Source organism: Marmota flaviventris, chromosome 6 (assembly GCF_047511675.1).
Source record: "Marmota flaviventris isolate mMarFla1 chromosome 6, mMarFla1.hap1, whole genome shotgun sequence".
Classification (NCBI taxonomy): domain Eukaryota; kingdom Metazoa; phylum Chordata; class Mammalia; order Rodentia; family Sciuridae; genus Marmota; species Marmota flaviventris.
In genome coordinates this window covers 80,177,440-80,321,618 of record NC_092503.1, presented here as the reverse complement: position 1 = coordinate 80,321,618, position 144,179 = coordinate 80,177,440, and the positions used below count along the sequence as shown (strand labels likewise).

Sequence of the window (144,179 nt, the reverse complement as noted above, 5' to 3'; positions counted from 1 at the left end):
CATCAACTGAGAGGCGACTCGAAGACCCACTTGGTTTCAGAGAAGCCCACTCTGCTACAGAAAACCCTCAGTGATCCACCAGTTGCACAGAACCAGAATTCATCTATTCATTAAGTGGGAAATGTTCAGGGAATATTGATTCTATGCATTTGGCAGGCACAACCCAGTCCCAGTCACATGCATCTGTGTCCTTCCTGGCCACCTATGAATCTGGGAGCAGCTGTTAAGGACATCCAATTGCTGACCTTGTTGGCATTGTTTCTTGTGTTAGCCTGCTTTTCATTACTATAACAAATAGCTGATATAATTAATTCAGAAAGAGAAAAAGTTGCCTGGGGATGTGAGTGATTGCCTAGCATGCACATAAGTTCTGGGCTCAATCCTCAGGACTGTAAAAACAATAAAATGGGGGTGGGGGGAAAGAGGGAGAGAGTTTTAGAGGTTTCAGTCCATGATAGTTGACCCTGTTGCTTTTAGTGGGGCAGCTCATCCTGACAGAGCTAAACTACTTACATCATTATGTCCAGGAAGTGAAAACAAAAAACAAACAAAAAAAAAAAAAAAAAAAGGAAGAAGCCAAGGTCCCATTATCTCCCTCCAGGACATGCCCTTGATGACTTAAAATCTTCCACAAGTCCCCCCTCTTAAAGTTTCCACCATCTCCAAATACTGCCAAGCTAGGGACCAAGCCTTTAATACTTTGGCTTTGTGGATCTATTTAAAGATCCAAACTGTAGCAGTTGTAGAAGGAAGCTCTATCCAGGGGCCCTAGACCCCTTCCTGAGGAATGGTCTTGCTGAGACTTTTGTTACCTAGGGCTGGGGGATGAGATACCTCTGCAGGACTGGTTAGCCCCAGTGGAAAGCAGCAGCTTTGTTTAGACCATAGCTAATAAAAGACCCAACTTTTAGAGGTTGTCCCATTTAGAATCAGAAAAGGAAAAAAAAATCTGCAGCTCAGAAGGAAAGAATGTTTTGAAGGGCATTTCACTTCATTCTTATTCCAACTTCAAAACCAACATCAAAACCTATCAGTTCCAAGCGCCTGAAGCAGGTGTCTTATGCCTGAGATGTCTGAAATAGGTCAGTTCTGACCCAGTGAAGGAACACCCTTCTGCAGTAACTTCTGAAAAGCAAAAGTTTTTTTGATTTGACTTTCTTTGAAGGTAAGTTTGGAGCATTAAGGGATGTGAAGCTTTTGATCCAGAGTGGGGTAGGACGAGGAACAGGGATACAACAGTGAGAAGGGAGAAGCTATTCCTGCCTCAAGTATTTTTTAAATTAATTAATCAATTAATTAATTAATTATAATTAGTTATATATGACAGCAGAATGCATTTTGATTCATTATACACAAATTGCAGCACATCTTATAATTTCTCTGGTTGTACACCATATGTGCAGTCATACATGTACCTAGGGTAATGATGTCTATCTCATTCCACCATCTTTCCTGTCCCCCTGCCCCCTCCCCACCTCTCCCTCCCCTTTGCCCAATCACAGTGCCTCCATTTTTTCCCATGCCCACCACCCATTATGGATCAGCATCCATTTATCATTGAGAACATTCAGCCTTTGGTTTTTTGGGACTGGCCTACTTCACGTAACATGATAGTCTCCAACTCCATCCATTTACCTGCAAATGCCATATTTTCTTATCTTTTAATGTTGAGTAATATTCCATTGTGTATATATATACCACAGTTTCTTTATCCATTCATCTATTGAAGGACATCTAGGTTGCTTCCACAATTTAGCTATTGTGAATTGAATTGTTATAAACATTGATGTGGCTGCATTACTATAGTATGCTGATTTTAAATCCTTTGGGTATAGACAGAGGAGTGGGAAAGTTGGGTCAAATGGTGGGTCCATTCCAGATTTTCTAAGGAATCTCCATACTGTTTTCCAGAGTGGTTGTACCAATTTGCAATCCCACCAGCAATGTATGAGTGTGCCTTTTCCCCCACATCTTTGCCAACACTTATTGTTGTCTATTCTTGATAACTGCCACTCTGACCTGCGTGAGATGAAATCTTAATTTTGATTTGCATTTCTATACATCAGTGATGAATCCTCTAAAAGAGAAATTAGGAAAACTATCCCCATACACAATGCCCTAAGTTTTGAAAAGATATTATGTGCATGTGCCTTATGGCTGGAGGACAGTGGAACTATTGAGTTGTTCTTTCTCCCTGTATAGTCTCTGCTCCCCACCCCCTTACTTCTCACCATTCTTGTTACACTGCTCAGGGGAAGTACAGGACAAGATGGGAAGCAAAAGTCCTTTGTTTTCCAAAATCCTAACCCTCTGGAAGAAGACCAGGAAGAGTTCTGGGGGATGTAGGAGGGAGAAAAGGCCTCCCTTTGGATTAGAAAAGAGATTTTCCCAGTTGTCTACTCAGGGGGAGAAAATACACTGAAAAGCCAGCTCTGCTCGCTTCTGTACAGGACTAGAGGGCCCTGCTCTGAGGAGGGTGTCAAACTTCAGGGACATAACTTCAGAGGACTCCTAAAGACTACACATCCAGGTCCTGAGAGCCCAGCTTGGGTGACAGATGGCAGATCCGGGACCACAAACTCTTCTATAGTGAGGTTCCCACAGTATTAGAGACTGAATATTTATGTACTCTTGAAATTCATATGTTGAATCCCTAATCCCAATGGATGGTATTAGGGGGAAGTCCTTTGGGAAATAATTATACTTATTATAAATAAGTGTGAGATCCTCATGATGGGATAAGCACCTTATGAGAGAGTCAGACGTGAGTACGCTCTCCTTGTACACACACACACTGGGAGATCATCTGTGTTAGTCAGCTTTCAATGCTCCGACCAAAAGACCTGGCAAGAACAACTTAGATTAGGAAAAGTTCATTTTAAGTTCACAGTTTCAGGGATTTAGCCTATGGTTGGCTGGATCCATTGCTGTGGGCCCAAGGCAAGGTGGAGCATGTTGCCTGAAGGGCAGGGAAGAAAAAAGCTACTCATCTAATGGTGGCTGGGAAGGAGAGAGAGAGAGAGAGGGAGAGACGGGGAGAGAGAGAGAGAGAGAGAGAGAGAGAGAGAGAGAGAGAGAGAGAGAGAGACAAGAGGAAGACAGAGGAGGGGAGAAGAGAAGAAGAGGAGGAGGAAGAGAGGGGTGGGGAGGGGAGAAGGAGAATGGGTCACAGAGAAAATGAATCCAAATCCCCCCAATCCCCCTCCCTTCAGCCATACCCCCCACCTGCCTACCTTTACCACCCAGTTAGTTCATTCACACTAGGATGGACTGGTTAGATGATAGCTCTCATATCCTAATAATTTCACCTCTGAGTAGTCCTGCATTAACACAGGAGTTTGGGGAGAACACCTCATATCCAAACCATTATATTCTGCCCCAGGACCGCCCAAATTCATGTTCATCTCACAAGGCAAAATACACTAAGTGCATCTCCCTAGATTTAACTTCCCAGCACTGCCCAAAAGTTCAAGATCCAAGTCTCTTTGAAACTCAAGACAAACTCTTAGTTATGAACCCCTGTAAAAATCAAAACCAAGTTACATATATCCAATATACAGTGGCACAAAATAAACATTTCCATTCCAAAAAGGGCCAAACTGCAAGTTTTTAGAATCTTCTGGCTCAGCTACTTGTTCTCATTTCTCATAGTACTGGTTAAAAACTTCTGGCAAAATCCGTGCCACTATCCGAATATTGTGTTGCCAGGAAGTTTTCTCAAATGGATTAATTAATCCATCATCTTTAAATTTGTCTTCCACTAAAGTCTCAGGACATGGGCAAAATGTAGAAGTTCTTTGACAAAATATGGCATGAATGGCCTCTAGTCCAATCTCCCAAAAAATGTTCATTCCCCTCTGAAATCTTGTGAGCACATTTTTTTTTCTGTCTTCATTCCTATCCTTATTCTAGTCTTTTGAGCTTCCACCAGAATTGTCCATGAAGTTCTGCTTATAGCATTCTAAGGCTTCTCCAGCCTGAATCCCCAAACTTTTCCAAGCACCTCCACAAACCAGTTCCAAAGACTTATGAACCACGTGGTCAGGTGAGTCATAGCAACAACCCCACTTCTCAGTACCAATTTCTGTGTTAGTCAGATTTTTGTTGCTATGACTGAAATACCTGAAGAGAACAGCATAGAAGAGGAAAAGTTTGACCTCATGATTTTGAAGGTTCAGTCCATGGTTAGCCAACTCCATTGCTCTAGGCTGAAGATGGGACAGAATATCAAGGAAACAGTAGAGGAAACCTGATTACTTCATGGTGGGAGGTGGGGGAGAGAGAGAAACAAGGGAGGGACCCACCTCCCCCAGCCACCCCCCACCTGCCTATGGTTATCATCCAGTTAGTCCATTTAAATTAGGATGGACTGATTAGGTCACAGCTCTCAAAACCTACTCATTTCACCCCTGAATGTTCCTGAATTAGCAAAGGAGCTTTTAGGGGACATCTCAGATCCAAACCATAACACCAAGGGAAAACATAGCAGAAGGAAGTGAGTGAAGGCTGCAATCCAGGAAGTGGGCCCACATCTGAACCAAATCTGCTGGCACCAATCTCTTTCTCTCTCTCTCAGCTATCATGAGGTAATCAGGTTTCCTCTACTGTTTCCCTGATATTCTGTCCCATCTTCGGCCTAGAGCAATGGAGTTGGCTAACCATGGACTGAACCTTCAAAATCATGAGGTCAAACTTTTCCTCTTCTATGCTGTTCTCTTCAGGTATTTCAGTCATAGCAACAAAAAGCTGACTAACACAGAAATTGGTACTGAGAAGTGGGGTTGTTGCTATGACTCACCTGACCATGTGGTTCATAAGTCTTTGGAACTGGTGTGTGTGAGAAAAGGAAAAGCAGATTTATAAGTGTCATTCAAAAACACTCATGGGAAGATGGCCAGAGTGGACCACAAGAACTGGAATTTGAATTTGTGATTCCCCTGAGTACCAAACTCAGGATCTTAACAAAATCCTAGGCTCTAACACTTCATTTAGGACATCTTTGTATGTTGCATTATTCTTTTATAATTATCAGGATCTTAAGGCAGGTTAAAGATTAAGACACATCATTGGGTTGGCAGTGGTGGAATTTTGTACATCAAGGAGGGAAAAATTACATGTTGTAGTATGATTTAGGAGAAGGAAATATTAATTTCTCCTCTTCTTTCTCCTCTCTCCTCTCTTTTCTTCTTCCCCACCCCCACCCCCTTCTTCCTCCTCCTTCTCTTCCTTTGGTAGATGTGCTATGTTCAATATGCAGCCAAACAGAAAAGTTGACACTGAAGGGCCTAAAGGGATTCTTTCTGTACCCTCCAGCATGAAATATTGAACCAGATACTGTGTCATTCTGGAAGTGTGGTACCTGTCATTGCACTGTCATGATCAATTTATTGAATTGAAGCAGTGTGGAATAACTGCTTCATCAGCAGAAACTGAAGTTGCTGGTGGTTGGCACAAGTAATTCTCCCTTAAAAATGAAATTTTTCTGTTCATTTCCATCCTCAAAGTTGCAAGGAAAAGTTGAAAATATGCTATATATCTTGAATTTTAGAGCTGGAAGAAATCTAAAGAGAAGTGCTTTTAATCTTTTCTCATGATGATCCACAGTAAGAAATAGATTTACGTATGAGACCCCATATATACATGTTCTAACATCTAATATCTGTCATATTATCACTTATTGTTTACTGTACTTCATATTTTAATGTTTGTTTTGACCCATTAAATTGTTTTGATCCACTAAAGGATCATGACTTAAAGTTTAAAAAAATCACTGTTTGAATTACAGATCAAGATGAAATGACTTATCCAGGATCATACAGAAAATAGTCATGGAGAAATTAGTGACAGGGAACAAGGATGGAACTCAAGTTCTCATTTCATTGGCTCTCATGCACCATTTAACTAGTGAATTCATAGATAAACCATTAGATGTTTCATTTTGGAATACTAAATGTTTGATGAAGCCAAACCAGCTACTCTGCAGGCTTGCCGCCATGGTTCTTATTTAATCAAAGCATGACCAGCAGTGATTGTTCATCCTCCAGCCCTGGCATCAGAAGGTAGAAGAACCCAGGAGACTTCATTTTCCATAAATCTTCATTCATCCATTTGACAACACTAATGTTTGAGAGGAATGATGTTGGAGATACAAAGATGATTGGTCCCAACTTTTCAAGGAGGTCACAGTCCAATAATATGATATATATATATATATATATATATATATATATATATATATATATATATATATATATAATGTGAGATACACTGTCACACAGTTACCATGGGCTCTTAAGAGACCACCGAGGAGAGTACATAAATCAAGTTTTGTGATCCTGGAAGACGTTCTAGAGTGACAATTCAGTCAAGTTTGAAGAGAGGCTGTTAACTGGCTTGATGAAGTTTGAGTAAAGCCATAAAAGCTGAGCAAACCGTAAATTTCAAGGCAAGGAGGAAATAGGATGCAGAGGAGAGAGGTGAAGACAAGACAGTGAAGGATAGTGAGGTCATTAAAGCCCCAAAACAAAACTCTATATACTGACACACACAGCTCACACATACAAATACTGTACAATCTTTGGGAGCCAAGGAAGAACTTACTGACCGAGTTTATGTGCTCAACTCTCTGGCGGCCAGAGCAGTGAGGATGTAATGGAGGTGGAGAGCAGGGGAGAGGCCATCTCTCCCTTTCTCAATGCCATACATTCCCTTTTTGTAATAATATCTTCCAACCCTTGCATATGAACCCCCATTTGATGAAAAGATCTTATTCCTGGTCTTTCTGTTTTCCCAAGACATCCCTGCATTTCCTGGCACAATCTTGTGGATTTAAACACCCACTTCGATGATCCCTCTAATATCAGGTTTCATAGAATTGTGACTTCCCAGATTCTGATCACCTCCATTCTACCTTCATCACCAGAAATAAGATTATGCCCTAGGCCAGGCCCAGTGGCACATGCCTGTAATCTCAGTAGCTCAGGAGGCTGAGGCAGGAAGATTGTGATTTCAAAGCCAGCCTCAGCAACTTAGTAAGGCCCAAAGCAATTTAGCGAGACCCTGTCTTTAAATAACATACACAGAAAGGGCTAGGTATATGGTTCTGTGGTTAAGTGCCTCTGAGTTCAATCCCCACTACCAAAGGAAAAAAAAAAAAAGATTTTAGGTCTTAGGTCACACCAGCTCTGAAACTGTTCTCAGTCTTTTCCTGTGAAACTGCTCATATTTGTTCATTTTACTTTACCTACCTCCCGCTTCTGTTTATTACTATGTGCTAGAAAATGCACTTGGAGAAGAGGATACCAAGTTTATAATGCACAATGTTTCTAATGTTTATTGTGCTCAGGAAGATCCTAGTAATGAGATAGACAAGTAAAGAATTGTAATCCACAGTGACATATGCTATTCTACCACTGGTAGCACTAATGGTAGTAGTAGTAACAGAAGTCAAAATTACTGTTTGATGCTTTCTACAGCAAGGCACTCTTCCATATGTTTGATGCATATGAACTCAGTCCTCTTAATAGGTAGATATTATTTATCTGGAAGGTGGTAGGGCCAGAATTCATAGCCAGACAATCTGGCTCCAGAAGCCATGCTTATAACCACCACCCCATACCATCAATTATAAGGGAAGACACATTTTGCTATGGGAGACCATTAGAGGACATCTCTTGGAGGAGATGATTCTTGCCATGAGTCTTGAAAGGTAACATAGGATTTATCAGCTGAAGCTAATAGGTTGAAAGGTGATCCATGTTGAAAGAATAAAAAGTTGGAGGTAGAGAACATTACAGGTAAAGCAAATGATTTGGCTTGGCTGGATTGTAAAATGTATATGTGGGAATAGTAAGAGAGATGAGCACCCCAGAAGGCATTTGCTTGGTATCATTATTACAGCATTTGCATTGAGCTTCACACTGGAACTACCTGTTAATTTTATCCTCTGTCAGAATTTAAGCATCTCTCCCTGAACCTAGAGTAGAGCTTTTCACATAGTAACCACTCATTTACTTACACAACTAGTTCTGGGAAGGTATTAGAGCAGATTACAAGGGTATACCTGGAAAATTTGTGCAGAAAAGCCTCATATTCAATCTCATACTGAGTCATACATGCTGAGTCACATCTGTTGGTGGGAACAATGTATATATTTGTGAGTGGCAGAAGCCAGAGGCCACAAAGAGGAAGAAGAAAGTTTTAGAAAGGACTGGAATTGCAACCCAGGACAGACAGCAAGAAACCAGGCACATGGTGAAGAAGAGGACTGAAAGGCACTTTCTGATTAGGGAGTAGGAAGAGAAAGAACTACAGAAGTGATCCAAAGTGGCATGGGAGTTTATTCCCAGGCAAGGCATTCTCTTCCAGGTAAGCATTTCTGGGTCTGCAGAGATGGCTTGCACAGGGGACAATAGGCAGAGGCAGCCAGAAAACTCACTGCAAACATTTGCAGTGGACAATGTCTGGATACCAGCACTCAGGCACTCTTGGATTGGTTGGGGATGACCCTACATCTCAGGAGGCTACAAACCTCATGGTTGCTTTAGTTTTGTGAAACATGCAGCAAGGATCACATCCTCTTGGAGTGAGAGCATGAGGTTGAAATGGAGCTTGCTTTCAGCCAAGCAGCAAGTGGGGTTGGATTATGCCATGAATTTACATCTGGACCGTACTTCCAGGATGATGTTCTGAAAAAACATCAGCATCCAGCTGGACCCTTAGCCACCCTGGCCACCTTGGTGACCTCTTTGGAGCGTCTTCTGGGCAGGGTAACTCTATAGCCCGTGAATGTTACCAGTGGGATCCAGATGCAACTATGGTTCTGCACTTTATTAGATCAATCACTTTCTAGACAAGTCTCTCTGATCCTCAGTGTTCTCATCAGTAAAAGGGAAATATCTTCTCCAAAGAGCTGCTATCAGGATTAAGTGTGATTATACTTATAAAATATCTAGATTGGTACATGATACATATTAAACATTTCACAAATTACTGTAATTATTTTTTACTTTAGAAGCCTTTGACTTTTCCTGTGTATGAGTTGTAGCACACAACAAACTACATGTCGAATGATTTCTGGGTTTATATGTTTTCCTAATATTTTGTGTTTGTTTAAAATAATTTGTTTTTAAACCATCCCTGATTTCATCCGTGTTTTATTTTGAAATAACGGGGGTGAAACCACCTTCTTCTGTCATGTTTGGGAGGCAGCAAGGCCCTGAACAGCTGTTGATGACGTTGTCTCAGCAGAACAGCACAGCATGGCTCACATCAGATGGCAGGGCAAGAACACCCACAAGGAGAAGCAGGAGCCCATTTGCATTATAATTCTGCACATGGCATTTCTCATGATACTCAAGTGAGGCAAATGCAGAATGGTGACTGCAAGAAAAGCAGAAGCAGAAAAATAACAGGAGGGTGATGAGGACCTGGAAACTGGGAATAGAAGCCTGCATTGACTTGGATTCTTGGCTCTGTGGCATTTCTGTTCTAAGCCCTTCTTACACTTTTTTTTTCTCACTTTGCCCTTAGAATAATGATGTGAGAAGCGGCTTATTATTTTTGTTTACTGATGAGGAATGTACATCTCAGTGTCTGGCCCGAGACCATGCGGGGAGGCTTTGCATTCATATCTTTCTGATTCCAGAGCTCATTCTCTAATTGGGAAAAATGACAAAGCTTCAGGAGAGTAGGTCTGAAATTGCACCAGACACTGTGTTCAGGAATCAGAACTCACCCTCCTTATGGAGACATCCAGAGGTTAGACAGGGTGATCCTCAGGGTTCTTCCACCCACATGAGCTAGCTGCCCTTATCACTTTGGGAAGCTCTGCTCAGTGATTCGGGAAAGCAACAAAAAAATGCATGGGGTTAACTATTTACTAGACACCCAATATTATCTCTTACTATATGTAATTCATATAAAAATTTCCACCCAATTTTCAATTATGAAAAATATTACTTTGATTCAATAATTATGAACCTTTAATCATATTTGATTCTTCTGTGTCTATGTGTCTGCCTGCCTGCATGTCTATCTATCTAACTGCATTTTTTTGAGTTAAGGAGAGAGGACATCTTGAAACTTCACCCCTAAATATTTCACTCTGCATCTCCTAAGAGTAAGGCCATTTCTTACATAACTCTTATACTATTATTACACACAAGAAAATTATTGATAACCAAGTTTAATATTCTGTTCAGATTCAAATTTCCTTGTCTCCAAAAGGTCTTTCATAGCATTTGTTTTTGAGTAAAGACTCAAACAAGTTTCACCCATTGTATTTGGTTAAGCAAGTTAAACAAGAACAGTCCCTCAGTCAGGTTAAACAAGAACAATCTCTCAATCTTTGGCTTGTTTGTTTTGTTTAAACATTGACCTTTAGAAAAGTCAAGGCCAAAGTTTGTGAATGAACCTACATTCTAGATTTGTCTGATTTTTCCTCAGGGTGTTAGTTCACTCTTCCCACCCCCAAAATTTTTCCTGTGAATGGAAAGTTGACTCTAAAGGCTGGATTGAAGTTATATTAAACATTTTGGTGGAGATGTTTCTAAAAAGGTAGGAGAAATAATTTTTTTTCCTCTTTAATTGCTAATTTGCAGAATAAGGAGTTGTTATATCAATTGCAAGGACAAAATAGTTTTCTTTCTGTGAACTCTCTTATGGATTGTCAAATTTTACTGACTTAATTTTTATAATCAGTTGCAGCCATTTCTTTTGGTTTTCAGGTTACTCCAAAATTGGTCAAATGGAGCTCCTTCAAGCTGGCTGGTTCCTTTGTGTCCTTTTGGCATGTTCCCATCATTCTGTTGGCCACTTCTCAGTTCGGGGGTAGAAGAAAATAACTGGGTTCACTTTGGGCTTTTCCTGTACCAAACTCAGAAACAGCCATTACTCCAAGGAACCCTGGGTCCTTGTATTGGAGATTAGTGTTTAAAAAATGAGATCAATGCACTCAGTGAGCTCATTACCATTGGCATGTCATTGCCTGTAAGCTCTTTCAGAGGCCAGCGCTAGCAAATATATTTATTTAAATCATGAGGTCAGGGACTGAGGTGTAGTTCTGTGGCAGAGTGCTTATCTAGCACACACTTGGCTTTGGGTTCAATCCCCAGCTCTACAAAAAGAAACAAAAGCAAAACAACAAACCACAAAAACATGTGAATTTGTATTGAAATTTCTAAATAAAATTTAATATTATGGGATTTTTTTAAACTTTAAAATTTTGGTATTTGTGTCTCTTTCCTCTTAAATAGAAAATTTCAGGTTCTAATAACATTAACATTTACTTTTGCAATGGTCTATAATATATCTGAAGTAGATTTAAAATAACAGGAAATTATTGACGTCTTTGCATTTCTTTTTTGTTCTTAGAATATATTTCATTAAGGATGAAACAGTTAAGAGTCTGTGTTCCAAGGCATTTGACAGAATTATATTCTATGTATATTATGTTGCTTGTGTGATATGCAGGGCAATTCGGTTCAGCCTGATTTTATATGTAGTTTGCCTTTCTAATTAAATTTTATATTTGAAAAAGTAAGACATATTTGAGCCATCATGTAGCTCAAATTCAAAATTATAAAAAATATAGTCAGAAAAATTGACTATATTCATCCATATTGCCTCTACTTTACATCACTTCCTTCTCACCTCCTGATTCCTCTAAATAACCAATTATTTTTATCTTTCACTTTGATATTTTATTGTATCTCTGTACTCCCCGCTCTTATACAAAAGATAATACACAATATTCATTTTCAGTTCCTTGCTTTTCCCCTCCCCAACAGTTATGCAGAATCTACATAATAGTACATATGTCCATTCCTTGTTCTTTTTCGTTACTACTTACTTCAGTCTACAATTCTATACTGTTGTTACTATTTAGTCTTGGAAATAAGCAGTTTACATCATTTCACTCATGGCCCCTTTTGCCCTCATGTGTACCCTGCTGGTCCTCATAAGCATTTAAGGTTTTGACTCCTGCTAGGGCTTTCCAGATGTGCAGAGGGAGGAAATGTCAGGCACAACTGACTCCTACAGGATTCATCCAGTCAACTCCACTTGCCCTTGGAGGATAGGAGGAAAATAGGAACACACCTCTGCTGCTATTCACTCTGGGCTTTTTCGCCTTCAGATGGGACACAGGGCAGGAGTGAAGGAGGAGAGAGGTATGGCTTCAATGTAGTCTGGTTTTAACTTTTGGATCTATTCCCACTTCCCATAAGTGGGAAAAATTTCCCTCTTGGGCTAATTTAAGAAAAAGAAAAAGGACTACAGGACTTACTAACCTTCAGAAGTCCTACCATTGATTTTAATGGAAAGCAAAGAAAGATTTTATTGCACAAGGAAGCTGAAACTTCCATTTGCAAAAACAAATGTTTCCGTTTTCTCACAATAGCTTAAATATACATAAATGAGTTCTCTGTGCTTTTCCCCTGCTCATCTCCAAAGCTCATAGCATATACATGCCCTGGTTTTCTTTCCTCCATTCAGTACTTCTAGAGGTTTGGTGCTGCCTCTTTTTTTATAATTGGTAAATATAGTTTTATTGTTTTATTACAGGTAAAGAGATTAGCGTCTGATGAGATTCTATAACTTTTCTAAGATCATACTGCTTGTAAACAGAGTATTTGCAAATGATAACAAGCAAGGAAATAAAGACAGCCAAATTCCAGAGTCCATGCTATTAAACACTACATACTATAGTAAACATAATACCTGTGTCTATGTTGTAGTTTGGGTGTGTTTGACTCCCAAGGACAGAGGTGTTAGAGGCTTGATTCTCAAGGTGGTGGTGTTGAGGTCATGGACCTCTAAAAGCTGGAGACTGGGCTGGTCATTTAGCTCAGTGGTTGAGTGTTGAGGCCATGGATTCAATCCCTAGCATCACACCACCAACAACTACCAACACACACACACACACACACACACACAGTGTTGGAGACTAGTGGGAGGCCCTCAGGTTATTATGGGCATGTCCTTAGAAAGGACTCTTGCTCCTGCCACTGCAGTGCCATCTGCCTTCACCAGAGATGAGCTAATGCTGGTGCCATGTCCTGAAATTTCCTGATCTGTGTGTTAATACACCTCTTTTCTTTATAAAGTTACATGGTCTTGGGTATTTCATTGTCATAACAGAAAATGGACTAATACAATCTGCAGCTATTTATCTTAGACACTCACTGTTATGGGTGGTTATGATTTGAATCTAGAATGTCCCCTGAAAAAACTCATGTTTTGAAAGCATGATACCCAATTCAGCAAGACTGAGAGCAAGACTGAGAGGTAGGGTTTTAGGTAATGATTAGATCTCTGACCCATTTGCTGGATTAATCCACTGATAACTGAATGGTCTACTGGCTGGTAACTGTAAGCAAATGCACAGGACTATAGGAGATAGTCCCAGGGGACATCCCTTGAGCTGTATCTTTCCTTGGCCCCTCTATGCTCTCTCTGCTTCCCTGTCTTCTATGTGCTGAGACTTTCTCTGAATGCCCTTCCACCATGATATTTCTATCTTGGAGCTGGGTGACCATGAACTGATTCCTCTGAAACTGTGAGCCAAAGTAAATCTTTTCTCCTGAGTTGCTTTTGTCATATATTATTACCACAGCAATATAAAGCTAACTAGCGTATGGTTTGAATTGTGTCTTCCCAAAATTCATATGTTGAAGGCTTCAGTACCTCAGAATGGGGTGCCAATTGATGTCTCTAAAAGATGAAGAGATTTGGACACACGGAACAGACAGCAGTGAAGTATGGCAGCAAAATACGAAGTGAGAACACAAGAAAACTTAAATTACAAACTAGAGAGAGAGGTGCCAGAAGAAATAAAACCCGCTAACACCTACACCATGGAATTTTAGCCTCCAGAACTATGACAATATAAATTTCTGCTGTGTAAGTCAGTCAGTCTATGGCATTTTGTTTTGGCAGTCTTTGCAAATAATTCACTCAACATATGTATTGACATAGCAACATGCGCAGTGCACAGAGGTATGGACACAAGTTAGGTTGAGAACGTAGTCTTCACACAGCCTGCTTTTCCTGTAAGTAAGCATTTTATCAAATTTATGAACCTGCTATAGAGTAGTGACAAAGAGAAACAGAAACAGAAATTTCCCAAAAGTAGTAAGACAGATTTTTATCCTGATTTCTGCACTAAGGGAAAAGACTCCAATATAACATGAACCCTATTTCTGCTAAAAGAAAAGTGGTTCTGCCTTTTTTTTTTAAATAGATAAACAAATGTTCTTTCTTTTGAAAACTTATTTTTGAAGCTCATTTTGTAGGTTGTGTCTCTCATTTCTACCCTAATCTTTAAAAAAATTATGGACAAACTAATTTGGTTAAATGTAAAGCTATTTTTGTTTGTTTTGCCTTTCTCTAAGTTGATCTTCTTTCCTCTTGAGAGGGTGTGCCAAAAAGAAAACATTCATGAGTGCATTCATCAGACAACCAATGAACAATGACTATTGCCTAGATTATAAATTACATATGTTGCAATACATGCAGAATAAATTAACCAAGTTGTCAACCTATTGGTCCTGGAACAATAATATTTCGTAGAAATCAGAAGAGTCCTGTGTGAGGGTGAAAATCTTTTTAAGCTTTAAAGTCAAGAAGAAGGTGTAGTCATGATAATTTCCTGGCCTGAAAGAAAGGGGGAAGGTGTTCTGAAAGAGAACGATAAAAGAAGATGAAGTGGGGCTGGAGCTGCAGCTCAGTGGCTACACACTTGCCTAGCATGTGCAAGGCACTATGTCCGATCCTTGGCACCATGTAAAACTAAAATAAAGGCATTCTGTCCATCTATAACTATAAAAATTACAAAAAAAAAGAAGATAAAGAAGCAAATGAGAGGAAGGGGGAAAAGAGAAGTGAGTGATAGTACAGGGAAGAGTAGAAAGGGTTTGTTCTATGTCACAGACCTAGGTCTGGTAGGAAGCACTCGCTGCTGGGAGCTGGAAGGCATGTTTTCCAATTCTGTCATCTGCACGGGTGCCATCCAGAGAATCTGAGGAATCTGGTTATAAGTCAAGCACTTAGGAAAATATAATACCTCTTTTTTTTTGAGGGGGGGATACTGGGAATTGAACTCAGGGGCACTCAACCACTGAGCCACATCCTCAGCTCTATTTTGTACTTTATTTAGAGACAGGGGTCTCACTGAGTTGCTTAGTGCCTCACTGTTGCTGATGATGGCTTTGAACCTGGGTTCCTCCTGTCTCAGCCTCCCTAGCTGCTGGGATTACAGGTGTGCACCACTGTGCCCAGCTAGTACCTCTTTTTAATAGTAGCTAAGACTGCCTCTTTTAATTGTAGCTAAGAGAATAATGTATACTGTGTACCAGGAGCTTATCCAAGCACTTGCATTAGTTATGTCATTTCATTCTCACCCCAAGACTAGAAATTAATTTTAGTCATTATCTCCATTTTCCTGATAATGAAACTGAGGCATAGATGATGCTATAGTCTGATGTCTGAGTGTCTCCCCCAAATGTATTTTGAAGCCCAATGTGATGGTAGTGGGAGTCCGGGTATTTCAAGAGATGACCAGGTCATGAAGGTATGATCTTCATTATTTTAGTCAGTTGTTTTTTTTTTTTTTTTTTTTTTTTGCTTCTGTGACCATAAGACATGACAAGAACAATTTTAGAAAGGAAATCTTTATTTTTTGTGCTCAATCCATAGAGGTCTCAGTCCATAGACATCTGACTCCACCGCTCTGGGCCCAAAGTGTAATGGAAGGAAGCAGCCCAGGACATGATAATCAGGAAGCAGAGACAGGTTCACTCAACAAGGACAAAACAAAAGCCCCGAAAGCACCCTTCCCAGAGACCCACCTCCTCTATCCACACCCTACCTACCTACAGTTACCATCCAGTTAATCTACATAAATATGATGAATGGATTAACATACTGATTAGGTTAAGGCTCCCATAACCCAATCGTTTCACCTCTAAACTTTCTTGCATTGTTTTACATTTGAGCTTTTGGAGGATACCTCACATATAAATCATAATAGACATGAATAGAATTACTGTTGTTATCAAAGAAACCTTGGAAATGTTTTAGTCATTATCTCCATAATGAGATAATGAGGAAATGGGAAGAAGCCAACATCTATGAATCAGGAAATGGGCCCTCACCAGACACTGAATCTGCTGATGCCTTGATTTTGGACTTTCAACCTGCACAACTAGGAGAAATACATGTCTGTTTTATATAAGCCACTCAATCTATGGCATTTTGTTATAGCAGCCCAAAGAGATGAAGACATTTGTTAAGTAGTTGGCTAAGATAGTCACTATTCATTGCCACTCAGACCCTATTGTCTTTCTTGTTGGCAGAACCCCAGTAGTTTGGGTTGGTAATATGCCCACCTCTCAATGCAAACCCAAGGAATGTATGATATTGGATGTAAACCCATCTCGGTCTCCTACTCCCCTTCCCATTATGTATTTTCCCAGCATTCCTTGCAGATGGCCATGTGACCCAATTCTGAACAGTGAGCTGACAGGCTTCTGGAAAAGCTTTTCCTCTCTGATAAGAGGAAAGCATATTTTCTGCTTGTACTCTTATTTTCTTCCTAATTGGGATTATGGTACAAAGATGCCATACTTGGCAGCCACCTTGTAAACATGAGGCAGCAAATCCAAGAAGAATGCCACTATGATGAAGAGGGCAGAATGTAAAAGTGGAAAGTCTCCTGGGTTTTGAGGATATTATTGGGTCTACTAAGATAAACGTGAATTCACATCCCTGTATACATCTTGTTAACTGAAATCATCATATGAAACTGTTGCTGCTAGGAATTTGTCAGGTTTGGCCCAAGTTGCAGCTGCATATTGATCAACTGACATGGAACAGATGTGGATTTTGGAAATAGGAAGCCTTTTTTTTTTTTTTTTTTTTTTTTAGATTGATAGATTGTTATTAGGTACTAAGAATTCCATCCAGTGCTTCCCACTCTCCAGCCTTGACTCCGCATACATAGTTGTTATTCTTAACAAAGCAACAAAGGCAAAATGTAGCAAATAATAGGAAAATAGAAAATGGTGACATTTTAATTATCTAAACTTTACTTTTCTGTTTTACTATCTAAGACGGGAAGGATAATGATACATATTGCAAGTAAACTTTTGATCATACTTCAAAGAATTCTTTGGAAAGACCCACACTCCATGTCATTCTGCATGGTTTTCACACAGTCATTCACTCACTGATCCTTGTGCTTCTACCAGCTCTTCAGTTTGTGAGAAAACCTTTTCACTTCATCCACAACATGCACCCTCTGTTTTACTAATCTTTGCATCTCCCACATCTTAGTACAGGGTCTAATGCATAATAGGATATTGATAAATACTTCTGGTGTGGAATTAAAGTTGCATAGTATCCCCCCTATTGAAGTTATCAAAGTCACAGGCTTCAACACTTTTGCTTTTGAAAGATGACTTCTTACAGTTATAAAATGTAAGAAATGCAAATTGCTGAAAAGAGGGGGTTGGATATGTTACTGGTAGGGTGTGGATGGATATTCAGCAAATGAGTTGAACTGAGCCAAAAGTATTATGTGTTCCAAGCAAACAAACTGTGATTAAAGTGATAAGGCATTTAACTATGTTGTTCTTGGGGCAAGAAAAATTTAATGAACTTTTAAAATATGTCTGATTTACAACCGGGAGCAGTTAACACAGGAAGGATTAAATTCCATTACTGAATGCTTCATTTTGTCATAAACCTAGTGATATCTAGGTCAGATCAGGATCCCGAGCATAGCAAAGTTGCATTCACAGGAAAGACTTAGCTCTCTGGCATCGCTATTAAATGGAATTTCACTTAATTCTTACATGCTTCCCCCATGAAAGATGCTTCAGTGTGGTGTAGACAGTGCTGTACAGAGTGCAGTGATATCTGCAATTTAAGTTGCCTGTGAGTGTAGCAGAGAGAAGTGGATGAAAAGAATAGAGGGAAAGAAATGATAACCTGGGGTTAAGTTGCTCTATTTCTTTTTTCATCCTTTTGATTTTACTTTTAGGAAAGAGTTGAGAAATTTAAAGGTTAAAGACCTCCTTGTTCTTTTCAAAAATCTTATAACTTACCGTGTTAAAAAGCACTAAAAACACCATTTCCATTCAGTAGGCCTTTGAAAATCACAGAGAAAACAATGTTAAATATATTGCTTCAACAATAGTAACACTATATTTTGTTTAATCTGACTTTTCCATTTTCTTTAATTGTGTCTATCTATAAACATGTTCTTATATTTTACTGCAATTATTCTAAATGGCCTTTATGTCTAGCATAATGAGAAATTATAATGAATTCTAAAAACTCATTAGCCTTGTATTTATGAGGAATCAAAGTAGTTTCTGAATTCAACAATAACCTAAATGCGAATTTCATGTTTATCATAACATGGTAGTTGTTAACAAAGCAGCCAACTAATAAACAATAGAGCATTAGACATTCCTATAACTTATATTGCTTAGGTCTAGTCAAGCAATCATCAATTTTGAATCTTAATTTTGTTGCAATGATTCAAGAATATGTCCTAAAATGTCATATAAGTATATTGACTCGTAGAGTCCTACATAATTCAAAAGCAAAAATAAAACCCCGAAACCAATTATCTATTTTTTTTCTTTAAGCACTGTAAACACTTATAATAATATGTTCAACTTCCATCTTCCCTATTAGGCCATAATCTCCATGAAGGAAGAGACTGTGTTTGATAGACTGTTGAATCCCCAGCAACTGATACAGCATCTGATGCCAATTGAATGAATATAGCTACAAGAAATGAACTAACACGGGGCATTAATTTTTCCTGTGGTCACCCAGCCAGCAGATCTAGGCTCTCCTGTTGCAGCTCCAAGATGGTGCCTAGTAACATTCACATCCTGTCTCATGGCTTTTTCACGGTTGCTGGAATTCCTACAGTTTCCAGTGGGAATAAGTTTATTGGGGAAAAGAAAGATTTTTTTTTTTTTCTGTCAGAGAGGATTGAGAACCCCTATTGGTTGGGAAGAATATGCACTATTTCAAGACTATGTCCTGAAATGTTGGTTTTGCATGTAATTCCTTACTTTACGATTTGCCTTCATTTTATTAGATTAAGAATAGACAGAATCTGTCTGACAAAGCAACATAAAGAGTGAATGAATTCTCTTCTTATGAAATTCAAGCTGCATTATTTAACTTTATTGCTGTTCCATTTGGCTAATATCCCTTTTATCTTAAGCATGGACTCTTAACTTCATTAACATCAAAAAGATTTTGCTAAGTACTTTAATGGAACATGGCACTGTACAAAGAGGCTTATACAAAACAGATCCCAGTTACTTAGAAAGTTAAAATCACAGACATGAAACAAATATTTGTAGGACTTATATGCTTTATGCAGATGGAAGCTTTTTCCTGTTTTATTTTGGATGATTAGTAACAACTATTGAGCTGCATATTGTGACACATGCCTGTAGTCCCAGCTACCTGGGAAGCTGAGTCAGGGGGAATCATTTGAGCTCATGAGTTCAAAGTCATCCTAAGCAACAAGAACCATGTTTAAAAAAAAAAAAACAACACATCTACATACATCATCTTAATTAAGCCCCTTAAAAATGAAGAAGGTGAGGTATTGGCAAGTTGTGTAAATTGCCTGAGGTCATACAGCTGTGACATTTTTCCAGGTTTGTCTCTGGACTATTCCTTAACCTTTCTGACCTATCCTTTCTCATCCACAAATCTATCACTCAATAACAGTCAAAACTACTGACTCTGCTCTCAGAGGAACAGCCACTCGAGCAGGGCGAAGATTGTGACAGGCATGATGTGATGTATGTGAAGTTCCTTAAAGAGTCAAATCCTTCAGAAGCTAGACAGTATTGGTTTAAGTGCTGTTAAGAATAGGGCTTCCCTGATGAAACAGAATATTAATCAGATTCAATTCCATTCTAAAAATAAAATCAGGACAGTCAAGACTCCAGACTGTTTATAGAAGAACTCTTTATTTAATCCGTAGATAGACCTAAATGAAGGACATTTAGCTTCCTAGCTTCTGCCCTGGTTCTCATCCCCTCTCATCATTGCTCAACTTCCCAATGGGAGACATTGCCTTTGCTCTCTCATTGGCTCTCTATCTTCAAGCCACTGCCATTTGGCTTCTGCTTCTACCGGTCTGCTGGAAGTGTTCTCATAAAGGTCAATGATGATAAGAAACCATCACCATAATATCAGCTAGTGCTTCTTGTGGATTTAATGGGTGACAAACCCTGGGCTCAGTGCTTGACCTTGGAGGGAGAAACCTGGAGAACCACAGGGCCACACAGGACCTGCAGTTGGTTTCGGTTTAGAGAGATCAGTATTTGAAAATCAAGACTGAAAAAAATCTAATATTCCAGACAAAAATTTGAAGGAGACGTGCCATCCTGTTTGCTCTAGATCTCACCTCTAGTGCCCACCTCTTATGATGTGTCCCTTCCTCACCTCCTTTGTTTATGTCACCTGCCTGACCCCTAAAGGAGCATAATTTACTATCTGTGCTTTCCATGGGTATTCGGTTCAGGATTTTATAGCTTCTAGGAAAAGAGATCCACTTAAAACTAGTTTAAGATTCAAGGAGGATAGGGGCTCTTAGGGAACAGCAACTCAAAAGTAGGAACTGTAGCAGACTTGGATGCATGGAAGCTGAGACTGGAAGAACACCGCACTGGCCTCCGAGTTAGTCTCTGCTTCTCACTGCACAGAGGCTCCATTCTCCTTTTTCCACAGACCAGTGTTGTCCTTCCACTTTAGCTCCCTCATTGCCCCAACTTGTTCAAAGCTCCTCATCCTGTCCTCACCCTGCCACAGCATCTCCCTTTATAGTCCTACTACCAACTACCTTAGTCATCAGTTCTCCCACTGGAAACTCCTGAGACAGGAACTCGATGGGCTAGCATATATTTTCAAGCCTGGTCATATATATGTATATCATAAATTATTTTCAAGCTACACTAGGTCATCTGGGACAAGTACACAGATGTCCAAACATCTGTGACCAAATGGACTGGGAATTTCCTTTAGCTGTTAGCTATTCCTTACTTTGTTTCCTTTAGCTATTAAGCTATTCCTTGGCTGTTGTCTACTTTCTGACACTTTAAACTCTTGGGTTCTGTGCTACTGTATACTTTCCCATTTTGTACAGTTCTGATGGTTCCTCCATGCTTTTATTCCTTGTTTTCCTTTCAATTCTTGTTTCTTTCTATACATTCTTCTTATATGCAATCACAGACTTCTACAGATTTGGATACAGACTCCATGATTTCTTAACCTGGGTTTCTTCTTGGACCTCCTCCCACTCAAACCTAGAGATTTTTGGAAGAAATTAAAAGGGTTCATGAACCTGAATGAGAAAAAAAAATTACATCTTTATATTTTTACTAAATGCTAACTAAAATTTACCAGTTCCTTCAATTATGAATGTAGGCAATAAACCACAGCAAGAATAATACTTCTGATTTAATTACTAATAGAAGTCATAGGTAGTTTTGTTTTCTAATTATAAATATTGCAAAATTTTGTTTTTCCCATGATTACTTCAGAATCAGGGTAACTAGTTATACTAGACCTTTATGCAATAATACTAATATAGCATATCAAAAATGTATTTACTATTTTTTTAATCAATAGATGGGCACAATACCTTTATTTTATTTTTATGTGGTCCTGAGGATTAAACCCAGTGCCTCACACATTTCAGGCAAGTGTTCTACCACTGAGCCACAAACCCAGCCCCCTGAAAAATGTACTTACTCTTTTGATAACTGTTTTGCAATGTAATTAGTTTCCTTTGCAATCCTTTTTATTTTCTATGCAGTACTGGAAACAAAAATATTTTTGAGAAAGGGTCCATGGACTTCATTTCATTAGACTGCTAAAAGTCCCTAGTTTTCCACTGCACACACAAAAATGTAATGACACTTATTTCAAACAGTTTTGCCAGATAGTCTATCATGACTTGTACGTGGGACAAGTCCTAGCAACTTTTCTAAAGCCTAATGATCTAATCAGTTTTCTGAGCTCTGTCTTCAAGTTTTAGCTGCCTAGTCTATCTAAAGACTTTACTCATCTGATTGGTATCCAATCTGCTCCATGGTATGATACCTTGGTTTTGGTATTGAACTTGTAGCTTATATCCCTGGTTTCTTTCAACCCTCAATCACTCTTCTACTTTGTTTACTAACTCCAGGTCCCACCTCTGTACTTGCCTGATTCCTGAACTGCTAATACACTTCACTGTGCATAGAACTGTTGAGGTTAACTGTTTAAATAAGGATGGGAAAAAGCATTTATTACCAGAGTAATATTCTTCAACTGCAGATCCTTGGAATGCTTACAAATTAAATGCAAAATTCTCAGGGCACTTTTCTTTGTATTTTTGTTGGGTGGTGGCTTTAATAAAACTAGAAACATACCATGGATACAAGGATATTACACTTCCCTCAATAGCAGGGTTATAGGAACAGGTTAAACCAGAAACAGGAATTGGCAAACTTTTTCTGTAAGAGACCAAATAGTAAAGGCTTCAAATTTTTCAGATCATATGGTCTCTGTTGCTCTGCTATAGATAATATGAAAAGGAATATGTTCCAATAGAATCTTTGTAATGTTTTGAACAACCAATAAAAAAAAAGAATCACTGTTGGGAAAAAACTTAAAATCAGAATGCTGCAGTGATGTAGCCACATCAATGTTTATAGCAGCTCAATTCACAATAGCTAAACTATTGAACCAACGTAGGTGCCCTTCAACAGATGAATGGATAAAGAAAATTACACACACACACACACACACACACACACACACAAATACAATGGAATATTACTCAGCCTTACAGAAGAATGAAATTGTGACATTTGCCGGTAAATGGATGGAACTGGAGAATATTATGCTAAGAAAAGTAAGCCAATCCCAAAGAACCAAAGGCCAAATGTTTTCTCTGATATAAAGATGCTAATTCACAATAGGGGGAGCGAGGAGAAAGGAGGTATTTTGGACTAGACAGAGGGGACTAAAGAGGGGGGAGGTGGTTTAAGGATAGAAATGATAGTAGAATGAGCTGGACATTATTACCCTATGTGCATGTATGATTTTATGACCCATGTAACTCTACAACTAGACAAATGAGAAGTTATACTCCATGTATGTATGATGTGTCAAAGTGCATTCTACGGTCATGTGTAACTAATTAGAACAAATAAAAAATTTATTAAAATAAAAAAAAGAATTTTAATTACAAAACAAATAGTTGTCCAAATTCAACACGTAGGTTGTAGTTTAAGGATGCCCTAGATTAAAGCACTGTCAGGATTCTGAAATTTCTGTCACCCAACACATGGCTGCTTTATTGTACTCTTTTAAAAGACTAGTTTCTTTGCCTTCTCTGGTTCTCATGTTAGAACATGGTTTCTATTAATGGTTTGAATATTAAATGTCCTCCAAAGACTTATGCTTTAAAGGCTTGGTCATTATCCTGTGGCACTACTGGGACATGGTGAAACTTTTAGGAGATGGGGGTTTAATGGAAGTTAGGTTTGAGGTCACTAAGGACATGCCTTTGAAGGGGATATTGACCTGGGCTCCTTCTCTCTTTCTCTCTTTGCTTCCTGGATGCTATTTGGTGAGCACTTTCCTCTACTATATACTCATGCAGTCATGATTTACCTCACCACAGGTCCCAAAACAATGAAGCCAACTGGCCATGGTCCGAAATTTCTGAAACCATTAGCCAAAATAAACATTTCTTCTTTTAAGTTATTTATACCTGATATTTGTCAACAACAATGGAAAGCTGACTAGCACAGCTTTTGAAAGCTTTGAGCTTTTAGGTCATAAATTCAAGTTTTCTTACTTTTCCAGTCCCAGATCCAAATCCTTAGGATAGGGATGTGGCCTGACCTTGCTTGATTCAGGCACTTACTCTTAAACCAATCAGCTATGGCCAGAGGGCTGGCTCTTTTTGTATGAAAAGGTGTATGAACTCTCTTTGGTGGTGGTGTTGTGTTGAGGTTCTACCTCTATCACTCTAGGATCAGAGCTGAGAAACAGATCCCAGAAAGTGAAAGGAGCTGGGTTGGTAAGCCAGTTAAGAATCCTTTGTTGTATCCATTCAAATCTACTTTTTGAACTTTTTCTCCTGCCAGCCTCCTCATGACTTTTCTGAAGCGATACCAGCTCTTTCCTGTTTTCCCTATACACTGTATACTACCTTGTATCTTTTATATCTGCAAGCTGACATTGTATTCATCTTTAAAGTCCCTTTTACAAAAGGTCAGGGACACAACATTCTATTAGTACAGTGTGCCTCCTTCTGTTGCTATTTTTGTACCCATCTTTTTGTTTCACAGAAAATAGGTGCTCTGCTGACCGAAGAAATGACTTAACTTTTTCCATTCTGGTACCTCTCATAGAATAGGCTCTGAGTTAAATTTATTGAGCTTATATCCTCACAACTAAACAATCCAAAATGAAGAAAATGTTGATTTTTGTAAAGACTTGCATTTACAAAGGAAATATGATATTAATTTTATGAGAATTATATTATATATTATAAACATATATGTCCACATTTAAAGTAGCAAAATTAAAATATATTTGCAAAATTAAATATATATACACACACACACACACACATACACAAGCTACAGCAAAATTTAAATTTTTTGAACTCTAAGAAGAAATGAAATTCCACCAGGATTGTATATTCTTTTACTATACTAATAAAAAAGGAATACCACAGGAATGGCTTACTTAAGATAAGCAATAGGAAAGGTTAGAAATTAATATCCAAAATTGCTCTAGAAAATACACCAGAATGATTTATACAAGCAATTTACCAAAGAACCAGAGATCTCATCTTCTAATTTCTTTTTTCTAGACCTATTAATTAACTTTGTTCCCAGAACTCTGCTAAAGTCCCCTGCTGAAACAAAGAAAGTAAATACAGTATTGCGGAAAAACGGATTCATTTCCACCAAACTGTGAGAAGCTTGGAGCTTTTCTCAAACAGAAAACATTTGCTAAAGAAGTATTCCTAAACTACTAACAACTACCTAAAAGCTTTCTATTTAATGGCAGCCTCCTGGGAGACTGCGCAGGAATGTGCAGCAGTTTTGAAAAAGGCACAGATTTGGCTCCACTCTAAATATTAGGTGCACAGAGAGGCAGAGTTATTGTGTAGAATAGGGGGTGGGGCGGGTGGGGTCCTGATTCCCAATGTTGATAGAAGGGTTCTAATTTCGCTTGGTATTTATTTTTTCTACTACAATTACAGTTTTGCTAAGAAAAATAAAATATCGGTTATACTCTCATCTGGGTTTCTAATTTTCAGCGTCTGCAGAAAAAAAGAAAACCTCTCATTTACCTAAAAGAATTGCCTTTCTACAATCTCCAGAGATGCTGGATAAACAGGCGAGCCCAGCCCCCACCCCCCAACACACACACACACACACACACACACACACACACACACACACCACATCTTGAGAACCTAGCCCGCCCCAATCTGTCAACCTCAGGTCGCTGGGACTAGTCCTGTGGGTCTCCGTGGAGCGATCATGTTCGTAGGAGATCCTGGGTGGGGATGCTCTAAAACCATAAACCACAATACAGAACCTAAGCTCGGACTTTGAACCAAGCCATTTTGCCTAGTTTGCCTTTTCCTTCTATCACTGGGCTTCTTGCCACCCAAATCACTGTTTTCCCTGGGCTGCTGTGCCCACTCCAGCCACCTGCGCGCCTAGGGGATCCAGGCACGCGAGGAGGGGGCTAAAAGCTGCGGTCCACCGGGCACACTGGGGAGAGACGGAAACTACAACTCCCATCACGCCCCGCAGCCGCTCCCTCCTCCCTCCACCCCTCAGCCTGCGGCCGGGCGGCGCTGGGCTTTCATCTGCGGACCAGCGGGAGGAAGCCAAATCCCGGCGATCTTCCTCGACGGCAGCGCCTTTGCCTACCGTGGAGGCAGCTTAAGCCGGCTTTAGCCTCAGCGTCAGTTCAGCCCGGAGCCCTTTGGCGCACAGGGTCCGTCCCGCGCGCGGCGAGAGGATGGTCATCCGCGTGTTCATCGCTTCTTCCTCGGGCTTCGTGGCGGTGAGTGCGGCTGGGACGGCGGCGGGCTGGGGTAGCGGGGCGCTGGGCGGGGATCCCGTGGTAGGTGAGCTGCGCTCGCCCCGGCGCGTCCAGGCGCGACCGCCTGCGGAGCCGGCACCCGGCAGGTGATCCATCACACTTGGACAACAATGAAAAAGGCGGGGAAGTAAGGTGGGTGGGGGACCCGGGCTCACCCACAAGCCCACCCTGCGCTGCCTGGAGAAGAAGACGAGGCTGTGGGAAAATGGAGTCCGAGGGGAGCCCCCTGCTCCTGTAGTGAGACTCGGAATTTTGGGGAAGGGGGTGGTTCTAGAGCTTTGTGGGTCCCCCTTCCCTTAGTTTTGTCCTTCCGGATTTGGGACGTTCAGTCTGCGTTTATTTTGTACTGGAGCTTTTCTGGGCTACTTTGGTTTGCTAATCTGACTCCCAAGTGAGACAAGTTTAAATAGGAATTGCTCCCCACCCTCTTACCTGCAACCGAGAACCTTTCTTTACTTTTATATCTGAGCAAAGAGAACAGTAAACCAGGTTTGTCCTGTTGTGCTAGGATTGTTTGATCACTTTTTGCCCAGGGTGCAATAAATATTTTTACGGAAATGTGTGTGTGCGTGTGTTCTTTCCCCTCATAATGCTGTGGGAAGGTTCATCTTGGGGATCTATAAATTGTGGTCTGTAATTACTTTTAGATGCTGTTTGGTGAATGATGTGTTTCTTTAAGTAGTTGCCCCCCTCCGACATCACTTTTTTAATTTTAAGAAAAAGTTAATAACCAAAGATGTCAGACTTTAAGGAAAAATTCAGTAGTATAGTTGACAGCCCACTAAGACATATAGCACACGTGTTTTACATGTTTATTGAGATTTGGTTTCCCTAGCTAAGAGTTAAGCTATAGGTTCAAAAGAATACTGCAATACATAATCAGATGCATCAGGAAGTGCAATATTAATTGTTTAAAGTTTGCCTGCCTAGTAGCTCAATCCGAGTGTCTCAAAATTTGTTTAAGTGGGTGGAATAGAAGGTAGAATAAGATATCATTTGAATATCCTTATAAATTACTAAAATTTTTTATTTAAAAATAAATCTACATAGTATGAAGATCCCTATTTGAACTAGGAACAATATATGGGAAACCCCATTTTATCTTTCTGTGCAGGCATGTTCTGGTTCTCAAACTCCTGACAGTTTCTGGTGTTTTTAATTATTTGTGGTTGCTTAGTCATACCTGCCTTTTATAGATTTTCCCCATTGAAGCTGCACTTCATGTGTTTGAAAACCTGTACTTCTTACTAAAGATGCTTTTAGTTTCACCACAAACTTGCCTGCTTTGATAATTATTCCAATGGCACTTTATTGCTTGTGGATAGAATGCCTTATAGTATTGAGCCTAGCCTACCTCCAGTCAGCCTAAGTCGAAGTTCAGGTACTTACTTGGCTTATTCTGTCAATAGTTCTAGATCCCTGCTTCCATCTTTCTTCAATCCCATGAACAGATGCTAATGCCTGCTTGCTGTATGCTTTTTCATTTTTAAATTTAATGTTATGTGTTTGTATATGGAACCAAAATTAAGAAACTTAAGTTTTAGTGCATACATTGGCTAGTAATGTAAGTTTGGATTAGATACTCCTTCTTTGCCTGAGTTTTTCTTCTGTAAAAAGAAGAATTTTGATGAATAACTCAGGGTTGTACTCTAGGTTTCAAATGCTTTGACTTCTTCAGTTGAGAAAATGTGACAGACGCTTTATAAGAGCTTCTTTTACTTGAACAATATACCTATTAGCTGCAAAGTGAGTTTATTCTTTTTCTTAGGTGTTTCACTGTTGTCGTCTCCGGTCCCATCCCTGTACTGCCTGGTAGCATGTGTTCTGGAATGGTTGCATTGGATCTGAAGGTTACCACATAGCCCACCAACACTAATTATTCATTTTAATGGTCTACTGTGTGAAGACCCAAGTTTTTCATGATTTAGACTATCCTTATTCGTTGAGTCTCCCCAATTATAATACTGTCTCCCATATCAGTACATAGTTTTTCTGTAATACAGATACTTTTGGTGATGTAAAGTTTATGCTCATATACAAAAATAATGATTTCTTAGAAATAATGAAGATGTTTAGGTCAGCTCCTGGGCTGGAGAGGCTAAGCTTTCCTGGGAAAGCTTTTTTCATTCTAGCAGTGTTGGGCTTGCTGTTAGGGTTTTATTCAGTACTCGAGTGTGACCAGCAAGTGCATGAGAGAACAAATAATTTGATTCCCAAGTCAGTTTGGTTTTAGTTGAAGTTTATTAAACTATAAGGAAGGAATGTGACTAGAATTAGACTTAGCTAAGTCCCAGGGATTTCCAAAAAGATACTTTGCTGCAGTTAGCAATATGCTTAAATAAACTATTTAGAGAAAATCTTCTTTACTTGTTCTGATTCCTCTGAGCTCAGAAACTTCAACAGTTGGAATAACTCCTATAATATAGGAGGAGGGTTTGCCCTGTCATCTTCCCTGGCTCAAGGTCAAGTCTGCTTTTACTAGGAATTGAAAGTAATGCGAAATTATTATGTCATGGATACCCCCAAATCAGAAATCTCTTGTTATACAACTGATAATGTTGCTGTCATTCATTGTTATAATGAAGGGATATTTTTTTTCCATTCTAAGAAAATAGTATAATCATAGAATTGTCATTTTAAAATTTAATTTATTCTAAATATATACCCCAAAGGGGAAGCATTGGTAGCTTTATCCAGGAAATACATTAATGTGGCTTTTTCACTTAAAAACATTAAAATCAGTCAATTAGTTCATGCATGTATTTATTCAACTGTATTTTTTAAACATTTGTAGCCTGCGCAGTTCTGTCCTTGGTCTTTGGGGGAACCAGAGAATAGAGGGTGTGGTTTCTGTCCTGAAGGAATTCACAGACCAGGGGGGGGAAAATGAGATGGGAAAGGTGAAACCAGCAGTAATAAAGTACAGTCCCCAAACAGGTGCCTCCTTCAGGAACATTCTTACCAGAGATAAAATCATATAGAGTGCTGCATTGCAGGCTGTCAGATAAGGAGGAAATATGCCTGAAATTGTAAAATATGCATGTGGGAGCCTTATGCAGATGGCAGGAAGAGGAACTGAGTTAGATTTGGAGCCTTGGAAACAGTTCATGTGCCCATCTTGCTTAGGCTAGAAAGGGAGAAGCTTTGGGGGGAGGGGTGGATGGGCAGCAGAAGTCCCTGTTGTCCACTTTTGAGGACAAGATAGATTCAACTTCCTGAGAGAAGCCCATGATAACAAATTCCACAGTGCTCAGCATCTCAGAGATGTTTAAAGTATCTGTTCTTATCTGTGTCCTGGAGCCTTTTGTCCCTCAGGAAACAAGGTGCTCTCTGGCAGGGAGTAACCATACCACCCACCCCATGTGATTTCAGAAGTCTTTACCTTCCTGCCTGCTTTGACTAACATTTCAGAGATTTAGCATGCAAAATACTTAATCAAGAGGGATGAAGGACTGATTCTGGCTTGAGAGATATTTTGATGGGGGAGGGTGAAATGAGCTAGACAGCAGTATATCCCTGGGTCTTATAGAGCAAAAGAGACAAAGAAATTGGAAGCAAAATTGAAAAATATGGAGCTTTGTCGAGGGATGTCCAGGTCTGTGACACTATTTTCAAGTGAAGGTGGGTACAATGGGGGAACACACCGAAACTATGCTTATAGTTGTCTTGCTTTTTCAACTGTACAGTGTATACCCACTACTTTGCATGATTGATTATTATTTTAAACATGTAATTATCATGTACCAGTCAAGCTGTTGCATCCCTATGGAGTGTATTCAGTGAAGCTGCATTGTGTAAGGAAGCCTTAGAAAAGAGTTCTGAAGCAGTTGAAGTCAGAATATGATCGTGTAGAATAGACAAGTGTTATTTTCTAAGTTATTCTAATGCTTTAATGAACCAGTGAGAATATGTCTAGGTTCTTTTAGATCTTTAATTTGTTGGATTAATGTCATGTCACTGTCATATGACAAGGTAGTTATTTGTTGAGGTTTTACAGATGAAGAGGGCAGGGCCCCTGAGTCAAATCCTGGCAGGCAACTGACTCCAAAGCTTCTGGAGTAGTAGTGGTCTACTGGTCTTTGTCCCATCCTGGGGGAATGAGAGCATCAGGAATGCCTGATAGCCTGCAAAGTGTAGGACAGTCCTACACAGAGAACTACCTCACCTAAAGTGCCAGTGGTACCTCCTGACCAGAAATAGTGCTGAAGGGCATCAGGAGAGAAGAGTGGAGTGAGATTAAAATGAGATTTATTCAAGTAGTGATCAGGAGAGGCAGGGACAAGTTAGGGGCCAAAGGCAAGGATATGGTTGTAATAGAAGGTCAGGCTAAGAAGGGTTGTTTTTGTTTCCTAGGGCCACCATCAACAAAGCACCCAAAACTAAGGTGCTTAAAAAACAGAAATATGTCTCACCATTTTCAAAGATAGAAGTCCAAGATAAAGGAGTTGGCAAAGTTGCTTCCTTCTGGGTGCTGGGAGGCAGAATCTGTTCCATGTTTGTCTCGTAGCTTCTGGTGATTGGCTGGCAATCTTTAGCATCCTTGACTTGTAGATGTATCACCCTGATATCTGCTTTTATGTTAATGGATTTTCCTGTGTGCATGTCTGTGTCTGTCCCTGTGTCCAAGTTTCCCCTCTTATGAGCACACAGTCATACTGAAGTAGACCCTACCCTAATGATCTCTTCTTAATCTACAAAGATCCATATAAGGTCACATTTACAGGTTTTTGGAGTTAGTACTTTAACATCTTTTGGGGGAATTTATTAAACACACAGTAGCGTGCAATATGAAGGTTGAAGTAAAAAGACTGATGGAATTTCCCCCTGGAAAGACTAAAAGACTATAGGCAAATTTCTTTTCTTTTTTTTTTTTTTCATTGTTGTTTGTTTGTAATGTTTTGTGTGTGGAGGCAGGGATTGAACCCAGGGCCTCCGACATTCTAGGCAAGTGTTCTACCACTGAGTTACATCTCTAGCAAATTTCCTTAATCTTTAAGTCAGCAGTTGCATATCAAGTTAAATGGAATTATAGTCTATGTATAAGATCTTTTTATAGCAAGGGAAATTTCAAAAGGGAATACCTGTCTTCAGTTTTTCTAGTATATTTTAATAGTTCACAAGTTGAATGTTTTTTCCATTTTACAATAATGAAAATCCTACAATACTTATAAATATGATTTATAAGTTATTAAATTCTGTAATAACTTAAGAATATAGGGGCCTGGATTACTTTATGACATTGGGATCTTTTATCCAGTTGTATTTGGACGTGTTAAATAAGCATTTAAATCCATTTGGGGGAACTAAATTTTGACAAGTATTTATAATGCGAAGCAGAAGGTGGTTTCCACATTGCAGACAGGAATGTAATACATGAATCTTTTTCTTTTCTGTTTTTCAATTTATTATTATTTTTTAATAAAACAGAAAAGGAGAACAGCTATTGTGAAAGACTCAACAGTTCCAGCAAGAAGCACAGTGAGCTACTTACTAAAGAATATTTTTCTTTAGGTTTCCCTAAATTTTAATTTATAAAAATTTTTTAATTTATAAAAAGTTCTGAAAGGAATTGTGTTTGTCTTAGTCAAGTTAGAAATGAGTGACAGAAAGTCTAGATTTATAATGAATGTTTCACTCTTTAAAATAAAAATTGGCATGATTTTCTGATCATTACATCTGTGAAAAGTGCTTGTGTTATTCAGCTTTTCTTTGCTGTGACCAAAATACCTGACAAGCACAACTTAGAGAAGGGAAAGTCTATTTTGCCTCACAGTTTCAGGGATTTAGTCCATGGTTACTGGACTTCATTGATCTAGGTCCAAGGTAAGACAGAACATCATGGCAGAGGGTGTGGTGGGGGAGTGCTCTTCATTCATAGTGGTCAAGAAGTAGGGGGGGAGAGAGAGAGAGAGGAGGGAATGTAATACAAGAAAGATGAACATTTTCCAGGGCATGGCCCCAGTGACCCACTTCCTCCTCCCATGCCCCACCTACCTGTACCTATAGAAACCACCCAATTAGTCCATTCAAACTAGGATGGACTGATCCTGTTATAGTTCTCATAACCTAATCATCTCAGCTCTGAATATTTCTGTATTAACGGGGAGGGGGCAGGGGAAGCTCTTATCCAAATCATAACAGTCTTCCCCCACCCGCTGAAAGATCATGTAAAAAGCATTAAATCCATCTTAAAGATTCCATGGTGTCAACAATTCCACCATTGCCCCAAAGTCCAAGTCCAAAGTCTTCTCTGAGATTCAGGGCAAACTTATGACTGTGAGCTCCTGTAAAAATCAAAAGCAAGTTGCATGTACACAATATACAGTGGCACAGAGTAAACATTTCCTTTCCAAAAGGGAGGAATGGGGACATAGAAAGAATGATTGGCACCAAAGCAGGACTACAACTCAGCTGGGCAAACAGTTTTATAGCTCCACCTCTGGCATCTGGGGGCACATGGTAGTGAGATGTGACTTCCAAACGGCTTGGGCAGTCCTGTTCCATTGGCTTTACTCTTAACCTGATTCTCTATGCAGCCAACAGCTTTTCTTGGCATAGTCCACATTATTGGCATCTCTTAATCTCTCTATTTCAGCTTTGGTTTCACCTGTATAGCTTCACGCATTACCCCCTCAAGGGCTGCTCACCCTCTCATGGGCTGCCTGTAGGGATTTTGACCCTGCTACACTTTGCCTGGCCTCCTCCGGCCTTCCTTTGAAATCTCTATGGAACCCTTCATGACCCCTTAACTTCAGCATCCTGCATTCCTGCAGAACCAGCACCATGTGAATGATGCCAAGGTCTATCACCAGTTTGCGGAAAAGCTAGACACCCAGAAACCATAGCTGCAATGGCTTCTGAGTGCCTGGGTGGCTGAGTACTATAAAACAACTTCCTAGGCCTCCCTGTGTGAAAGAAATTTTGAAATTCTTCTGAAAGGAATTTTCCTTCCTAGATTCTTGAGCTTGTAATGAGTATGGTCTTGCAAATTCCTGAGATGCCCTTAAGCTAACTTTCCTTTAGTCTCTGCAAAATACTGAGCATCCCTTTAGTGACTGTAATTTCTTCAACAGTCATACCTTCCTTGGCCCAGTTTTACATGCACTTTTCTGGCCAAACAGCAAATTTTGAAAATTATTCAGCTTTTCTTTTTGCTCCCAATTCTCACAGTACACCTGGATAAAGCTAATAGCAATATTCATATCACTGACCACTGTGCTGCCTTGATATTTTTCTCCCACCAGATTAATTAATCCATCACCTTTAAATTCAGCCTCATTGAAAATTTTAGGAGATGGGCAAAATATAGGAAAGTTCTTTGCCAGAATATAGAATGAGTGGTCTCTAATCCAATTCCCAGTAGAATCATTGTTCCTTTCTGAAATTTCATGAACACAGTCTTTACTGTTTGCATTCTGGTCTTCTGAGCTCCATAAGAATCACTCATTAAGCTCTGCTTACAGCCTTTTGAGGCTTCCCTATACAGCATCTGCAAACTTTTCCGAACTCTTCCCACAGACCATTTCTAAAGGCATCTGAACAACATGGTTAGGTTAGTCACAGCAGTGACCCCTCTTCTTGGTATCAATCTCTGTGTTAGTCAGCTTTCCATTGCTGAGTCTATTGCTCTAGACCCTAGGTGAGGCAGGAAATCAGTGGTGGAAGGGCATGGTGGAGGAAAGCTTCTCCATTCATGGTGGCCATGGAACAGAGAGAGGGTAGGGGGAAGGGGTCTCAGGAGAGAGAAACCGTTGAGGGCATACCTTCTCTACTCATGCCCCGCTGCCTACACTTACCACTCAGCCCATTCAAACTAGGGTGGACTGATTAGGTTATAGCTTTTATGATCTAATCATTTTATCTGAATATTCCTGCATTATCACAGGAGCTTTTGGGGGGCGCCTTATATTCAAAGCATAATAGTACTTTATTTCAAAATATAGATTTAAGGGCTGTGCTCGCCTAGCATGCGTGCGGCCCGGGTTCGATCCTCAGCACCACATACAAACAAAGATGTTGTGTCTGCCGAAAACTAAAATAAATAAATAAATATAAAAAAAAAACAACAAAATATAGATAAAAAAAAATGAGATCAAGAAATATGAACACAGTCTTCACTGTTTGCATTCTGGTCTTCTAAGCTCCCATGTTAAATATCAGTTATTTAAAAAGTTAGCCTACAAGCTGTAAACTCAGAAGGAGAATCTTTCGGACTTCAGCAGCCCTTCAGCAACAACTGCTTTATTGGGTATTATTATAGCTGCATAGTTAGAAACTTTAAGGTTCTGATTTCAATCACATTCCATATTCATTATTTTTCTTTGATTAATTTTATATTACACTGTTTTTCCAGAGTATAAAACAGTACCTGAGCTTTTCAAATTAGAAATTTAATGAAAATTTTCTTTTTTCTGTTGCAATGGTCTGGATGTAGTTTTGTTTCCCAAAGGCTCATGTGTTGGAAGGTTGGTTCCCAGTGTGTTGATGTCAGGAGGTGGTGGAACATTTAAGAGGTGGGGCTTGTGGGAGTGGTTGACTCACTGGGAAAGCTGCCTTCAGACCTGTTAGCTTCTGAGAGAGGGATTATTATAAAAGAGCCAACTAGGCTTGGTGGCACATCCATGTAATCCCAGTTACTCAGGAGGCTAAGTCAGAGCTGACAAGTTTAAGGCCAACCTCAGCGATTCAGGCCACAAGCAACTTAGTAAGACCTTGTCTCAAAATAAAAAATAAGAAAGGCTATGGATATGGATCAGTGGTAAAGCACCCCTAGATTCAATCCTTAGCACCAAAATAAACACACACAGAAACGAATAAATTAATAAATAAAAGAGCAAGCTTGACTTCTCCCTGCTGTCTGGCTTCCTGTCTTACCATGTATTATCTCTCTCTCTCATGTGTGCTTCTGCCATTAAGCTATCAGTCATGATGTGACAAAACCGAGGGGCCCTCACTAGAGGCTGAACTCAGAGGGCTGCCTGGTGTTGGGCTTTCAACCTTCAAACCTATGTGTTAAATAAACCTTTTCCTTACATATTACCCAGCCTCAGATATTTTGTTATAGCATGGAAAATGGACTAATAAATCTGTGAAATGACAAATTAACTTATGAGGAATGTTTTCTATTCCTGATTGTGTACAATCTTCACTTTTGGGTCTCTTTCTAGTTGTAGTGTAACATGTCCTTGAACCTTTCTGTTTAGGGTTGTTTTAGACAGTGACCAACATGTACCATTACCTACTTCTTTTGGTGGGGGGTTGGGGTGCCTGTGAGGGAGGAAGGAAGGAGTTTGGGGGTTGGAATTCCAAACAGCTAGAAACTGACAGGCTAGTTTAAGGCAGTGCAGCCTCTCTTTGTCTCCCTCTTTTAATAGCCTTATCTGGTTTTATCTGCCAGCACACGCTAATTACTCAGGAACTGGACTGTGGTAATTTGCAGGATTAGTATTGTTACCTCTTATATATTTGATTGGGGTTCCTCCAAAACTCTAAAAGAAATCAACTTAGGAAAAGCATTAATTGAGTGTTTCTTTCTGGATGCATGACAGATTTGCTATAGGACCGTAAGTTGGACCTGCCTACCAATGTGTAGGTCCATGGGGGCTCCACCTACCTACAAACCTAGGTACTTTGAGGCTTGTGCAGCTCCCTGAAGACTCTGTTACAATTTGGTTGGTCCCTCTGTTTCCCTTTAGCAGCATTGAGAACATATTCCTGAGGGGATCTGATTGGAACTGGCTCAGTATCTGGCAGAACCAAACAGGGGTGGGTTTCCTGGAAGAGGAGGAGGTGTACATCAGGGTGTGTCTGCTTTGTTGTGGACCTTTGTGAATCTCCTGCCAGCAGAGCTTCCGAAGCAGAAGTGGAATATTGGCTGTGACTGAAGGCAGAGGGTTCTAATTATTTCAGGATGTGTTTTCCATTTCTCTGGATAATAGACCAAATCTGGATCTAGTGGCTTTGGGAGTGTAGGGCGGAGACTCAGAGACCAATTAGGTAACTTGCTTAACAGGTCAGTTCAGTGGTATTTGGTGAATGCAGTATAGAAGTCAGCAGCTATTGCTGCATACCAGTCTGATACTGAAAACAACAAAGCAAAACAAAAAGCCCAAAGCAACAACAACCAGCATAACTTTTGATTTAGTTTGTTTTTCTTCTGTGGGTTGCACAAGGAGTGGGAGTGTGGCCTTCCTCATTCATGACATTCCCGTGTGGATTGGAGCTCACTGGTTCTCTGCTTTAACTACTATGTTTCCTTATGGAGATTAAAATGGGAATTGGCTACCTCCAATTGGCCCAGACCCTCAGTTGACAGGAACTTTGAATTGCACTTCCTTTTTATGATGAATAAACTACTTACTAGCCAGAATAGGTGTTTGGGTTGAGTATTTGCTGATTTATTTGATTCTGGAGAAGGTTTCTATTCTGTTACCTGCAATGTGCTTACTACTATGCAGATGATCATGGTCTTGCTATATGTTATACCTGGTTTTATTCCATTTATTTATTTATTTGGGGGGTATTGGGGATTGAACTTAGAGACACTCAACCACTGAGCCATACTCCTACTTGTGTCCCATCTATGAGACAGATGTTATTGGAGGGAAGTGCACTTCATAACAAAGGCAGGGGTGAATTGACATCCTGGCTCTGACACTGATGAAGGGCATGATCTTAGGCAAGTAACCAGCCACTTTGGGAAAGTGGGATTGGAGTACACCTTATACATAGGATTGCTGTGAGACTGGAGTAAATGAATGAGGCCAGGTAGGCATTTAGCAGAGTGCCAGGTGCACAGTGAGTACTCAGTGCATGTCACCTATTATTCCTGTTATGTCATCATCACTGTCTTTAGTAGTAGCAGTAATAGCAGTAAAAAAAAAAAAAAAAATTAAGACCTTGAACTGTGTAAGAGCTTTAATCATCCAAAACATTATGTATAGTACATAGTACTTGTTAAGCTGAGGATACGATCTAGTGTAATTTTAGGAGAGTTTTAGTAAATTTTAAGTGTAATATGTTTTCTACTTAAACTTGAATTAATAAAAAATTACAACTTAAGCATGCCATCCCCCAAACATACCACTTACAGATCACAGCATGCTGTGTATAAGCCCTCAAGATCATATTTATTTATTACCCGCAATGTGCTTTCTACTGAACAGATGGTCACAGTCTTGCTTTATGTTATACCTGGTTTTATTTTATTTATTTCTGTATTTTTGGGGTACTGGGGATTGAACTCAGGGACACTCAACCACTCAGCCACATCCCCAGCCCTATTTTGTATTTTATTTAGAGACAGGGTCTTACTGAGTTGCTTAGTGCCTTGTTTTTTTGCTGAGGCTGACTTTGAACTCATGATCCTCCTGCCTCACCCTCCTGAGCTGCTGGGATTATAGTCATGTGCCATCATGCCCAGTGTCATACCTGGTTTTAGAGGTCTGGCTTGATTTAAAGTTTTCCAGACTTGGCAATTAGATTTTTTCCCAAATGATAGCTTTGACTGGTGGGCCGTGGTTGCTTGTGGTCTGGGAGGGGGTCTTGGAGTTTTGTCTGAGATCAGGAGGGAAATGATGTGATTGATGGTTGGTGCCTGCTCTGGCACCCAGAGGAAGCAGGATCAGATCTTATACCACACACATGCCATCCCTGTTGTAAACAGTGCATTTGGACTCTGTCTTTTAAATTCATGTAATGAATATAGAATATTTAGAGTCCCTGAGTAACAGCTAAGAGGAATATATGAGATACTAAGTGGAGTTGATGGATGATATCCTTTGCAAACATTCGCTCTTTGTGCACACTTCAAATTGGGGATGTGGAATAGCAGAAAAGGAACAGGATTTTTTATATTTAATGAAGATGAGTGGTACTTCCCAGAATCCTCAGGGTGAAATTAAACATCGAATTTTGACTGCTTATGGAATGAAGGGTAGGCACATTCACATCTGGCTATGAGCAGGTACCTGGTTAAAGAGGTAAAGGGGTTTGTGGGAAAACATGGTGGAGAAAGGAAAGGGAGAAAGACACCTGGAATATGTAGACTCATTGTGTTGAGCCTTGGAGCACTGAAAGGGCAGGTTAATAATTATTCTTTACCTGTACTGAGGTAAAATTTTCTTATTGGTTATTTAACCCTTAAATTGCTCTGCAGTTATAAGCATTTTACAGATGAGAATATTGAGGTATAGGTGCACAAGTTTAATGCTAGGATCGTTCTACTCAGTATTGGATCCTAGGTTTTATTTTGCCTTCTAATTTTGTGTCCCATGCTTTTCCCCTTATACCACATTGTTCAGAAGAAGAGCCCCTGACCAGAGACCTGTGAGAACTTGGGTTGCACTAATCCAAAAGGCAGGCTAGAATGACAGTGTGTGAGCTCATGCTAAAAATGGGGATAGGGCAGAATTTCCAAAGGAGCAGTTCCAGGAACCCTACTGGGCTGTTGAGCTGGTAATTGAAGGCAGTGTCCTTCAGGCAGGTGAAAACAATGGCTTTGCTCCTGCAGAAACTGAGAAAAGCCAAAAGGAATGTGATTTAAAATGGAAAGCTAACATTTCACTATACAGGAAGTACTAGGGAACTTTATGTTTGTTATTTATATTCCTTAAAGTAACTAAATATAGTAGTCATTCATTTCTTTTCTGCAGAGTAGGAAACCAAACCTTCAGATAACTTGCCTTATCACAGATCCTAAGAGGTCCATTGCCAGCCTCTTCCTATCATCCATGTCTCAGAGAAAGAAATCAGAGATTAGAAGAAAATGAGAATGGGCGGTGCTCTCAGGGGACTGTTTAATTTTGTGTCCTGAAACTAAATGTATGCTGTGCCTAAAATGTGATTCTCCTTTTGTTTGTGATAAATTTGGGTAGAACTGACTTGATGTGTTAAACTGGAGCAAATGGATGGGATGAGAGGATAGGAGGGCAATTTGGGAGTGGAAAAATTGGCTGGCGGGGCTGAAACCCAGAGATTAGGTTGAGGCAGAAGTATGTACTACACTGGGATGTTTGGGACAAGGTGCGATCTGCTGGGACAAGTGGTGGTGGGGGAGATTTGTGTCCTTATCCTTTCCATGTTAGATCTTAGGTTCCTGAGACAAAGAGCTGATCTTCATAGGCTGATCATTTCCTATTTTCTACTCTGCAAAACAAGTACTTTTGTGGGGGGAGGAAAGGAATTTATCAGTATGTTGCAGTCTAAGGTGGGAATTCAATGCAAGACAGAGAGAGTAGAAAGCGAGAGGCCAGAGTCCAGACTGTTGGTGACTGGAGGGCCTGGCAGGGTGTAGATAGCCTCCAAGGGTAAAGGGAAAGAAGCAGTTTAAAAAACAACAATAATCATAACCAGTTTTTAGAAACAATATTATTAGTCATTACACACACACACACACACACACACACACACTCACATGAAGGCAGGAAGCATGCAGGAGTGGTAGTGAAACTGCTGTTTATAAACTTCATCTGCCTAGTTTAATTGTTCCAGGATTCTTGTGTTTTGTTTATTGTCAACTATTTCTCTTTTTTAAGATCAGATTCTTTAGATGCAATTTACTCTCAGAGCCTCAAAAACCTGAGAGATAAGAGATTTGTGTGGTACAGGTGAGGCAATACATGGAAAGAATGTGGACTTTGGTAGCAGAAAGACCTGGGTTTGAATTATGGCTCTGCTATTCTAATGAGCGAGGAGGCTGAGCAAGTCCTTTCACTTCTCTGGATGTCATAACTACTATTTGTAGAGTCATCAAAGCTTGACGATAATGACAGCCTTTATTATTATGAGTGTCGTTTAAATGTAATACAGCAATCATTCTCCATTTTTTGTGACTTTTTAATTTTAAATGAGCTATTAAGATTGAATTAAGGAAAAAAAATGCTCTGATAATCAGATAATAAATCCTGAGTTAGACAGAATGTAGACTGAGGAAGACCCAAAACTGACATTGTTTATTAAGGTGAGTGTAGAATAAAAGTTACAATCTGGTTGTAGAGTCTAAAAACCTCTCTTTAGTGAATTAATGCAGGATTTTGAAAAGTTTGAGCAAATATATTTTAAATGCTAAAGGATACTTGTCTCTCATACAAACATGATCTGGATATCCGACTGAGATGTCTGGAGATCTCTTGATTTGACTCCCTGGATTCGCCTATTCAGGATATTTCATATAAATGAAATCAGACAATTGAGACCCTTTATGTCTGGGTTCTTTCACTTAGTATGTTTTCAAGGTTCACTCATTTTGTGGAATGTATTGACATTTCATTCTTGTTATGACTAATATGCTAGTGTATGAATATACCACATTTTATTTATCCATTGATGATGAATAATTTGGGTTGTTTCCACTCTTTGACCATTGTGAATAATGCTACTATGAACATTTGCACATAGTTTTGTATGAAAATATGTTTTCACTTTCCTTATCTAGGAGTAGAATTGGTGGTTCATATGCTAAGTCTATGTTTTATGGCTTTGAGAAACTGCCAAATTGTCTTCCAAAGTGGCCATTCTATTTTACACTTGCATTAGCAATGTATGACATCCTTGCCAGCCCTTGTTTTTGTTTGTGTTTTTGAGGATAGTCATGTTAGTGGACATGTATTGGCATTTCAGTGTGATTCTGATTTGCATTTCTGTAATGACCAATAATATTAATATTGTTTTTAAAAACTGGTTTTGATTATTATTGCTTTTAAAACAGATTTCATGTATCTCTGAAGTTTAAATTTTTTCTTCCATTCCCCACACAGGTATTAATCACATATTTTGAAAATTAATTCAGTTAATCAGTTTCTATGTATCTATGAGTACCTTCTAATTTCCAGTGTTCAGCCATGTTCAGGATACAGAGTGGGTATTTGGTATGATCTTTCCCCCACCAACAACTCATAATTGGATGAGGAGAAAAGATAAACAGAAAATGGATGATGACATAGGGCCATATGGGATGTACTCCCAAAATTGTACTTACAGGATAGGATGTACCTGTAGGTTTGTCACAAGGGCAGATTTATTTGTTTGAGGTGAGAGCAGAAAAACTCATATACATAGCTTAAATAGAAAAATAACTTCTCTTGAACAAGATTTCACTTCAATAAAAGGCTCCAGTGGGAAACAAAAAAGACTTCTTTGTTTTCAAAATGTTTTGTATGAGCTTGTGAACTGGAACAGGTATTTTCCATGGCTTTTTGCTTTTTTTTTTCTTTTTTTGGTCTGTGGAATAAATTTGGTTTGTTTATTCGTGCTGCCCTTTGTTTTAGACTTGAGACTCCTTTTTTCATTTGTGTATATTTTAGTAGTTTGAGAGCAAGACAAATGGGTACTCTATGGTTAGTTTCACACTGATTTTTTTAAATACTGAGCTTGGTTCTAGGAGATAATTAACAAGGATGAGATGATTAATAATTTATGTTTTAAATTCCTTTTCCATAAAAAGAAAAAAAAAGACATCATCATCCTGTTAACAAGATTAGTCTCTGTGTTAGGGTCAAACAAGGTTGGAAAAACCTCATTGGCCCTACAGAGCTTATGGCTTCGAGGCCTCACTGTGGGCCTGGCAGTGTGGGCCCTCTGATCTGCTTCTGGTCTGCCTTTGCAACCTTTTCAGTTTCTTCCTTAGGCTGCTCTGTAAATGCACCTGTTTCCCCCACTCCTCTGTGTCTTTTCTGATGCCCATTTCTTTGCTTTGTCTGTGTTCACCCTGTATCACAACTAATCACAGTCCCCACTCCCTTCAAAACCCAGTCCAGGGTCATTTCCTCATGAAATGTTCCCCTTTCACTTCCCTTCTTTTTCACTCTCCAAACACAATGCTCTTCCTCTACCACTCCAGGACAGCCTTTGGGATGGCTTCCTGGTAGAGGAAGAGCACTGTGTTTGGAGAGTGAAAAAGGCCTGGGTACTTCCACCCTTGGTTGTGTGAGTTCTGAGTTCTTCAAGGTTAGGAGCTGTTCCATTAATCTTTATATTCTCCCAAGTTTCCTATTACAATACTTGGCATGTAATATTTTATTGAATGATTGCAAGAGAAATACTGTTTCTGTAGTTTCCATATCACAAATAAAAAACAAATCAAAAGAGGAACAGGAATGGAGTTTATAGATAGAAGTTGTCTTTGAAAAACGTCTAGGCTTTGAGGGATATGATTTGTTTTACAACTTCTTTAAACCTAGTGGCATAAAGAATTTATGTTATGAGGATAATTTTATTGTATTATTACTTCTGTTTAGATATCAGACTCCTAGAACCACCCCATGGAATGAAGCAGGGTGAGTGATTATATATTCAGAGTACATCCTTCAGGGTAGGGACTTTTCAGGAAGAAGGTGTCCTCAAAGCCCCAGGGAGGGAGTCGGGTGGGAAGAGCACAGAAGTAACAACTGCCTTGTGAAGCCAGATCTGAAGAACTCCAGTTTTGGGGCTCTGTTGGTGTAAACTAAAACAGCAGACATTTACACTTAAATGGGTTCTGAGAATGTCAGTACACCACATCAAAGTGCAAACGTGGAGTGTCATGATGATTCGTGGTCCAGAACAGATTAAATCAGGTTTGGCCTGTGTGGGTTTGAAGCACTGTGCTTAACAATACAGAACAAATGGGGTACATTTTAGAAAGATTTCTAAATTAAAAATGGTTTAAAATAAAATGTTACAATAAATTTGTGTTTAAAGGTGTGAGCTTCAACTGTACAGAAAGCCTCTGTCTCTGGTTCTAGGACAAGGTACTTCTTTGCTCCTAACTTTGCCCCCTATGTTGCAACTCCTTTTTCGCCTTCCATTCTCTCTCTTTCCACCTTTTGTATAATACCTCCCACATTCTCCCCATCCTTGGAGCTGTTCACTGTGTGCTACTTCTTTTGACATTTCTGGTGCTGTGCTTTCTGTTTTTTGCTTGCACATCTGCTGCAGGCTTGCTGCCCCCCATGCACCTTCTCTGCAGGGTACCTATCTCTCGCTGGCCTGGCTCTACAGGCTGCCCTCTCTTAGAGCCAGTTTCATATTGAAGTCACTTGTTGGCATGCCCTATGACTATACACAGCATCAAATTAGAGGCCTAATTTATTACCTGTATTTCCTAGGGCAGCATTTAGCATGTCACAGGTCTTATAAATGGCTTGTTAAGAGAGTGGTCTCTACCTTTTGAAGAGATTTTATTTTTTTCTTTCTGCTGGCTCTTATTCATTCATCCTTCCTCTTTCCTTTGTTAGTTTTAATTTCTCCACTTTTTTTTTTATTGGATCAGGGTGGAATGGAGAACTATATGGCTAAAGATACAGAGAAATTTGAGGTAGAGACCAGAATTTGGAAGCACTCTTTAAGTAGCAGATTCTTATTTGGAATGCAAGTGTTAGGATCATCTGCAAGAAGGGCAAGTGTCCAAAGCGATTTGAGAAAGACACAAAGCCTTCCAGCTGCATTTGATAAGGTTGGAAACAGCACGGAGTGTCCAGCTGAAGTTAAGACAGTTGTAATTTTCATGGACAGGACACACTGGCATTGCAGAGTAACTCAAGGAGGAGGAAGGAGCTGGTAATGTGGTGAACCCAAGATAGGAGGCAGGGCCACAGAAGGCAGGTAAGAGCCTTCAAACTTTGTCTAAGGTGTGTCATCTTATGCCTACTTTGGAAATGTGAACCAGTTATATAATTACACATTAAATAAAGTGTAATTAAAAATGATCTGCTGTCCTCCAAATTGTTTTTCAAATGTAAATAGTAGTTGTTAAATCATCTCCGGAGTCATTTTTCATGCAGTTGAGGTCTGACTGATACAGATATGGCAACAACATATTCCTAAACACAGTGTTGTGAGCACCACCTCTGGACATTGATAAAAGCACTGCCTTTGGCTGAAGTCCTGTAATTCGTATCCATGGAAAATACTGTACTCAGCAGGATTTCCTCCTTACTGCAGGGATTTTGACTATTATAGCAAGTTTTGCTGGAACAGCTTTTCTACAAAGTATCCTCTAATTAACAGGAAGCACATATATGAGGAGTTGTATATAATTTTGAGAGAAAATCTTGCCAAATAGTGGCATCGTAAATTCATATTTTATGCTTGACTGACTTTTTTCTTTAGGAAATAAACATGTAATCTTTACAGAAAATGTAAAAACAATAAAATTCAACACCCACATCTTTCATTTTGTGTTTCTGCTAAAGTTTTATTATGGTCTCACATTACCAAGTGATGCAAGTTTTTTAAAAAGCATAGACTAAAAGTAGATTGTTAATACATCTGTTGATGGAGAAACTAATTAGAGCCATTACATTGCATCACACAGGTGGGAAAGGACATAATCATCTGCTGGTATGTGATGAGCAGCTTCTCCAAAGCCACACTACTACTGAGACCCATAGGGGTCCCAATGGGATGCTCATGTTGTTTTCATTTTCCGTAGGAATTTATGGCTAAGTTGGGGAATGAGGCACAGACTTATGTGACTATTATTGTTTTAATTTTTTAAATTTTTTGATACTATGGATTAAATGCAGGGGGACTTTATCTACCATTAAACCACATTTCTGCCTCTATTTATTTATTTATTTATTGCTAAGTTGCCCAGGCTGGTCTTGAATTAGTGAGCCTCCTGCCTCAGCCTCCCACGTAGCTGGGATTATAGGTGTACACCACTATACCTGGCCACAATCGTTAGTAAATAGTGCAAAGTTGTCATTAAATGCTAGGTTCTGGTGACCATGGAGATATATGTGTGTGTGTGTAAGTAGGAGTTTGGTGAAGGATATGATCCTTAAGGGCAGTGGTTAGCAATATTGTGTGTGTGTGGCAGGGTGGGGGAGGATACAGAACCTTGAACTCAGGGACATTCTACCACTTTTTTTTTTTATTATTACTTTTTTTCATATTGAGACAGGATCTTGCTAAGTTTCCTAGGTGGCCTTGAACTTGTGATCCTCCTGCCTCAGCCTCCCAGGTTGCTGGGATTACAGTGTGTGTCACTCTCCGAGGCCAGCCTTGTCACTATTGACATTTTGAGCTAGATAACTCCTGTAAAGGGTTATCTTGTATATCATGTGATGTTTGACAGCATTGCTTCTGCCTACCAGCTGCCTGTAGCAGTTCTGGCAATGATCAAAAATCTCTGTAGACATTGCCAAGTAACTCCTAGGAGAGCAAAGTCACCCCCAATTGAGAAACCCTGGAACTGCTTCCTGGGGTACAGTTGAGTGCAGTCTGAGTCTTGGAGAATAAATAGAACTTGGATAGGAAGGGTGGGTGATGTGGAGGTTATATTAGTTGAGAAGAACCATTCAAGTAAAGACCCAGAAGAATATCTCGAGGAGTGCTACTGAAGTGTGGACCATGGATGAAACTATGAATGACAATTGTGGATAATCACTTGGAAACTCTAACGGCAACTGTACAGAGTAATTTTATGTCTATCAACTGCAAAAGACTTCTATTTTGTGTATCTTTGTTATTTTGTATTTCTAGAGATTCTTTTTTTTTTGTTTTATAAAAACATCTTTGGAATATTAAAATAAAAACATCACCAAACTGGTCTTTTGACACTGAGACTGAGAGAGGCTATGATGAGCCTGAATGTCAGGTGCACAGTAGGGAAATAAGATAGGCTAGTTATGGTCCAGATGGAGCATGAGGTCAGAGTGCTTTCTGAGATCTAAGTGTTCGACACATCTTGGACCTGGTATATAAATAATTTTAGGATGAATAAATGTCTGGAAAACCTCCAAGCAGAGGAGAAAGGACCTAGAAATACAGTGGTCAAAGTAGCTGTTATGGAGATGGGAGTGACCTTTAGTAGGGTATGTTAATGTCAATTAGCCTGTCCCTGTAGTTTTAGTCTTCCAGTCACCTGATTATTTCTATTTAGAAGCATTTTCTATTCACTTACCCTTGGGCCATAATCCTGAATTGATAATGGCCCATTTGATGCTGTCATTTATGCATTTAGGACCTCATGTGTCAAATTATGTACTTGCCTCTTGAGATTGTAAACACTTTTTAATATCTTTCACACAAAGTACTTTTTGTGATTATTTGGTGTTTCTTATAGCTGTCCCTTAAATAAATAAAGGATATTGTATTTTGGTTCATTTGCTTCCTATTAGAGTAGGAAATGGTCTGTGTCCTTGGCATTGTTTCTGTAGTGGTGTAGGTGGATATGTGCATCTCTATACTCAGTTGATCACTGGTGTGAGACTGGTAAGACTGACTGCTTAGCCTGTAGCTATGGGTCTGTGCACGTCTTCTTTAGAATCTTTAGGGAGCTTGAGTTTGCTGAGACTCCATCTGTCACCTACCTACCTACCTACCTACCCACCTTCCTTTCTTCCTTTATTTCATTCGTTCATTCATTCTTTTTCCTAAGACATATCCTCCACCAAATTAATTGTCTGATGAAACAAAATCCAATACTCTGCAGATAAAGATAGCTGTGTTTTGTACTGGAAGTCAAATGGATGACTATATCAATATATAAGATGAATACTTGAGAAACAAACCCAGACATACATATTACATTAAGTAATACCTAGATTCATTGGCATTTAAAAGGGAAACATAAAACACCTTAAGATGATAGTGACTTCAACCTCTATGTGATATTTTCTTTAGTGTTTAGTATACAGTAAAATCTTTCTAGATAGAAGAAGCAAGAATGTAGGCTCATAATCAAGAGAAAAATATTATTAATAGAACAGTAACAGATCACCCAGATTATACGGTTAACAGGGACTTTATTATTGTTATTTTAAAATATATTCATTTTTATTTATTTATCTATTTATTTATTTATTGGGTACCAGAGATTGAACTCAGGGGCACTTGACTACTGAGCCGTGTCCCCAGCCCTATTTTGTATTTCATTTAGAGACAAGATCTCACTGAATTGCTTAGCACTTTGCTTTTGCTTAGGCTGGCTTTGAACTCGCAATCCTTCTGCCTCAGCCTCCTGAGCCACTGGTATTATAGGTGTGTGCCACTGCACCCAGCAAAATTTCATTTATCGACACATAAAAATTATACATATTTATGGAGTACCGTGTGATGTTTCAGTACATGTATACACTGTGAAATATTCAGGATAAACCTGTCTTCTCAAGTGTTTATTCTTTACACATGGTGAAACAGAATCTTTTAGCTTTTTTGAAACACATAGTACATTATCATCATCTGTAATCATCACTGTGTAATATACCACCAGACTTGTTCCTCCCATCCAACTATAGCTCCATTGATCAACCTTTCTCCATTCTTCCCTCCTCACTGATCTCCCTAGCCTCTGGTAACCATGCTCCTACTCTAAACTTCTGTGTAACCAACTCTTTTAGATTGCACATACAAGTGAGATTGTGTGGTCTGTCTTTCTGTGCATGGATTATCAACTTAACATAATGACCCCTAGCTCTAACCATGTTGTGGCAAAGAATAGGATTTCTATTTTTTATGGTTGATTAGTATTTTATTGTATATATGTATCACATTTTCCTTATTCATTTATCAGTTGATGGACACTTGGGTTGTTACCATTTCTTACTATTATGAATATAGTGCTGCAATAAACATGGGGGTGCAGATCAGATGTCTCTTTGACATACTGATTTAATTTCCTTTGAATAGGTATCCAGTAGTGGCATTGCTGGATCATATGGTCATTCTATTTGTAATTGTTTTGAGGAACTCCAATCTGTTTTTTTATAATGACTGTACTAATTTACATTACCACCTTATTATTTAAGAATTACCATTTTTCCACATCTTTAGTAGCACTTACTATCTTTTCATTTTGAAAATAGCTATTCTAACTGGAGTGAATGATATCTATCTCATTGTGGTTTTGATTTGGATTTTCCCAGTGATTTTTGAGCATTTTTTTTCATTTATCTGGTGACCATTTGTATAACTTCTTTTGAGAAATATTTTTTAAAGTTTACTGCTCATTTAAAAATCAGTTTATTTGTGGGGTTTCTTTTTTTTTTTTTGCTTTAGAATTGTTTGAGTTCTTCGTATTTTGTAGATATTAACCCCGTCAGATGTGTAGTTCGAAAATATTTTCTCCCATTCTGTGGGTTGTCCCTTTACTCTGCTGATTATTTCATTTGCTGTGTAGAAGTTTCTTAGTTTGGTTTGTAGTAATTTTTTAAGTTTGTAATCCTATTTGACTTTTTACTTTTGTTTTCTGTGCTTTGGGGGACTTTTCTTTTTTCTTTTTTTTCTTAAATATGAATTTATTTACAGATGGAAATTCAGGAATTACCAATTTTCTAGTTTTGTTCCAAATCTTAAAATCACATAATTTGATAGGATGTTACATTTCAAAGAAACTTTAGAAATAAATTTTTAATTTGTTTCCCTTTGCCAGAGTTCAAACACAAAATCCAGAAACTCCTGTTGAAATTAATACAGTATACACATTCATATCTCACATTATTTACAGTAAGTTTTTATAGCTTTACTGGATTATAATTGACAAATAAAATTGAATATATTTATCATGTACATGATGTTTGATATATGTATACATTGTGGAATAATTGTACAAACCAGCAATTTAATTTTATATAAAATAATATTAGTGTAGGTGCTTATGAGTCTACAAAAAAAGTTAAATGAAATCAAAATCATCTAATTATTCCTCTTATATCTTCTTATTATAATACTCTAAAACATTTGGATTATAAGTAATATTTCAAGAAGAGCTTTCCATTCTACCCATCACATACTCTATTTTTTTATCCTGAATATACTGAAGAATAACTCTTCTCTATCCAATCTGATGAGAACCAGCTCATATTTCTTTTTTTTTTCTCTTTTTTAATTAGTTGTTCAAAACATTACATAGCTCTTGACATATCATATTTCATACATTTGATTCAAGTGAGTTATGAACTCCCATTTTTACCCTGTATACAGATTGCAGAATCACATTGGTTACACATCCACGTTTTTACATACTGCCATACTAGTGTCTGTTGTATTCTGCTACCTTTCCTATCCTCTACTCTCCCCCCTCCCCTCCCCTCCCCTCCCATCTTCTCTCTCTACCTTTGGGGGGACTTTTCTAAAATAACCTGCCCTTTTCAATATCCTGAAGCATTTCCCCTACATTTTCTTCTAATAGTTGTATAGTTTCACTACTTAAAGTCTTTAATCCACTTGGAATTGATTTTTGTATATAGTGAGAAATATAGTTTCATACCTTACATGAGTGTTCAGTTTCCCCAGCATCATTTATTGAAGAGACTGAACTTTCTTTAGTGCATGCTCTTAGCACCTGTTTTGAGGATCATTTGGCTGTAGATGCCTCAGATTTTATTTTTTCTATTGGTCTGTGCGTCTGTTTCTTTACTAGAACTATGATGTTTTGATGAATAATATTTTTGTAGTATATTTTGAAGTCAGATAGTATAATGCTTTCTGGTTTGGCTATTGTTTGTTTGGTTTTTGGTTCCATACAAATTTTATGATCGTTTTTCCTAGTTTCATGAAGAATGTCATTGGTATTTTGATAAGAATTGCATTGAAGCATTGAATCTGTTGGTTTCTTGATACTACCAACCCATGAATTTGAGTTGGATTTCTTTAACCACATCAAATATAATATTTTATATTTTGTGTCTGATTATTTCAATCTGATGTGCTTTTGTCATTTTTCCCCCATTCCTACTGTTTTTTTGCAACTCTGGCTCATGATGCCATGTGTTATTTCTTAAAGTGCTTAATTTTTGAATATTCTTCCTTCCTACTGTCTCAAAACTAATTGCTGTAAGTAATATGTGGAGCTTTAGGCTTTTTTTCTCCCTCATTTGTCATTAAATGTATGAAATTCAGACCATTCATCAGAATGGGGAAGTAGCTGTTGGACTGCTTCTTAGAAGATCTGTGTTCCAGTTTTGACACCTAATACTTACATACTGAATTATTTGTGGTACGTTACTTTACTAACCTCTCTGCATCTTGTCAAATAATTAGGTTGTTAGGTCATTTAAATAGCTGTGGGATGAATGACTAATTTCAGGAGCATGGTCTAGGCAGTGGCAACTTCACATCTACAACTTCATCATCTACAGAGGTACTGTGCAAATTACCTTAGAATTAAAAAGACATAGCATATATTACCTCCTTCCAGAATTTAAAATTACTTATTTAGATAAGACCCAGTAGCTCTTAGACAGTAGCAGAATGAATATAAGGTAGCATATTCTTTGGTAGTTGAGACGAAGTAAGTGAAGAATATTCTGGACTGGGGCGGTATTATGTGAGAGGTAGGCTCTAAGTTGGGTTTTGTAGGGAGAGCAGCACTTAAATATTAAGAAGGCAAGAGGACATTTGCGGCAAGGTGACTGGAGACAATCAGTGAAGATTTCTGGGGCACAGTCACTGTAGTGAGGAAGTGAGTATAGGGAAGAGAGGAGTGGGAGGAGATTAGATGGAGAAATTGGTTGGAACTGAGTTGTGATAAGCCTCAAATGCCAGGCTTAGAGTGAGAACTTCAGTCTGTATTTAGAGGGCCAATCAAATTATATATAAATGAAATTTCAAGATATTCATCGATATATAGAATAATCAGGAATGGTATATTATTTGGGTCCTGTTGGGAAAGAGATGGCATAGAGATGGCATATGCAAAAGAACAATTGAGAGAAACTTAAGAAAGAATAGACATGAAGTCAAGAAAAGATTTGGAAAGTGTTCCAGGGGTAGCAGCTGCAAGTTGGGGAGGGAGGTGTGACTATTGAACAGGGGTGACTGAGCCATGTATGCTTTATCGTCCAGCTGGCTCATTCAGACTTCTTCACTTGGTGGTATTCTCCCAATCCTTACAGCAGAAAGAGTGCAAGAAGCCCTAAGTGATTTTCAGGACTCTGCTTACGGGAGACTGGTGAATACACCACAGACCAAAGAAAGTCACAGGACCAATCCAGATTCAAGGGTACTCAGGGTACTCAGTGGGGAAAATATTTACCTTTGAAATGGAAAGATAAGAATACTTGGTGTAATATGATCACACAGTGATACAGTTTTACTAAAAATTAAGTAAATTCCCCAGTTCTTTCCAGTGAATAAGTGGATGGAATTTGTGTGCAGTTTTGTTTGACAGTATGTATATTGTGGCACAGGATTGAGAATCTTTGTTGTTGTTTTAAAAATTCTATTCTCGTTTCTGTTCTGTGTTTCCTTTTCTGGACTCCCTTATGGACAAACACTGATGAGGAACCCCTAATGTGGCCTGCTGTCATTTCTCCAACTTGTTCATTAGTCGATTAGGTCCACTAAGCCAGAGATGAAATGAATTAGACCTACAATTAGACCTATGATTCATTAAAAGTGTAATTAGTGTTACAAGAAATAATTAAGAACACAGTGAAAATGTATACAAAGGAAAGACCTTACCTAACCTGGGTGCTTTTGTCAGGGAAGATTTACTTGAGAGGGGCTGGTAAGACTGAGGCCATAAGAAAACAGATTGAGTTACCTAGGCGAGGGCGGATGCACTGGGAATGGATTTCGTGGACTCTTGACTGCTTTACATCTGATGCAGGAAGAACAGAACAATTGAGCAAATGAGGGGAGACGTGGGTAATGTTAATCTTAGAGTAGTAGCTCTTAAATCTGTGAATTACCCCGGAACTTATAAGAAATGCAAATATGGACTTTTAAAAACAGCTTTATTGAGGGCTGGGGCTGGGGCTCAGCGGTAGTGCACTTGCCGGGCATTTGTGAGACATTGGGTTTGATTCTTAGCATTGCATATAAATAAATAAAATAAAGGTCTATCAATAACTACAAAACAATGGATGTGTAACTGATGTGATTCTGCAATCTGTATATGGGGTAAAAATGGGAGTTCATAACCCACTTGAATCAAAGTGTGAAATATGATATATCAAGAAATTTGTAATGTTTTGAACAACCAACAATAAAAAAAATTTAAAAAAAATAATAGGAAGGAGAAGATTACTACTGAAAAAAAATAACTACAAAAATATTGAAAAAACCCTCAGCTTTATTGAGATACAATTAACATACCACACTTCACCCTTTTAAACTATTTAATTCACTGACTTTCAATACATTTAGAGTTTAGAACATTACCCTGTTTTTCAACCATTTTTTGAGAACTTTTTTGTTACCCTACAAAGAAATCTCAAAAACTACCCTTAGCCAGCTGCCCCTAGTCCTCCCACCTCCTCTCTTCATCCCTAGTGGGCACTAGTCTAGACATCTTATTCTGGACATCTCATATCAATGGAATCTTACAATATGTGGGTCTTTTGTGGCTGGCCTCTTTCACTTAGTATTATGTTTTCAGAGTTCATCCATGTTGCAGCATGTCTCAGTATTTCATTCATTTTTATGGCCAAATAATGTTCCATTATTTAAAAATATAAAATGCAGGGCTGGGGTTGTGGCTCAGCAGTAGAGCACTTGCCTCACATGTGCGAGACCCTGGGTTTGATCCTCAGTACTACATAAAAATAAATAAGTGAAATAAAGGTATTGTGTCCAACTACAAATAAAAAAATAAACGTGTGTGTGTGTGTGTGTGTGTGTGTGTAAAATACAACTTCTTGAGTTCTACCTTAATCTTACTGCATCAGAAATTCTAGGGGATACTCTTCTGTCATCTGTATTTGAATAAGGCCTCCAGGTGAAACCCAGACTTACTTACAGGGTCAAGAGATACTGCTTCCGAGTGGCTGGAAGGAGGGGGATGTGAAGCTGGAGAGGTGGGTTGTTCTTATCATTGCTGGTCCTTTGTCTTTACCCTCATCTTAAGGATGCTGGGAAGTTATTGAAATGTTTTTAAACAGAGCTGTGAAATCATCCAGTTGATGTTTTAAAAACAATTCATTTAACTTTTCAATAAAAAATAGTTTGGGGGAATCTAACTAAAGGAAGCTAGTCCAGGAAGCTCTCGATGGAAGATGTTGGTATGGCATTAACCAGTAGCAGTAAAGATGGAGAAATGTGGATGGGAAAGCTTTGAATGTAGACAAGCCATACTAGTGTGTGTGTGTGTGTGTGTGTGTGTGTGTGTGTGTGTGAGAGAGAGAGAGAGAGAGAGAGAGAGAGAGAGAGAGAGATTAGGGAGAACCAAGGTGAGATCCAGGTCTCTAGGTTGGGCAGGTGAATGGGTGGTGGTGTCACCACTAAGGTCTTCTGATTTTTCTGTTCTGTGCTTAAATCTTGGTTACTTATTCCTTTCCTCTAAAATCTGTTCCAGAGAAAATATATTGGATGACCTTTGAACATGGATACTCTTGAGAAGACACACTACATCTGGAATCATAAGTAGTATAAATAGCAATGTGTGTGCACATACTCAGCCTGTAGTAACTGTAAAAAATGAAGAATATAAATATCTGACAAAGTAGAAAATAAAGGTGTCATCAAAGTGTTTAGACATAGGTTGTGTGCAGAAGACTTTCCAAGCAAAGTGCATTTGCACGATTCAGAGAGAAAAGATGGAGTATTTTGAGGGGAGAGGACAAGAGATTGAAGGTTGCAGCCATTTCTAAAAAGAGCGCCTGTTAAGATTCCAGGATTCTGCTGATTCAAATGTATGATATGTCAAGATCATTGTACTGTCATGTGTAACTAATTAAAACAAATGAAAAAAAAAAGATTTCAGGATTCTGAAGATGAGATAGAGTCTGGGGTGGCTGGTAAGAGGCTTGGAAATATAGGACCAGGAGACTGTAGAACTTTTTTCTTTTTAAAGCAAGAACCAATAAGAAACTGTAGAACTCTGAAAGGCAGTGACCTGTGCTCAAGAAGAGCGCTCTTGTCTACTTTTAGATGAAAGTGGTAGGACAGTAAATTTCTGGAGGTGAAGATAGCAGCCAGATGGGGACTATGAACTAGGGAATAGTAGGCAAGCTATGAGGGGTAGTAGAATTTCCAGGATTTGGCCGCTAAAGGAAAGAGCCAAGGAGAAAAGATAGCTTGCGGTCACTAGGAAACTGGAAGAGAATGTGGCTGTTTTAGATGGTGGTAGAGGAATTAGGGAGAGGGCTGTAGAAGATGCTGGTTTTAGTCTTCATGATTCAGTACATGGAATTAAACATTTTAGTATAATTTTAGTATAATTTCAAAAAAGTTATTAAATTTGAGGTAACAGATTACAGATTTGTTGATCTTTTAAATTTTTAACTTAGTATTTTTCTACCTATTTTTAAATTACACAAAGAATGAGGAGCAATTATTGCTTCAGTAACTTATATCTGGATTGTGAAAGGAATTGACTAAGGTATTTGGACAATACTAGTTTCAATCAGAAAATACAGGTGAGGGATGGGGTTATAGCTCAGTGGTAGAGTGCTTGCCTAGCATGTGTGAGGCACCGGTTCGATTCTCAGCACCACATATAAATGAAACAAAGATACATTGACAACTAAAAAAATATTTTAAAAATACAAGTGATATTTTTGTTGATGACAGATGTGCCAATTTTGGTTGCTATGACAAAATACCTAAGGAAATCAACTTAAAGGAGAAAAGATTTATTTGGGCTCATGGTTTCAGAAGTTTCAGTCCCTGGTCTCTTATTCTTTTCTCTGGGCCTATGGTGAGGCAGAAAATCACAGCAAGGAGCATGTAGCAGGACATAGCTGCTCCACATTGCATCAGCTCAAAAGCAGAGATAGGTAGGAGGGGCCGGGACAAGATTTACCCTTTAAGGCAAGTTCCCAGTGACCTACTTCCTCCACCTAGGCCCCACCTCCTGAAGTTTTCACCACTTCTCAATAGCGCTACCAGCTGGGGACCAAGCCTTCATAAATGAGTCTTTTGGGACATTCCAGAATCAAATCATAAGAAGAAGCATTCAGTGACTAGCAGGACAACGGTAACGTCTTGATCTATTAAAAAATATTCCTTAAACTTAAAAACAGCAGAACGTAAACTGGTGCCTACACATTTCAGTTAGGAAATTAATGAAGTGATTGGATTTAATTACATATTAACTTCTTGAGTGTAATCTATAATTCTGAAAGAAAACCAAAATGGGGTATTGACTAGAAATCAAAGGTGTTTAAATTCATGCAAGTGTCAGTTTTAAACAGACCAGGAAAGATGTTTCAAGTCCCCAGGGGACCCTAGTGGAGACATTTGTTAATTCCCCTTTACATGGATGAAGTCTCTCTCTCTCTTTTTTTTTTTTAATTGTTGGTTGTTTAAAACATTACAAAGCTCTTGACATATCATATTTCATACATTTGATTCAAGTGGTTTATGAATTCCCATTTTTACCCCGTATACAGATTGCAGAATCACATTGGTTACACATCCTCGTTTTTACATATTGCCATACTAGTGACTGTTGTATTCTGCTACCTTTCCTATCCTCTACTATCCCCCCTCCCCTCCCCTCCTATCTTCTCTCTCTACCCCATCTACTGTAATTCATTTCTCTCCCTTGTTTTGTTTTGTTTTTTCCCTTTCCCCTCACATCCTCTTATATGTAATTTTGTATAACAATGAGGGTCTCCTTCCATTTCCATGCAATTTCCCTTCTCTCTCCCTTTCCCTCCCACCTCTCGTCCCTGTTTAATGTTAATCTTTTTCTCTTGCTCTTCCTCTCTGCTCTATTCTTAGTTGCTCTCCTTATATCAAAGAAGATATTTGGCATTTGTGTTTTAGGGATTGGCTAGCTTCACTTAGCATAATCTGCTCTAATGTGGATGAAGTCTCTTATTCTCCCTCTTCCACCGTCTCATTTCTCTTTTCCTTTGTGCATCAGAGATGAGAGAATTAAAAGGTGTAGTCTTGTGAACACATATGAATGCATAGTGCCTTTTTGTTCTTAGGTTTGGCTAGTGTGGACAGGCTAGTTGAATTCTATTCTGCTAATGACAAGCCTTCTGCAAGGTGGTTAGATATATACACAAGGAGCCCCTTTTTTCTGTCTTCATCACTTCCAGTTTGTTTAACCTGCTGCCTAGGTTGGGATGGGAGTATGACTGGTTAGCATAAGCCTGGGTGGAAGGTAAAAATCTCAAAGAACGTGTTCTACTAGATAGCACTATGCTCATATTTAAAAGGAAACTGGTTCTTACCAAAACATATGTTCCCAGAGGGTGGATCCCCTGTTTAAATATAGTTTTATAGAGTAGGCACTATCGTTACTTGAAAGCTGACTCCCAGTTGTAACTCATAGCTCTCTTGAGGGTGTGCTGAAACAAGTTAGAGGCAGTTATATACCTGACCCATGCCTTGACCAGTACCGGGAACTTTCTAGAATACTTTTGTGGAATGAGGAAATGAATGAGTCAGTAGATGAATGGAGGCAATATCTATTTATCCATCCATCCATCCATCCATCCATCCATCCATCCAACGAAGGAGAAGAGTTGTACTGATGTCACCAGTGACTAGCAAAGGATTTCATTTGCTGAAGAACAGAATAGCTCAGGAGGTTTGTGGCCTTGGAATAAAAACTATAAAAATAATAAGGAATGTCTGGTGAATTCTTTTGACATGCTGGGTACTCCACTGAGAACTGTACAAGCTATTTAGTTCTCATTGCCATTTCTTTAAGCTGAATTCCTGCCTATATTTCACAGATGAGTAGGTTAAGGCTTTGGAAGAATAAGTAACTTGCCCAGTGAGACAAACATGCATCATTTTCTGACTGTTTAGGACTAGTTAATCTCATGACTAAAATGTAACTGAAAGCTAATGGATGAGGATCAGGCCACACTGTGTTAGACCACAGGACCACCTGTTCATAGACCAACCATGTGCCTCATAGACCTCAGCATCATGCTTTCCCTGTTTAGACTAACCTCCCTACCTTTTCTACACCATCCCTGTGTTACTGCTGCCAAACTGACATGGTGAGTGTATGGTGTTTCATCAGCGAGGTTTATTTTTATAGCTGTGTTAAGTTTTGCACTTGTAGGCAGTTCTGTTGTCATGCTGAGTGGCCAACAAAGTGGTGGTGTTATTGATAATAGAAACAGAAGGGTGAGGAGAAAGAGGCAGATGGATGAGTTGATGTGTGACAACAAGGGTTTTTTGGTGTTCTCTTTTACCAGTGAAATTGATGTGGTGATGGACATTTAAACATAAATTTTCAGAAAGGCATTAGAACTGTGGTGCTAGCCTTTATGAAAGAGGCCAGTTTCAAGATGCAGATTTTAGATAGGTCCTCATAGAAGTGACAGCTGAAGTTGTGGGAGTATGTGATATCACTAAGGGTAAAATTATTAGTATGAAGAGAAAACAGATTCTGAAGGATTTTTTGAGGGTTTATGTCTTCATTTTGCCTGATTTGGGTGTGTCAGTATGCACTACATTCCTGTCCTTTTTGCCTGTCTCATGTATTAGCAGTCATATTTTACTTCTATCTATCTATCTATCTATATGTATTAGCAGTCATATTTTACTTCTATCTATCTATCTATCTATCCATCCATCCATCCTAGTGGTACTGGGAATTTAAAGTATACTTCTCTAAATATTATACTTAGTATACATCTACATAACATACTTCTATTTACCCTGACATTTTAGCTAATTTTCTCGTACTTTGTTTTAGTTTGACATTTTCTTTTCTCATCATAGATGTGCTAGAATGTTTCTAAGCAAAGAATATGGGGGCACAAGCCACACTTTCAGAAAATATATGAGTTTTTTTCTTCTATTTTTGCTGGTTTTACAAAACAGTAATTTATAAACTGTATTTTAAAAAAAATTCAGTGCATATTACTATACTAATGAACTATGTACATTATAAAATGTGCACAAAATAGCAATTAAATGATGAGATACAGATAACATTATCTTTAATTTTATTTTTTAATGACAAAGTGTTTCTTTTTTCCTCACCACTTTTTTTTAGTGAGAACAATGTGAGCTAATGATGAATATTATAATTTGAAAATTTGCTTTTAACAGTTGTCATTGCTGAAAAAGATAATTCACAAAACACGTAGATGCAAATGACGGATGAATATCATTAGAATTAAAGAACAATAGCAATCATTTTCTGATTCCATTCTAGTCATGCAAAGGTTGTTAAAATTTTGATACTTAAAATCACACTGTATTATCAAATATCCATCTGTTATTCCAGAAAATCAAGTGAAAGATGGTACATTTTTATATTTAAAAAACTCATTGATGCTTTCATTCAAAGACTTTTAGGAAACTAGAAAAAATCTGTCTAGGTTTTTTTAGTGATAGTTTTTATAGTTGATAGCATTGTTTGCAGTAACAAAATAACAGTATCAGAATTTCTTAAAGGTGCTGAAGATTGAACTCAGCACCTTTAACTTTAGCTCTGCCACTGAGCTACATCCACAGCCCTTTTTATTTTTTGAGACAGAGTCTTGCAGAGTTGCCTATGCTATTCTTGAACTTGTGATCCTCTTGCCTTAGCCTCCTGAGTTGCTGGGATTACAGATGTGTGCCATCACACCTGGTATCTGTGTGGTTTTAATAACTGCTAGTTAGCTTATCCTGATAACCATTCATTATTTCATGAAAAAAATCAGCAAATTTGGAACACTTGTTTTTTATATGAAAGAAAAAAATCTTTAAAACCTACTTGAATTTCCAATGTCAATATTATGTTTTAATATAGTAATGTTAAGTACTTAATAGAATTTATTTGCATGGACTATGATAAATATGAAGATTATAGAAACAGAAAATATTTGTAATTCAACTGAAACATCTTTACCTCAGATACACCTGTTATTATGGAAACTCTGTAAGGTATATTTCTAAATGCCAAGTACTTGGGAGGTAGTATGAAAAATAAATACTTTAGGATGATGAGATGTTTTTAAATTAAAACTTCTCAAATTAGAATGATTATTTAGCATTATAAACATGAAGAAAAGAAATCAGTGCAAGTTGTTCAAGAAAGCAGGACCAAAAAAGTTGACTGGTTAAAAAGAAAAACATGTTAAGATTATTTTTCAAGCTCATTAATTATTTGTTTAATAGAAATGCAAGTGTCTACCAAGTATTAAGAACTGTGCTAATGATACACAGATGGAAAAAACACAGTCTGTGCATCATTAAAATTGTATTGTTTTAATTTGAAACATACAATAATGATTCTTTCAAAAATTGCACTGTATTTTACAATCCGTCTTTCTTACATTCTGATTCTCTAAAATCCAAGCTTCAATTTCTTGCAAGACAGCCTCTTTGTCATCTTTGACTTAGTAACCTGGTATTTTCTTTCTAGTAAGATAAACTGAAATAGAAACCAGAGGCACGTGTAATCTCATTTTTAAGCATTGTTGGAATGTTGACAGCTGATGCTTGTTAGGGCTTATTCTATGCCTCTGCTGTCTTCCCCAACAATGAAACATTGGTGAGTGGCTCAATTAGGAATGTGTGCAGGGAACAGAGAATCTGACCAACTCCAGCTTAAACAGTGGTGTCATGGTGTCTCCTGGGAAATCTGGAGGCTGAACTTCATTGGGGCTTGCATTACTGGGATTCTTTTGTCCTTTACCTGATTCCTGTTCCCTCAAGGGTAAAAGGATCCCCTGCCACCCCCATCTCTAGCTCTCACACCTGGATTCCAAGCAAGGAGACCAGGAGGGACAGGGCCAAAGGCCCATGCATCTTAATGTGTCTGCTGCACCAGGAGGGCAAAGCTGTTTTAGGCACACCTCTCTGGCCCCAATCTGTGTCATGTGGCTGTGTCAGCTACATGGGTGGTAGGGAAATTAGAACTTTATTTTTTTCAGCCCCCACAGGAAAGGGAGGGAGTGGCTTTGGAGTAACTTTACAGTGTCTGCCATAGTACTTCATGCCATTTGTATCCTCTTTATTTTTTCCCACATTTTATTTTATTGGTACGGTATAGTTGTACATATTGGTGGGATTTGTTGTTACATATTTGTACATGCACACAATTTAAAATATAGTTTGGCCAATATCACCCCCCATCACTCCTCCCTCCTTTCCCATGCTTTACCCCTTGGTCTCTTTCCTCTACTGATCTCCCTTTGATTTTCATGAGATCCACCCCCACTTGCTGTCCACTTTTCCTCTCTAGCTTTCACATATGAGAGAAAATATACCACCTTTAGCCTCTGCATTTGACTTATTTTTCTTATCATGATGGTCTCTCTAGTTCCATCTGTTTTCCTTCAAATGCCATAATTTCATTTTTATTTATGGCTGAATAAACCTTCACTGTGTATGTTGTACATTTTCTTCATTCATTTATCCATTGATGGACACTCAGGCTGGTTCCATAGTTTGGCTATGCTATTGTGAATTGTGCTAATATAAACATGGGATGCATGTATCACTGTAATATGATGAGTTTAGTTCTTCAGGGTAGATAATAAGGAGTGGTGTAGCTGGTTCATACAGTATCCTTTTATGACAAGGTAATGCCTAGTACGTCTAAGAGTCAAGTGTTATTTAAAGAATTTTCCATGAAATCACATATCTCTGAGTTACCTGTTCAATTGCTGAAAAGTTCCTGGGGTCTTTGACAGGGAAAAGAGCCTTGTCCCATCCTCCCTTTTTAGTTGAAAGGAGGAGTTGTCTTGGGGCCCTCTGCCTCCTCTAGTCCAGTTTAGCCTCTTCTTTGCTAATTTTGTCAAGTTTTAAGAACATCTCTCTTTCACTCTTCTCTTTCCTCTTCCTGCCTTTTGACTATTTCCATTTGAGATACATAAAAAGCCCTGACCAGCTTACGTCTACCTCATGTCATTAAAAAAAAAAAAAAAAAGGAAGCTGTGGGTTTGAAGTATGAAAGTAGGTGAAATAAAACCTATCGCCTTTGAAAATACTTAGATACCATTTTATACTTTTGGCAGAAAGCTACATCTAGGGCAAAGAGGGAAAAGCTGATATGTTTGAATGAACAGTTGAGCAAGTGTCTTTTACTGCTTAGCTCTTATTTAATTCTCCACTAGACCTATTGAAAAAAGAAGGCTACTGGTTTCATTTCATGGATTTGGAAACTGAGGCTGATAAAGAAGCTAAGTAATTTCTCTAAGACAACCCAAATGACAGGACCCTGATTAAAACCTAAATAGTCTTATCTCTAAAGTACATGGGTTCTTTTTCTTTCTTTCAGTTCTCCTCTTTGTCCTTTGTGCCTCATTTGTCTATAATTAAACTTACTTTCCCACAGTTGTTCATATTCAATCTCAATTTTTTGAAAAATAAAACCATCTTACTCAAATTGTTTATGCCTCCTCATCTACTAGTGCTTCCAAAGGTCCCAGGGTGCTGCTGAATCAGCTATGCACACTCAGAATTTAAACATGATGAGACATGTCTTGAAGCCTCTGGAAGAAATTTCCAGGGTCTTCCTAATTATATAAATTAACTGGCAACCTCCTGGGAAAGCTCTAATCCTACAAGAGGGAGTAAAGGCATGCAAGTTTACTTAGAGGTCATTGTCACAGAGTAGGGGATAAATCTGAGTCAATTGCGATGTAATTTATTTAGCTTGTCTTCTGATCGACTCCCTTGGGACTCTTGGGGCCAGAAGGTTGCCAGTGAAAGCTACAGCGTCTTTACTAAGATTTCCATGGGTTGCTAAGTGTCCATGCTTTGTCAGCAAACGCTGCAGCACAGTCTGGACAGCTGCCAGGGGGCCTATGGCTGTGGTTCATGAAGGCTTGGGTGCAGGCATTAGGGCCGTCTGTAGATCCTAGAGTAGAAAGGGTAAAGGTTTATCTGTGTTATGGCTGGGAAGACAGCTTGACGCACATCTAAGGAGCTTGTTTCAGAGCTCCTGGAAGTATTTGGGGGAAATGGTTCAGGACATTAGAACCCTGTGATAGCAATTGGAGGCAGAATCAGGGAAATACCAACATTTTTGCTTAATTCTCAGTTGCCATCAATTTGTAATGTATTAACAATTTAAAATCATTTGAATAAAGCAGCACATTATGTTCTTGCAATTTTAAAAATTAACTAATAGAATTTAAACGTACAATCTTAAAACTTTCTTCATACCTTGTCAAAGCTAGAAGCAAAGTGTTTAAAAACATTCAGGATCTAGAGATTCTTCTGAATTATTTTGGTTAATTCCAGTTAGAGATAGAATCCTAGAACATACTTTTTAAATTAAGGATTGAGAAACACTGGTGTTTGATCCACTTTTCTGTTAGACTAAACCTGTTACATTTATTCCTGAATTAAATTAGCAAGTGAGTTTGAATAGCTTTTCTTTAATTTCACCTAGAAATCTCTGATGTTCCTTGCTGAAGTGATAATTCTTTAATCATCCATTCAGTTAATGTTTATTGAAGACCACCTGAGTGCGCCAGTCCCTGTGTTTACAGAACTGGCATTGTGGAGGAAGTGGTGAGGGAAAGAAAAAAGGGGAGATAGATAAGTAGATAAAATTTTAATAAATGGAGACAATAAAGCATCAGCAAAGTGATTAGAGTGAGGGCTGTCTGAGACCCAAGGAAAAAGTACTGACTCGAGTGTCTTGCTGCCCTTCAAGTACTTGCAAACATTTTGTGTATTTATTAACAAGTGTGTATTGAGTGTCTGTTGTGTGCCAGCCACCACTGGTGATACAGCAGTAGGCAAATCAGAGAAAACCCCTGCCCTCGGGTAGTTTATATTCTAGTAGGGGGAGGTGGATAGACAAACATGTGCATGTTACATGCTAAATGCTATGGTGAAAAAACATTGAAAGGGTGAAGTTCTGCAGTGGCTGGTTAAAATGTAAAATCTGGTGGGCAGGGGAAGGCTCACTGAGAAAGTGAACTTTGAACCGTAAATTAAGAACGAAGATCTGAAATCCAACCCAACAGGTGGACAAGCTTTTCCTGCACAGGGTATTTAGTAATTAGTTTAGACTTTGGGGACCACACTTTCTCTATTGCAACTACCCAACGCTGCCATTGTAGGGCAAATTAAGCCATAGACAACATGTAAAATGAATGAGTGTTGATTTGTTTCCACATAGCTTTATTCGTGGTACTGAAATTTGTATTCATATAATTTTATATGTCATGAAATATTATTTTGATTGTTTTCCAATCATCTGAATATGTACAGGTCATTTTCAGCTGCAGGCCATATAAAAATAGTGATATTTTGCCTGTTCCCAGTCTAACCCAAGAGATTTGGCAGTATTTCTTCCCTTCAATTGCTGTGTATGGTATGTAATGGTGTATATTGATAAAGTGAATGCAACTTTCATCCTTTTGTAGATATCTTCCTGTTTTAGGTCCAATACCCTGGTTGCTGCTTTATGAAGAAAGTTGTGAAAATTCATCAATTGATCCAGTTACAAATATTTACTCACTTATTTTTTTCTTTAAAAATTATACATGATGGCAGAATGTAATTCATTTCATATTACACATATAGAACACAATTTTTCAAGTCACTGATTGTACACAAAGTATTTTCACACTATTCGTGTCTTCATACATGTACTTAGGGTAATAGTGTCTAACTCATTCCTTCTTCATTCCTATCGCCTTTCCCCCTAACTTCCCCTCCCACCCCTTTCCCCTATCTGAAAGTTCCTCCATTCCTCCCATGCTCCCCCACCATCACCATTATGAGTCAGTATTCTCATATCAAAGAAAACATTCGGCCTTTGGTTTTTTGGGATTGAATTACTTCATTTAGTATTATATTCTCCAACTCCAATCATTTACCTGCAAATGTCATGATTTTACTCTCTTTTAATGCTGAGTAATATTCCTTTGTGTATATATGCCAAAGTTTCCCTATCCATTTGTCTACTGAAGGGCATCTGGGTTGGTTCTACAATTTAGCTATTGTAAATTGTGCTGCTATAAACATTGATATGGCTGTGCCCCTGTAGTATGCTGCTTTTAAGTCTTTTGGGTATAAACCTAGGAGTGGTATAAACCTAGGAGGGTCAAATGGTGGTTCCATTCTCAGCTTTCCAGGGAATCTCCATACTGCTTTCCACATTGGCTGCACCAATTTGCAGTCCCACCAGGAATGTATGAGTGTGCCTTTTCCCCCACATCTTCACCAACACTTATTGTTCTTTGTATTCTTGATAGCTGCCGTTCTTACTCTAGCATTTCTCTAATTGCTAGAGATGTTGAACATTTTCTCATGTTTGTTGACTGATTATATATCCTCTTCTGAGAAGTGTCTGATCAGTTCCTTGGCTCATTTATTGATTGGGTTATTTGTTTTTTCTGTGTTAAGTTTTTTGAGTGCTTCTCCTGGTCTTGTACCACTTAGTACCTGTATTCTTACCCTTGATTATTGTTATCATTATTATTATTACCTTGATTATTACATTATTTTTCATTCTTCTTTAGTTAACATCAAAACATTTGAACTAGTTTTTGCATATCATGTATTTCCTCATTAAGCTTTCAAATAAAATCTTGAACAAACATGTGTGGGAGGCCATCCTTGCACGTGATTTGAGTTATCTCCCTGGCTGGGTGAGGGGCGCATAGACTCAGCCGTGTCAGAGCCTTCCCCACCCTGTCCCAGGTACAAGGGCGTGCCTGGCCACTGACCCAAAGACCCAGTCGCTGGCCCTGACCTTGGGATGCTGCCCCCCTTAACCTTCATTGGATGGGATGTTTCCTTGAATTTTTTGTTCCCCAATAAAAGCTCACTCCCTGGCTTGTTCTCCCTCTCTTGCTAGCCTGTTCTGTAAACTTCGCCACCGCATTAGGTGGCTGGAGGCGGGAGCTAGGAGAAGCCGGCAGGGAGCTGGGAAATAAAGGTAAATGAGAGTCTGTCTCTTTAATTTTAAAACTCACTAGCAATTTTTTATGCATCGAACCTTCTTTTATGAAGCCAGCACTGGTCGCATGGCAGAAACGTGTTTAAAAAAAAAAAAAAGTTTTTTGAGTGCTTTATATATCCTAGAGATTAGTTCTCTGATGTGCTTGAGGTAAAGATTTGCTCCCATTCTGTAGGCTCTCTATTCACCCCACTGATTGTTTCTTTTGCTGTCACTCACTTATTTTTAATTTATGTCTTGCAGTTTTTGTTTCCAGGCTCTACTGTGTGGTAATAGCTTTTATTTAGAAATCTTCCTGATAACACAGTATTTCTAAAGATATTTGAAGCAGCAGTTGAGAATTTTATCAGGTGGTATTACACTTGGGTGCAAACTATAGGAAACTGGATAAAGAGTGGCTTACCTTGTTAGGGGTTTGTTTGTCTGATATAGAAAAGTTTAGAGTAGGCTGTGCAAGCGAAGACTGGAGTGGCAGCTGTGACATGTTATCAAGGACCTGGATTCCTGCTTCCTGCTTAATCTTGGCATTTGTTTTCACCTTGTGAAATAGTTTCTATACCTCCAGGTACTGTGTCTTCCTACTTCTCTGACCCATTTTTGTTAATTTTCTTCATGACCTTCAAGAACCTTTAAAAAACATAAACATAAATCATTGTAAATGTACTCCAAATTTTCTCCATTTTTTTTTCCCACAAACAAGGAAAGAGAAGGCTGAGGGCAAAAGGAGACTTTGTCTTAAAGTGGAGTCTTCTCAAGGACAGTTTGCCTTACATCTCCTTGGCCAAAACTAAATCATGAAATCACTTCTACCTACAGAAGCATTTGTGTAAACAGGTTTTTGTAATTGAACACATTGCTCTCCTAACAAAGCAAACTTCTTTTATTAAGAAAGGGAAATTGGTTACTGGGTAAATAGAAACTCTCTGCCTTGGCTAATAAGTGTATTTAAATAAAAACAAACATGGGAGTTATAGGTACCTTCCACCCATGAATAAGTTGACACAGATGAGTCAGAGATTGTTGTCCCACAATTTACTACTCCTTCATTTGCTCAGTAGGCTTTTAAAATATAAATTGTAAGTTGCATTACATTTCAGAAAAGCTGAAACATGGAGATAATAAAACTCATTGTGTGAAGGAAGTGATTGTGCATGGTATTGTTATTTGGACTCTGGGATCATACCCAGCACATGAGGTACCCTTGGTGGCTTCCTATTGCTACATGGGAAGCTTTTTTGTCACCTGGGATCCACCCTGAAGGCCATGAGCTCTAAACCATCTCTGAATGGAAAGCTTGGACCCCAGTGTTTTAGGCCACAGTCACCTCTGCAGATCTTAAAAACAATCGGTAATGGTGTGACTCATATTCTTTCCTGATGCTAAGACCACAAACATCCATTGGGAAACTTCCTTCTCTGGGTTAATTTTTTTCCAGTTTGTATAGTGGGTGATTTGCTATAGTATTAACTACTTATATGGGTCTTAGTTTTTTTTCTTTTTTCTTCCATTTCTTCTTATTTTTAAAAAATTTTTTTTTTGGTAGTTGTAGATGGACAGTGTGCCTTTATTTTATTTATTTTTATGCGGTGCTAAGGATTAAACTCAGTGCTTCATACATGATAGGGAAGTGCTTGCTACTGAGCTATAGCCCAAGTCTTCATTTCTTCTTTTTACTCATTTAGCTTTTCATGAAAGAGTCAGGAATCATGGGGATCAGTGGCTAGCAAAAGGCTTCAGATTGTGCCTCTTGTCACAACCTGAGCACTTGGTTTATAGGAAAAACAGCATCTCTGTGCCATGGACCACTCCCCTCCTGGCTGTTCTCCATATGAAGCGAGAATACTGCTGGTCTGTATGTCTACCTCTTTCTCTCCAAATACATTCTTTCTATTAAATATTTTGAATATTGGTACATTTATTTATTTATTTAATTTTTATTGTTGGTTGTTCAAAACATTACATAGTTCTTGATATATCATATTTCACACTTTGATTCAAGTGGGTTATGAACTCCCATTTTTACCCCGTATACAGATTGAAGAATCACATCAGTTACACATCCATTGATTTACATATTGCCATACTAGTGTCTGTTGTATTCTGCTGCCTTTCCTATCCTCTACTATCCCCCTCCCCTCCCCTCCCCTCCCCTCTTCTCTCTCTACCCCCTCTACTGTAATTCATTTCTCCCCCTTGTATTTTTTTCCCTTTCCCCTCACTTCCTCTTGTATGTAATTTTGTATAACCCTGAGGGTCTCCTTCCATTTCCATGCAATTTCCCTTCTCTCTCCCTTTCCCTCCCACCTCTCATCCCTGTTTAATGTTAATCTTCTTCTCATGCTCTTCGTCCCTACTCTGTTCTTAGTCACTCTCCTTATATCAAAGAAGACATTTGGCATTTGTTTTTTAGGGATTGGCTAGCTTCACTTAGCATAATCTGCTCTAATGCCATCCATTTCCCTGCAAATTCTATGATTTTGTCATTTTTTAATGCAGAGTAATACTCCATTGTGTATAACTGCCACATTTTTTTTATCCATTCGTCTATTGAAGGGCACCTAGGTTGGTTCCACAGTCTTGCTATTGTGAATTGTGCTGCTATGAACATCGATGTAGCAGTGTCCCTGTAGCATGCTCTTTTTAGGTCTTTAGGGAATAGACCGAGAAGGGGAATAGCTGGGTCAAATGGTGGTTCCATTCCCAGCTTTCCAAGAAATCTCCATACTGCTTTCCAAATTGGTTGCACCAATCTGCAGTCCCACCAGCAATGTACAAGTGTACCCTTTTCCCCACATCCTCGCCAGCACTTGTTGTTGTTTGACTTCATAATGGCTGCCAATCTTACTGGAGTGAGATGGTATCTTAGGGTGGTTTTGATTTGCATTTCTCTGACTGCTAGAGATGGTGAGCATTTTTTCATGTACTTGTTGATTGATTGTATATCCTTCTCTGAGAAGTGTCTGTTCAGGTCCTTGGCCCATTTGTTGATTGGGTTATTTGTTTTTCTTATTGTTTAATTTTTTGAGTTCTTTGTATACTCTGGATATTAGGGCTCTATCTGAAGTGTGAGGAGTAAAGATTTGTTCCCAGGATGTAGGCTCCCTATTTACCTCTCTTATTGTTTCTTTTGCTGAGAAAAATCTTTTTAGTTTGAGTAAGTCCCATTTGTTGATTCTAGTTATTAACTCTTGTGCTATGGGTGTCCTATTGAGGAATTTGGAGCCCGACCCCACAGTATGTAGATCGTAGCCAACTTTTTCTTCTATCAGACGGCGTGTCTCTGATTTGATATCAAGCTCCTTGATCCATTTTGAATTCACTTTTGTGCATGGCGAGAGAAAGGGATTCAGTTTCATTTTGCTGCATATGGATTTCCAGTTTTCCCAGCACCATTTGTTGAAGATGCTATCCTTCCTCCATTGCATGCTTTTAGCCCCTTTATCAAATATAAGATAGTTGTAGTTTTGTGGATTGGTTTCTGTGTCCTCTATTCTGTACCATTGGTCCACCCGCCTGTTTTGGTACCAGTACCATGCTGTTTTTGTTACTATTGCTCTGTAGTATAGTTTGAAGTCTGGTATCGCTATACCGCCTGATTCACACTTCCTGCTTAGCATTGTTTTTGCTATTCTGGGTCTTTTATTTTTCCATATGAATTTCATGATAGCTTTCTCTATTTCTACAAGAAATGCCGTTGGGATTTTGATTGGCATTGCATTAAACCTATAGAGAACTTTTGGTAATATCGCCATTTTGATGATGTTAGTTCTGCCTATCCATGAACAGGGTATATTTTTCCATCTTCTAAGATCTTCTTCTATTTCTCTCTTTAGGGTTCTGTAGTTTTCATTGTATAAGTCTTTCACCTCTTTTGTTAGGTTGATTCCCAAGTATTTTTTTTTTTTTTTGAGGATATTGTGAATGGAGTGGTTGTCCTCATTTCCATTTCAGAGAATTTGTTGCTGATATACAGGAATGCCTTTGATTTATGCGTGTTGATTTTATATCCTGCCACTTTGCTGAATTCATTTATTAGCTCTAATAGTTTCTTTGTAGACCCTTTTGGGTCTGCTAGGTATAGAATCATGTCACCTGCAAATAGTGATAATTTAAGTTCTTCTTTTCCTATTTTTATGCCTTTAATTTCTTTCATCTGTCCAATTGCTCTGGCCAGTGTTTCGAGAACTATTTTGAACAGAAGTGGTGAGAGGGCATCCCTGTCTTGTTCCAGTTTTTAGAGGGAATGCCTTCAATTTTTCTCCATTCAGAATGATGCTAGCCTGAGGCTTAGCATAGATTGCTTTTACAATATTGAGGTATGTTCCTGTTATCCCTAGTTTTTCTAGAGTTTTGAACATAAAGGGATGCTGTACTTTGTCGAATGCTTTTTCTGCATCGATCAATATGATCATATGGTTCTTATCTTTAAGTCTATTGATGTGGTGGATAACATTTATTGATTTCCATATATTGAACCAGCCTTGCATCCCAGGGATGAATCCTACTTGATCATGGTGCACAATTTTTTTGATATGTTTTTGTATCCCATTCGCCAGAATTTTATTGAGGATTTTTGCATCTAGATTCATTAGAGATATTGGTCTGTAGTTTTCTTTCTTTGAAGTGTCTTTGTCTGGTTTAGGAATCAGGGTGATGTTGGCCTCGTAGAATGAATTTGGAAGTTCTCCCTCTTTCTCTATTTCCTGGAATAGCTTGAAAAGTATTGGTATTAGTTCTTCTTTAAAGGTTTTGTAAAACTTTGCTGTATACCCATCCGGTCCTGGGCTTTTCTTAGTTGGTAGTCTTTTGATGGCTTTTTCTATTTCCTCAATTGATATTGGTCTATTTGAGTCAGGAGGATACAGACAACCTAATCTGGGAGATCATATGACTCAAGAAATTTATCGATGCCTTCACTATCTTCTATTTTATTGGAGTATAAGGATTCAAAATAATTTCTAATTATCTTCTGTATTTCTGAAGTGTCTGTTGTGATATTGCCTTTTTCATCCCGTATGCTAGTAATTTGAGTTCTCTCTCTTCTTGTCTTCATTAGCATGGCTAAGGGTCTGTTGATCTTATTTATTTTTTCAAAGAACCAACTTTTAGTTTTGTCCATTTTTTCAATTGTTTCTTTTGTTTCGATTTCATTAATTTCAGCTCTGATTTTAATTATTTCTTGCCTTCTACTTCTTTTGCTGTTGTTTTGCTATTCTTTTTCTAGGATTTTGAGATGAAGTATGAGATCATTTATTTGTTGGTTTTTTCTTTTTTTAAGGAATGAACTCCAAGCAATGAATTTTCCTCTTAGAACTGCTTTCAATGTGTCCCATAGATTCCGATATGTTGTGTCTGTGTTTTCATTTATCTCTAAGAATTTTTTAATTTCCTCCTTGATGTCTTCTATAACCCATTGATCATTCAGTAACCTATTGTTCATTCTCCAAGTGAGGCATGATTTTTCCTTCCTTCTTTTATCGTTGATTTTCAGTTTCATTCCATTATGATCAGATAAGATGCATGGTATTATCTCTACTCCTTTATATTGTCTAAGAGTTGCCCTGTGACATAATATATGATCTATTTTTGAGAAGGATCCATGTGCTGCTGAGAAAAAAGTGTAACTGCTTGATGTTGGGTGGTATATTCTATATATGTCAATTAAGTCTAGGTTATTAATTGTGTTATTGAGTTCTATAGTTTCCTTATTCAACTTTTGTTTGGAAGATCTGTCCAGTGGTGAGAGAGGTGTGTTGAAGTCTCTCATGATTATTGTATGGTGGTCTGTTAGAATCTTGAACTTGAGAAGAGTTTGTTTGATGAACATAGCTGCACCATTGTTTGGGGTATATATATTTATGATTGTTATGTCTTGTTGGTGTATGGTTCCCTTGAGCAGTATGTAGTGTCCCTCTTTATCCCTTTTGATTAACTTTGGCTTGAAATCTATTTTATTTGATATGAGTATGGACACTCCTGCTTGTTTCCGAAGTCCATATGAGTGATATGATTTTTCCCAACCTTTCACCTTCAGTCTATGTATGTCTTTTCCTATCAAATGCTTCTCCTATAGGCAGCATATTGTTGGGTCTTGTTTTGTGATCCATTCTACTAGCCTGTGTCTCTTAATTGGTGAGTTTAAGCCATTAACATTTAGGGTTATTATTGAGATATGGGTTGTTCTTCCAGCCATATTTGTTTATTTATGTTACTAAACATGGTTTGTTTCCCTCTTTGATTATTTTTCCCCCCTTTACTGTCCTACCTCCCACTGTTATTTTCCATTTCCTCTTCCTGTAATGTTTTGCCAAGTGTGTTTTGAAGAGATGGTTTTCTAGCTGCAAATTCTTTTAACTTTTGTTTATCGTGGGAGGTTTTAATTTCATCTTCCATCCTGAAGCTTAATTTTGCTGGATACACAATTCTTGGTTGGAACCCATTTTCTTTCAGTGTTTGAAATATGTTATTCCAGGATCTTCTAGCTTTCAGAGTCTGTGTTGAAAGATCAGCTGTTATCCTGATTGGTTTACCCCTAAATGTAATCTGCTTCCTTTCTCTTGTAGCTTTTAAAATTCTCTTCTTATTCTGTATGTTGGGCATCTTCATTATAATGTGTCTAGGTGTGGATCTCTTATGATTTTGCACATTCGGCGTCCTGTAGGCTTCTAGGATTTGGGATTCTGTCTCATTCTTCAAGTCTGGGAAGTTTTCTCGTATTATTTCATTGAATAGATTGCTCATTCCTTTGGTTTGGACCTCTATACTTTCCTGTATCCCAATGACTCGGTCTCTTTATGTTATCCCATATTTCTTGGATGTTCTGCTCATGGTTTCTTAACAGTCTTGCTGAGCTGTCTATGTTCTTTTCAAGTTGAAATACTTTGTCTTCAGTGTCTGTTCTATATTCTAAGTGTTCTACTCTGCTGGTAGTATTCTCCATTGAGTTTTTAAGTTGGTTTATTGCTTCCTGCATTTCTAGGATTTCTGTTTGTTTGTTTTTTTATAACCTCTATCTCCCTGTATAGTTGATCTTTCGCTTCTTGGATTTGTTTATGTAATTCATTGTCGAAGTGATCTTTCACTGTCTGATTTTGCTGTCTAATGTCTTCCTTGAGACTCCAGATCATCTGAAGCATGTATATCCTGAATTCTTTATCTGACATTCCATCTGCTGCGGCTATTACCTCTTCTAAAGTTGAGTTGACCTGCATTGCTTGTGGTCCTTTCTTTCCTTGTCTTTTCATACTGGTCACGTTTCTTTCTGCTTGGTGAAACTGTTGTGTTATTGAAATTTTCCCCCTATATATTGATATTGCTCTTGTATAGTTGAAAAGTCTCCCTTGCAGGGGCGGGCGGCGGCTGTGCTCCTCCTCCAATTGGGGTGATCTGTCTACCACGCTGACAGGCCGCTGGGCCTGTTCTGCTGGTCGGTCGCAGGTCTGCCTACCTTGCAGTCGCGGGCGGCGGCTCTGCTCTGCCCTTACTCCAATTGGGGTGACGTGTCTACCACACCGGCGGGCCGCAGGGCCTGTTTCGGGCGTAGGCGGCGGCTCTGCTCTGCCCCTACTCCAATTGGGGTGTCGTGACTATCACACCGGTGGGCCGCTGGGCCTGTTTCGGGCGTAGGCGGCGGCTCTGCTCTGCCCCTACTCCAATTTGGGTGACATGACTACCATGCCGGCGGGTCGCTGGGCCTGTTCCGGGCGCGGGCGGCGGCCCTGCTGTGCCACTCTGGCTTGATGACAAAGTGAGAGAGACTCAGGTGTTTGTGACTCACTTTCTTTACCAGGAGACCAACTGTTTCAATATTGGTACATTTATAATGTTAAAAAAATTTAAATAAAGCTCTTGCTCCCATTTTGTCTCCTCTTCTAGCCAGTTTTTACTTCCCTGACCCTTTTTGTTACTTTCTCACATGACAATCAAACATTTTCTTAAGCTGTAAATATAAGCAATAAATATGTCCATTTTTTCTATAAAGTGAGCCTAATCTATAGATAGTTCTCTCCATTTTCTTTTTTACCTACTGATACAGCTTGCAGATCTTTTGATAACAATGTTAACAATACATACAGAGCTTCTCCCTTTTTCTTTTTAAGTAGCATTGTATTAAAGTGATACCTCTGAAATACAAACCAAGTATGCCTTTCCTGCTTCCCCTTTTAAAATAGAGACATTGTTATGTATATTTTGCTCTTTATAGCACTCTGTCATCACTGTTGTTAGTAGGGAAGTGTGCTGCTTTCTGAACATGGTAGTGTTAAGGATGTATTTTAATTTTAACATTCTATGATTAATTTTCACACAGAGTTTTAAGATACTGGCCCCAAGGAGGGAGAGGTGTTGAGATATAAACACTTTCAGACATAACTGATGGAGGTGTAAATGAATTTGTCTTTGTTCAGAGTCCTGTATGGATCTATCAGGAACCTGAAAAATGGCTCTGCTCTTGCACACCTGGGTTTCATTCATAGAGCTTTGACATTAAGTAGTGCTGAGAGAGAGAGAGAGAGAGAGAGAGTCAAATTTATAACAGTGTTGCCATAGTCTAATGTTTTTGTCTCCCCAGAATTCATATGTTTAAACCTAAGCTCCAGTGCAATGACATTAGGAGGTGTGCTGTTGGAAGGTGATTAGGCTCCAGAAAAGTAATTTGTCCTTTCCACCACATGAGGACATGGCAGAAAGCTTCCATCTGAGAACCAGGAAATGGGCCCTCACCAGACTCTAATTCTGGAGCATCTTGATCTTGGATCTCTAAGCCTCCAGAACTGTGAGGAATAAATTTGTTTATATGCCACACGGTCTGGTATTTCATTATAACAGCTCGAATAGAATAAGATGTCCACTATATAAGTTACAAGTATACTAAATGTCCAACAATAGAGTAGTAGTTAGCTGTATATGTACATGATGGGATTCTCAGGCAGATATTAAAATTAATGCTTTTAAAAAATGTCAGTGTCTAGAGAAAGTATTTATGATATGTCGTTGAATGAAAGGAGCAAGACACAGTCTGTTTTACCAAGTGTGATCCTGTGAAAGGAAAGATCAGTTGTACCACAGGGATTGCATCAACAGATGCAAGTTTGTATCAGTGTGTATAGGGTGGGGTAGGGAAGTAAGGAAGCCATGTTGTCTTTTCTGTATCCTAGTAATGAGAATATATGAGTTTTAAAGTGGCCACAGTTTGGGGTAAAGACAGTGTTATCTGTATATACTTTATTTGGAAAACCACGGTTTTATTATATATCTTGATTTTTTTTATTACTATCATAAATATTTAAAATGTGTTGGAGTTATGGAGCTCTCAGGAGCAGAAAGTTTAAGTTCATTTCTCTAAATTTTGACAGTGGTTGCCTAATAGTAGCATTATAGGTCACTATTTGTTTTATGATTTCCTGAACAAATGCAAATAACTTGCTTTATAAACAAACTGGATCACAAAGGATATCGGATATCATAGTATGCTAAGAAGGCATTGTTATGGTTTGGATCTGGAATGTCTCCTGGAAGCTCTGTTGAAGGCCTGGTCCCCAATGCTGCAGTGTTCAGGGGTGGGGCTTTGGGTCAGGGCTCTGACCTCATCAATGGATTAATCCTTTGGTAGCTGAACAGACTAGGTGATTTGGTGAAGACTACAGGCAGGTGGGGCATGATTGGAGGAAGTAGGTCACTGGAGAAATGCCCTTGGCACTGTCTTGTGTCTGTTTCCTTCCTCTTTCTTTCTGCTTCCTGGTTCCGTGATCTGAGTACCTTTCTTCCACCATGCCCTTCCGCCATGACATTCTGCCTCACTCAGGCCCAAAGCAATGAAGCCAGTCAATTGTGGACTGACACATATGAAATCATGAGCCAAAATAAGTCTTTCCACTTCCAAGTTATTCTTGTTGGGTGTTTTAGTCACAGTGATGAAAAACTGAGTTAACGTAGAATTTATATACCCAGGGGTAGTGGAGAACCTTTAGAAATATTTTAAGCAGGAAAATGACATGATTGTTTTCACAAGAATATGCTCTAGTTGTTGATCAGAATAAGTAACCACTTTGACTTAAATTTCCTCATCTATATAACAGGAATAATAAAATCTATCTAGTAGGCTTTTAAGGGGAAATTAAGTAGGAATAAATGATGCTTTTAGGCCAGTTGAAGTTTCAAATAATATAACCACATTTCTGAAACTGTGTATCAGTGAGGCAAAAAAGTAAGCTTTTCAGAAATGAGAAAAGTCTGTATTCAAGAAATTCAGATCACTTTTATAAATTTGTATTTATAATTGTGACATAATTCTCTCATCTTACAATATCACTGAACTTGAAGTTGACCTATTTTTCCAGCATTTTATTTGTGTCCATACTAACTAACCATCTTGTTAGTCATTCATGAACTTCAACCCAGTGAACAAATGCTCTTTGCACATAGCGTATAACACATTTTTTGTGGGGGTGTTTGGGTAGGATGGAGATAACTGTGTGTAAGAGCTTATTTTGTGAGCATTTTATTTTCTCTGATGAGAGGTCTTTCTAACTGCTTGATCTCTCAAAATGGTTCTTTGCCCTGGCTTTGTAAAATTTTCTTCATCCCTAAGTTTGTTCTTTATGCAGATTCTTCATAATCACTTAGAAAAGGCAATCTTGTTTTATTATGTTTTACATGCCTGTTTAAGACACTGAATATTGTCATCCCATCTGTATTAGTTAATACAGACCCTTAGCTTCTTTAGAAGGTGGATTAACATTTGGCATATCTGTAGATGTGTCCACAGCTCCTCAGGAGCACACCTGACCCCTAGTGACCAAAGAAGGAAAAGTGAAGGATAAGAGGAATGAGAGGGTTAAGAAACTGTTCACAGGAAGATGGTGCTCCTGGTTTCCTCTCACCTTGGAAGCGGAGAACATTTTCCTGTCGTGAACTGATGAACGGATTCTCTCATGGCAGTGGTTATAGCTGTGGAATGTCTGAAAGAGGCTGCTAAGGGGAATAGAAATGCTGCTCTCATCAACGAAATGTTGGCTTCTCAGATGTGGTACCCATAGTTTTCAAATAGTTTTGGGCAGCAGAGCTTTAGTGACTTTTAATGTCAACTACTTGTGGGGTGGGGGTGAGATGGGAAGAGGTCATTGTCCGTGGAGAGCTGTCACTCTCTCCCCTCACGTATGTTCCTTCTGGGCAATCTGATGGAGCCTGGGAAGCGTTCTGGGAAGTCCAGGTAGAGAAGTCTCTACGGAAGGACCTTGTGTAGTCCTTCACTGGATGTCCAGTGTGCAGACAGCGCAGGACATCTCTTTCAAAAACCACCTATTTTTTGTATCGGTTACCTCTGACAATGAGAAATTGAATCTCATTGTCATGTTTCAGTTTGGAAACATATTTATTGTTTCAGATGAGCATTTCTCCTCTTTTGTTTGTCTTCTCTCTAGATAAAGAAGAAGCAGCAGGATGTGGTTAGATTTCTGGAAGCCAACAAGATAGAGTTTGAAGAGGTGGATATCACAATGTCAGAAGAACAGAGGCAATGGATGTACAAAAACATCCCCCCAGAGAAGAAGCCTGCTCAGGGCAACCCGCTGCCACCTCAGATATTTAATGGCGACCGATACTGTGGAGTAAGTGGCTGGACTGTTACCATATCATTTCATTTTCTTACTCATAGCACATCAACTAGAGTGCAGCTGTTTTTTTTTTTTTTTTTACAGTGAAGACTGTGACCTCTTCACTCAGGGCCATAATCCAAAGAGGGAAAGCTGGAGGGCATATGAATCCAGCATCACATTCAGTGTGTGCATGTGAGTGGTTGTGTGGTGTCTTGGGTGTGAGTCTGTGTCTGTCTTCCTGTTTCTTTCTGCTTTGAAAGAGGGGGTGGGAAGGGAAAATGTGTGTATGTGTACTTGATACGTTCTAAATGAAGTTTATCTTTCAATTAATACATTTGGTGGGGCAGAGTAGAAGAGGGAATTATTTTTGAATCTTTATTCCTCTGTGGTATAAATAACTACTGAAAACTGATTATAACTCAGAGTTCCATTTTTTATGATTATGAACCAGAGGGATTCCTATGAACTTCTAAAACCTATTAGGTGTCTTTCTGCTATAAGTACCATTTAAGAAGGTGAAGATAATTTTGTTTAATTATCTACCTACTGTCTTAGTCCTTTTGTTAAAAAAACATTTGGTGAACTTCTTTCTAACGAGTAGGTTAGGATTTGCCTTTTGCTGTAGCTTTAAGTACATAGGTCAGTGTTTATTTTGGGACCATAGTTCGTTTGATGAGGCCTGGAGAAGGAGAAGGAGAAGGAGCTGCAGTGCTGAGGTACTTGAGACCATAAATAGCGGGGTTGTCTTTAGGGTGGAGTAAGGGATGATAGTGTGCTTTAGTGACTTCAGAGGAAGCAGTTGCCTTTCCCCAGGGCTCACACAGAATAAGAAGTTGGAAAGTAAAGCCATGAATAGACTGCACAGCTTTCTTAGCTGTAGATGTGTGAGGAGAATCCTGAATGTGGACTAGGCATAACTGGTCCTGGTACTGCCTTACATTGGCCAAGATACCTTTGGAAATTTACTTATCTTTTTAAGCCTGTTTCTCATCTTTAAGCAAAGGAAAGTAGTATCTGTCTTACCTCCAAGGATGTCTTGTCACTGTTTCTAAAGTCCTTCTTATAATACATTATAATATGAAAATAAAGGTTATTATTTTGTGGGTTTTTTAATATCACATATTTTATCTCATATTTTACTGAGTGAAGTGTATTATAACCAAGGCGTGTACTATTCTTGCATGACTGCAGAGAATAGAGCGTACTATTATGCTTGTAGACCAAAGTGAGGAAACAGTTGAAAATAAAACTAAAAATCAAGTAGCGCTAGAAAGCTTAAAACAAAAATCCAGCGATTTTCTCTCCCTAGGACAGGTACGAAAATACCTCTGTGCCTTTTGTAGTGTGGGAGTACTTTCTGGGTGTAGAATTCTAGGTTGAAAGAATTTAAATGCTGTCGCTTCATTATCATCTGCTTTCCAGAACTGCAAGTGAAATGTCTAATGCTGTTTTCCTTGATCTTTTATATGTTTGGGTCAGTCTCTTCCATATAAAGTTTTAAGGTCTCTTATTCAGGTATGTACTCAAAATTTTTTGGTAAATTACTGTCATGTACACTATTTGCATTCATTGTGGTGAGTGCTCAGTGTGCCTTTATAATCAAGAAATTGTATGATTGTATTATTAAATATGTTCTTGTATTGTTTTCTCTGAAACACTTCTCCCTAGTTTTTCCCTGTTGCCTTTGTCTTGAGTGCCTTTTAATTTGGGCATTAGATTTTTCATATAATTTTCTAATCTGCTTTTTCCCTATTATCTCCCTCTTTGATTTTTTGCTCCTTCTTTAACTCTTAATTCTTTCATTTAATTTTTATGTTATTCCCTGCCCCCCTTGTTTTTTAGTCTTTTTTTTTTTTTTTGCTTTTATTAGTGCATTACATTATACATAATAGTTGGGTTCATTTTGACAAAATCATACATGTATGGTTTTAATTCACTCCATTTTAGTCCTCAGTGCCTCCTCTTTCTTTTCCCTCCTCCCTCCCACTATTCTCTTTCCTCTGCTGGTCTTCCTTTCACTCATTTGTTTATTTTTATTTTTTTACTTTATTTTTTAACAACTAATAATTTTTTTATTTATATATGACAGCAGAATGCATTACAGTTCTTATTACACATATAGAGCACAATTTTTCATATCTCTGGTATTCACACCAATTCGTGTCTTCATACATGAACTTTGGATAATAATGATCATCACATTCCATCATCAACTATAACCTCATACCCCCTCCCTTCCCCTCCTACCCCTCTGCCCTATCTAGAGTTTGTCTATTTCTCCCATGCTCCTTCTATTTATCCCACTATGAATCAGCCTCTTTATATCAAAGAAAACATTCAGCATTTATTTTTTGGGGGATTGGCTAACTTCACTTAGCATTATCTTCTGTAACTTCATCCATTTACCTGCAAATGCCATGATTTTATTCTCTTTTATTGCTGAGTAATATTCCATTGTGTATATGTGCCACATTTTTTTTAGCCATTCATCTATTGAAGGGCATCTAGGTTGGTTCCACCGTTTAGCTATTGTGAATTGTGCTGCTATAAACATTGATGTGGCTGTTTCCTTGTAGTATGCTGTTTTAAGTCGTTTGGGTATAGACCGAGGAGAGGGATAGCTGGGTCAAATGGTGGTTCCATTCCCAGATTTCCAAGGAATCTCCATACTACTTTCCATATTGGCTGCACTAATTTTCAGTCCCATCAGCAATGTATGAGTGTGCCTTTTTCCCAACATCCTTGCCAACATTTATTGTTGTCTGTGTTCTTAATAGCTGCCATTCTTACTAGAATAATATGAAATCACAGAGTAGTTTTGATTTGCATTTCAGTTATTTGGCTCATTTATTGTTTGTGTGTGTGTGTGTGTGTGTGTGTGTGTGTGTGTGTGTGTGTGTTTAGCTTTTTGAGTTCTTTATATACCCTGGAGATTAGTGCTCTATCTGATGTGCGAGTGGTAAAAATTTGCTCCTAAGATGTAGCCTCTCTATTCACCGCACAGATTGTTTCTTTTGCCAAGAAGTAGCTTTTTAGTTTGAATCCATCCATTTATTGATTCTTGATTTTAATTCTTGTGCTATAGGAGTCTTATTAATGAGGTGGGGGCCTAATCTGACATGATGGAGATTTGGGCTTACTTTTTCTTCTGATAGGCACAGTGTCTCTGGTTTAATTCCTGGGCTTTGATCCACTTTGAGTTGAGTTTTGTGCATGGTGAGGAATAGAGACTTAATTTCTTTTTGTGAATATGGATTTCTAGATTTCTCAGCACCATTTGTTGCAGAGGCTGTCTTTTCTCTAATGTATGTTTTTGGCATCTTTGTCTAATATAATATAACTGTAGTTTTGTGGGTTAGTCTCTGTGTCCTTTATTCTGTCCACTGATCTACCAGTCTATTTTGGTGCCAATACCATGCTGTTTTTGTTACTATTGCTCTGTAGTATAGTTTAAGATCTGGTATAGTGATGCCACCTGCTTCACTCTTCCTGCTAAGGATTGCTTTAGCTATTCTGGATCTCTTATTTTTCCAGATGAATTTCATGATTGCTTTTTCCACTTCTATGAGTAATGTCATTGAGATTTTAATTGGGATTGCATTAAATCTGTATACTGCTTTTGGTGGTATGGTCATTTTGACAATATTAATTCTGCCTATCCGAGAACAAGAGAGATCTTTCTTTAATTTCTTTATTTAACATTCTGTAGTTTTCGTTGCAGATGTCTTTCACCTTTTTTGTTAGGTTTATTCCCAAGTATTTTTTTTTATTTGAGGCTATTGTAAATGGGGTAGTTTTCCTCATTTCCTTTTCAGAGGATTTGTTACTGATATACAGAATTGCCTTTGATTTGTGGGTGTTGATTTTGTATCTTGCTACTTTGCTGAATTTATTTACTAGTTCTCGAAGTTTTCTGGTGGAATTTTTTGGGTCTTCTAGGTATAGCAAATAATTTGAGTTCTTCTTTATCTATTCATATCCCTTTAATTTCTTTCATCTGTCTAATTGCTCTGGCCAGTGTTTCAAGAACTATGTTAAATAGAAATGATGAAAGAGGACATCCCTGTCTTGTTCCAGTTTTTAGAGGGAATGCTTTCAATTTTTCTCCTTTAGAATGATGTTGGCCTGGGGCTTAGCATAGATAGCTTTTATAATGTTGAGATACATTCCTGTTATCCCTAGTTTTTCTAGTGTTTTTGAACATGTATGGGTGTTGTATTTTGTCAAATGCTTTTTCTGCATCAATTAAGATGATCATTTGATTCTTTAAGTGTATTGATGTGATGAATTACATTTATTGATTTTCATGTGTTGAACCAACCTTGTATTCCTGGGATGAACCCCACTTGATTGTGGTGCACTATCTTTTTTATATGTTTTTGTATTCAATTGCCAGAATTTTATTGAGAAAATTTTGCATCTATGTTCATTAGAGATATTGGTCTGAAGTTTTCTTTCTTTTATGTGTTTTTGCCTGGTTTTGGAATCAGGGTGATATTGGCCTCATAGAATGAGTTTACAAGTGCTCCCTCTTTTTCTATTTCACAAAATAATTTGTAGAATGTAGGTATTAGTTCTTCTTTATAGGCCTTGTAGAACTCAGCTGTGTATCCATCTGGTCCTGAGCTTTTCTTCCTTGGTAGGCTTCTGATGACATCTTCTATTTTCTTGCTTGAAATTGATCTGTTCAAATTGTGTATATCATCCTGATTTAATTTTGGGCAACTCATATGCCTCTAGAAATGTCAATGCCTTCCATATTCTCTATTTTATTAGAATACAAGTTTTCAAAATAATTTCTAATTATCTTATGTATTTTTGTAGTGTCTGATGTGATATTTCCTTTTTCATCCCATATGTTAGTGATTTCAGTTTTCCCTCTGCTTCTCTTTGTTAGCATGGCTAAGGGTTTGTCAATTTTATTTATTTTTTTGAAGAACTAACTTTTTGTTTTGTCATTTTTTTAATTGTTTTTTTGTTTCAATTTCATTGATTTCAGCTCTGATTTTAATTATTTCCTGTGTCCTACTGTTTTTTGATTTGTTCTTCTTTTTCTAGGGCTTTGAGATGTAGTGTTACATCATTTCTTTGTTGACTTTTTCTTCTTTTAAGGAATGAACTCCATGCAATGTACTTTCCTCTTAGTACTGCCTTCATAATGTCCCAGAGATTTCAATATGTTGTGTCAGTGTTCTCAGTTACCTCTAAGAATTTTTTAATCTCCTCCTTGATGTCTTTTGCAACCCATTGTTCATTCAGTAGCATATTATTTAGTCTCCAGGTGTTGGGATAGTTTTTACTTTTTATTTTATCGTTGATTTCTAATTTCATTCCATTGTGATCTGATAGAATGCAGGGTAGTATCTCTACTCCTTTTTTATTTGTTAAGATTTGCTTTGTGGCATAATATATGGTCTATTTTAGAGAAGGATCCATGTGCTGCTGAGAAGAAAGTGTATTCACTTGTTGAAGGATGAAATATTCTATATGTGTTATTGAGTTCTATAGTTTCTTTGTTCAGCTTTTGTTTGGAAGATCTATCCAGTGGTGAAAGAGGTGTGTTAAAGTTATCCAGAATTGTTGTGTTGTGGTCAATTTGACTCTTGAACTTGCGAGGAGATTGTTTGATGAACATAGATGCTCCATTGTTTGGGGGATATATATTTATAATTGTTAAGTCTTGTTGGTGTATGGATCCCTTGAGCAGTATGTAGTATCCTTCTTTATCCTTTTTGATTGACTTTAGTTTGAAGTCTACTTTATTTGATATGAGGATGGAAATCCCTGCTTGTTTCTGCAGTCCATGTGAGTGGTATGATTTTTCCCAACCCTTCACCTTCAATCTGTGAATGTCTTTTTCTATGAGATGAGTCTTTGGAGGCAGCATATTGTTGGGTCTTATTTTTTGACCCAATCAGCTGGCCTATGTGTTTTGATTGGTGAGTTTAGGCTATTAACACTCAGGGTTATTTGTATTCCTAGCCATTTTTTATGTCCACCCACTGCCCATGTATGTCATGGTTCAGGGCTGTAGATGTCTCCAACTTTATCCAAATAATGAAGTTTCTGTTTTTTAAATCTTTTGTTATGTTGACTGTTTGAGAGAAAGGAGGCCTTGCCATCCTTGCTCTATCATTAAAAGCAAAGTCTTCAGAGCCCCTTGAACAGGGGAATGTATTGAATGAATAAAAGAGTATAATGTTGTGAAGTCATGTTAACTTCATTCTCCTTATTTTTACTTCTTTATGACTTCTGAATCTCTCTGTGTCGTGCCCTGTGGAGTCTGGGGAGGTTGTTTCAGGTAGACTGCCTGGGAGCTGGCTAGAGGTTATCATATTGATTAAACTGTGTAAGATAAATGGCATCTTCTCTGCTCCAGTGGTTTTGCTCCCAGGGTAGTGACAACAGCAACTGCTGGAGTGTGTCCTGTCATCCTACTCTGTTCTGGCAGGCCTATTGAAGACAATGTCTGCTTTTATCCACATCAAGTAAATATGACCCTGACAAAGCATTAGAGGGCAACCATCACTAGACCTCATTTATCCACCTGCTCCTGTGCACCTTGCTTTACCCAAGGATGGTTTATGAGTGGTCTCCATGTGGTTGGTTAACCTGTAGAAACCTATCACATCCCAAGTGACAGGATCCAGAGAGTCTGCCCATTCTTCTATACCCTGAATGGACCAGAAATTTATTACTCTATTTCATACCGAATGAACTAAGCATATGGTACATGGAGTAAGGGTGGCCAATGTGGTCAGTGGACTTCCCTCTCACATTTAGCATTAGAATATCCTTTCTGTTGGGAGGAATTTAAGCTGAATGGAAGTTCCCTAGCTGACTATCAGTTCTTCCCACCCAGATTTTGAACACTGAGAGAATGATGAAGAAACAGGTTCAGTTGGAGTCTGTTTGTGGCAGTGAGTATCCAGGGGTGATGGGGCCAGGCCATTGCTGTGTCTGGTGACCTTACACAGCTGAAACTGGGTGTGGCCTGAGTGTGTTCTTGGCTACTCAAAACAACAAATCCTTCCTGTTTCCTAAACTGGTTCTCCAGCTTTAATGTGGGTTCTGTCCTTTCCTCACTATGCCTCCATGGATTCCTTTCCCCTTAAGTTGCCAGTGACCTTTCTAGTTCATTTGCATTCAAGAACCAGAACTGGCACCACCATGTTGTTATTGCTGATTCCCTGGAATGTTCTGCTGTGAGCAGGATTTTTCTCTGCATATCTGGTGATGGGTTCTCAAGATAAACGTCCCAACCCCTAGGCTTTCTGATGAGTTTTAGTGTGTGGTTTAGATTTTAGAAAGCTTGGGTCCTCATGTTCAAGGTTTTAATTCTTTTTTCTTTCTATAGAACTGGCATGTGTGGAATGTACTAGAAATGAAATCCATATATACCAAGGAAAAATATTTATTCTCCTTTTATCCCTTTTTTTCCTTTCTGTTTAGCAAGCAGATGATTTGGATTTTTAAATATATTTTTCTTTTTTTTATTATTAGAAACTTTTATTTTAGTAAAAAACATGTATCGTAAAAATCTTAAAGCCATTTTAAATGTACGGTTCAGTAATATTAAATTTAATTCACATGGGTGTGAAACAAACCCCCAGAACTTTTTATCTTACAGAATTGAAACTCTGTATCCATTAAACAACTCTCCTCAGCATCCTTCCCAGCCCCTGGCCACCACCATTCTTTCTATTTCTAAGAATTTGACTACTCTAGATACCTCATTCATATAAGTGGAATTGCACAGTGTTTGACCCTTCATGACTGTCTTCTTTCACTTAGCATGATATTCTCAAGGTTTATCCATGTCATGGCTTTGACAAGACTTCCTTTTAAGGCTGTGTACTGTTTCATCCATTCATCCATTAGCAGACATTTGGGTTGCTTCCACCTCCTGGCTGTTGTGAATAGTGCTGCTATGAACATGGGTGTGCAGATTTTAAATTCCGTTTGATCTATATGTCAGAGCAGGGTTCCTAGATCATATGGTAGTTCTACTTTTAATTTTTTAAGGAACAGCCAAACCATTTTCCATGGCTCTTGCAATATTTTATTGTCTCACCAGCAGTACGCTAAAGTTCCAGCTTCTCCATCCTCACTCACACCTGATATTTTCTGTTTTGTTTGGTCAAGTTCTTGTGGTAGTCAGTCTATTGTGTGTGAAGTGGTATCTCATTGTGTTTTTTATTTGCATATCTCTGATGATTAGTGATATTGAATATCTTTTTAATATGTTTGTTAGTCATATTTATTTATTTTGGTACCAGGGATTGAACTCAGGGGTACTCGACCACTGGACCACATCTCCAGCCCTATTTTGTATTTTATTTAGAGACAGGATCTCAATGAGTTGCTTAGCACCTTGCTTTTGCTGAGGCTGGCTTTGAACCAGTGATCTTCTCCCTCAGCCTCCCGAGCTGGAATTACAGGTGTGCATAACTGTGTTTGGCAGTCATTTATATTTTATCTGTGGGAAAATATCTTTTCAAGTCCTGTTCCCTTATTTTAGTCCAGTTATTTGACTTTTTTGTTGCTAGGCTATAGTGATTCTTTTTTATATTCTCATTAGATAGTAATCCCTTTTCAGGTATTTGACTTGCAGATATTTTCTCCTGTTCTTGTGTTTTTACTTTGTTGACTGTATCCTTTGATGAACAAAAGTTTTTTCAAGTTTGATATACTCCATTTATCTATTTTTGCTTTTGTGGCCTGTGCTTTTGTTGTCATATGCCAAATCCATGATAAGCTTTTCCCATGTGTTGTCTTCTAAAAGTTTTGAAGTTTCAGGTCGTAGGTTTAGGTCTTTAACACATTTTGAGTCCGGTTTCATTCTTTTGTGTGCAAATATCAGTTTTCCAATATCATTTAAGAAACTTGTCCTTTTCCCATTGAGTAGTCTCGGCATGCTTGTCTATCATTAGACCATATACACACAGGTTTGTTTTGGGCCTCTCTGTATTATTAGTTTATATTTTTTGTCTTTTTGTCAATATCACACTATTTTGATTACGAAGCAGTGTAATATATTTCAATATCAGGAAGGAAGTATGAGTTCTTCAACTTTGTACTTTTTTCAGATGTTTGGCTATTTGGAGTTCCTTGACAGTCTATAAGAATTTCAGGACTTTGTTTCATTTCGCAAATAAATGCTCTTGGGATTTTAATAGGGATTACATCGATTCAGTAGATTGCTATGGGTGATATTGACATTTTAACATGTTGAATGCTTCATTGGGTGTGATGGGACATGGCTATATTCACAGTTATTTGGGAGGCTGAGGTAGGAGGATCATTTGAGCTCATGAGTCTGAAACCAGTCTGGGCTGTCATAGCGAGATGACATCTCAAATGCAAATAAACAAACAAAAACCCCCAAAGCATTAAGTTTTTCAGTCCATTAACATGGGTATCCATTTATTATGTCTTCCTTAATTTCTTTTAGCATGATTTGTAGTTTTTGGTGTATAAATCTAGTTAGGTTTATTCCTAAATATTTTATTCTTTTGATGTTATTATAAATAATTTTTTTAAAATTTCCTTTTCTAGTCATTCACTATTAATGTATAGAAACACAATTAATTTTTTTAGTTCATTTTGTGTCCTGTAGCTTTTTCCCCCCAAGCCATACTGTATTTAGCTTTATTAAAAACAGTTTTCATAAACAATCATGTATTTCAGGCAGGACATGAGCTGACAGTACTACAACTTCCAAGCTCCCTTTTTGGGTAGACTACCAAAATCAGAAAGCCACTATAAACCCAATGAAGTCTTCATGTGATGCTCTGAGTAGGGCAGGTTTAGAGACACAATTGACATTTAACATGTTTAACAACTTTTCATGAGCCAACCCTGACTTTCAGGAAATGAAATGAAAATGTCAGAATTATCAGTCCAAAGATCCACAGGTGAGAAAAGTAACTGCTCCTCTTTTGAGGGACACTATCTCCAGATTCCTTGACATATTGTAAAACCTGTTGTTGAGAGTCAGAACTCAACAGGTCTCTGGGTTTAGGGGAGTTAAGTCTATGCCCATGGCAGAGATGGACAGGAGGATATAAAGATGAATTTAATTTTTCTACACCACAGGACTTTTGTCCTAAGGTGGCTGTGCATGCCATCAGTTAATCCCTCCTTCTGGGAGCCAAGAGGAAGTCTCGCAAAAAGAGCAGGGAAAGGTGTTTCCCCGACAGCAGTCCAGCTTTGGAGATATTCTACTGCTGATATATGCTCCTTCCCCCCAAAACGACAATGAAGTGTTCTGTGTGCCAACAACATATCTTAAAAAAAATCTTCATTTTTATAAAACTTGATAAAAAAAATAGTATTTCAAACCATACAGTCACCAGATATACACTGTTTTAGTCATCCTTTTCACTGCTCTGAAAAGACCTAACAATTTCAGAGGAGGAAAAGTTTATTTAGGGGCTCACAGTTTCAGAGGTCTCAGTCCGTAGAAGGCTGACTCCATTCCTCAGAGCTCCAGATAAGGAGGGAACGTCATAGCAGAAGAGTGGGTGGAAAGCAACTCAGGACACCATAAGGGAAGGGGAGAAAGTGGGTGGGAGAGAGACACTGACTCCACTCCCCAGGAATGAAATATATACCCCAGAGGAACTTCCCCAGGAACCTGCCTCCTCTAGTCACACTCAACTGCCTGCAGTCACCAGCCAGTTCATCCCATCAGGGGAATAATTCACTGATTGGGTCAAGGCTCTCATAATACAAACATTTCACCTCTAAACCGTGCATTGTCTCACACATGAGCTTTTGGGGGACACCTAATATTGAAACTATTACATACACAGTTATAAAACACTTCCCTTGGCATCTGCAGTACCTTTCTATGCCTGGCCAGTTTGGGCATCTTCATTTCCTCAGGGTTCTTCACATCCTTGTCAGTGTCGGATTTCTCCTTTTTCCTGTTAGGTACTGTCTCTCCCTTCTTGCAGGGGCACTTTGAGGCTTGGGCTCTGGCTTTGGAGGAGCAGGTTCATCAGACAACCTTGCAGATCTTCTCTGTGATTCATCCTTCACCTTGGCTTTATCTCTTTAGCCTTTCTCCTGGGTATGGTGGCAGTGCCAGGATGCTGGCACTGGATGCTGGGATGAAGTGGTGTGCAGCTTTGGTCAGCTCAGGGGTTGTTTTTGCCTTGTCTTCTTTGTGTCCCATAGCTTTGCTGAATTCGTGTTTTAATTCTTTTGTTCTTCTTCTTCTTTTTTTTTTAAAGGTGGTACTTAGAAATGGAAATCCAGTCAAGTTTGATCTGGCTGGGAAACACTGATTCATGGATTAGCCATCAAGGAGGAAAAAGCGGTGGCTGTACAGATAGACAGGTCAGTGTAGGTTTAGCTGAGGATGCCAGTGCTCAGTCAGTCATAGGGCAAAGGTGAAGGGAAATAGAGCGGGGTTAGATGTAGTTAGATGTAGTTAGAGTTCATTTTGTAAAATCCTGTCTTATAATGAGAAAGTGCCGCAGTCTGGCTGGGCACAAATCACTAGCCACTGAAGCAGGAACAAACTTTATTTTTAAACTGTAGGAAAACACTTCACACAGCTCCCGGGGAATCGTCCTGAACGCCACGAGGCTTGTCCAGGAACCCCCAGCCGGAAATATCTCTCCCGGAAAATCCCTCCTCCTGCACTTCCCCAACCAATGGGAACTCTCGGGGAATCCCCGGAAATCCCCACGAGAACTCCAAAATAGTGCGAGAACTCAAAAGTTGCGGCAGAGGCGGATAGTAATGCCTCGCCTGTCAATCAATACTGTTGGCAAAATGCCAGGGGCCATACAGACTCTGCCGTGGCTCTCAGCATCTCCCCCTTTTTGTTTAATTAAACAACAAGCAATGTGGCTTAAGGACCGTGCCTGTTAGGCAGTCCAATTCAACATATGGTCCTTACCCGTCATCGGATGAACTGACCTCTAGGCGTCAGCCTCCTGTCTTAGGTTGGTACCACTGCAATTGGATCATACCCGTCACTGACTACCGGTCCAGCATACAGCCATACTTGTGGATAGGCCTTTGCACCAGTGGGGGGGGGTGAGGTTCTTCGCCTCACCTCTGTTGGCCCCCAAATTTTAGACCATCACTAGTAGAAGGGAGGAGGATGCAAAATGCCATGACACTAAGCCAATTGAGGGCTCCTTTGAAAAATTGTACCACCAGTGACACCATCAGCAAAAATACTCCAGCACTACCACAATTCGCTGTACCAACAGATAGTTCACAATGCATACAAGTGATACATAGTCCAGGCAAGGTCTGCAAGCAATTCAAAGCAGAGGAATCTGTCAATATGTCCATTTCCTCCCAAAGTAAATCGACTCCTTAATTGAGCATTACTTGTGGAGTTATTATTCATTGATGCATCAGTTTTTACAGTTTGTTGTGATAACTATCGAAGAAGCTGTAGTTTGGTTTTATCTTTGTCTTCACCGGCACTGGGATGAAGATAGGAATTCTGGCAATGATGCTAAGAAAAAAATTATGTAACATTCCAACAGGCACTAAGAAAACAATTTTTTGAACAATTTACATTATCCTGAACAGAATTATTAAATATAATGAGAAGGAAAGGTGAAAGTAAACAAACAGATCTGTTAACCTCCTTATTTGTTCACATATTAAAACAATTTTCAACAGCTGTTTACCCAATCTAAATTAAACCATTAAAATCACGTGAATAAAAAAATTCGGATCCATTTATTCATGAGCGCTCCTCATATATGATATATGGACATACGCACATACAGACATACAACACAAAACAGAAGTGTGCACACATAACATACAACACTTAAGACAATAGTAAAGGCCTTGAAGCTTTACCTAGGTGAAATCTCCATTGCAATGCTTAAAAACTCCACAGTCAAAAAATAAAACTGATCAGAAAAACATTAACCTAGGTCTGTATGAGCTCAAAAATAAAATAGAACTTTATGATGTGGGAAAAGGCAAATAATAAAATAAATATTGAAAAAAGCATCCTGGTTAATCACTGTTGCAGATGTAAGAATAGCCAAACTGGAGTTCTGGATATCAGCTGTTATGGATTTGAGTCAAATCATCTTCCTTTTGGCCTGTAGAAATTGTTTTAGTTAATCTCTCTGGAATCCAAATCGGCTGCTGTTCTCCCTGTGGAAAAACACAAACAGAACCCCGACTCCAGACAATCACTGGGTCAGGACCTTTCCATTGTCCTGTTAGAATATCCTTCCAAAGTACCTTAGGCTTATGTACATTTTTTGGACACATATGCCTTTCCGCAGCACTAAGCCCTGAGGAATCCAAATTTAAAAAGTTTAGAGTAAAAAGGGTTATTTTAAGTTTATCTTTGGGTGACATATACCCCTTTCCAATTCCCTCTTTTTGCTTTAGTAAGTACATTTTAATAGTTTGATGAGCTCTTTCAACTATGCCTTGTCCTTGTGGATTGTATGGAATTCCTGTTATATGAGTAATGCCAAATGATGAGCAAAATTGTTTAAAAGAGGTAGAAGTATAACCAGGACCATTATCTGTTTTTAACTGTTTTGGAATGCCCACAGTGGCAAAATTTTGTAAGCAATGAGCTATAACATCTTTAGTTTTTTCTCCGGAATGAAGGGAGCCCATCAAAAATCCGGAAGAAGTATCAACTGTAACATGCAAATATTTTAATTTTCCAAATTGTGGCAAGTGTGTGACATCCATCTGCCAAATATGGTTAGGTATCAGTCCTCTAGGATTGACTCCAAGATTAACTTGTGGTAAAAAGGTCACACAATTTTGACATTGTTTTATTATTTGTCTAGCTTGTTCCTTAGTTATTTTAAAGCGCTTTTGTAAAGTGTTAGCATTGACATGGAACCTATTATGAAAATGTGTAGCTTCTTCTAGTGTAGAGAAAATATGTATGTCATGTGTAGTTTTATCTGCTAAATCGTTGCCCAAACTAAGGGCTCCAGTCAATCCTGTATGTGCTCTGATATGTCCTATAAAGAATGGATCTTTTCTGTCCCAGATTAGACTTTGTATAACAGAAAACAAAGAGAAAACAGTAGAGGAAGGGGAAATCCTGCCAGCATCTTCAAGGGATACTATAGCATTAACTACATACTGACTATCAGAGAATAAATTAAATACAGAATCTTTAAACATCACAAAAGCTTGTAAAACTGCATTAAGCTCTACCTTTTGAGCTGATTGTTTGGGTACTAAAAATGTAAAAGTTTGATCAGGGGTAACTACTGCTGCTGTACCATTATTTGACCCATCAGTGAATACATTTGGAGCATTCATGATAGGGGTTTTTCTTGTCATTTTTGGAAAAACTACAGGATGCGAAGACCAAAAAGACAACAAAGGATTAGATGGTAAGTGATTATCAAATGAAACATTAGATTTACACATGATTATTGCCCAAGTATTTAACTCATTAGCTAACTCATCAATTTGATCCATAGTATATGGAGTAATAATTTTATTGGGAGAAATTCCAAACACTCCCTTTGCTGCTTTTATTCCTTTGAGTATTAATTGTCCTACAGCCTCAGGATACCTAGTAAGAATAGTGTTAGGAGAATAAGATAAATGTATCCACAATAATGGACCTTCTTGCCAAAATACTCCTGTAGGAATATTTTTTGTTGGTATTACAATAAATAATAAAGGCAAACTTATATCAATTCTATCCAAATGCATATTTTCCATATATGTTTCAATAATTTTTAATGCCTTTCTTGCTTCAGGCGTTAACATGCGGGGTGAATTTGGATCTGATGGACCTTTTAGGATATCAAATAAAGGTCCCAACTCTCCTGTTGGTATGCCTAGATAAGGCCTTATCCAATTTATGTCTCCTAATAACTTTTGAAAGTCGTTAAGTGATTTGAGTTGATCTACTCGTATTTGAATTTTTGGTGGACGGACCATGGTTGAGGATAATAGAACTCCTAAATAATTAATTGGAAAATTTAATTGTACTTTATCTATTGCTATCTCTAGATTATAATTTTTTAATAAATTTGTAAGTGTGGCATAACATTCTAGCAATGTGTTTTTATCTTTGTGTGCTAACAATACATCATCCATATAGTGAAACATTTGTAGTTTAGGATTTTGATTTCTAAGTGGCTGGATTGCTTTGTTAACATAAATTTGACACATAGTTGGGCTGTTAGCCATCCCTTGAGGGAGTACTTTCCATTCATATCTCTGATCAGGACCTTCATGATTCAGTGCAGGGATAGTAAATGCAAAATGTGGACTATCCTCAGGATGAATTGGAATTGAAAAAAAACAATCTTTAATATCTATAGCTAAAACGTACCAGGTTTTTGGCAAAGCAGACAATTGAGGAATCCCCGATTGAGCAGGTCCCATAATAACCATCTCATTATTAATGGCTCTTAAATCTTGCAATAATCTCCATTTACCAGATTTCTTTTTAATGACAAAAATGGGAGTATTGTAAGGAGATACGGAAGGTTGTATATGTCCCTCCGCTAATTGTTGTTTGACCAGGTCATGGGCTGCTTGTATCTTTTCTTTAGTCAGGGGCCACTGAGGAACCCATACTGGTCTTTCTGATTTCCAAGTAATTTTTATTGTCTCAGTGACCCCTTCTGAAAACCCAGTCCATGTCTATTTATTCCCTGATCTATTTGAATTGGTGCTGCTATGCCTTGTTCTCCTAATCTTTTTTCTTTCCTGAAACCTTGTCTAGCCCTAATAGTGGGCGCATTTGAATTGATGTTATTTGTTAATGTTAGTCCTAATTGATCTAGGACATCTCGTCCCCATAAATTTATAGGAAGATGATCCAATACATATGGCTGTATAGTTCCTTCACATCCTTCAGGATCCTTCCAATCTAATACCATTGCACTTCTATGGGGATTAGTTGCCACTCCTAGGCCTCGAAGCGTTTGAGTGGCTTGTTGTAACGGCCAATGTTTTGGCCATTCTTGACGAGATATGATGCTAAGGTCCGCACCTGTATCCAGTAGCCCATTAAATTCATGTCCTTGAATATTTAGTTTTAGCATGGGGCGAGAATCTAAATTTAAAGACAGCATAGCCCAATCTACACCTGTGGAGCCTAATCCCCTGGAACCTCTTTCTATAGTACTACTGGAAAATTTATCATGTATGCTGGGTATTATTAATAACTGTGCTATTCTATCTCCTGGTGAAATTACTGATATACCCTTTGGAGAACTAGCTATAATTTTTATTTCACCTTCATAATCGGGATCAATTACCCCGGGACTTATCATAAGTCCTTTTAGCGTAGAAGAACTGCGTCCTAACAATAAGCCTACTGTTCCTTGGGGAAGAGGTCCTTTTACTCCTATGGGAATGATTTGAACTCCCATCTCTGGAGTTAGTACTGCTCTGGCGGAGGCGCAGATGTCCAACCCTGCGCTCCCTCTGGTTCGTCTGATGAGAGATCTGATGGATAATGTGTCCTGGGCACTACCCTGATGGTGTTGCTGGGTTCCTCCAGTGCCCCGTACATTTGTGGTCGTGGGCCCCGGAGCATTGGGCCCCCCTGTCCGTTTTTTGGCAATGGAGCTCGATGCCTTTCTCCACGATATCGTGGGTAAACACTTGGTCCTTGTCTGTTTTTTGATAACGGAATACCCTCTATGGTGGTTTGAGAACGGCATTCATTAGCCCAATGTTTCCCTCTACGGCATCGTGGGCAAACACCCGGTATTCTATTCGTTTGATATCTAGCTTTGTTAAACCCTCCTCCTATGGGGCAACTCCTTTTAAAATGTCCTGTTTGATCACAATTATAGCATGTTTTTGGCCTGGCATCTAAAGCCTGTTGTACTGCTGCTAAGACTTGCCCTTGTTCATTAATGTCTCTACATAATTTAATATATGTGTTTAAATCTTCATGTCTCCATGGTCTAATGACCTCTCTGCAACAACGATTTGCTTGGTCATAAGCCAGTTGTTTTATAAATGGCATTGCCTGTTCTGTATCCCCAAAAATTCTAGAAGCTGCTTGAATAAGCCTATCTACAAATTCAGCGTAAGGTTCATTAGTTCCTTGTATTACCTTAGATAATTGACCTTGTAAACCTCCATGCCCCTGTAAAGTTTTCCATGCCCTAACCGCATCTACAGCAATTTGTGCGTATACGCCAGGATCATATTCAATTTGTTGCCGTTGACCCTCATAAGGTCCTTTTCCTAACAACATATCTAGATTTCTTTGAAGGTAACCGGCTGCTGCATTTCGCCTAGCTGTCTCCCTGCAAAATTCCTCATTGGCAACCTTCCATAACAAATATTGTCCTCCATTTAGCACAGATTTACACATACTAGCCCAATCTGCTGGCGTCATGTCCAAGTTGGTAATGGATTCGACCATGCTTACAGTGAACGGTGCTTGAGGACCATAGGTTGTTACAGCCTCCTTTAACTGCTTCACTGTTTTGAAATCTAAAGCACGGTGAATTCGCTGCCCTCCTGCCTGCTCAAGTACAGGGCATGCTAATCTTTGAGGTCCTGTATCAGGATCCCATCTATCAACTACGGGGTTTGAGGGCCACTCAGCTATCTCCATAGGGGGTGCTGTTGGTTGAATTACGCCCTCTGGTGATAGAATGGTGTTAGTAGCAGCCTCCTGTTGTAGCTTTTTCCCTAATAGCTGTTTCTCCTCTAAGCTTTCTTCCTTTAAATTTTCTTCCTCTGTCTGACTAGCTTGAGAGACCTTCTCTTTTGCTTGATCTAAAATGTCTTTCTCCATGGTCTGAACCTCTAACAATTTACTTAACACTCTTTCAGTTTGTTTTTTACTAATTTCTAATCTGTTATAAAGATAACGCAACCCAATAAGATAACACAAAACAAAACCGAAACAGAATGAAACAAAAACGGAACAAAAAATCGTTGTATCAATTTTCCTATTTTCTTGATATGTGCATTTGTGGTCTATTTCTGTCTCTTCCTCAAGGGCGAACAACTTCAAACCTTGAGCCAACCATTTTTCCCAATCTGCCTGAGAAAATTCTAGGGATAGGCAGCTTGAAACAAACACAAAACAAATCAAAACAAGAACACATTGTTTTTTAAAATGGTCACCCATTCTCTCGCCTTCCCTTATGGGCAAGTAATTTCACTTACCCCGAAGCTTCAGACGTTCCCCGCACGGGCCACCAAATGCCGCAGTCTGGCTGGGCACAAATCACTAGCCACTGAAGCAGGAACAAACTTTATTTTTAAACTGTAGGAAAACACTTCACACAGCTCCCCGGGGAATCGTCCTGAACGCCACGAGGCTTGTCCAGGAACCCCCAGCCGGAAATATCTCTCCCGGAAAATCCCTCCTCCTGCACTTCCCCAACCAATGGGAACTCTCGGGGAATCCCCGGAAATCCCCACGAGAACTCCAAAATAGTGCGAGAACTCAAAAGTTGCGGCAGAGGCGGATAGTAATGCCTCGCCTGTCAATCAATACTGTTGGCAAAATGCCAGGGGCCATACAGACTCAGCCGTGGCTCTCAGCAAGAAAGGACAGTTTACCTGAAAGACAAATGGACAATTTTATAGAAAGATAACCTTTTGACCATTTCCATTAGGCATCTTTTAAGAATGTTTTAAAATTATTGCCAGTACCTTTTTTTTTTACACTTTTAAGTGGTATTTAAATGAATTCAGAATGTTAAATTTGTGGCTAATCATAGGATGTAAACCAAGCCGGAGGATAATAAAGCTGTTGGCTAGTTGTATTTAAATAGCGGTTTGGGACTAACTATGCCTGCCTTACCACATGCTACCTGAATTGAGGCTTGAAAGTAGGCTAGAGAAGGGTTAAACTAATTTTCAGGAGGAGCAGAAAGAGTGAATGACCAGCAGTAGGTTTTTATGTCATTCCTTCTCCTCTCCTATGAAGAGAGACTAGGAGACGTGCTAGCCTCTACTAACCATTGGCAGCGGCTTGGGACCTCACCAAGCATACCGAAGTGTGTCTGTCTGCAGTTGTCCCAGGTACAGTGTTTATGTGAGACTTTGGAGAAGATTGTCTTGGGATCATATATTTTAAGTATATTTGGCAACTTATTTTTGAATTATGAACAACCTATTCCTATAATTATGTTTTACAAATTTGTGATTTGGACATGAGATTTAATTTTGAAAAGTCTTTCTGCTATTCTGTGTGTGTTGTGTGTGTGTGTGTGTGTATGTGTGTACTTTTAAATCTCCAAATATAAACATGAGAAATGATCTTCAACCAATGTCTTACAAGAAGTGGTTGGAAACAGATATTTAAAAGGTTTACACATTGAAGTAATTGGTTATCTAGCATTATTATTGTTAGTGTTTCTGACTTTTTTAGCACTAAAATTAATATGCAAATAGAGATAATTTGAAAAATGAGAATGGAAAAGAAGGGGCAGCAGTCAGTTTTACCTTTCAAATAAGACTGCAAATCTCTGTTCTATGTACTTTCTCTTTTCTTAAAATAGTCTTCAACTTTAAAAATCACACTGTTGAACATATGTCATTTTGTGCCTTGCTTTATTCTTTAACAAAAATAGTTCCTATGTCCTTATAAACTTATTTTTTAGAAGTTCCTTTGGGTGGATTATTATAATTAACCTACTCATTCCCCTATGGTGAGCTATTTAGTTTGTTTCCAGTCACTTGAAATGACAGTCCATTACTAACAAGCTGTTCTGAAGTACAGTAAATTTAAAGCTATTTTAGAAAACACATTCTCATTTTAGGCTATTCCATTCCATTCTCAGTCTTTTATCGTTCAAGACAGGGCCTTGCTAAGCTGCTGAGGCTGGCCTAATACTTGGATCCTCCTGCCTCAGCCTTCTGAGTCACTGGGAATACAGGCATATACCAACACACCCAGCTGGGCTATTCGATCCTTCTTGCCCTCAAAGTCTCTGTCAGTCAACAGCAATGATTTGTGATATATGGTTACCAATGAGTGGAGTTATTGTTATTAGTTCTAGAATCTGGCTTCAAGATCAAGAAAAAGACATTTGATGAAATAAAAGTAAGAAAATTTAAAACTAGATGATTATTGTACGCATTGATGGCATAACCAGAGTCAAGTTCCTTGTTGTCCAGAGATGCCCTATATCAGAATAAAGTCTGTCTTCCCAAAACATCCATTTGACTTGGTGATTGAGCACATTGTAAAACATTTTTTTTTTTTTTTTACATAGCAAAATAAACACAGTTTATAGGGCAGGATGTCCCGTTTTCATGAACTTTTAAGATTAAGTAAAGCTTCACAGGAATTTCACATTTACAGGGACTGCTTCAGAATTATCTTCCAGTCCTCTAGATCAGGGATCAGGCATTCAATAAATATTTTAGGTTTTGAGAGCCACATAATTTTCTGCATATTTTGGTCTTATTTCATTTTGATTTTGACTGGTTGTTTTATTTTGTTTTCCAACCTTTTAAAAAATGTTAACACTATTGAGCCCTCATGACATCTTCTGTAGTTTACCCCTACTCAGCTTGATCCAGTCACATTTCCCTCAGGTTCCCAGAGTTCTTCATTGGTCACATTTGAGAAACACTGAATCGGCAGTTTCCCAAGTCCTCTCATGGCAGTTAAGTATATCTTCTGACAGTGGAGTAGAATAGAACGTAACGAGGGGAAGAAATTTTTACCTGTTTCATAGCTTGTCTTCAGTAATTATGTACTAACAGAATTCTATTTTAAGAGTTAATAGGCTGGGAAAAATCCTGAAGTCCTAAATTTTCATCCTCATCCCCAGGAGGCTGTGCTGTACGATATAGATATTGTTGAAAAGTTAATGGTGCATCATCCACATGATACTTAGAGTAGAGCCCTAAAAGCCCCCACACCCCTTTTGTTTTTCACTTCATACGTCCAGAGTACCAAATCCCAATAATTCTGACCTATTTCTCTCTCAAAACTCAATTCAGATGTACTTGTTATTACACTGCTAATTAACTAGGACTTTGCTTATTACTCCCCCTCCCCCATTACCAGCAGGTGTAGACTTTTTACTGCTATTGACTTTTATCTCATAAAATTTTCTTGACATCTTTGCCTTCAATTGGTCCCCAAGCTCCTTGTTCCCATTTACCTTCAACATGTTCTGTGACCTTCTTACCTTAGACCTGGTACTCAAAATGCTAGGAACATGGGACATACTTAACAAAGATCAGTCCTTCTGTTTGGTTCTGCTCATGAATGACTGAGCCTTTGCTGTGGGTGATTTGAAGTCCGTTAGTAAATTGAAAGCTATTTTAGAAAACACATTCTCTGCAGCATTCCATTTTATTAATAAAGGTCAAAGCCAAATTTTTCAAAAGCAAATCCAGTGAATACAATGAAATCTTTTTGTTTGGGAAACCACCTCTATTAAAAGCTCATCTATTCTACAGATAGAATTTTCTTAGGAAATCTTTTTTCTGAAATTGAAAATCTGTACTCTAAGCCCTTCTGTCTAAAAGATCAGTTATCTAATCAAGGAGAATCATCTCTATCATGTGTTTTACTGTAAATATTTTTATATGGCATCATCTCAGATACTAGGAAGGGGAAACTCAAGTAGTGGGGAACAGGTGACAAAAATTCTTTGTCGCTGATTACTGATCAGCTGTATGCTCAGAAGCATGGCAGTTGAGTTAGATATTCTTTGCAGTTCTATCTCTTTCATATAACTGTAATTTTTATTCTTCTGTCTATAAATGTTTAATCTTCCATTTTCACCTTACTGAGATGTTTGCCTCGATATTCTACAGTGATGAATCCCTGGGACGTGACTTTCATAAAAATGATGACTTGTGCTGTGAATATTGAAAGCTTTCATCCAGACAGTCTGAGGCCACCCCAGGTGCATGTTTAGTACATCTGAACTAACATTCAAACTGTTGGATTTCTTTCTGTTAGCAGTTTTCTTTTTTTTTCTTAGTCTTATATAATTAAAGATAATGAATCAAGAGCAAAACAGTTAAAACAGTAAGGGCATGTTGATACCAATGTCAGTTCAGAAAGGCTGTTTTCAGAAAGGCAGGAATCGAAAGCGGGCTTCCTTTGCCTTCTTTATAGGTGATCCCTTCCATTTTCCCAAAATGGACCCTCTTCATTTAAGTCCTGCCTTTTTGTTTTCTAAGTTACTTCCATTCTCTGATTCATTTATTAATGTCTTTATTCCTTGATTTTAAAATTAGAACAGTGTTTACACTTTTTTTTGATACATGAAGGGAGGTAGCTTCTGTCATTTCTCTCTCATTTTGATCAAGCGCACATATATACATAGTATTGATGTTTATTTCTTCTCTCTTCTGTAATTGTCATAATTATTTACATAAATATCTTATATTGGTGTAATTCTGTAAATACTGCTTCCTACAGACTTGTTCAGTAGTGTGAGCAGCCACAGAGGGTATATAACCTATTCAGTCCCGGGCTTAGAGGAGAAGGGCACAAACACCAGTATCCAAGGGATTCCCTTCACAGAGTTCAGCAGTTTACTCCTCCAGCACACACTTGTCTGGAAAGACATGAAAAGATACCTTTTCTTTTTCACATTGCTTTTTGTTTGCTTGAACTACCTTCTGAAAAAACACTTTGTTAACTTGGCATTTCTACCTGGTAAGCTTTCTGATTTTTTAAAAACATCTTCATTTGATTCTCATTCTTAATGGATCATGTTGTTGAGTCTAAAGTTCTAGAATTAAAATCATGTTCCCTGAGGAAGCATTACTTCTTATTCTGTAATCATGGTATTGACTGGAAGACTTCATGTCTGCTGGATCAGATTTTTAGAGGTAAATTGTTTGATTTCTCTCTCTGGAAGATTTTAGCATGTGTGTGTTTGAGTTCTGGAATGTGATTTTTTTTTTTTTATTTATTCTGTACAGCAATAGCAATTGTTGGAAGTTTCAATCTGGAAATTTATTTCACTTTTGAAAAGTTCTGTTTGTTTGACTTTCTCCTCTCTTCCATTGTCTTTCTTCTTCCCCTGCGGGATTTATTGTTTTGGGGACCTTTGGCCCTTCATACCAGCAGTGCTCTTCACCTGTTTAATAATTTCCTTCTCTTGATCTTGATGCTGTGCATTCTAAGAGGCATTCTCAAGTTTTATTTCTAGATCACTAGCTTGGTTTTTAGTCCTGTATCATTCTATTATTTAATGTATTTATCAATTTTTTAGCAATCAAATTTCATTTCCCGAAGCCCTTTTGTTGCTGTTGTCTTATTATTCCTTTAAAAATATTGGCTTGTTCTTGTTTGTTGTTGTAGTATTTTCTTTAATTACTCCAAGAACATTAGTTAGCAGCATTTTTCTTGGTTTCTTGTGTTCTCTGAGCTATCTCTATGTTCTCCAGCATTACTTCTGGTTTCTGGCCTTTGTCTTTCTTAGAAGCTGGCGTGACTTTTCCCTGGACTTGCACAGGTCTTTTCCCTTTGGTAGGAGGACTAAGACTGTGTATAAGGCTGGGTGGCAACAGAGAAGCAGGATGAACCCCTCCAATGCTAATGAAAGAGAGCATTACAAAGGCAGTGGAGGATGCTGTCCTTCCAAGACACACCTCCATTCCATTGCTTTCTGTGCCTGATTTGGAGCCCAGACTGACCACAGGCTCAAGAGTTTGCTCAGCAGTTCACAGTCAGTTTTGTCCTGAGAGCACTTCTTGAGAGCTCTGACTACACTATGCAAAGGATTGCCTCTGCCATTATACACACACTTCTTTGTGCTTTAGTGTTTGCCCATCAGTCTCCAGATCATTGTAGTCATTGTCTCAGGCCAGCAGTTTCTATGGGAGTTCCTTGGGAAGGATTGCTTTTCTGTTGTTTTGGTTCTGTCACTTAATTGTCATTGAACCATGGTTTCCTTTCCTGTTTACTCTACCATTCCAGTTGTATTTGCATTGTCTAGGCATTTCTTAAAATTGTATTGCTGGAGGTTGGGGATATAGCTCAGTTGGTAGAGTGCTTGCTTTGCATGCACAAGGCTCTGGGTTCAATCCCTAGCACCACACACACCCACAAAGAAAAGAAAATCGTATTGCTGGATCCCTTCAACTTCAGTGGCACTTGGATAAGAGAATAAATGGATGCATGTGCTTACATGCCATCTTGCACCATTGTGGTCACAATGTTAAACATTAATTAAGAATTTGAAAGCCTCAGCTTTGAGCTTGTGCTTATTTTGGTGTTTGGCATAGAAATTGCTGAATGAAGCCTTGTTAGGTAACTACATCTCACCCATTGTACTAGGACTGGAACTGCCAACTACTTTTTCTATGTCAAGATTTCATAACATAGAGTATATCATTAAAGATCCTTATTCACTAAATCAAGAAATTTGCTCAGAGGCTATCTTTTAGGCCTGAAAAAATTCAAGCAGAAGGAGTCTCTCTCCCCATTTTAAAACAGCAGCAGCAGCCACGGTAGCAACTCTGTTATAGTCTTAAAAAAAACTCTCTTTAAATTTTCTTTTGGGTAGGCCAGATTTCCTTTTGACTCATGTATACTGATTGCTGTCACCATTTCCTTGTTGACCCCATGTTGTTTTTCTTCCCTGCAGCCTCCTGTTTGCTTGTGCCCCTGGCATGTAGAAATAATATGGTTCTGTCACTTAATTGTCATTGAGCCATGGGAAGCAGTACAGCTTTTCAGAGTGACTGCTGTGGGCTTTCCTAACTGTTCTCTTAGGGAACACTGAAAGGGCAAAGAACTTTAAGATCTTTGTCTCAAATGCTTGCTTAGTCCATAATGGTCTAATTGGGGTTTGCAGATAATGTCCTTATGTGAGCTTGTGGAAGAATGAGACTATTGTTAACTCTACCTGTTGTAGATTTTATCTTGAGCTTCAAAATGTCTCACACATTGGTTTTCCCTTGAACCTAAACAAATATAGGTGAGGGGAGACTCTTCTTTTTTCTTTCTTTTTTTTTTTTTAAACAGCTCTTCAGCTTGCTTTTTTTACTTCTTAAAATTATAGCTTTTAAATAAATGTTAACCATAGTGAATAGGAATGCTGAGTTATGCTATTATCTATACAGTTCAAAATTTTTTATTTTTCTAAGCAATTGGCATTAGAAATAGTTTTCATCCTTTGTCTTAAATGTAATGAAAATACACTGGCTTCTGAAACTGGCTGCTCTGATATTGCATGTGATATGTGTGTATCCTTCTGCAAAGTCATTCTTAACTGATCTTTAGATCCTATAGTTACAGAATGTTGATTGTCCTGAAAATTACAATCTGCAGACACATATTTACAAACACTTCAGGGAAAGTGCCTTTGTATGAAATTCAGCAAGTCTGTTTAGAAACCTTATATGAGTTTTTAAACTCTAATGCTTTTAACCTTTGTAGTAGAAACTCTAATATTTAAAAATATATATCAGTGAAACAATTTGATAACAAAGCAGAATTTTTTTTTATTAGAAAGTATTATGGCCCAAGGCCATAATATAAGAATACTATATTCATATTATAATGTAATAGCAAGTGATATTTAAATTCTTAAGACTGTGTTCTTCCTAAAGGATTTCACATCATACAATTTAATTCTGAAAGGAGGCATTAACTATTAAGAGGCTTTAGATTTTAAATTATCAATCATCTACTTACTCTTTGCCCTAATATGACAAAGGAAATAATTTAATTTCTTGCACACTTTAGGATTTATCAAAACACTCAAAAAGCTTTGAATGTTAGAAAGTTAAATTTTTATGATATTTTAAAAAACTGGTAAATAATAGAGTAAAAATAGGATTTACTCAAACTATATTACTAGCATGATATTACCTAATGCATGACACATTGGTCATTTATTAACAAACAACTCATCTGTTCTTTTGACACAGATTGTGTTAGTAACCCAATATATGTCATGTACTAGTCTGTTTGATTTTTAAAAATAATTTTCTATGAATTATTTTGTTTTTAAAGCTAATTAGCAAATTTTGTACTTATTACTTTCATACCTTAAATGAAATTTTCTAAACTCTTCAGTGGATCCAATTCAGTATTCAGGCAAGAAGCTCCCCAGCCTTAGTGATATGGTATTAAGTTAAAAGTTCATAAAGTAACAATAAGATTTACAATTTTTATGACAAATACTGTTTAAGAGAAAATTTTCTTTTTATAAATTAGAAATGTCTAAAAGATTTTTAAATATCTGACTTGCTAGTGATGAAAAATAAGAGTAGTTTAGTGTGGATAAATTGTTTGTTGATCATGTTACATATTTTCTCTATTTGCATATATGTACATATTTTTAGATGTTGTTTTTATGTGTATGAAACTTATATGCGAGCTTACCTGATTTCCAGTTTTGTGATTTGGGGAATTGTGATCATTTTGATATTTTAAATATAAACACTGAAACCTGAAGTATAATTATTGTCTCATTGCAACTTGCCTTTTATTCATTTATATGTACAATATTTTCATTTTATTGCCACAGTCTTTGAAAGTAAAATCACACTACATTTATAGAGATTGAGTCATCGTTTCTCATTTTATTACATTGTTAGTTTTACATTGCTGAATTTCACACTGACATCAGAGATTTTTAGTTAAATAGAAGAAAGAGAAGCCTATTAGACTCAAGGGCAGGAACAGAATTTTGATGTCTACTGGCCCTTGATCTTACCTATTCAGTCAAACAGGAGAAGAACAAATTTTCAAATTGATATCCCTAGAAACAAGAATATCCATGCTGGATTTTGCATTTGGCTACAACTTACAGTCCACTAAAGAGCAGCTCTACTGGATGCTGCATTATTTCTGAGAAGTCTGGAATTATCTATCAGGTTACCAATAAAATCTGGAGTCCAAGGGCCTCCATAGTATCTGACACAGCTGGGAAGAAAGTCTGAGGAGGTGAAATGATAAAGTCGTATAACTCACATGGTACATTGATGGGCATTAAAACCACAGATGCTGATACATGAACATATACCCAACCCAGTTTCCCAGAAATGGGATTTGTGAAGCAGACAATGGTTGATGCAGTGGTCTTCTCCTCAAAACCGATGAGTTAGGCAGAACCAGACTATATAGGGCCTTTTACACCATATCAAAGATTTTAGTCCACATTATATGACCAGTGAGACCTCTTGAAGCAAAGGGGTTAAGCTCAGGATAATAAGGTGCCAGTTTATGAGAGGTCCTTATTGTAGAGTGGAAGATCATGAATTATGGTGTAAACTTGTTTTGTTTAAGAGTCTATGAACAGTGTTTTGCTCATGTGGAACCTGAGCTCAAGGGAGAGTTCAGATCTAGAACATTTAATTAGAATGGATTTCCTAGGAAAAGAATTTAGACCCAAGAGAAGCAGAATAGGCTACAAAGAGGAACAAGCACACTGAATTTATATAGTGGATATCTAAAAGGATAGAATAAATATAGCCCATAATTTAACTCTCTTCCTCCTCTTATCATATCTTACTCTAAGCATTTTGGTACAACTCTGAGCAAAAAATTGTTAAACAGAATGTGTATGGAACAGTATTATTTCTTGAACCTAGATCAGTGAAATGTCACTAAGCTTTTTGAAAATGGCTTTGTAACAAATAATGTAACGTTTTTAGTTTATGGTATTTTGCCTACATTATACACCAAACTTAGACTATTTGTGCTATCATTAGAATCATATTTTATCTTAGAAAATTACACATGTTCTTACAAATTCCATTAAATCTTTTGTATCCAAAGCAACCTTCTACCGCCTCATTATTTTCTTTACTTGAGTGTTTTATAGTATAATTTCTGAAACTTAACATGTTGAACTCCATCCAGCTTTCCCTTAAACCTTTTCTCAAATCTTTTTCCATCAAGTCAGAAAGCTTAGAACCCCTTTATTCTTACTTCTTCCAAATCTTCACATCTGATCCACAACCAAATATCAATTCTGCTTCTAAAATGTTTCTCTGGCCTGTCTAGGTCACCATATACATGGCCATCATTCTGCTCCAAGCTGTCGCTGACATCTCTTACCTGAATTACCATGGTGCTCTCCTCAATTTTCTCTCTGGTTTCCTTCTTGCTGCCCCCTCTCTGAGCCATTCTTTTTATAGGTACTTAGGTATTTTCTTAAAGGAAGGTGAATCAGTGTGCTCCCTTGCTTAAAACCCTTGCATTATTTCTTTCAGTACTTAAATTAAAACTTTTTTTTTCTGGTTTACAAAGTCCAGCACATGTGGATCCCAGTCAACCTTGCCCTTTACTATGCTTTCCCCTGCCCTGGATGACCCTGTCCCAACACGTTCTGTGCTAATTCTACATCTTCATATTTCAACTTAAATGCTGAGCCTTTCTTTTCAGATGTTTCTTCTTCTTGGTTTGTCAACACAGTCTTCTCTTTAGGCTTGATCCTAAATGACAGAACAACCAGTGCAAAGCCTAAATCTCAGATGACCATGAACTAAAATTACTTAACTTCAAAATCATGAGATTGGTTGATAAAGTGTTTGGACAAGAGAATCTGTCCACAGAGCCAAACAGTTCTGTGGGGTCAGGTGCATGGAGTACTACATACATGGCACGCCCTGGGTATGAGGCCATGTGTTAGAGTCCCTGTGTTTGCTCCACGTCCTGCCTCTTCATTGCTTGCTGCAAGGACAGATGGCCAAAAATTGTATTGTTGGATGCCTGTAATCTGCTTAGCAACTGCCTGAGTATATATACATGGTAACTGCAAAATAAAATCAGACCTCCTTCCTGCTTGGTCTCCGGAGGTCTTAAATAGCGACTCTGCAGCCACACTCTTCTCTACCTGTTCCATGGACCTCCTCACTGGACGAGAGAGAACCCATGCAGTTCAAAAGAGGCATGCTTTGCAAGAAGCAAACCTCTACTGTACAAGTTACTGACTCATTTAGATTTCTAGACTAATTTCAAAAGTACTTATAATGCCATTGGCCCAGCTCAGCAGTGGATTCCTTAGGGCTCAGTGAGAGCAGCATACAGGGGACCCGTGCCTGATTTCTTGTTGGGCAGGATGAAAGAAAGAATGTGAATTTCAGCACTAGTTAAACATGGCCCCAAATCTCAGCTCTCCCACTTGGTGGTCAAACTTGGGCAATATATTGCTTCTCTTGGAGCCAGTCTCTAATCTCATGGACTGTGGTGAAGAATAAATGATGCAATGATTTTAAGGCACCTAGAAAAAAAGGAAGGCCTGCAAACGATTCTAATCATTGTCTACTGACAGTATTTATCCTTAGGAAAAATTTGCCATTTTTAAAAGTGATTTATATCAACTTAGAAACTAGGTAGTATGATACACGTAAACTTTGGAAAGAATTCACACACTGACTAGAATTTCTCCCTGGCTTCTCTTGTGAAAGTAGCAAGAGAAAAATGATTCTGTGTCTGAAACAAAGATAAATGTTAGAGAGAATATAGTTTCTTTTAGTCTTTATTTGATCTTTTCATTCTCTCTGAAGACATAGTCTCAAAGAATGAGGAAATCTTCAAAAGCAGAATAGAAACACTGGCATTGACACATGGAGACCTTTGTGGCTTTATGTTTACCAACTGATTTTTTTTTTAAGCCATAGATAGCAAAATGTCAAGAGTGAAATTGGGAGGCAGCAGCCTTCCATGTTGAAGCCTGGAGAAAAACCTTAGGTCAGTGTGACTCACACAGACAGGTGTTACTTTGGCACATGAGGTTTTCCTATTTTCGTGAGGTATGTGTCCCTATTTCATTTCTGTTGTCAAATGTTTTACATTTTAATCCTGTCACAGGTTTTGGATTAAAAACTTGTTACATTGATCATCATACTCAAGGAAATTTTTAGGCCCTAACAGATTAAATCTAGTAGCTATGTGTCACTCTTTGGCCTGGACAGAGCAATGATACATTTTTTTACTTCCATAAAGGATTTGTCAGCTGGGGGTGTAATCTCAGCAACTTGGGAGGCTGAGGCTGGAGAATCCAGAGTTCAAAGCCAGCCTTGGCAACTCAGCAAAACCCTGTCTCTAAATAAAATATTTAAAAGGTATGAGGATGTGGCCCAGTGGCTCAGCACCCCTGGTTTCCATCCCTGATACAAAAAAAAAAAAAAGAAAGAATTTGTCAGAAGCACCAACCATACTGTTTTTTTGTTGTTGTTCATTGATTTTACTTTCGTCTTCTTTTTCTAGGATTATGACAGTTTTTTTGAATCGAAGGAAAGCAACACTGTCTTTTCATTCTTAGGCCTGAAACCACGATTGGCATCAAAGGTAGGTTATTTTTTTCTCCTTTTTGCTTTAAAATTCATCTTTCTTGAATTGTTCTTAGAGATAGAGGTTGAAAGTGTTAAAGAAATGCACAGATAGTCTCTATTCATAATTATAGACTATCTAGTATTAAGACACACAAAGATGCTTAGGTTTTTTTGTTTCCATTGTCAGTCATTGCCATAAATTAGGACATTGATTTACTTATAATTTAGACCTCATTCTTCCAAGAAGACTTAAGGTAGCAAAAAGTAGTAGCTGTTTTCTATTTTAAATTGCAATTTTTATCACAGTTCACTCTCTGCATTGGTGGATTAAAACACAGGTCAAGAATATAAGCCGGTGTGCTGGCACAGCCTATAGTCCCAGCGGCTCAGGAGGCTTGTGAGTTCAAAGCCAACTTCACGAAAAGCAAGGTGCTAAGCAACTCAGTGAGACCCTATCTCTAAATAAAAATACAAAATAGCGCTAGGGATGTGGGTCAGTGGTCCAGTGCCCCTGAGTTCAATCCCTGGTACCCTAACCCCAAAAAGAATATATGAAAAGAAAACTGCCTCTGCACTGAACATGTACAGTTATTTCTTCTTGTCATTATTTCCTAAGTAACACAGTATAACACCTGTTTACCTCATGTTAGGTATTATAAGTTATCTAAGGCTGATCTGAAGTATATAGGTAGGTGTGCCTACATTATGTGCAGATATTTTCTCTAAGGAACTTGAGTATCTGCAGATCGAAGGGGGGATCCTAAAACCAATCCCCCACAGATACCTAGGGATAATTGTACTTTAAATTTTTTGTGATAGCACAATCAAGGCCATATTTGAAAAGTCTTATGCACATTTAGCTTTTTTACATTGAAGGAAGGGTGTTCTATGATAAGTGGTCAGCCTTGGAAAAAATACTGCAATTCCTAAGCCATTCAAAATATTTTTAAAGCCCCTTTATTAAGTCATATGTCTTTTGGAAAGCCTAAAGGACCCAGGTTGTATCATATTTAAAATTTATAGTTATAAATTTTTTCATAACTTAATTATATGTATTTAATAAATTAATTTCAAAATTAAAAAGATATTAAGTCAGATAATATTTTGATTATTTGATTTTTATAAATGGTACTTATTTCTGATTATAAAAATAACCTAGACTCACTTAGAAAATTTGGGAAAATATGAAGAAAGTATAAAGTAGAACATAAAAATCACTACCCCAAGCTATTCACATTGACATTTTTGTGTTTCCTTGCTATCTTTATATATATATATAAAGATATATAGTAGCTGAGGTTTTGACTATATTTACAATAGAGACTGAATTCTAAAGTGTGTGTGTATGTGTGTTTTTCACACAATTGAAATGGAAGTACATTACTGGGAGTTTTATTGTCTATAAGTAATAAGTCTTTTGAGACTACCCAGGATCTCTACGATTTCTGGAACACCTGTGGGAAGAAGGCAGAGACATCAATAATGTAAATTATACACCAGTACCTGCAGTGCATAGCCAATGTGAAATCTTGCTTTGTTTTCACATCCGCAAGTCAACAGATGGTTGTGGGTGGTTTCCATGTACGAGTTTTAAGTAGAGACAAAACCCACACATAAAGTATTTACAGGTTCTTAAAAACTATTTTTATGAAGATGTAACATTTGAATACTTGTTAAAAAATTAGAGTATTTTTATAACATGTTTCATCCAAACATATTAAACAGTACAGATTTATCTTCAAAGAACTAGAAAAACTGGGGTAGGGAAAATCTAATGAATGTATAAACCCAGGGGATACCGTGGTCTATGTAAAAGCCTTTTAAAAAACACTGTGTACTTGCCATCTTTGTTCTCATTTTCCCCAAAGATGTAGGTTCCTTAGACACTCTGCAGTCTGACTTTTTAATTCTTTAAGCCATTTAGGCCTGGGGGTGTAACTCAGTGGTAGAGTACTTGCCTAGCCTGCATGAAGACCTGGGTTCCATGCCCATCACTGGCCCCATGCCCCCAAAGTAGGAAACAAAATTTATTCTGTCTAGAACTTCTTAAGAAATCTATTATCTATAAAATACACATTCTCACATGGCTTGTGGCCACAGTGTTAATGTTGGTCTTGGTGCTATTGCAGCTGACTTGATTTGAGTGGACCAAGTTCAAAAGCAGTAAGGGCCTTGGGCAGCCCCACCCATTCAGCCAGCCATCTTCAGTTCCATGAATGAGAACTACTGGGGCAGGAGCACTTGGGATCAGAGCAGATGTCCATAGTGCAGTGTCTGTGTTGCTTGCTCTCACAAATATTCAGGGGCTTAGAGGTTAAGAGCAGCTTAGACTACAACTTTATATGAGAGAAGGGAAACTATAGGAAAAATTTAGCCTTTTCTCCCCATTTTAGTGACTTATTATTCACTTTGGTAATAATCCATTACATGGTCTACAGATTAAGGCTTTGACAGCGTGTTCACAGATTTGATGTACCAAAAGATGAATCCCCCTTTTCTTATCTCCTTTCCTACTCCCGATGCAGTATGCACACATGAAAGATAAGATAGGAAAGCCATCCAGGAAACATAAGGATGCCGTTAGCATCTATAATTGCCCCACAAATGGGAAAAGAGCATTCATGGGCCCCACAGGCACAGGTGCAGTGTAGATTCCAAGTAAGCTGCTCCCAGAAGTAAACGGAGCAGAGGAAGCCTGGAAATCATCAAATGGTGTCTTGCAGGCCACATTAGCTGTGGATATGTTATCTGTCTAGTGCAGAATTTTTGAAAGTCAAAAGTAAATGGGTTGCTAATATTTATTTAATTTTTTAATTTGTTCTTATTTGTTATACGCGATAGTAGAATGTGTTTTGACATATTATACATATGTGGAATATAAATTCTCATCCTTCTGGTTGTACATCATGTAGAATTACATTGGTCGTGTAATCATATAAGTTGCTAATATTTAAAATGCAGATTTTTATGCTTTTCTTGAAGTTGGGAGGTGTAGAAACTCAGGAAAAGGGAACACTTTCCCCTGTGAGTGGCTGGAGCCAGCAGGGGCTGGCCCACCATGGTACTTATGCAAGCACGAGAAAAGGAGGCCTTCTTGCTAATAATTTTATGTTGAAACTCATCAAGTTTGTTATTTTAATAGACTAAGAAGAGCCTGTTATAGAAGTTTTTGCTTCCTGATCTTTGCCATTCAGGGGTGATATTTAGAATACTTAACAGAAGGAAATGCTGCCAGAGTTGGAGGCTATGGAGGCCTCCTGTGCCAGGTGACAGCTGTTTAGCAGTTGGATCATGGCTGGAGAGGAGTGGAGGGGCACTTGGGTGATTGGAGCAGCGACTATTTACTAGCAGTTATGGCCATACCAATGTTGTTCTTCACATAGGGTCAGCATAAACCAGTGCCTCTGGAAGCCCCCTGAGTGAGATAATGCTCACCCATCCATGAGCTAGTAGAACGGTACCTTTAAGAGGAGACTCAGTGGGATGTTGCTTTCTACTTTTTATATTTGGCAGATTGGATGAGTGTGATTTAAATCTGGGCTCTGATCCCGAAACCCAGGATTTGCTCTTAACAATCACTTGGGGGGTAATGTATTTCCAACATCTCTGTTCTTGACATTTAAAAAAAAAATACTGCCAAGAGCAAATTTTCTTGTCAATGTAATGCAGTGCTGTAACTGGTGTTTTTGTTTGTTTTTCTTAACAGGCAGAACCTTAGTGAGGCAAAGTGGAAGGTGACGGAGATGCATTTTGGAGCACCCATTGGTACTCGGCACACACCTGCTTACCTAATGCATCACTGTGACAAAAGCCACATGCATCAGTAACTTTGCTTGCCACGAAAAGGGTGTTTTTGGAAGATGTGGGTATAATGGGGATTGCATGATTGCTTTAAACCAAATCAGGACTGTGGTGGATTTTTTCTTCCCAATTTGCCTGCAGTTGCCTCACTCACCTGAAAGTACTGTCTTCTGTTACGGGTGTGCTTCCTTAATAACTGATAGACAAGTGGGTGGCACCATTAGAGAGAAAATGTTGGGTCTGCCCTAGGATATAGTAGATGCCAGTATTGCATAAACCTACTTCTCTTTAAGCTGCTTGGATTGCATCCTTGAAATTAGTCTGCCAGGCTTATTAGAATCTTTGAATAAAAAAGAAAAAAGCAATGCTGATTGACAAAAGGGCATTGAAGATTTTTGCTACAGAATCATAAACATCACTGCTCTAGTGCTTTGTAATAACACCTGTTGAAAATGTCAGATGTTCTAGATTCCTTTTTGTAATGGAAGCTCTTAACCCTCACAAATCCTCTAAGCTCCTACAGATGTTTCCAGAAATTACTGTTGCAATATTGCATGATCACAACCAAGTTACAGGGATGAAGATAATTACTATTGCAAGGGGAAAGTTTTACCTAAATGCACAAGACTGCTTGAAAGATATATTTTAAGAGGTGCACTAATTAGATAGTCAGTTTATAGGGAAATTGTCTGATTCGTATCTGAAGGCATTTCAGCTTTAGCAATTTATATATACATAAGTGCACATATATTTTTTAAATTCAGCTCCCCAACAGCTGCTTATTCTATTTTGTGAAAGGATTATATTTTTTTGAGAAAGGAAGATCTCAGTTAGATATATTTTGTGGACCCTTGATGATGCATATTAAAAGATACCAATATTGCTATAGAATTAATTTTTTTCTTATGTTACTTTTCATTGTTCTACTATTTTTCTCATCTAGCCACAGTCTCATACTTTTCAGAGTAAAATCGATACACATTCTTACTTCATGTATAAGCACAAGTGAGTTTTCAGAGCAACATATATGAGAAGGGGGCTGTCTAAAGAGTAACTCTGAATTGTATTTGGCAAGCAGATCTGCTCCCATTGGAGTGGACACTGATATACACTGAATATGTTACTTTATTAGGGCAGAGGTGACTTTTCCATATCCTTATATTTTTTAAGGGTTTTGAATTGCCAAACATGGAACAGCCTTGAATATGATAAACTCTAAGAGGGATGACTAAAATACTCAATTATTCCTAGCATCCTAATACTAGACCTTTTATTATGATACTGAGAAGGATATGTGTAAGAAATTGAAAGAGCAAATGAATTAAAACATCACATACCCTGCCCCCATACCTTGATAAATGTGTACTATTCTAAAGCACTTTTTGAATGCTGAAGCTGAAATTCCAGCCTGATATTTGCAGTTCAGGACTACAGTCAGACGGAAAGCATGACAGAGTTCTTCTTGACTGGAAAATATATGATCTGCAGTTTTCTCTCCAAGGAAAACTGTTGTCAAATCATGGGTATTACTGGTTAGTTGATATTAAACAAGATCCAGGTCATATTCCATTTGATATATCCCAGGGACTATCCAGGAATGTTTATTTCTAACTGGATATTGTATTTGAGTATGTTAGTATGTGAATCTTCTGCTAAGACTTATAAGTTTTTTGTTTTGTTTTTTAGTATGAACCCAGGGGTGCTTTTACCACTCAGCTGCATCTCTCTCTCTCTCTCTCTGTCTCTGTCTCTCTATCTATCTATCTATCTATCTCTATCTCTCTCTCTTTATTTTGAGACAAAGTCTTACTAAATTGCTCAGGCTGGCTTCAAACTTTCCATCTTCCTGCCTCAGCCTCCGGAGACACTGGGATTACACCATCCAGTGGTGTAATTTCTTTTTAAGATACAGCAATTTTTAAAGTTGTCATATTGTAATTATTCAGTTTACATTTAGTCTGCTCTTATAAGTGAGTGCTGAGAACCAACTTAATAAGGTTGAGGCTTTGCAAATTCTAGGATTGTAATATCAATACCATGATTGCTAACCAGAGAAAGCCACCCAAATTTGTCTGATAACTTTCAAATTAACTATAATATGCTTAGTATGATTATATTAAACATAATGCTAAACCACTAACAAATACAAACCATCTTACTATGATTTTGGGAGGGGGCTATAAAGAAGTACAAGAGAACACCCTCAGGTGGCAGTGTCCTTGCTAGGATAGACTAGAAGCACAGTGTATGGAATCTACCACAGTATCCAGGCTCCACAGAGTACTGAAGTATTGCCCTCCAGGACTACCCTGTTTATAGAGAATATAGTGTCCTTAATCGTACTCCTACCAGCTGAATTCCAAGCATAAAGTAATGATGTTCTTATTTCCTTTAACTAGCTGCCTTTCATTTTGATAGTCCCAGTCTTTAAAACCCAGGAAAGAAGTGGATTTGCAGGCATAGATGTAATAACAAGGATATTTCAAGACAGAATTTTAGTTTCCTATAATAGGTTCCTTAGGTTGCTAAAAATCAAATATGCCATTTTAAAATCATCTAAAAATATAGAGTACCATCTTTCAAGGTGTATGCAGACCAGAAGAAAATTTACTTGGGGAAATAACTTGTTTTTCCAAATTCTGATGTTTTATTAAAATCAAAGAAGAGAAAAGGAAGGTATTTTGCCCTCAGACTCTAATATATTTGAAATTTTTTTCTGTTTTATTCATTAATTCAACACTTATGCATAGATGTTTTTGTAGCACATGAATTTAATAATGAACTGAACTTATTTTTATCTTTTTATTATGGAAAGGTACCAAAGTTTCTTTCTGTTTTGTTTCATTTGTCTGATTTTATTGTGGGACTTTGCTTTTTCCTAGAAATCCTTTTCATTTAACAGCTTTTCTTAAGTGTCAGGATCCACTTCAATCTATATAATTATTGTTTTTTAGATATCAGTTTGTATGTGTTTGTCTCTTAAGGCATTGATATTTATACTCAGCATTAAAGAAAAATGAATTCCAGAAAACAAGTGTTCTAAGATGGAGTTTTATTTCCTCCCATTTATCACATTTTCTAATTTTAGTTCTAGGTTTGGCTGAATCCTTTCTGTTTAGCTGGGAAGATTTGTTTTTACTCCTCTCCACAAACCTGTGCATGAAAGCTGCAGATTTGGTTGTAAAAAAAGAAACAATGCAGATATATCATGTGATCATTTGAGGAACCATGCAGGTGGTCCTGCCTGTGTTGGGAGGGGAACACAGAGTCATCTCATACAGTGACCAGTGATAGTGACCAAGGACAGAGTTAATCATTCAGCCACTTCCTTGGTTCAGTTCCCTTTGTGGTCTCAAGTGAAGCCATAGTTGATGGATATGGTCCCCTGTTGGTTGCAGAATACAAGGACAGGTTAACCACTACTTATTCTGCCAGGGTCCCTTTGAGGCAGCCAATCACCTTTGAAAGCAGAAGAAAACTTTGCTGAAGGCAGTAGCTGAGGTTGCTTTTATCACTAAACTATGTCAAACCTTAGAACACCAGGATAGAGGGAGGGTGGAGGGAGGGATCAAAGGGAACAAGCTGTAAATTTGCAGAAATGTGCTAAATCATGAAACCAAATAAGCAAAATGACCACTGCCTTCTTGTGTCTCAGATCTGCAAAGTTTTCCTACTTCTAGAAATGCATGATTGGCTGTCCTTTCTATCAGCATATATTGAGTCCTTAAAATGTAATGGATTCTATCCGAGCAGGACAGTAGTCTCCACCCTCAAAGATGAAGCAGAAATAAAAGCAGCAGTTACGTCCAGTGGTAAATGATAGAGTTGGGTAAGTTCTTAGCACTCCAAGCTGTGGTTCATCTGAAACATTACATGTAATCTTTTTCTTTTTTAAAACCATTTCAACTTTCAAAATTTCATACTTGTAGTGGAATACACATAGACACCTACATACACACACATATGTATATATATATATATATATATATATTAAAAATAAAGCATAATAATAAACAAATCCTTGTGTGCCTGCCACCTACCTTACTGCCTTTTTGTGAAGCACTGTGTGTTGTTCCCCCAACCTATCCTCCTCCTTGTCCGATAAAAGAGCCCTATCCTGCTTTCATGCTTATCACAGCCTTCCTGTTCTTTATCATTTTGTTTTCATGTATGTATCTTTAAAGAATAATAAATGGAATTTAGCTGGATATATCGTCTGTCATTTCCTTTTTACATTTATTGCAATGGGAGTTTTTACTACTAAATATTGCATTGTATGAAAATATCCCATAGAAATAGAAATAGAAAAGGAAATGTTGCTATGAACATTCTTTTGTTTGTGACTTGTGGTGCACATACCTAAGAGTGGACAATATACCTTGAATAGAATTGCTGGGTTGTACAATAAAAACACATCATCAGCTGTAATTGATAAGGTCAAATTGCTTTTCAAAGTAACGGTACCAATTTAATGTTCCCACCAGAATGTCAGAATTTCCAGGACTGTAGATCCTGGCCTACATTTGGAATAGTCAAATTTTTGCCAAGTTGGGTATCATAAAATGGTATCTCATTGTGGTCTCGCTCGGCATATTTTCTCCTATTACTAATTTGAATGTGTTTAATATAGAAATTTCTATTTCTTCTTCGAAGAAATCCCTCTTAATGTCTTTTACCTTTGTTTCTTCTTCAGTTGTATTTTTGCTATTAATTTTAAATTTTTCTTTATACTTTGCTTTTATTGGTCAATACTGATTTATCTTTTTGTTTTTATTTGTGATGCCAGGACCTTGCATATTCTAGGCAAACACTCTACTACTGAGCTGTACCTCCAGCCCATGATTTAACCATTAAAGGGAAGACAAACACATTAAAAATAGAAAAATTTTCTGAAGCAATTTCCAGAAATATGAAAAGCATGTGAATCTTTATTCTATTTGCAGAAAATAAAGTTGAGTGCATATATTATATGCTTCTTGCATATTGATTTTTAGTGTGTCAGCATGTCAGCCAAGAAATATACTTTCGGTACTTTTCTTTGCTCTAGGAGGGTTCTTTCTCTAAAGCTATTTTAAAGCTTATTAGCTCCAGTTATTTGGCAGGAAATTAACATGATTAATGTTATGGTTTAGTTTTTCTGCTACAGGACTTTACCAAAAGAAAATCTTTACATAGACTTGATGTTTGTATATACTTGTTTCCTTAGTTTGTCAAAATGTAATGGGCCTGTAGCAATAAGTTACAATGATGATATACTTAAAAACATTAAAATTATTACTCTAAGTCATAGGAGATTGTATTGAACCTCTGCTTATTATCAGTGAATAATTAAGCTGAGTAAGATGGATCAATGTCATCCTGAATATAACCCTATATACTGTGCTGGCAGCATGCTCACATGTACAGGGACTGATTGGCAGACAGGAAAAAAAGACTTGAGTGCAGTCTTACCTTCTGAGGCACCTGCTAACTTGGGACATATTTAATAGCCTGAGGATACTGGAATTTGAAAATGTATGAATTGAAAACAGTATTTTTATAATGAATAGAACATTAGACCTTTTTATATAATAGCACTATAGTGTTGTAAGATATATCATTTGGGGCCCTGTAATAATAAAATTCACTATAACCAAAGTTTTCACTAAAAAGCTCTTTGGAAAGTCTCTGTCTATACTATGTTACAGAAATGAAAGTTCTAGAATATAGACCAGTGCTGTCCAGTATGGTACCAACAAAGCACATAAGCTGTCAAGCACTAAAAATGTGCTTAGTTGTACTTCACAGGAGAAATACAATTGGTCAACAAATATATGGAAAATGTTTAACATTTCTCTAGCAATTAGAGAAATGCAAATTAAAACTACACTGAGATTTCATTTCACTCCAGTCAGAATGGCAAATATCAAGAATACAAGTAACATTAAATATTGGTGAGGATGTAGGGGAAAAGGTACAGACGTACATTGCTGGTGGGATGCAGATTGGTGCAGCCACTCTGGAAAGTAGTATGGAGATTCCTCAGAAAACTTGGAATGGAAACACCATTTGACCCAGTTATCCCACTTGGCATATTTCCAAAGGACTTAAAATCAGCATATTATACTGATGTGGTGTGGAGACATCAATGTTTATAGTAGCTCAATTTGCAACAGCTAACCTATGGAACCAATCTAGGTGCCCTTCAACAGATGAATGGATTAAGAAAATGTGATATATAATATATATTACACACACACACACACACCCAACACGGAATATTACTCAGCCATAAAGAATAATGAAATTATGACATTTGCAGGTAAATGGGTGGAGTTGGAGGCTATTATTCTAAGTGAAATAAGCCAATCCCAGAAAAACCAAAAGCCAGTGCTAATACATAATAAGGGACAGGGAAGGGAAAAATAGAAATTCAATGGATTAGACAAAGGGGAATGAAGGAAAGGGATGGGGATGGGGAATGAGAATAGGAAAGACAGTAGAATGAATTGGACGTAACTTTCCTATGTTCACATATGAATACGTGACCAGTGTAACTCCACATCATGCACAACCTCAAGAATGGGAACTTATACTCCATGTATGTATAATGTGCCAAAATACATTCTACTGTCATGTATACCTAAAAAGAACAAATTTTTTAAATATGCCTAGTTGAATTTGTGATACATTGAGTATAAATGTATTTCAGGTTTTGTAAACAGTGTAAAAGAGTAAAATAACACATTAGTTTTATATTGATTACATATTGAAATGATAATTCTTGGATATATTGAGTTAAATGTTAAAGATAACTTTTACCTTTTTCCTCTTTTAAAAGGTAGCCACTAGAAGCTTTTAATTTACATATATGGCTTTCATTGGGTTTCTCCAGGACTGCACTGTTCTATACCAACCTTTTTACCCCAAATTACAATAGAGAAATAAAATGTCTAAAAAATGTTTTTTAGGTTTTGGCAAAATGTCTCCTTCATTTGTAATAGTGAAAGGATGTGTGAATATCTTTGGGTACATAATTTTCTAACAATGCTGTCAAGATAAAGGCTTTTCTCATTTTGCTTTTAGCCCTTCTAGCTTGAAGCATTTTTTGGAAAAAGAAAAAGTGATATATTTTTTTAAAATTTGTGTTGTGTTTTGTAGATTTTCTTTCTTTTTTTTTTTTTTTTTTTTTTTTTTTTTTTTTTCCTGGAATAACAGTTGACAGTAATGTTATGGGTGATCATAACATGTGACATCTCTCTGTCCAGTCTCTTGTTACTCTGCCATTTCATAAAGCTGATGCTTCCTGTTGAATTGGATTATATCTGCACTAAGTCACAGTGTTATTTTTTGTATTTTTCTTCTTTTTTTTGAAAAGGGAATTTAATGAACCACACAGATATCATCTTTAATCAGCAGAACAGTGATGAATATTAATAGGATTTCGTCCTAGATTTCTCTGTATCTAAACTCATTTGAGCTCATAAGAATATATGGATAATCTGTCTTGAAAAAGTTTCTTTCTGGTCTCATTGCCAAGGATTAAAACAGAATAGTATTAAAGAAATATTATTTCTTTCTCTGTCCAAGTTTTTAACATTTTTCTTTTGGGCTATGCTATTAGAAAAAAATATTTTTTTGGAGGAGGGGACCTGTATTTTTGTTATTAAAATAAGTGACAATATTCATTAAGGGGAGGAATTTTTTTTTCTTTTCTTTTTTCTGGTATGATTTTGTTTGGAATTTTTCCCTGAAATAAAGAGAGTGATTGAAATATAGCCCTTGCAATCCAAGAGATACCAACCACTGTGTTTGGTGTAGCTAGTAATGCTCTTGCTTTAGGCTTCATTATTAGTTATTCTAATGAATTACCACACCTATGAAGGATTAAGCTTTTGGGTATGGTATTGAATAACTTGTCCATGATAAATGCAGACAAATAGTCTTCGTGCTAATTTGATTTAGTTTTTTGGTATTATCCCATTTAAGTTCTCTCATTTTTATCCTTCCCAATCTAGCGCATATCACGTACTAATACATCACTAGGTATGAAAACAGATTTAGGGTCTTGGAGGGCCCACAGCTTGGCTCAAGGACTGAGATCAATAACCAGCAATTCAGCACTGACTGTTACCCTAGCCCAGTCCTAACCTTTCTTCCCTCTCTTCTTGTCTTTGTGGTGAACCACTTAAATGATGTGCTCCAAGCCATGTCCTAACTAAATAGTAAGTGTAACAGAAATGATGACAACAGTCTTTTCACACACACACACACACACCCCTCTCCAAAACTGGGAATCAAAAGGATGACTCTGCTGCAGCTTCCCTTACTGCATATCATTTCGCATGCCTAATAAATACTAATTATTATACTGGGATATTCCAATAAAAAATGAAGAACTGAATTCAGACATATTTTCTAGCCATTATAAGGTGGCTCTGCAAACAGAATTTTAGCAATTGTATTTCACAGCTAAAGTGACTACAGCATTCAGACTGGGAGATAGCTTCTATATAACACAAGAAACCCCTTCCAAATCATGACTCGTTGAGGGCACCTGGCTGTCTCCTAGGGAAGGCACTCCAGAGTGAACCAGTTCTCTATGGGCAGCTTTACCAGAACGCCAAACATGTAAACGGTTATTTCTTCATTGAGGATAGACAGAGATCTTGCTGGAATCGGATGCAAGCAAAATGACACATGGATGGTAAAAGAACTGGGGGTGGGGAGTGTCTAGTTCCAGAGATAGCTGTTTTTGAGTGTGCCATTTTAACCAAACATGGACTTGAGGTGTTGGTGGAGATCAGTTTTCTCCATTATTCTCCCCATTGCCGAAAACTGTTTATTGGTCATGCTTATGCAAATAAATGACCCTTTATTGGGTAGTATTTTCAATTTAGTATAATTTATATTCTACTTTTTTGGTGATTGAATTAGCATTGCATGGTAATTTGTACCTGTCTTGTGTCTTTTACTTGGTGAATATCTGAAGGGAGTGGGAAATAAACCCCTTGCTGTTTCAGTAAGGGCATAATCGCCAGTCACTAGTTAAATCCAAATATATTGTTATAAAAAACTGATTTGTTCTCTCTTGCCTTATAGTCTTACTATGAGAATTTTTTGATATCAAGTATTATATTTGTGTTTACCTAATATCTCTGAAGAAAGTGTGGTATTTGTAACTCAACTGTGTGAATGTCTATTGTTTATTATTTCAGAAAATAATTTTTTGGGGGCAGTGTATTTAATTTTATTTGGTTTGGACACTTTGTCCTAAGAGAGCAATTACTTGTATGTCCTCTTTTTACTGTTATACAATAAACTTGTCATAAAAGCTGACTCTGTAGTCAAATGAAATACATGGTTTGTTATATGTGTTCAACAGTCTATTTGATGTTTAAACATGTGGCCAGGTACTGAAAAGTCTAGTTTTTTCTTTTCTTCTTTTTTTTTTTGGGGGGGGGCAATGCTGGGGATTGAACCCAGGGCCTTGTGCATGGGAGGCAAGCACTCTACCAACTGAGTTATATCCCCAGCCCCCCAGTTTTTTCTAATTGTATCATTAGAACTTTGATTCCGTATACCTTCTTTCCTGCTGACAATTACCAGTTAGTACGTTTAAAACATGTTGTTTCAGACATGTTTAAGACCAATCAGGAAATAAACATCACATAGGGATTTAAACAGGGAAGTCAAACATAAGGAATTGCTAAACTCTGATTAAAGAGAAGTGATCAGATATGAGGAAACTGTATTTTACCATAGAGTGAAGGAGGATGCCCAAGGAAGGACAGACTTGAAGGGAAGCTGTCCTTCAGACCTCCTTGGAGAAGTCATAGTTGCAGTCCCCTGGATGGCAGGGAGGTTCTCTGAGCACAGGCAGGGGTAGGTGAGCCATAGTCGGTGGCCAAGCACATGTGCTCAGGGAGGGGTTGCAGTGCAGACAGGTCTGGAGCACACGTGTCCATGTTGCAAGGACTGTGGGAGATTATCATCAAGGCCAGGCAAAGGCTGCAAGGTCCTTAGGGACCTGGAGCTGAGCAGAGCTACTCACACCACTGTCCCACTGTGCAGCAGTCAGACCCTTCAGAATAACTCCTTCCTCTTCTGGTATCCCTCCAACACACTACTGAGAAAGTAAACATCATGCTCGCTGTGGAAGAGCACTCTGCCCACTACCACAGAGCCATGCTTGAAGAGTAGATTTGGAACGAAGATGCCATAAGTTGATGACTAGCAAGTTTCATAAAAGATTGTGTAAAAGGATTGTCTTAGAGACTTCTCATCTGGAATTAGTCTCATTCATTAAAAGCAAAAGGATTGTCAGCATTTCGTAAAGCATAGGTAATTTAAGCAAAGATTTCCATTACGGGCAATAATGGTGCCTTGCTACCAAGTATCCAGAGGCTTGCTTTGGGAAGCAAGTGACTCAGTGACTAAGCTGATGAGTGTCTTGTCACAAATACAGATGTTCCAGGAAGACACAAAGTCAGATTACAAATCTTCTAGTCTTCCTTACTTTTTCTCAACCCAGTTTTATAAGCCTGTTGAAATTTAATTTCAAGGAAAAAGCACAGCGCTGAAGTCTTTTTTACAATTTATAAACATGACTCCTCCTGTGATCAGTTATTCAGTGATAATGTACTAACCTACTTTTAAAACAGTGTTCTTAGCCCAGCCCCGTAATCCCTCTGTAATTCAAAAACAATAAATATGAAGAGCCTGATCATTCTATAAAAGACATAGCTATTGGCTCTCTTTTAAATTTTCTCCTGTGGCAAATGGAAAATTGAGAAAATTCTCTGCAACATATGACCCATTCATTCACCCTGAAAGATATTATCTGGCATAGAAAACAAAGCAGAGGACTGACTATTGGGTAGGTGCCAGATCCAGCTAAATCCAATAGTATGCACACCCAGACTCAGTCCAGGGATGCTAGCGTAGTGGTAGATAGGGGATCCTGCTCTATACCATTTATTAACTTTGAACAAGACTGAAGTCAAAGAAAAATTTGTCTTATTGGAAAAATAACTGGCTTCAAAAGAAGGCTGGTCCTGGAAGAACATGCCATTCCTTATCAGTGCAGCTCTCGCCTTCACACTTGAACCCTGCGGCGCCTATTTTCTGTTTTGATTTTTCTCATCAATACCTTGGGGGCTTATGTGCCATTAAGACATATTTGCCAAGTCAGGAGTAGATGATAGAGTACCAGTACCATTCTAGACCTTGTTGGGAATATGAAAGTAACTTCCAGTGTGGCTTTGTCATACTAGGAGCTTGTCACGCAGTCTTGACATCAGTGTGGTGTGGTCAAGACCACCTGTAGAAAAGATGCTGTGTTGGTGAGGAGATGGCCCTGGATGCCTCTTGGAGCCTTTTAATTCTCAGTCTGTGGAATGGATTTTACAGATGTCTCCAAGTCAAAGACTAACAGTGGTGTTAGTTCCAGATGTCAATTACTCTAATCCCATAAGCCCAGAATTTGTCAAGCATTAATATGCATACTAGGGACAAATAGGGAGATCTGAGACTATTTATTGTTTTGCCAAAGTTTTAGTTAACTAATTTCTCCAAATGGAAGGGTCACTACTGGCTTACAGTGAAAACAGACCCAAACCGGATATTTGTTTTCATCTAACTGTGTAACTATCCACTTTTTCAGTTTGATTGATATTGTTTTATGTGCATGCACATTTTTCTAAACCCTGAACTAGCACAGTCAATTTACTCACCTTTGGATTATTTCACTGATTGAGAAGAAATCCTGCCCTTGTTGGGCTGTTTATTAATTTTAGCTCTAATGTCAAATATCAATACAAACTGCTTATAGAAGCCTGACAGAAGTCTGATAGTTTAGCAGTTACTAGTTATAGTCCTTAATATGAGCTAACTGCTGTTCAGTGTTTTTCTTGAGTAGAGCAAGTGGGTGGATGATAAAAACAGCCATGTTCTCTTGTCTTACAATAACCTTGATTATAGGCGAAGTTCTTTGCCTAACAAAAACTGTGGCTACATTTAAAGCTGTTGGAGAATGACTGCATACATATTAAAAGTAAGATTGAGAAAGCTCTCATTTTCCGATGTGTGTGCACATATGTGTATATATGTGTACATATATATAAGTGGACATTTGTCTCAATATTTATCTCTACTAAATCTCAAAGAAGGAGAGGGAGAGAGTGAGAGAGAGGGAGAGAAAATATTTTAAAACAGAATATTCTTCCAGTTATTCAACTTTTAAGTCTTAGCCTTGGTTATGAAATGTGACCTATAGCAACTATCATATGTAAAATGCAGCAAGTACAAAGTCAGTAACAAGAAGAATCATTGGGAGGGAATGGCAGGTAGAATTGCAGAAGTATTTAGCAATACCATGGAATAAATAAGGACACAAGAACAAAAGAGGCAATTCTAGCATAAAAAGGAAAAATGAGCCAACAACTTTTACCCCCTCCCCCCAAAAAAGAGTCACATTTTAAAATCAAGAGAGGCAAGTCTTCTGAATTTGAATGTTGAGAATAACTGTTCATAAAATCAGAAAAGGGTCAGATTGGGAGGTAGGTTTTTCACTTTTCTATAAATCCTTCTAAATTCTCCCACCTAGCATACTTAGTTCATACTTAGTAAGTTGTAAAATTTGAGAATGAGAAAGGAGCAAGTGTTAGCGACTGAGGAGTGAGCTTTCAGAATTTATTTCCAGCATTCTTAACTCATCTGTCCTTCACTGCTTGCTGCCTTGAAGACCAAAGTGACTTAAAAGTGCTTCCAAAAACGCAAACAAATCTAATGGAAGGAAAAGTACTAAAACAGTGTTGAATAAACAAAACAACTTTTTTGTGTCCACAGAACTAGATGCACTATTAATCAATACTCAGATTTTAAAAAAAGAAAATCTGGATGTTCTGGTGCTAATATGGACAAAACAGAACAAAAGAATAAAACATAAGTAACCAGGCACATCATTTATTTTCTTAGTTTGAATTTTACACAGAAAACTGGATCTAGGATGGAACAGAGGAAAATGGCCATGTTCTATGATGAATATATATATATATAGGTGCATTTACTGGATAATAACATTTTGAAAAAAATAGTAAACATGCCGCATAGGTACAGAGCCAGGTGCCCTTTGGTGTCAGGACTTGGGTGGTGGCGACACCTAGAGGCCTAATAGCTGAGTACAAGTTAGAAGCTGAGCTTTGTGTTAAATTTTCACTGTTAGCCAAGGCAAACAAAAAGACATGCACACATAGCTGGGAAAATGAAACCTACCTTTCAAAAAGTGTTTAGTATATAATGTTTACTTAAATTAAATTGAGAATGAAGGGTCAGGGAAGGGGAAGTTTTGCAATGTTTAAGAAAGTTACCTGTTTCTGGAAGGAGGTGTCTGTGCCTATTCTCTTGCAGGGGGCGGGGAGAGGCCAGAAGCATTATGCTCCAATGTGCTTTATTGCAGTGCTCATTCTTAAGGAGTTCTAGAGATTTTAACACTAAGGCATAGACCAAGTAAGATTTCTCACAGCACCAGCCATAGGGTCTTACATCAGTGGGCATTAGAAAATACTTAAATAAGCATGACTTTGTGTTTGGTGAAGTGTGAGGCACTCTGCTGTTCTAGTGGCGCCAGCAGAATGCTGGGGCCGAATATCTGTGGGTGCAAAAGAGACCTTGGTCAGGCCCCAGAGGCTTAATCTATAGCTTCCCTTGCTGCTCAGGAAGAGAGGAGCTAGAGCAAATAAAGGGCATAGAAGAAGAGCCTGGGATACCTTTCTATTCATACATTCTGTATAATAACATTAATTCAGCAATGTACTAGTTTGAATTTTACACAGAAAACTGGATACTAAATTCCTGTTGTTGCTGCAAGAAATTAACCAAACTTAATGGCTTAAAAACAACACAAATACATCATAGAATTCAGAAGATCAGAAGTCCAAGGTGGATCTCACAAGTCACAATCAAGATGCTGGTAGGATGCTCTCCTTTCAATAGGCTTCAGAAGAGAATTCACTTTCTTGCCTTTTCCAGCTTCTGGAAACTGCCTGCCTTCCATGGCTCAAGGTCACATCACTTGCACTGCTACTTACATCTCACATCCCCTTCTCTGACTGAGGCACTTCTATCTCCCTCTTGGAAAGACTTGTGATTATTACATTGGACCCACCAATGTAATAATCCGGGATAAACTCCATCTTTAGAATCCACCTGCAAACTCACCTCTGTGGATGTGAGGCAGATGTATTTCTGGGTGCCAAGGATTAGAACATGGATGTCTTTGGGAGGAGAGGACATTATTTGCTTACCATAGCAACATATTAGCCAAACTTGTCAACCAAGCACAGGATATATAAAGTCCCTACCTCTAATGGGGTGAGCTTGTAATGATGCAGATAGGTCAGATTTTCTAACAGTTACTAGGCAACTTAGTAACAACCTAGCTCCGATGAAGTAATCAGTTCTGGTGTCTAGGCAAGTGACATTTGACCTAGCTCTGACCAATCAGGAAGAGTTAGCCAGATGGGTAAGACAGGAAATTTTAAACAGAGTAAATAGTTTATATAAAGGCCCAGAAATGGATAAAATAGCTCATATGATTAATAAGATGTTGAGTTGTATTGCTGAAAGTGGCAGGAAATGGCTTAGCTATGTTAAGAGGGATCCTTCTTCCTACAATAATATCTATTCTGTTTTTTTTTTTTTAAAAAAAAAAAAAAAAGGAAAAGAAAAGAAAGGAGGTAGATCTATCACATAGACATTGCTTCCTGGTTGTTCATGGTGTAGGAAATTGTGTCCAGCTCCTGTCAAACAGCCAAATGTATTTTAATCTACTTTTTTTATTCGTCACTTCTACTGATAAAAAAAAAGAAGCTATAATGCTGGAATAATGATAAGTAGTTGATGATCCAATGAAAATATTAAAAGACAATTTCTAGAGAAGGATGTATAATATATTTTTCATAAGACTCTTAATATAGTTTTGTTCTCTCACCACTAGCCTCATGAAAATTTTAGTGAGATTTTCATTAAGAAGAAAAAGATCTCCATGGTAAAGACCCAAAGGTGAATTGTTAAGAAATGTGAACCAAATGTGATATTATTGAACCATTTTACACTAAAGAGCTTGTAAAACATCTATTTCCCTGCTATTATGGAAATTTTATTTGATTTTTATCTTTTGAATATGGACTAATCCCCAGGTGGTGCCTATTTCACTGACTGACAACAGATACGAGAAGTGTGTTTAAAGACCTTGAGGGCCACTAAATTGAGTCTCCAGACCTATGCAGATCCTTTGCCTGGAAAGCTTGTGGACAAGAAGGTTTTAGTAAGGAGAGAATGAAGATTAACAAGGAGCTGCAAACATACTTTGTACCAGACCTGCAAGAAATAAAAGTTCCCCTCAGGGAACCACAGCCCAGCTACATGACAAAGGTAAACAGATATATATATACAGATCAGGCATTATATGTGTTAGATGATTTACTTGAAAGATAACCACATTGGAAATGTCACTAACACATGGTGGAAGATCACTTAAACTAATTCTGTCTTGGAGAGTATGCCAGAAAGTTCTTGTTAGAGGAGATCATTTTTAAAAATGAAATCATAGGTAAATGAATGATCAATCAATAGAAAGGAATTTCCTGAGGAAGGAACTTGGAAGGAGAGAGCCTCAGTCAGAGGTAATGGTATGTCTGAGGGTACAGAGATAGAATAAAGGTTTGGAATGATTGAGGTGTATGGACTAGCCTAGTATTCCATGCTATGAGATTCAGACATTATAAACTTTTGCTACTCCAAGTGTGGTCCAAGGACCAGCAGCATCCTGTGGAGCTTTATTAGATGCTACTCCAGTTAGAAATCTTATTTTAACAAGATCCTCAGGTGGTTCAGAGTCGGAACTGTATTTGAGAAATTCTGCTATAGACAGAAACCATTGAAGAATTTAAAGTAAGTATATCTATTTTAGTCAGCTTTGTGTCCCTGTGACCAAAAGAACTGATAAGAACCATTCAGAAGAGGAAAAGTATTTTGGCTCACAGTTTCAGAGGTTCAGCCCATGGTTAACAGATTCCATAGCTATGGGCCAGAGATGAGGCAGAACATCATGGCAGAAAACGAAAGCAGCTCAGAACATGGAAACCAGGAAACAGAGCTGCTCACCAGGGACAATATATAAACCCTAAAATCATGCACCCAGTGATCTACTTCCTCCAGCCAACCCTACCCTTACAGTTTCCACCTAGTTAATCTATATTAGTGGATTAGTTGCAACTCTCATAATCTGATCATTTTACCTCCAAACATTTTTGCATTGTCTCATACATGAACTTTTGGAGGACATCTCATATCTAAACCATTAAAGTGTCCAAGAAGTTTACCATCATTTAGCATAGTGACAGTTATGAGATAGTTTAGGAAGACCTGGAGAACAGAAAAGAAGTGTCACCCCCAAAAGTGAGAAAAACAATAGAAAGTATTTTCTGAAAAGTCAAGAGAGAGAAGGATCTCAAACAAAAGTGATATCAAACAAACACTAGGGCACATCCTTTGGATTTGGTTTGGGATCTGAGTTTTGGAAGAAATCCTTAATTATTTATGCCCCCCCCCCCAAAAAAATACAGAATGGTTGCTGAAATGGAGCAAAGTGAAAGGAAATGGAATAGAGCCAGCGATGCCTTTAGAAAATTACTAAAGAAAAAAACTTAAGTTGGTGCAAGAAAATTCTAGTAGCAGTTTTGTTGTTAAGGACTCTCCTGGAAGCAGGCAAGCATTAAAAAAGGAGGATGCTTTAATAAAATCTTAGGGGAGCCAATGCAACATTGGGAGCCCAGAAACGAAGGTGAAGACGGAGAAAATGGACATCAGAGATGCTAATGGCTCTGTGAGGATTTTTACAGAAATAAATCAGAGAAAGAAGTTAAAAATATGTAATGGGCGGGAGGCAACTCTCCATTTTAAACTGTGGTCATTAAGAGTATTTAAAGTATTGCCCTGTCTCATTAATAGCAGGAAGGGTAAGCCTTCCTATTGTCTAACCTAAATAATAGCTTCTCGGTTGGCTGGTCACACTACGCAGTTTGTTGGAAACTCTCTGTATTAAGGTTCCTCTTGGCATGTCACTCCTGTGTGTAATTCTGAGTGCATGAGCAACTGGGTGGGCTTCAACATATTCTTAATTTAAGTGCTGTCTTAATTCAACTTATTATCTGGTCTACAGCAAGCTTTTAATCATTTATTTTTAATATTTGTCATATTTACTTATGATATATTTATTTATGATTTATAATTTTATAATTTGTATAGCATTTATTTATAATTTATATTTATTTATAATTTATAATTATTTATAATTTATTTATATATCTTATTTAATTTTTTTAGTATCTTGGAAAAAAAGCATTCTTCCTTCCAGGTATCAGTTCTACCCAGGAGGCAAAGCCTAGGATGGCTTCCATGTTGATGAATAGCACGCCCACACAGACACTTGGGTATCTAGTTGTGTCTTTCTTCTACCTTTGGCCATTCTAGAATAATACACCAAACTCTGATATGATGATGACCTTTTGGTTCCCATTATTTTTGTGTTCTTTTTTTTAAGTAATTAGAACTAAAAATGAGAGATTAATTGCTATACTTGTTGGAATATTTATTTTTACTCAGTCAATATATATAATAATTTCCTCTAAATAAACCATAATGAATCTGAAAGATTTTTAAATTGCCTATTAATTAGTTGAGTTGAGTTCCTGGCCCTGCAGGGAGCCCTCCCATATGTGATCTTCGTTTCTTTAACACTATTTGCTTACTGTCATCACTCCCAGTTACGCTCTTCCTTTCCTGCTGCATAGTGTGTGCAATAGAATTCACCTTGGTGTTGAATCCTACTTTCTTAAGCCTCCCCTACCTCCCACACCAGTGCTCTTCTCTGGGCAGCCCATCAACACTGTTCTAGTCAAGACAGAGTATCTCCCTTCAAATCATTTATTTTTCAGCTTAGGGCTTGGTATGCTTTTTCTATAAGGGACACCAGTTAGTAAATATTTTAAGCTTTGTGGGCCACATATGTTCTCTATCATATACTCCTTTTTGTTTTTTAAAATAATTCTTTAAAAATATATAATCACTCTTAGCTTGCACAAAAACAGGCTTGATTTAGTGTGTGGGCTGGTAGCCTAGCTGATTGTCCACTTGGCAGGCACTTCCTTCAAGCCTTACAGAAAAGCAGATCTCATTAAGATAATCTAATTCCTCTGTTCTTATTCTAGTTCTTTTTTTTTTTTCCAGCAACCTCTAGAAATAATCTACTGTAGACTATCTAAGAAAGAATGTGCTGACCAGAAAACATAGGTATTCTGGATTACTCAGTAGTAGTTTCTAATTTCAAACTTAATAAACCAGCAAATTATCACAACGTGTGTGTGTGTGTGTGTGTGTGTGTGTGTGTTGTTGTTGTTGTTGTTTCTAAATGAATCAGATTAGCTTGGCTTGTACTGAAAAATTTCTTTTGGAGGCCTGTACCATTGAAGGCTAGACTGTAGAACCTGGCTATCCCAGTTTATTCCCCCTGGGTGGCCCAGTCTAGGCCTCCCTTTGAAGCCAGCCTTTTCAGTTTTCTACAGGGGCAAGGAACTGAATAGAGAGGGGGAGGGGCTGGAGTCTGGCAGGTGGAGACAGTGAGGTTTTGGTGCCAAAAGAGTGAAAACCTGAGTCCACTCCACCACTACCTTTTTGTCTTTTCAGGAGTCCTTTAACTTCTCTGTCCATTGCTTTACATGTAGACTGTCTGAAGATGATTGCCTACGCACTTTCCCATCCCTGAACCCACAGACCACATCACCCTCAAGTGTCCATCTCCCATTCTTGTGAATCTAGTCTGGCCTCCTGTCTTACCTTGGCCAGTAGAATGTGGTAAAAGTGACTTCTGCTTTGTGAGCTTTTGCTTTCACTCTCTTGAGCTCTTGCTACCACATAAAGAAGCTTGCACTCAACTACCCAATAATGACAAGCCATGTGGTCAGATGATCAGCCCCATGCTGAGCCAGACTGAACACAGCCACACGTGAATTCTCAAATGGCATCATGTGGAGTAGAACTGCCCAGCCCTAAGAAATAATGAGTTTTAGGGTCATTTGTTTAAATGCAAGAAATAACTGAACACCACATCACCCAGGTGTTCTCTCCTCTTACGCCTCCTCCTAGCAGTAGCACAGAGCTGTGGGCCTCCGTGCATTGGAGTACAGCAGGATGGAGGAAGAAATAACGTAGCAAAGCTCCCCACGGAATCCTGATACCACCCTCTCTGTTAATGTCAGTGAGTTGCAATGAATAGTCGAAGCCCAGTTACAATGGATTGAACACTGTGGAAGTTTACTTGTCTGTCAAATAAAAAACTAAACGTATGGTGAGAAGTAACTGATCAGAAACAGCATAAAGTGTCAAGGCCTTTTCCACTTTAAATAAGAATATGCTTTTTCCAACATAGTAATTATATAACTTTATCTGCCTTCAACTTGGAACACTATTTCAAATGACTATAATGATGTTTAACTGTTTCAGAGTTGCCCGCACTGATTCTTAGTATAAGTGATTGATTTCAGCTTAGATGCCTTGGGGGAAGTGCCTCACATTTCGTTATAACATCTAGTCTCAATTCCACTACCTCAAGCTTGACAAAATACCAAATAATAAGTCTCTTTCTGGAAAAATCAAGAAGTCTATGGTTGAATTAATAACTGAAAGAGGTGAATTTAGTCATAATCATTAAGCTTCAGGGCCCCTGACTTGCACTTGCCTTCCAAGACTACAGAATGTGCTCACATGATCATATATTTGTGCAAAATCATCCATAAAACCAAGTAAGATTGTCCCTTTGGACATTCCCTGTCACCACTTCTCTTGAGTCAGTGTTTTGGATTGAATGATTCTAAGGGGGGTTGAATTGAGGATACATTAAGTTTGAGAAATATTGGTGTGGTCTGCAGTCACTTTTTATATGGGGAATTTATTGCCAGATATGGCATGAGCTCCAGGAATCTTCCCCTTGCCCACTGTGCTGATTCATGGCACCATGGCACAATGACAAAGGGCCAAGGGTAGAATCATACCATAATCCTGTCCAGCAGCAGCTGCCATTGAAGAAAATAGGCATAGAAAAAATTAAGGTGTATAATGTACAGAGCCATAAGCTAGTCTGTGGAAGATCCTTCCACTAATCAGGGTGTAGAGTTATTTTTCCTGCTGCTTTTTCAAAAACAAAGTTCTCACTGGTCAGGAATATAGGATATAAGTGGCGTACATAATTATAAAAGCAATATGCACTTCTGTTTTGTTTTATGGAAATTGTACAGAATTCCAATAAAATTCATTGTAATTTCTGTTTGAAATCACATATCTATAGCATATCAGTGAATGTGTGTGTGATGTCACCTATTTTATGCATCACAACACATTGCATTGATCTTAGCAATCCTGACACAGCCTGCCCTGACACAGTCTGGTGGTTCCAGACACAGTGACCCACAAAATGGAATTCACAGGATACTTAAGATTAGTCACTGCATAAGAAAACTTGAAATGCTCTGAAATTTTATAACACCTATACAACAGAAATTTTATAGATGTTTCCTAAATATATACATACCATTCCCAATAATGAATTTAGGAAATTTTTAATACTATCAATATTTTTTAAAGTTTAATCAAATATGCTAGAGTAGAAAATGAATTCAATTTTTTTCTACAATTTGGATTACAAAATAATTTTCATATAAAGAGGTGATCAAAGAACATGTAATCAAAATGTAGGAAACAGTATTACAGAGATGTGCTAGATGTTTAATGATAAGAAATGTTACTTTTCTGAATTTGGTAATATTGTTATTAGTTTTTAAATGCATAATTGATGTGACATCTTCTCATATTATAAGTACTTTAAGTATAATTTTAAGTATAAGTACTTATAAGTATAATTTTGTGTTTTAATTTTGGATAGTCTCCAAGTTTCATAAAATTTGAATTCATCCTGAACTCTAGAAGATCTTGATCAGTTCAGCTAAATAAAAATAGTCTGTTTTTTCAAAAGAGCAAGACTTTATATTCTGGTGCATAACTGTGATGCTGGCATTCAAAGATGGCACTTAATGAACCTGCAGATATTTTTCTCAGAGCCATACAACATGGACTCCCAAGCTGCAGGGCAAGTGTGTCTTGAGATGCTCTGATATTAGAAGGGATAATTTTATTATTTTAGGAATTGTTCTAGTATCCAATAGGAAGAGTTCTAATCCCTGTTGAATTTCATATTCTGTCAGAGTTTTTGAGCAGAGACCCCCTAAGCCAAGTGCACTGTGAGCTATCTCCGTGGCCTGCACCTGTTGGACAGAGAGCCATATGCTCCACCCCGAAATAAGTTATGTTGGGCAAACACTGTGGCATATGTTCTGACTTCTGCCTCTGAACTTCTAGTTTGTGTTCAATATAGTTGTTAATTGAAAAGAGATAGTTCTTCATTTTATGTGAGGCAAAAGTGAATGGCAAATATGTTTAAGTTTAAATTTCACCTATTAGCATATTTTTATCTCATAACTGAGTTTTGCTATACTTACTTCACTTCCCCAACTTATTGCTTTAAAATAACATTTCTCTCAGAGCAATTCAATTTTAAGACGAGAGAGATGTTTAATAATCAAGAATAACAATTACCCAAAATATATTCTCCTCTTCATTTGAGGACATATTCCCTGGACCATATCCCAACTGCAAATAGGTTGGTTAGCAAAAGAAATGTTTTATTCATTCCTCTCTAATTAGAATTCAGGAAATAGAGTTCCCAAAAGATGAGTAAATATATTCCTTTATTTTCACATTGTACCATTGTTGAATTTATGGTGTTGGAGAAAGTACCAGAATAGCTATTCACAATTTATTAGTATTCACTGCAAGAACTGACCTGAACCTCATGATAAAATAATCTTCTTAAATACCTGAACATTAAAATGTGTTTTATTTTCAGTGAAATATGCACATATAAATTTTTCCAAGATAATGTTTGTCTTTGAAAGTTCATCTTTACTTTTGGAAGTATTTTCTAGAATTCTTATAATCTAATTCTAATTTCCTAACCAATTATTCCAGTGTAATAGGAAGTATTTAACCTAGAAGTTTTAGTTTTAAATGGAAAAGCTTTTAAATATAGTTTCTCTGACAACCCAGTATATTTTATTATGTTTAAACATTTTTCCCTCTCTGTTGGCACAATAAGTCATGTGCTATTAGATCATAGCACACTTTCTTTCTCCATAGAATTTAGTTCATCTGTATTCTATAGAAATTAGTCTAGAACCATGTTTCAATTTTAGTGCTGTCAATATCTATTATTCAAGTTACTAATGTGGTTGTGAATTGATGAACAAGATTAAATGTTTTGACCATCTTCTTAAACATTAAGTTCGTGTTTACTCACCATTCACACTAAATCTTACACAAGGATATAATGAAAATGAATTCTGTTTAGCAAGTGTCTTAGTCATCTTTCCATCACTGGACAAAATACCTGAAATAAACAACTTAAAAGGAGAAAAGACTTATTTTTCACAGTTTCAGAAATTTCAATCCATAGTCTGTCAACTCCAGTGCTTTTCGGCCTGTGGCAAGGCAAAACATAATGGCAGGGAACATATGGTGGAGCAAAATTCTCAACTCATGGCTTCTGAAAAGCAAAAGAATAAGCTTGTTTTTATAAAAAAAAAAAAAAAAAAAAAGAAAAAGAAAAAAAAAGAAAGAAAGGAAGAAAGAAAAAGCTCCTCTCCCCAAACCCATTAAGCTTGAATCCATAAATGGATTAATCCGCTCATGGGGTCAGCGCCCCTGTGATCCAATCACCTTCTAAAGACTCCCATCTCTTAACACTGCTGCACTGGCAACCAGGCATTCAACACATGAGCTCTTAAAGGACATTTAAAATTCAAACTATAGCTTTCCACCTCCGGCCCCCAAAAGACTCATGTCCCTCTCACAATGCATACTGCATTCAGTTCATTTCTGAGAGTTCCCATAGTGTAAATGGTTCCACAATTGCTCAAAGTCCAAAGTCTCTTCTGATCTTCAAGGCAAACTTCTACCTGTGAGCGCACATAAAACAACAACAAATAATTTTATACTTCCAAGATACAAAGGTACAGAGTAAATATTCCCATTCTAAAAAGGGAGGAATGAGGCAAAGAAAGGAAGGATCAGACCAAAGCAAGTCCAAAACCCAGCAGGGCAATCATTGTATAGCTCCATGTTCAGCACCTAAGCACCTGGTTGCCTAATGTGCACTCCAAAGGACTTGAGCATCCCTGCTTCTATTGCCTTGCCAGCTGAAGCCATATTGCCTCTCTTTTGGGTTGGCTCTATTCATGGACTAAATCTTCCTGGGATCCCCACCGAAGCTTCAACTTCACTTTCATGGCTGTCTGCATCATCTTCTCAGGGGATGCTTGCAGGGACTCCAATACTGCCTTGAAATGTTGGTGAAAGTTCTCTAAGACCTCACAACTCTTGCATTCTTCATGCATACAAAACCAGCATCATGTGAACAGGGCCAAGGTCTTCCATCAGCAGTAGTCAGGTCTACTTGAACCAAGGCTATGATGGCCTGGAAGACGAACCTGCCCCATCAGTGATCCCTGATTTGAATAAGTCATACTGGTTTGGAATGAATGATCCAAAAGCCATCTTTATCTTACATGAAAGTTCCTGTCAACACTGACCATAAATATATTTATTGTTCATATGAGAACAATATAACTGCTAAAAATTTTTTTTTGCAGGATTAAGAAGGCTCCTGTAAGTATGAAATAGAAGATAATCAATTGATAGGTGGATCTTGCATGATTAGGGAAAAAGCTTTGTTATGAAAAAATAATAAGTCAATAAGCATTTTACACTAGGGCTGATGATGTAACTCAGTGGTAGAGTACTTGCTTAGTATGCAAAAGGCCCTAGGTTCAATCCCATTACCACACACAAGAAAACTTCAAAGTGGACTGATGTGTTTAATGTGCATGAGGCCCTAGGTTCAATCTCCAGCACTACACACATACACACATGCAGACATGTGTAGACACACATGCACAAAACAACTTAAGCCACTATTTCTTGGTGTTTTAGTTTGGATCCAGAGTGTCCCCTAAAGTCTTATGTGTTGAAGGCTTAGTCACCAATGCAGCAGTGTTCAGAGGTGGGGCCTTTAGAAGGTGATTCAACCATGAGGGCACTGACCTCATAAGTGGATTAATCCATGTATGGATTTATGGCTTAATGGGTTTGGGGGAAGGGACTTTGTTATAGAAGCAAGTTTTTCTTTGCTTCCTAGCCACCATGGAGTGAGTAGCTTTGGTCCATCACGTGCTCCAAGCGCACAAAGTTTACCTTGACACAGGCCCAAAGTGATGGTGCCAGATGATGATGGATGAGAACCATGAACAAAAATAATTTTTTCCTCCTTTTATGTTAATTTTCTCAGGTATTTTGCTTACAGTGATGAAATGCTGACTAATATGGAAAATTAGTTCTAAGAAGTAGGGTCATTGCTGTGACTTTACCTGACAATGTGGTTCAGAAGTCTTTGGAATTGGCTTGCAGGAGTAATTCGGAAAAGCCTGGAGAAGCAGACTAGAAAATTCTTAGAATGCAGAGTGGAGCTTAATGAATGAGCTCAGAAGAACAGAATACTAACAGGAATGCTGATAGTAAAGGCTGTTTTTCATAAGGTTTCAGATGGAAATTAGGAGTGTGTTGGGAATTAGACTACAGGCCCTTTTGTTACATTCTGGCAAAGAACTTGCCTCCATTCTGTGCATGCCCTGAGACTTTGCACTAGGCTGAAGTTAAAGGTAATTAGTCTGGTGGAGTAAATTTCAATGCAGTACAGTATTCAGGCACTATGGGTATTGCTGGCCACCTTTAGCCAGACTTATAGTGAGAATCAAAAACAAAAAGCAGAGCAGAAAGATTTGAAAAACTTGCAGTTTTTCCAGAAAAGGATTGTGTTTAAAGTCACATGCAAGGAGGCTATGCTTGTTAAAGAGATCAATGCCTTTTAAAAGCCAAGTACTTTGCACTGGGACATTAAGAAAGATGTCTTGGAGCAGCTCAGGAATCAACAAGACACTCCCACTTTAGGCTCAAAGACCTTAGTTCGAGAAGTCAGCCCCATGGCATGCAGTTGCACAGAACTGTCTGGAGAATTATTTCCCCAGGATTCATTTCCCCATATTCAGTCATCCATGCAATCAGAGGCCACTACTACTCAAACTGGTTTGAGACCTTGGCATTGTCCACATAATGCTGATTTTGTAGGCATACAGAATGCAAGAGTGGTGGTGACTTAAAGACTTCCACTGACATTTCAAAGAATGAGGCAAGATTGGAGTCCCTGCAGCATTCCCTGAGAGGATTATCTCTGGGACTCAATGACTCTTAAAAAAAAAAAAAAAAAAAAAAAAGCATACCCAATGCTAAACATATTGGCAAACTAACAACAGCTTTCTTCTTTGATTTATTTAAAAGATAATTTTGTTTTATTGTATGAACCAAATTTTTTCAATATTTTATTTTTTAGTTGTAGTTGGACACAATGCCTTTATTTCACTTATTTATTTTTATGTGATGCTGAGGATGGAATCTAGGGTCTCGCATGTATGAGACTATCGCTCTACCACCGAGCCACAACCCCGGCCCTGTATGAACCAAATTTTTAGGGTTGGCCACTAACCTGAATAGAAAAAAATCTTGGATCTCAAAGACAGCATAAAACATTATTAATATCTGCTATTAACCATTTTAGTGAACTTCCTGAAATGGCAGTTACTAGACTCCTTATCATCTTGGATAGGTGGTCATGGACTTTCATATACCTTTGTGCTCCAAGCATCTCTTATAGTGGTCTTCTCCTAGCTTCATGACTCTGATTACTGATTTTCAGTATTACCAGTGGGGATATGGTCACTTACCAACCTCTGAGGTCAGTGTTTTTGCCATTCCTTCACTCTAATTGTTGCCACATTGAGATGAGAAATGCCTCCTTATATCAGTAAAGAAGTGGGGGGCGGGATTCATCAGCTTCTTTCACAGTAAACTATTGTGTCTGCTTCACTCTCAAACTTGACACTTCTCTCACTCCCCTCTCCAGGAATTTGGAGAAAAGTTCTGAAAAGTCTATGTCAAGAAAGTTGCCCATAGTTCCATTCAGAATGACTCCTCCTCTGGCATTTAGGGTTTGCAACTTACTGTATTTACACCTCTATAAAACATAACTCAGTCTGGTAGTACTTATAACAAAGGAGATTATTTCTCACAATTCTGGAGGCCCTAAAGTCCAGGATCACAAGGCACTGGCAGATTTGGTTTCTGGCAAGTGCTTTGTAGGGCCCATTTCCCTACACAGTGGAATAGGCAAAGCTGCTCCAAGGAGCCTCTTTTTAAAGGCACCAATCCCCTTCACAAGAGCTTCACCTTCATGATCTATTATGCCCCCAAAGTCCCCACTCCTATACTATCACCATGGAGTTAAATTTTCAACATGTGCACTTTCAGGGTCACAAGCATTCAGATCATATCAATAGCCTCTTTTGAATCTCACTCCTTCAATTCTAATCCTTTGTCCAGTAGGGTAAGGGATATCTGTGGTTCTCCAGTTGTTTAGGATGATTTTATGGGAAGTGAGTATATTCCAATGCTTCTACTCATCTTTTCAAAGAGGTTCGTCAGTTTTGATGTGTACATGAAACCACGGGCTGTGCGGGCTGCAGTTGGTCATCCCATGATGCCTGGATTTCATAGCACCAGGTGCAGCTTCCACCTTTGTTCTTAGAGCCTTGCTTTATTTTATCCTCAGGAGTTCTATATGATGTGTTTATTAGAACTATTTCCTTCCTATCTTGTAAGAACTAAGGTATATTCTCTCTTGCTGCTCATATTTCTCTGAGTAGAATCATTATAATTTTCTGTTTCCTTTCTGCTTAAATAGCTTTCCCCTGTGTTATATTGCCTTGATGAATACCAAGTTCTTATACCTCCTTTTTGCATAAACATTGAGTTTCTCCATTGTCAAATGAAAAATATCCTTCATCTTGCCTTGAAAAAACCTTCCAAAACCTCCATTCCTGCCCTATCCATCTTCATTTCCAGCTTCCCATGATACCCATCTGCTTCCGCCTGGTTGGGTTCTTCTTTTTTGGAGTGTGTCTTTTTCTTACCCTGTGCCAAGCTTGTCTGATTCCCCATCAGGGATGGCTTTTCACCCCTCTCCTTGCTCCCATCAGTCCAAGTCTTCTTCTTCTTCTTTTAATTGTTAATTAACTTTATTTTATTCATTTATTTATATGAAGTGCTGAGAATCAAACCCAGTGAGGCAAGCGCTCCACCACTGAGCTACAACTCCATCCATGTGTACTTTCTTCTTTATAGGCCCTTTCCTGACTACTTAGGCTGAGTTTAAGCTCATTCTTTTTTGAATGATACTGTAATTTGCTTCCAAAATTTTTCTTTTGCCTCATAATCGTCAACCTAGCCTAATTTTCTTATCTATTCATGAAGATTACAGATATTGAAGAATATGATCTGTAATTTTGACTTTCCATTCTTCTCTCCCATTGATTTTAGCAGAGACGTTTTCCCATGGAAGGTGCTAAGTAAGCATTTCTTGAGCAAATGACCTGCAGCATCTGTTGGTGAACTATTCTATATCAAATATGGACACTTGCCTGTTGTCCAACAAACAGCTTGTCCTTTTTTTCCCCAGCTGGAGGGGGTGAGACAGCATGTGAGTACACATTGCCCATTCAGTTGAATGCTTGGCATACTTGGAATTTGCTTGCTGTGGGGAGGTCACCTGGCCCTAGCTTTAGCTCCCTGACACTCTCATTAGGTATTTTAGAACACTTTGTCTACTAATTCCCCTGTGGAATATTGTTCATTATTCTATCTGTCTCCATTATGTGTTTAATTTTTAACCATACTTATTATCAGTAGGAATTATACCACATACTTGAATGACAAAATGCTTATAATGTGTTTGTAATATATATATGTATATACATATGCATATATATATATATATATATATATATATATATATATGCACTTGCATTTGAACCTCAAAATAATCTTATGAAATATAAGGAGCACATGATATAACTGATCCTCAGAAAGGATAGATGACAGTCATAGTACATACAGTTTTCTGGTGTTTTTATCTAATTTCATGCTATCATCAGTAGAAACCTTAACAAATTTTCATTTGATAGACAGGTTTTATTTCTGTTAAGTAATACTCTTCTCCTTCCATCATTTTTCCATTAAAACTTCCATTTTGTTCTGGCTTCCCATGAAGCAGCTGTACCTTAGTGTAATCCATTCCTAGCCTCGATGTTTCATGATGCAAATCCCTTCTCTCACTGCTGATGATATAGCATAGAGTTGGACAAATTTCTTCTATGAAGAACCAGAGTGTATACATTTTAAGCCTTTCAGGCCCTATGGTCTCTATCATAACCACTCAACTCCCGTAATTGTAGTGTCAAATCAGCAAAAGCACAGTACATAAATAAGTGATGTGGCTGTGTTCCAACAAAACTTTTATGAACTTTGAAATTTGAATTATATATGTTTCATAAAACATTCCCTTTGGCTTCTTTTACAATCATTTAAAGATGTAAAAATCATTCTCAGCTTACAGGCTTTACAAATGCAGGTGGCCAGCCAGATTTGTCCTGCTGACTATAGTTTGCCAACACTTTATATAGTATATTTATTAAAGGAGAGCCTAGATATAAACCAGGGTACTTTAATTAGAAGCAAAACTGGCTTGAATCCAGTTCTACCTGTGGAATTTCAAAGCTGTTTCTAAGTTTCCTGTTTAGGGTAGACATAGGCTCTTGTGGCTTCCCTTACCTTCTTCCTTATGTCAGAGCCTTTCCTGTAATTTGTGGATCCTGCTATGAAATACATCCCCTTAACTGAGTCCCCCCAAGTACACCCCCACCCACACAAATCTTCTTGAGCAAAACTGACCTTACTGAGAAATTGAGTGGAAGATTTGTCACGGAAACCCAAGCAATGTCTAGTAGAACTGTGATGTCGCGCTTCTTAAAATGTCATTCTATCACTTCACTGCTATTTTTTTTCCTTTTTTCCAACAAATAAAGAATATATCTTCTTTAAGAGAACTGATCTAAGTTTTTACAAAAGTGGTACCTTTTCTGCCCTTTTGAATGTTAGGTATTGTGTTAGTCAGCTTTTCCTACTGTAATCAAAAGTCCTGACAAGAATAATTAGAGGATAAAAATTTTATTTGGTGATCATGGTTCCAGAGATCTCAATCCATAGACAGCTGAGTGAATTGCTCTGGGTCCAAGGTGAGACAGAACGTCATGGTGGAGAAGTGTGGTGGAGGAAAGCAGCTCAGGACATGGTACTGGGTATCAGGGTGAGACTCCATTCACCAGAGATAAAATATAAACCCCAAGGTCACACCTCCATTGACCTACCTCCTCAGTTATACACTGCTTACCTTCAGTTACCACATGGTTAATCCCTGTCAGTGAATTAATGCACTGATTAGGTTAAGACTCTCATAACCCAATAATTTTACCTCTAAACTTTCTTTCATTATCTCACACAGGAGCTTTTGGGGAACATCTCATTTCTGAACCATAACAGATATATTCATTTGTTCATTTATTCAACATGTACTTTTTGAACATCTACTACAGTGCTGTCCAAAGTAACTTTCTGTAGACATAGAAATATTCCATATCTGGGCCATCCAATACAGTATCCTCTAGCCGCATGTAACCTTTGAGCATTTAAAATGTGGAGAGTGAAACTGAGGAAGTGAATTTACACTATATTTAACTTCAGTTAATTTACATTTAGATAGCCACATTTGGCTAGTGCTGCCACAATGGGCAGCACAGATCTAACGTGCAGGCCAGTAAGATGCTGTATGAGGCTCTGCTAATTCTTGGTTCCTAAAACTTAGGACAAGGTTGGTACTGGCCCTCACTGCCACTGTGCCAGACTTAATTAAAACTTTGCAGTTTATCGTGGCTTTCTTATAATTAATAACTCCAAGCTTTTATGCTTCACATCTGTCACGTAGCTGAGGTTAATCTCTGGCTTTTACGATTTTTTTTCTTTTCCACTTCAGTTGTACATGAATGCAAAGGTTCTTTTCCCCCAAGAGCACATTCCTTATTCCAAGCACATCTTTAGCTATGTGTTCAAAAGTTCTATCAATTCCAGCTGTTTTTTCACCAAGTATAGAAACACAACAGCTGGCCTTTGTTTTAAATGCCTCCCCATGTGGGCTAAATATTTCATCTTATATACCGTTTTGATATGTTGACATGGGGATGAACAATATGGAAACTATCCTATGGAAATATTGATGCTTTGTAACCAAGATGATTGATCCAGCCACATTAGGAGGGATGTGAAATAGAGGGAGGAAATTTCTCTGAAATGTGCATGGCCATTTAATTACTGTAGGAAAACAGTCTCTAAGGCTGTGCAGCCAGCTTTTGGAACTGTCACAAGAATAAAATTAACCTGTGTTGTATAGCACAGTTGGAACCATTGTTGCCAGGCCACTTGGTACATCTTGCCAGAGGATGTGATATTCAAATATGCATGGGTCTTGGAAAAGCCTAGATTTATGACCCTAGCGGTCATAAATTTAGAGGCTAAATTAGTGTTGGAATTCACTATAAAATTGTGAGAAAATGACAAGGTGTTGTCTAAGAGGTCTGGTATGTTAAGAAGACTAACTAGCTCCAGGCTTCCCTAGATACTTGATTCACTTAGCAAGTGGTAGATGTATAGAGTTCTAGAATTCTTCAAGACAAGAGATAATGATAAGTCCTCTCCAGATTAGAAGACAGATTAATTATAAAACATCTAGTTTGGGGTTGGAGGTGTTGTTCAGTGGTAGAGCATTTGCCAAGCATGTGCAGGGCCCTGGGTCTGATCCTCAGCAATGAAAAATTAATCTAGTTTGGATCTTATCATAATTATATGATTATATGTCACTTAACAATTATTAATTCCCTTTGTTCCCTGAATTTTGAGGCTTCCATCCCTAAGGAGGAGCCATGTCCAAAGAAGTCCTCTCCCAGGCGCTATGACCAGCCCACATACTTCCAAGGAATGGAGGTGCCCTGAAAGAACTGAGAGGCAGGGCAGAGGTGAGTACTAAATGCACAAGATGACATTTATCAGTGTCACAAGCATGATAAATGCAGTCCTCCACTGTAAGCAGGGAAAAACTCAGAAACAAGAAATTCTTACAGAGAATGATCAGGAAAGATGAGCTCAAATTAAAAAAACACTAAAGAAAAAAGAAATAAATCACCAAATCAAGAGTGCCGACTCAACAAAATGAAGAATTTGAGGCTAGATAGAAAAGAATAAATATGTTTAATGGACATAAAGAAATATTTAGAAGTATTAAGAAATGAAGAGGACCAAGATATGTACAAAATGACCAGGAAAGTTAAAATAAAGCCTGTCAAATAGAGAAATATGTAATGATTGCAATGGATAACTTAATAGCAGTTAGACCTAGCTGAAAGGAGATTTGTGAATGATAAATTAGGATCTAAAAGAATTATATAAAGTAAATGATAAACAAGATAAAATGTTTTTTAAAAAGTTTAGTGTAAGGAGGTTTAACAATATTCAATTTATAGTTTAAGAAGGCAACAGAATGGAGGAAAAATGATATTCAAGAACATACTGAAATTTTTCCAATATTGTAGGAAGGCGTAAATTCTCAGGTCCAGAAAACACAAACAAATCTAATATGAGAAAAATAAAAATAGTTTTTACTTATATCCATTGATATGAAAGGACGCACAGAAGTTTATAAGATGATCTATGAGGATCCAAAGATAAATTATAGTAAAACTAGAAAAACAGGCAACTTCTCAACACAATCAATGAATGCTAGCTAACAGTAGAAAACAGTGAAATAGTATCTTTAAAGTGATGAGAGAAAATAACTATCAACTTAGAATAGCATGCTCACAGAAACTCTTTTTTAGAGTGAGCAACATAAATAAATTTCAGACAAAGCCAAGAATATCCATTATAAGTTATCTACGTACTCTAAAAATAAATAACATACAAAGTATAACTTAAAGAGTTACACATCATCCTCAGTGGACATATATTGTGTCCATAATCAGAAAGCAAAACTGCTACTCATGTGTAAGACTGTGAGTAAAGGATGCTTTAGAGAAAAGAGACAAAAGGTGCTCTCCCATTTTAGAGTGATGAGACCAGTGACTAGCACAGGACCTGGTAGAGGACAGATGGTTGCTTGTCTGCAGACAGAATATGTATCTTCATTTACTTTTTTTCTATTTGACACTTCCCTTTTCAGCACCCATGTTAGCATGTCATTTTCAAAAGCCACCAAATATATCAAGGTGTTGTTTATCTACTAATGGCTAAACTGGCTTATCTCAGGTTAGGAATTAATAAGTGTTATTTTAAATAAACCTAGTGTCAGTTTACTTTGAAAGATTGCTAATAGTGCAGTAGGCAAGAGAGATTTCAAATGCCAATCCATAGGTAACAACTTATGTCTAATTTTATGAGCGTCAATAAATATCCAAGATATTATAGTTTTGAGAATTCTCCTTTGCTGTGGGAACAAATTATTTTAAACTACATTTTGGCCCAAGCTCAAATAACACTTCAAAGAGCAAGGGATAGTGTGGTAAAACAATTGCTGCCTGGTGATCTGAAGAATTGGGTTCTAGCCCAGCTGCTCTTTGGCTTCACCCTGATCACCTGACACAGTGTGTTAGTCAACTTTCCCTCACTATAACAAAATAGCTGAGATGATTAACTTTTGAAAAAGAGAGGTTTTATTTTGGCTCACAGTTTTGGACATTCTAGTCGATGACTGATTGGGCAACACATTATGGCAAAAGCTTGTGGCAGGAGCAAAACCACTCATCAGGAGCAGGGAGCAAAAAGAGGAAGAAGAAGGGGCCAGGGTTCCACAATCCCCTTTAAGGATATACCTCCAATAACCTAAAGACCTCCCACTAGGCCTTACCTCTTAAAGCTTCCCTCACCTCCTAATATCGTCACCCTGGGGACCAAGCTCTAACACATGGGGCTCTGGGGTATACTGAAGATCCAAACTATAATACATAGATTCTTAATTTCCATCTGTGAACTATGGGTCTTGAACTAAGTCATCTTCAAAGGATATAGGACTGTTACCATTCTGTATTTTACTACAAGAATAATTTTTAAAACAGACCTATTGTTCACACCAACAAAAAAGCTATAATAATACCTTTAACTGTGTCTTCAGAAACATTATGGAGAGGCGTCCTTGAGTCTCACTATTATCTGAGTGCACTATCAGGGCTGATTTAACCTTTAAACACAGTGGGCACTATGGCCCATGATACTTATAGGGGTCCATAGAAATTTTTTAATTGTAGTTGATTTTAAAAATCAGAAGAAAAAATATGAACATAATAATAATGAATACAGTTGATAAATATGCAGGCTAGATTACATTTCATACCAACTCAGTCAAAAAATTTGATTTTTATGACTTTTTAATGGAGAAAAATGCCTATGGGTCATAATGCAGCTCTATCTACTGTCCTGATGTAGAGGAATTTATAAAACTTCAGATTTGATGAAAACTA

General features: G+C 38.0%; 1 protein-coding gene across 1 annotated transcript; it reads left to right on the top strand.

Annotated features, from left to right (window-relative positions):
* Window positions 1–25,891: 25,891 nt before the first annotated feature.
* On the top strand, window positions 25,892–114,677 carry Sh3bgrl2 (SH3 domain binding glutamate rich protein like 2). The gene is made up of 4 exons (XM_027928320.2): window positions 25,892–26,136; window positions 76,300–76,485; window positions 106,604–106,684; window positions 110,375–114,677. Exons 1-4 carry the CDS (start codon window positions 26,092–26,094, stop codon window positions 110,384–110,386), a joined length of 324 nt encoding a protein of 107 aa, XP_027784121.1. The 5' UTR covers window positions 25,892–26,091; the 3' UTR covers window positions 110,387–114,677.
* The last annotated feature ends 29,502 nt before the right edge of the window (window positions 114,678–144,179 follow it).

Coding starts and splice junctions, on each gene's coding strand:
- Sh3bgrl2 (XM_027928320.2), top strand. CDS start 26,092: ATGGTCATCCGCGTGTTCATCGCTTCTTCCTCGGGCTTCGTGGCG. Junction 26,137..76,299: donor CTTCCTCGGGCTTCGTGGCG/GTGAGTGCGGCT, acceptor TCTTCTCTCTAG/ATAAAGAAGAAGCAGCAGGA. Junction 76,486..106,603: donor ATGGCGACCGATACTGTGGA/GTAAGTGGCTGG, acceptor TTCTTTTTCTAG/GATTATGACAGTTTTTTTGA.